This window comes from Musa acuminata, chromosome BXJ3-4, assembly GCF_036884655.1.
Source record: "Musa acuminata AAA Group cultivar baxijiao chromosome BXJ3-4, Cavendish_Baxijiao_AAA, whole genome shotgun sequence".
Classification (NCBI taxonomy): Eukaryota; Viridiplantae; Streptophyta; class Magnoliopsida; order Zingiberales; family Musaceae; genus Musa; species Musa acuminata.
The window spans coordinates 36,110,010-36,252,507 of record NC_088352.1 but is presented as its reverse complement, the minus strand read 5'-3'; the positions used below and the strand labels follow the sequence as shown (position 1 = coordinate 36,252,507).

General features: G+C 38.9%; 10 protein-coding genes, 2 long non-coding RNA genes and 1 pseudogene across 23 annotated transcripts in view; 8 read left to right on the top strand and 5 right to left on the bottom strand.

Annotated features, from left to right (window-relative positions):
- The window catches only part of LOC135636112 (uncharacterized), a 3,269-nt gene extending 1,440 nt beyond the window's left edge, over nucleotides 1-1,829 (top strand). For both annotated transcript variants that reach the window (XR_010495816.1, XR_010495817.1), the window contains exon 3: nucleotides 1-1,829. This exon is cut by the window's left edge and continues 389 nt beyond it. This is a non-coding gene — a long non-coding RNA (uncharacterized LOC135636112).
- Nucleotides 1,830-26,421: 24,592 nt separating this feature from the next.
- Nucleotides 26,422-32,247, top strand: LOC135636145 (probable alpha-amylase 2). 3 transcript variants are annotated; one of them, XM_065147744.1, is made up of 14 exons: nucleotides 26,486-26,531; nucleotides 26,635-26,801; nucleotides 27,113-27,201; nucleotides 27,330-27,369; nucleotides 27,988-28,025; nucleotides 29,066-29,192; nucleotides 29,270-29,496; nucleotides 29,817-29,962; nucleotides 30,059-30,177; nucleotides 30,847-30,935; nucleotides 31,013-31,135; nucleotides 31,287-31,322; nucleotides 31,659-31,757; nucleotides 31,829-32,247. In XM_065147744.1, the coding sequence occupies exons 3-14, from the start codon at nucleotides 27,184-27,186 to the stop codon at nucleotides 32,018-32,020; spliced, it is 1,254 nt and encodes a 417-aa protein (XP_065003816.1). In that variant the 5' UTR covers nucleotides 26,486-26,531; nucleotides 26,635-26,801; nucleotides 27,113-27,183; the 3' UTR covers nucleotides 32,021-32,247. The 3 variants fall into 3 exon arrangements, with proteins under 3 accessions (XP_065003815.1, XP_065003814.1, XP_065003816.1); XM_065147743.1 differs by lacking the exon at nucleotides 26,635-26,801 and having other exon boundaries at nucleotides 26,422-26,531; XM_065147742.1 differs by having other exon boundaries at nucleotides 26,479-26,801.
- Nucleotides 32,248-32,940: 693 nt separating this feature from the next.
- Nucleotides 32,941-40,060, top strand: LOC135636289 (uncharacterized). Of its 4 annotated transcripts, none has more exons than XR_010495862.1 (5): nucleotides 32,941-33,054; nucleotides 36,079-36,144; nucleotides 38,907-39,017; nucleotides 39,091-39,207; nucleotides 39,354-40,060. It is a non-coding gene; the product is annotated as an uncharacterized LOC135636289 (long non-coding RNA). The 4 variants fall into 4 exon arrangements; XR_010495863.1 differs by having other exon boundaries at nucleotides 39,091-39,598; nucleotides 39,784-40,060; XR_010495861.1 differs by having other exon boundaries at nucleotides 39,091-39,716; nucleotides 39,784-40,060.
- A 1,626-nt stretch (nucleotides 40,061-41,686) lies between these two features.
- On the top strand, nucleotides 41,687-51,541 carry LOC135586524 (probable alpha-amylase 2; annotated as a pseudogene). The gene is made up of 14 exons (XR_010495798.1): nucleotides 41,687-42,486; nucleotides 43,068-43,159; nucleotides 43,288-43,327; nucleotides 43,852-43,889; nucleotides 44,975-45,101; nucleotides 45,179-45,405; nucleotides 46,667-46,812; nucleotides 46,908-47,026; nucleotides 47,638-47,726; nucleotides 47,839-47,961; nucleotides 48,114-48,149; nucleotides 48,478-48,576; nucleotides 48,648-49,651; nucleotides 50,314-51,541. The product of XR_010495798.1 is annotated as a probable alpha-amylase 2 (transcript).
- A 2,777-nt stretch (nucleotides 51,542-54,318) lies between these two features.
- Nucleotides 54,319-54,732, bottom strand: LOC103993009 (auxin-responsive protein SAUR36-like). The gene has a single exon (XM_018826344.2). It carries the CDS (start codon nucleotides 54,730-54,732, stop codon nucleotides 54,319-54,321), a length of 414 nt encoding a protein of 137 aa, XP_018681889.2.
- Nucleotides 54,733-72,976: 18,244 nt separating this feature from the next.
- Nucleotides 72,977-74,636, top strand: LOC103992916 (expansin-like A1). The gene is made up of 5 exons (XM_009412873.3): nucleotides 72,977-73,460; nucleotides 73,548-73,657; nucleotides 73,750-73,928; nucleotides 74,015-74,147; nucleotides 74,227-74,636. The coding sequence occupies exons 1-5, from the start codon at nucleotides 73,337-73,339 to the stop codon at nucleotides 74,473-74,475; spliced, it is 795 nt and encodes a 264-aa protein (XP_009411148.2). The 5' UTR covers nucleotides 72,977-73,336; the 3' UTR covers nucleotides 74,476-74,636.
- A 3,381-nt stretch (nucleotides 74,637-78,017) lies between these two features.
- Nucleotides 78,018-81,122, bottom strand: LOC103992698 (uncharacterized). 2 transcript variants are annotated; one of them, XM_065147448.1, is made up of 9 exons: nucleotides 80,994-81,122; nucleotides 80,865-80,930; nucleotides 80,678-80,783; nucleotides 79,410-79,452; nucleotides 79,207-79,279; nucleotides 78,995-79,082; nucleotides 78,551-78,607; nucleotides 78,390-78,468; nucleotides 78,018-78,262 (listed from the first exon to the last, which is right to left on the bottom strand). In XM_065147448.1, exons 1-9 carry the CDS (start codon nucleotides 81,062-81,064, stop codon nucleotides 78,249-78,251), a joined length of 597 nt encoding a protein of 198 aa, XP_065003520.1. In that variant the 5' UTR covers nucleotides 81,065-81,122; the 3' UTR covers nucleotides 78,018-78,248. The 2 variants fall into 2 exon arrangements, with proteins under 2 accessions (XP_065003520.1, XP_065003521.1); XM_065147449.1 differs by having other exon boundaries at nucleotides 79,237-79,279.
- Nucleotides 81,123-84,480: 3,358 nt separating this feature from the next.
- Nucleotides 84,481-91,335, top strand: LOC135635769 (PH, RCC1 and FYVE domains-containing protein 1-like). Its single transcript, XM_065147073.1, has 10 exons — nucleotides 84,481-84,774; nucleotides 84,894-84,962; nucleotides 85,644-85,730; nucleotides 85,863-85,952; nucleotides 86,051-86,137; nucleotides 86,280-86,474; nucleotides 86,655-88,712; nucleotides 89,435-89,581; nucleotides 90,098-90,444; nucleotides 90,689-91,335. Exons 2-10 carry the CDS (start codon nucleotides 84,912-84,914, stop codon nucleotides 90,807-90,809), a joined length of 3,183 nt encoding a protein of 1,060 aa, XP_065003145.1. The 5' UTR covers nucleotides 84,481-84,774; nucleotides 84,894-84,911; the 3' UTR covers nucleotides 90,810-91,335.
- Nucleotides 91,336-92,463: 1,128 nt separating this feature from the next.
- LOC103992533 (uncharacterized) lies at nucleotides 92,464-93,963 on the bottom strand. The gene has a single exon (XM_065147544.1). The coding sequence runs from the start codon at nucleotides 93,920-93,922 to the stop codon at nucleotides 92,561-92,563; it is 1,362 nt and encodes a 453-aa protein (XP_065003616.1). The 5' UTR covers nucleotides 93,923-93,963; the 3' UTR covers nucleotides 92,464-92,560.
- Nucleotides 93,964-94,939: 976 nt separating this feature from the next.
- Nucleotides 94,940-104,217, top strand: LOC135637168 (probable plastid-lipid-associated protein 12, chloroplastic). 2 transcript variants are annotated; one of them, XM_065149671.1, is made up of 12 exons: nucleotides 94,944-95,058; nucleotides 95,135-95,686; nucleotides 95,808-95,861; nucleotides 96,645-96,719; nucleotides 98,106-98,225; nucleotides 100,853-101,044; nucleotides 101,462-101,545; nucleotides 101,643-101,735; nucleotides 102,758-102,811; nucleotides 102,937-103,016; nucleotides 103,715-103,825; nucleotides 103,948-104,217. In XM_065149671.1, the coding sequence occupies exons 2-12, from the start codon at nucleotides 95,348-95,350 to the stop codon at nucleotides 104,027-104,029; spliced, it is 1,284 nt and encodes a 427-aa protein (XP_065005743.1). In that variant the 5' UTR covers nucleotides 94,944-95,058; nucleotides 95,135-95,347; the 3' UTR covers nucleotides 104,030-104,217. The 2 variants fall into 2 exon arrangements, with proteins under 2 accessions (XP_065005744.1, XP_065005743.1); XM_065149672.1 differs by lacking the exon at nucleotides 101,462-101,545 and having other exon boundaries at nucleotides 94,940-95,058.
- A 1,476-nt stretch (nucleotides 104,218-105,693) lies between these two features.
- LOC103992308 (protein PLASTID MOVEMENT IMPAIRED 1-like) lies at nucleotides 105,694-108,664 on the top strand. The gene has a single exon (XM_009411988.3). The coding sequence runs from the start codon at nucleotides 105,932-105,934 to the stop codon at nucleotides 108,527-108,529; it is 2,598 nt and encodes an 865-aa protein (XP_009410263.2). The 5' UTR covers nucleotides 105,694-105,931; the 3' UTR covers nucleotides 108,530-108,664.
- A 319-nt stretch (nucleotides 108,665-108,983) lies between these two features.
- LOC135636696 (uncharacterized) lies at nucleotides 108,984-113,872 on the bottom strand. Its single transcript, XM_065148606.1, has 4 exons — nucleotides 113,163-113,872; nucleotides 112,711-113,076; nucleotides 111,134-111,615; nucleotides 108,984-109,698 (listed from the first exon to the last, which is right to left on the bottom strand). The coding sequence occupies exons 1-4, from the start codon at nucleotides 113,493-113,495 to the stop codon at nucleotides 109,206-109,208; spliced, it is 1,674 nt and encodes a 557-aa protein (XP_065004678.1). The 5' UTR covers nucleotides 113,496-113,872; the 3' UTR covers nucleotides 108,984-109,205.
- A 13,887-nt stretch (nucleotides 113,873-127,759) lies between these two features.
- Nucleotides 127,760-132,432, bottom strand: LOC135636273 (protein indeterminate-domain 4, chloroplastic-like). 3 transcript variants are annotated; one of them, XM_065147916.1, is made up of 4 exons: nucleotides 132,268-132,432; nucleotides 131,643-132,168; nucleotides 130,646-131,042; nucleotides 127,760-129,334 (listed from the first exon to the last, which is right to left on the bottom strand). In XM_065147916.1, exons 2-4 carry the CDS (start codon nucleotides 131,788-131,790, stop codon nucleotides 128,098-128,100), a joined length of 1,782 nt encoding a protein of 593 aa, XP_065003988.1. In that variant the 5' UTR covers nucleotides 131,791-132,168; nucleotides 132,268-132,432; the 3' UTR covers nucleotides 127,760-128,097. The 3 variants fall into 3 exon arrangements, with proteins under 3 accessions (XP_065003988.1, XP_065003987.1, XP_065003989.1); XM_065147915.1 differs by having other exon boundaries at nucleotides 131,643-132,136; XM_065147917.1 differs by having other exon boundaries at nucleotides 131,643-132,108.
- Nucleotides 132,433-142,498: the final 10,066 nt, after the last annotated feature.

The following is a 142,498-nucleotide window of genomic DNA, read 5'->3' as shown; positions in this document are numbered from 1 at the left end:
AAATTTTATTTGAACTACTTATGAGGTTAAATCAAGGAAAAGGGATAAACTTTTTCGAGAGTGGGTTCAGGAATGCTGTACTTTGTCCGATTTCTTATTTTAATGATGTTGGACAAAGTGGCGTGTAATAATGGATCAATTGGTTGGTGAGGTAGAATTGATGCAAATAAAACCCATGGCATGGGTGTGGAACAGAGGAAACATAATGGTAGGGTGGGTGGGGTTGTGGACATCATCAATGATGGTAAATCATAAGACAAATAAGGGAGGAATTCTGCTGCTTGGTGCAGTTCTTCCAACATCTTCTGCTTCCCTTTTCCCTTGTTCCCATGGTAAAAGAAAGTGGGGTATACATTTTAATTTTAATAGCTAGGTAGGTATAGATTAATGTATCTCGTTTATAAGCTTCTTGATGAGAAAAGGTAAAGAAAATTAGGTTGTGGGAGCTGAAAATTGAAAGAGGGAGAAAGGAAGAAACCTTCTAGGGCCGTGAACGATCATCATGTAGAGAGAAAAAGTTGCCTTTTTGCCTACCAAGATAAGCTTTTAATATCGAAGCTCAAAAAGAGGGTAAGAGCATCACAGCGAGTTCTTTAATTCTGACAAAGAAATTGACTTCGTTGAAAGATAGATCAGAGGATGGAATGCGAGTGGTCATCGTTAATACTTGTGCTATGCATTAAATATCAATTGTCCATATACTCAGAAGTCTTTGCTTTAAGTCTTTCTCCATGGCACAGACTACACTAGCTCTTCCAGTAGAACTTTTGCTGGTCCTGGGTTTGTGCCTGTTGCACAGACCACATTTTATTTGTAGTTACAGCTCTCTGACAAAATTAATCTGTCCGCTAATTAGCAGCTGAGACTGGGCCTAAGGGGCAGAGGCCACACCTGCACTTACATTGTCATTCAAGTGGTTGTAACAAGTGTTCTTTAATCTACTCTAATTCCTCCAAGTGGTCATTGAACCTACGTGACACCACAGAAAATGTTGAAGAACAAGACATGGCCTTTGTTCCTGTTTAAGCGAGCGAGAGTTGGCGCTACAACCGAGGGAAGAAGACAGATTTGTAGTAAGGCCGGAAAGGTTTGTGCTTAAACACTTTCCTTTTAGATAGGATGATTTGAGATGAAAGAATTGTGGGACACGATTGAAACCTTACTTCTCCACTTTGTCTCTCATGGACAATCCCTGCCTCACCCTCAAACTCACCCTCAGTAGTCCTCTCTTTTCCTCACCCACTCTCTCTCTTATATGGAACACAGAATATCTCCCTCGTTTGTTCAGAAGGATCATAAGTTTGGAGGCACTTGTATCTCATTTATTCTGCAGTTGTTGTCATGTGGGTTTATCAAAGGGTTGCTTGCAGAGGTTATTGGCATTCTGTCCATCTCCAACTCATCCATCTCTCGTGAACATGGAGAAGCTTATTGATGGAGGTGGGCATCCTGCCAACAGATCTCTGTTGGCTTCTCTTTGTGAAACCCATGTGAAGCTTATAGATTGCAAGTAGCCCGGGGATTCATTCTCTCATAAAATAGAAAAAACAGGGCACGCACTTATATGATGAGAATACGAAAGAATGGTAAAACATGCAGCTCCTTTTTTGTTTGTTCTTTTGATTGGACATATGCAGCACTTGTACGACTTATGTATTATATGGGCTTCGTGGTGTCACCTCCTACGATTCTTTTGTTATCTTGAGTTCTTTTCTTCTTGGCTGTTATCATACGTTATTATTACCTGTTGAAATTACGTAGACCATTTTCCTTTTTCTTTACTTTCTGATACTGATTTCAATAAGAAGTATGGAATCCTTATCCTTCGCTTGTGTTTGTTTGCTTCCTTTCCTTTAATGTTGCTTGCTTTTAACTGGCATTCTTGTGCTAATTTTCATGATATGCCCAGATTGCTAATCTGATGTTAATTGAAGGCCGAATTATGGATGGAAATAAGATATTGCTGAAAAATATTATATGTTAACCTTCTTGATGACAAAAGTGTTCTTTTTTGTTCATCATATTACTTCCCCCGACGACAGATCATGTAGAAGGATTTCTTGGATGTGGCTTTCTAGACCCTACATGTCTTTTTCTTTCCTAGAAAATTTTATTCTTTTTGCTCTCTGTCCACTTTACTCTTTGTTATTTTCTTTCTTATTTTTTGTTCTTTTTACTGAAATAAAAGACGCCCTTTGTTCTTTTATCTTTCTTGAACCATCATTTGCCGAGAATGAAACTAAAACTTATCTCAGGAGCGAGAGAGGCACTTCTTTTCATAAATTTAGGCCCTATATGAACAATATACATAAGATACTTTTTTGGATCTATAACAAAATATTACTAAAACAATTCAATTGTAAAAATTTTTGTGTCTTTAGTTAGTCCGGGTGATGAATGCCTTTAATTTGTGCTCAAATACAACAAAGATAATCCAGTCTCTTTCGTCATACATTGTATGTGTAAGGCTTTGTTTTTGTTCTTATTTAATTTTTTTTGTTTCAAAAGCAATTTGCATTTTAGATTTGATAGCATGTTTAGATTCCACGAGGAAGAAGTTATTTGCCTTTGAAACAGGGAGAATGGATTTAATGAAAGTTGAAGAATATGTATCAGAAATTTATCAGATTAGGAGCAATTGAGGGTGAAGTATTCATCCATTAAAATTGTGAATCTTAGGAATAATAAATGCAAAATTTCTAATTGAGAATTTCAAAGAATCCGATTTCATATGATTTGAACAAGCAGAATCGAATGCATGAGATTAGAATCTGGTTGACTATGGTTGTGCTAATGGAGAAAGATTCGGTAGTCGCAGCTGTAGTGGGTTTTTTCAGCAACTTTATGATATTCTTGATTTGTATGGCCAATCTTATGACAATATATGCAAATTGACTTTTTCAACTTTTCATTGAAATTACTCATAGCCACGGTTGAGGTAGAGGGTGAAGAACTCCTTAGAGGGGTGGGTTCTGGGACTCTACAACAAGGAGATGCACTACAACCACCATGATAATCTCATTAGTGATTGACCATTGTCGTACGTGATCCACTCCTTGAGGAGGTATCGTGTACAAGTGTTTGCCATGCTTGATTGAGGGGATCCATTTGATTGGGCAAAGGAGATTTGAAACAGGGGCTTGATTTGATCTCAATTGGTGATGCGTAGAGAAGGTGGAAGCATACTTGAGAGAGAGAGAATAATCCATATGTTATTAATTAATTTTGACCTATTGCTTTATCTAATGTCAATTATAGAATCCTTTCTAAAAATTCTCACTAGATTGAAACCTTTTTCAAACAAATTTATAAGCGAAGGATAATTGACATTTATTCCTGGGGAGAGCCTTTACGACAATATACTAATTACTCATAAGGTTATTTATTTTATATATTCTTCTAAAGGTAAAAACCCATTAGCTATTATTAAAATTGATTCAAAAAATACTTTTGATAGGTTTTCTTGAAATTCTATCACTCATATTCTTACTTTAATGAATTTTCTCTCAAAATTAACCCATTCCTATTGGGTACACATTTGCCTTTCCTCTTCTCCCTCTTTTGTGGGGTAAAGCAAATGGACCCATTATCTCTTATTTATTCATTTTAGTTGTACAAATCCTTACTCAATTATTCAATCATGCAACTTCTCAAAATAAACTGACTCCTTTTTGTTTTAGCCTTTATTGTCATCCAAGTCATATAAAATTTGTTGATGATCTTTTGCTTTGCTTATATGTCGATAGAAAATCTGCTATTAATTCAATTTTCTCCATCTGTCAAGTCTTAACTGACCAAAAAATTAATTTCACCAAATTTATTTTTCAAAATCTACTCCAAAAAACAACATTTGCTTAATTTTGAGCTTCAAAGAAGGAAACTTTCTATTTAAATATCTTAGAGCAACAATCTCTCCAATAAGATTGCCCACCTCCAGTCATGATGATTTGCTCAATAAACTTAGATCCCAATTAGAAAATCACCAACAAAATTACCTTTCACGAGCTGATAAAGTTGCATTAATTAAGTCCGTTTTAAATTCTATACTCATACATATTCTACGTGTCACTTGAATGCCGATGTTGACCTTACATAAAATCAAAGTTTTGATTAAGAACTTTCTTTAACAAAACAATATATCTAACAAGGTTTACATCTCATCAATCAATCAATCGGGACATTGTCACTAACAAAAAAAAGATTTGGGCAACCTTGATATTCATGATTTAAGTTTGTTTAAATTCTCTCTTCAAGCACCTACAATTTAAAGATATTTGAATATTGGTCATAGTCTTGTGTTCACAATTGTGCATGCCAAATGTCATCCATCATATTCATCCTTGCACAACATTACTACTAACTAAAGCTAGCTGGGGATCTGAATTATTCATCCATGGATATTTGACATGCCTCTTTATTTCAAACCTACTTATAATTGATACAACTAGTCTATCTTTTGATACACTTGTATCTTACTTCATCCAATCTTTTGATACACTTATGTGATCATTTAGGAGCATACTTAGGGGCTAAAAAAATATATGTCCAATACAAAACAAACATATAGCGTGAAGCAATGACCATCAAAGGAGAACTGTGGTTTGCTTCAAACCAAGAATTCACTCAATATTGTGGATCATTATTTAATAGATCAAACTACTTCTTCAACAAACTTACTTCTTACATCTTCTTGCACTGTCATGGAGAACATAATCAAATAGCTAATTGGGCTGTTAAAAGTATCCTCCCGAGTTGTCCTTATATCTATCCAAAGATCTTAATAGGTCTCTCTAGAATTTTGAAGTCAGTAATCTAAGTTTTCTCTTTTGTAATATATATATATATATATATATATATATATATATATATATATATATTAATAACTCATCAGACTAATAAATACAACTCATATGATAATTAGGACCAATTATCAAATAAAAATGAATAGAATCTAGAAACTAATTGATCATGATTCATTCTTAAGACATGAAACCATCTTGGGGATCCAGTCGCAAGCTTAGGGTTTTATGAGCTTATTGTGTTGGCACCCTCCTCCTCCTTGAGCGACGGTGACGGAGAGGACTTGAGGAATGGGGGGCTCCGCAGAAGGCAGGAATCCTTCTAAGGGGTTGCGATGTCTACGATTCTTATGTTTCTGCTCTCTCTGCTCCGTTTGGTATCAAATGATACTAGTATCTTTCTGTCCTCTCTTTGCTTTCTCAAGATTTGTTTAAGATCATGTCTTGTTGGGTTTTGGAGACGGCTTCTTTAGATCGTTGGAAGGGTGGGGTTTTGTGAAGCGGCAGGATCTAGTTCATTCTCGGCTTCTGGTTGGGAGTACTTGGGAAAGTGGGGAATATGGTCTCATGCCTAGCCAAACTTGGCATGAAATCTTGAGCTCAATTAAGTGTTAAGTCGAGTGGTTTATCTTTTGAGGATATATCATCTTTATTTCTTTGTACCAAAGTGACAATTCTTTCGGTAAAATATTGAGATGGTCTACACTTCCCTAAGTTTATGTTTCTCATGAACAACCTCTTACACGAGTGATTTTCATTCTTTGGCAATAGAAGATGTCTTTAACGAGCTTGATATCAAATTTGAAGTTTTGTTTGTAAAAGATGATTGGCCTTTGCCTATTGAAGGAAGGCCTCTAGTGGATGCCGGTGATCTCGTCGGAGGAGGAAACCGATAGTGGATGTAGGTCACGTTGACCGAACCAATATAAAATCTCGGTTTGTATTTCCTTTGTGCACTTTACTTTAACTATAAGCTTCCTTCTTATTACTTTCAAAGTTAAGCATTTTCGAAATCGGTTTTATCATACGAAATGATATTTCTTAAACCGACGTTTTTATCACTGCACTAATTCACCCCCCCCTCTTAGTGTGCTCTTGATCCTAACAATTGGTATCAGAGCCACGGTTTTCTATTTTGGTTTAACACCCATATAGAAATTACTTTTTTTGACTTTCAAGAGGGTCACTCTCTCATTCATCCTCCCTTTTTCAAAGGGACGAACTACATTTATTGAAAAACTCGAATAAGAGTTTTCTTGCTTTCTTTGGATTTGAATTTATGGCACATTGTCGAATCTGGCTTTAAAAGGTCTTCTCTTCCAATGAAAGATTGGAATGATTTGGAGAAGAAGACTTTTTCTATAAATGCTAAAGCTATGAATGCTTTATTTTGCGTCTTAGATAAAACAGAGTTTAATCGGGTTTCTTTGTGCGAAACGACTTTCGATATTTGGCGCACTCTTGAAATCACACACGAAAGCACAAGTAGCGTAAAAGATCCTAAAGTAAATTTTTTGATGCATGATTTTGAGATGTTTTGTATGAAACCATGCGAAACTATTATTGACATGTACACTCGTTTTACGGATGTCATCAATGGTTTAAAAGCACTTGGTAGAAGTTTTTCGGATTTTAAACTTATAAACAAGATTTTGCGTTCTCTTTCTAAATATTGGAATTCAAAAATAACTGCGATACAAGAGGCTAAAAATCTAAACAACCTACAAGTTGAAGAACTAATTGGTTCATTGATGACATATGAAATGATGCACAATACACATGATGAACATGATGAACAAAATCACATTCCAAAGAATATGAAGGATTTGGGACATAGAACATTTGAAGACCACTCGAGCATAAGCTCAAGTGATGGTGAACTTGAACTCACTAAGAAATTTAAAAAGTTAATAAAATAAAAATTTTAAGAACAAAAAGAACATAATTACTTGCTTTAAACGCAAGAAGAAGAATGCAAATTGGGATGAATCGAGCTCCTCAGAAGACGAGGAGAAAATCAAAAAAGGCGAGGTGACAAACTACGCCATAACCGCTTTCAATAATGAGGTAATTGAAACCCCCGAAATTTACTTTGAAATTATTTGATACTTTCTATGATGCATTTTTTTTATTTAGTTTAGAAAAATTATTTTTTAAAAAATTGCATAATGTAATGAAAATACAAAAAAATAGGAATCATGCTAATTTTTTTAAATGATCATGAAAATTGTATGAAAATATAATAAAATGTTAATCTAATGCTTACATACCAAATATGATTAATTTTATGTATGTACTTGAAAAGCAATCATGTATATCTTAATGATTTTCATATTACCTTCCGATTTTAAAAATGATACATGACTTTTGTATGAAAACTAAGCATGAAAAGTTAGATTCACAAAAAAAAAAAAAATGCATGACTACAATGAACTTAATTAAAAATGCTTTAAGTTTAATGAAATAATGTAATGATACATAATGATCATGCTTAATGAATTTAACTTTTGAAATGATGCATGATGATTTTTGAGATTTATGGATTATCGATTTTTGTCTTAATGAAAATTACTTTTTCGGTTTTAAAATTGATGCATATTTTATTTGGCATAAATGAAAAGGAAATGTTTCTATGAAATAAATCACATAAATTTAAACAACTAAAAAGAGAAAAGCAATATTCTTGAAAATTATTTTTCTCTATCTTATTGATTTTTATGAATATCTTGAAATTGATTTTGATGGTTTGAATTTAATGGGTTTTATCGAAATCATGATCTTGATTTCTTGAAATTTATAACTTGAAATCTTTAATGAATCAAGATTTTTTACTCTTTATTCTCTTGCATTTTGAGAAAATTTTCAATATGAATCATAAGAGTTCTTATGTATGAATTGAAATATTTTTCTCCTATGTTTCCTTTTACGATTTACTAAAGAGAATATCCATTTCAAAATTCATGACTTAAAATTTCATTTGAATATCTTTTATTATTTGATCTCCTAAGATCTCTCTTTGAATATTTAAAGAGGAGAATTTTCTAGATAAATCATGATTTTAATGATTTAAGATTTGATATGCATGAATTGAGATCTTGCTCTCCTATTATTCTTTTTGCTATTCACTAAAAAAGAAGACCAATTCTAATAATCCATGATATACTATTTAACATCTTTTAAGGTTTATGATTTGAATTTTATTATTTAAATTCCTTGTATTCATAAAGTAATTTCTCATCATCAAGTTCTTCTTGATATTCTTCAAGTAATGATATGAATGCATGAAACACTTATGATAATGATATATGCAATGATGAAATATTCATGATAAAATAATTGTTTTAATATTCATGACTTGAATTTTCATCTATGCTATTTACCTTTGTCATAACTTGAAAATTGATGTAAAGGGTCTCCTCTTCTTTTTGCCAATGACAAAAGGAGAGAAAGAATTGCTAATATGCACATCTCAAAGATAAAAGATGCTAGCTCTCACAATTCAAGAAGAAAGCAAAAAATTGCACTCTCAAAAGAGAATAAAGAACTTACTTCTTCAACATATCAAATTGTTAGCTTCCATGTTGTAAAACAATGTAACATTTTGTTAGCTTATGTTTTTGCAAAGGAAGCAAAAATAATAGCACTTTTCAAAAGAGAAGAAAGAGCTTACTATCTTGAACATCAATAGATTGCCTATCTTGAGAAGCAAAGAGTTGCTATCTCAAAAGAAGCAAAATTTCTATCTTGCACCTCGCAAATAAAGGCAAATTTGCTAACTTACACAATTCTAAATTATTACTTATGTTGCAGAATTTGCTTTCTTTTTTTTCAAACACTTGCAATAGTTTGAACATTGCAAATCAAACATACTGAACTTACATATCTAGCAAAATTTACAAACTTGTAAAATTTAAAATTTTTGCTAGCTTGCATGATTATAAAACTGGAGATTTATGATGCAATGTATTGAACTTATTCCAAACACATGAATAGTTGAAACTTCTCCTTGTTGTTGATGACAAAGGGGGAGAAGTATATTGATGTCATGAATGATTTGATCATGACATGTTTGCTTGGATTTTTGAATCTAAGAGTCTCTATCAATACGATGTTGAATCTCGTATTTTGATGATGAAACTACTTGATATATGTTTATGATTTAATCTGCGTTTTGAGTGACGCAGGATGCTTCGATCAGGATGAGACAATTAAAGCAGGAAAATCATGTTGTGCCGAAGGAACATGTCAGAAGATTGGACGTCGGGCCGGTGGATCGGTCGACGTATCGACAGAAGGCTTCGGGCCGTGGACTCGGGCATCGGGCCAAGAAGAGCGGGTATTGTGCCAAGGATATCGGAGTTGCGGAGTCAACTGGCCGATTGGGCAATAGGCTGCACGAGAGGACGATGCGCCGAAGAATCGGACGAAGCGTCGAGGGACCAATGACATGTCGGACAACTTGGTTAATTGCTTAGGATTAATTGTCTCGATTGAAGTTTTGTTTTGTTGTGCAGGATTAACTATGATAACGATGAAGACATAAAGCGAAACAAAGTGTCGGAGTCAAGCGCGATGGATTTGTTGCGAGTTCGAGAGTTCGACGGAAGTCCGAAGATTCGTTGGGAGTTCGCGGAGCTCGCCGAGAAAGATCGGAGCTTGCCGAAGAAGCTCGTTGGAACTCGCTAAGAACAAATCGTGAAGTCTAGGAGCTTGCCGGGAGTCCGCAGAATGGTTTCCGAGAGTTCATCGGAAGACCGCCGGAAGTTTGCCGGAAGCTCGCTAGAAGAAGTCTTGACTTGCGGACTTTGTAATAGCTTAGAAAATGTCTTTAAATTCATAGTTAGCACGTTAATTAGGGTTAGGAATAGGTGTTAATCCTATAACCCAAGTAGGGGCCAATTAGGCCCAAGTTCGGACTGGTTTGGACCAAGTTTGGAGCCAAACCAAGTGAGCTGGAATAGTGAAGAGGTGCCACCTCTCCAGCCTGGAGGTGCCACCGCCAGGGTTGAGAGGTGCAACCTCTCCAGCCTGGAGGTGCCACCGCCAGGGCTGCGAGGTTGGGAGGTGCAACCGCCCCAGCCAGGAGGTGCAACCGCCTGGGCTGTGGGGTTGGGAGGTGCAACCGCCCCAGCCAAGAGGTTGCACCGCCAGAGCTCAAGTTCCGAGCTCTGCCAGGCGATGCAACCACCGAGCTCAGTCTTCGAGCTCTGGCAGAGAGGTGCATCAGCCTGAGCTCAGTCTCGAGCTCTGCCAGGTGATGCATTCACCAAGCTCAGTCTTCGAGCTCTGGCAGAGAGGTGGATCAGCCTGAGCTCAGCTTGGAGCTCTACCAGGTGATGCAACCACCGAGCTCAGTTTCGAGCTCTGCCAGGTGATGCAATCACCAAGCTCAGTCTTCGAGCTCTGCCAGGTGATGCAACCATCGAGCTCAGTCTTCGAGCTCTGCCAGGCGGTGCCACCTCTCCAGTCGAGAGGTGCAACCGCCTGATCCCAGAATTCTGGGATTTGATCGATTTGATCGTTTTGAGCTCGAATTTTGAATTGGGTTGGGGCCTATAAATACCCCACCCATTCAGCACTGAATTGAGCAAGAACTAACCCGAAATCTTGATCTTTTCAGTGGTTCTTAGAGCTCAAAACTGCTAGTTTTCCTCCTCCTTCTGTTCTTCAAGTTTGAGTTGAAAAGAGAGGAGAGAAAACATCTGTAAAGGTTGTCTCCTAAGCCTGTCAAAAGGAGAGAAATTGTAAGAGGGAAGTTTGGCTTTCGCCCATTGAAGGAAGGCACCTAGTTGACGTCGGCAACCTCATCGGTGGAGGAAGCCAAAAGTGGAGTAGGTCAAGGCTGACCGAACCACTCTAAATCTCTGGTTTGCGTTTATTTTCGAGCACTTTATCATTACTGCAAACCTCCCTCATCACTGCTGCTCTCTGCGCTTTCACGAACAAGTTCTAAGTGCTGTTCTTCCAAATCTGCATTCAGACGTAAACTCGTATTTTCATACATTACAGTTTACGTTTACGTTTGATTCTGCAGAACTGTTTTCCGCGCTTTTACGAACGAGCTTCCTTGCAGTTTACGCTTACATTTTAATCCTATTAATAACTACAATCTGTCCTCTACGATTTTACGAACGAGTTTCAACATTTAGACGTAAAACTGCGTTTAGACGTAAAACTGCGTTTAGACGTAAATCTGCGTCTAGACGTAAAACTGCGTTTAGACGTAAATCTGCGTTTAGACGTAAAACTGCGTTTAGACGTAAAACTGCGTTTAGACGTAAATCTGCGTTTAGACATAAAACTGCGTTTAGACGTAAAACTGCGTTTAGACGTAAATCTGCGTTTAGACGTAAATCTGCATTTAGACGTAAATCTGAGTTTAGACGCAAAACTGAGTTTAGACGCAAAACTGCGCTTAGACGCAAAACTGCGCTTAGACGCAATCTGCGCTTAAACGCAAAACTGCGCTTAGACGCAATCTGCGCTTAGACGCAAACTGCACCTAGATACAAACTGAGAATTTGCTTTTGCATCATAATAGTTTTTGAACAAACGCAGCTTTTGGTTTTTAATCGCTGTAAGATTTCCGCTGCACTAATTCACCCCCCCCTCTTAGTGCTCTCGATCCTAACAATTGGTATCAGAGCGGGTTATTTCTCATTTCGGATTTACACCCGAGAGAAATGACTTTTCAAGAGGGCTGTTCGGTCTTTCGTCCACCGTTCTTTAACGGATTGGACTACACTTATTGGAAAACTCGAATGAGAGTTTTCTTAATCTCTCTAAATCTGGATTTATGGAATATCATTGAAAACGGTTTTCAACTTCCCTCCAAACCGATGAACGAATGGTCGGTTTTGGAGAAGAAGAATTTTTCTTTAAACGCAAAGGCTATGAATGCCTTATTTTGCGCATTGGACAAAAATGAGTTCAATCGGATTTCTACGTGTGAAACGGCTTTCGATATTTGGCGCACTCTTGAAATCACGCACGAGGGAACTAGTAGAGTCAAAGACTCGAAAGTTAATATTCTACTGCTTGATTTCGAGCTTTTTCATATGAAACCAAGCGAAACCGTTGTTGACATGTACACCCGTTTTACGGATGTCGTCAATGGTTTAAAATCACTTGGTAAAAGCTTTTCGGATTTTGAACTCGTTAACAAAGTTTTGCGCTCACTTTCTAAAACTTGGGATTCAAAAGTAACTGCTATTCAAGAATCGAAAAACTTGAACCATTTTGCACGTGAAGAACTTGAGAACCACCTTCCAAAGAACAGGAAGGATTTGGAACTCTGGACAAATGAATGCCACTTGAGCGATGACTCAAGTGATGAGGACAATGATGAACAAACCAACCTTCCAAAGAACAGGAAGGATTTGGGACATAGAACATTTGAAGACCACTCGAGCATAAGCTCAAGTGATGGTGAACTTAAAATGAAACGAAAATTAAAAAGCAAAAAGAATGGAACTACTTGCTTTAAACGCAAGAAGAAGAACAAAAATTGGGATGAATCGAGCTCCTCCGAAGAAGAGAAAGTCAACAAAAGCAAGGCGGCAAACTACGCCTTAACAGCCTACAATGATGAGGTAATCGAAATCCCCCTAATTTACTTCGAAATTACATGATGCATTTCATGATGCATTTTTCTTTTTCTTTAAATTTTCTTGAAAATTATATTTTTAATAATTTAATAATGAAAATGCAAAAATATGATCATGCTTGTAATCTTGAAAATGATAATGAAAATTGCATGTCTCATGTTAATGCAAGATAGAAATCTAATGATTTTACACCTAGTGAGATTAATCTTATTTATGTGCTTGAGAAGCAAGAATGTATATTTTGATGATTTTCATATTGCTTTTCAATGACGATACATGGCTTTTGTCTGGAAGGCTTGATATTTTTCATTGTCTTTGTTTATTAAATATAATGTATGGTTTTGACATAAAAATAAAGATTTGAGCATGCTATTATAAAGTCAATCATAAATTAAAACTAAAGAAGTTTTAGGCATTTATAAGAATCATTCAAAATTATGTTCAATGAAACCTTGCTTAATGTTGCAATGAAAATATTAAAGTTATACTTGATGATTTCAGATTTGACAAATGCTACACTTTAAATATGAATCATTCTTCAATCAGATTAAATGCTTCAATCATTTTCTATCTCTAAGAGTTCTCGATTGTGGTGAAATACAAGTGATAAATTCATTTATAATATCTTGTAAATCACTTGAATTATGAATGAGTTTTTTTTTTCTTTTTTATGATGTGTTAAAAGAATCACTTAAAAAGAAAATGTTTTTCCCATTTTATCGAGATTAATGATTTCATGATATTATGTGAATCTCGAAACTGATTTTGATGAAATAGTAATAACGTTATTCATGTTATGAATCTTAAAAATGATAATATGCTTCATGTGATAATATGAATACATGAAACACTTATGATATTCTGTGTATTCATAAAATATTTATCTCATCATCCAATAACTCTTCTTGATATTCCCTATGAGATGAAATGAAATAATGCATGAAATACAAATGAGAAGTTAATGATCATGCATAATAGGATGTAATGAATTCTAGATACCATCGTTTGAATATCTATGATCATGCTGCCAAAATGATATATCATGAATGCTTGAATATCATGTTTGATATGCTCATGATGATAATTGATTTTTCAGTATCATGCATAAATCTTTTGAAATGTAATGTTAATGAATTTGTGCATTGAAACTATAATGATGCACAAATAAGAATGATTACTTACCTTTGTCATGATTTAGAAATTGATGTAAAGGGTTTTTCCCTTGTTGACAATGACAAAGGGGGAGATAGCTAGCTTGTACAAGTCAAGAAGATGCAAAAACTTGATTTGCTAGCTTACCTATTTTAAGAAGCAAAGATTGCTAACTTGCTTATTTCAAGAAGAAAAATTGTCTTCTTGAACATCACTATCTTGAATATCTCAAGAAGCAAAACTTGCAATTTGCACATTGTAATAGGAAGCAAGAATCATGAGGTTACACAAGAAATTTATCTTGGATTTGCTTTCGAAATCTTTGCTAGCTTATATATTGTGAAACTTGTATATCGTAAAAATTGCTAGCTTGTTGGTCTAAAGAGAAGCAAAAAGTTGCTATCTCAAAAGAAGCAAATGTGCTATCTTGCCTATCTCAAGAGGCAAAAATGCTAACTTGCGCATCTAGCAAAGTGAGCAAAATTTTCAAGAAGCAAGAGTTGCCTTCTTGAACATCTCTAATTTGCTAGCTTGCATGATGTAGAACTTGCTATCTTGAACATTACCAAAAGTGCTATCTTATATGCTATAAAACTTGCATATCTAAAACTTGATAGCATGAAAGTTCTAAGCATGATGTAACACTTGCTAAATCTTCTAGCTCCAAGATTGCATGATGATAAAACTTGATACTATGTTTTTCATGCAAAGAGAAGAACCAATATCACAAACACTTGATTGTAGTACTTCTCCTTTTTGTTGATGACAAAGGGGGAGAAGTATGTTGATGACATGACATGTGATGCATAAGTTTATGCATAAGTTCATGTTGACGTATTGCAAGTATTCATGATGAATATTGCAATGACTTGAATTCAGTTTGAATTCAAGGTTCTATCAATATGGCATATTGATAGGGGGAGTTTGTTTAAACTCCGGGAGTTAAGTTTAACTCCGTCATCAAGTGGTTGTCATCATCAAAAAGGGGGAGATTGTTGAATCTCGTATTTTGATGATGAAACTACTTGATATATGTTTATGATTTAATCTGCGTTTTGAGTGACGCAGGATGCTTCGATCAGGATGAGACAATTAAAGCAGGAAAATCATGTTGTGCCGAAGGAACATGTCAGAAGATTGGACGTCGGGCCGGTGGATCGGTCGACGTATCGACAGAAGGCTTCGGGCCGTGGACTCGGGCATCGGGCCAAGAAGAGCGGGTATTGTGCCAAGGATATCGGAGTTGCGGAGTCAACTGGCCGATTGGGCAATAGGCTGCACGAGAGGACGATGCGCCGAAGAATCGGACGAAGCGTCGAGGGACCAATGACATGTCGGACAACTTGGTTAATTGCTTAGGATTAATTGTCTCGATTGAAGTTTTGTTTTGTTGTGCAGGATTAACTATGATAACGATGAAGACATAAAGCGAAACAAAGTGTCGGAGTCAAGCGCGATGGATTTGTTGCGAGTTCGAGAGTTCGACGGAAGTCCGAAGATTCGTTGGGAGTTCGCGGAGCTCGCCGAGAAAGATCGGAGCTTGCCGAAGAAGCTCGTTGGAACTCGCTAAGAACAAATCGTGAAGTCTAGGAGCTTGCCGGGAGTCCGCAGAATGGTTTCCGAGAGTTCATCGGAAGACCGCCGGAAGTTTGCCGGAAGCTCGCTAGAAGAAGTCTTGACTTGCGGACTTTGTAATAGCTTAGAAAATGTCTTTAAATTCATAGTTAGCACGTTAATTAGGGTTAGGAATAGGTGTTAATCCTATAACCCAAGTAGGGGCCAATTAGGCCCAAGTTCGGACTGGTTTGGACCAAGTTTGGAGCCAAACCAAGTGAGCTGGAATAGTGAAGAGGTGCCACCTCTCCAGCTTGGAGGTGCCACCGCCAGGGTTGAGAGGTGCAACCTCTCCAGCCTGGAGGTGCCACCGCCAGGGCTACGAGGTTGGGAGGTGCAACCGCCCCAGCCAGGAGGTGCAACCGCCTGGGCTGTGGGGTTGGGAGGTGCAACCGCCCCAGCCAAGAGGTTGCACCGCCAGAGCTCAAGTTCCGAGCTCTGCCAGGCGATGCAACCACCGAGCTCAGTCTTCGAGCTCTGGCAGAGAGGTGCATCAGCCTGAGCTCAGTCTCGAGCTCTGCCAGGTGATGCATTCACCAAGCTCAGTCTTCGAGCTCTGGCAGAGAGGTGGATCAGCCTGAGCTCAGCTTGGAGCTCTACCAGGTGATGCAACCACCGAGCTCAGTTTCGAGCTCTGCCAGGTGATGCAATCACCAAGCTCAGTCTTCGAGCTCTGCCAGGTGATGCAACCATCGAGCTCAGTCTTCGAGCTCTGGCAGAGAGAAGCAATCGGCAGAGCTCAGTCTTCGAGCTCTGCCAGGCGGTGCCACCTCTCCAGTCGAGAGGTGCAACCGCCTGATCCCAGAATTCTGGGATTTGATTGATTTGATCGTTTTGAGCTCGAATTTTGAATTGGGTTGGGGCCTATAAATACCCCACCCATTCAGCACTGAATTGAGCAAGAACTAACCCGAAATCTTGATCTTTTCAGTGGTTCTTAGAGCTCAAAACTGCTAGTTTTCCTCCTCCTTCTGTTCTTCAAGTTTGAGTTGAAAAGAGAGGAGAGAAAACATCTGTAAAGGTTGTCTCCTAAGCCTGTCAAAAGGAGAGAAATTGTAAGAGGGAAGTTTGGCCTTCGCCCATTGAAGGAAGGCACCTAGTTGACGTCGGCAACCTCATCGGTGGAGGAAGCCAAAAGTGGAGTAGGTCAAGGCTGACCGAACCACTCTAAATCTCTGGTTTGCGTTTATTTTCGAGCACTTTATCATTACTGCAAACCTCCCTCATCACTGCTGCTCTCTGCGCTTTCACGAACAAGTTCTAAGTGCTGTTCTTCCAAATCTGCATTCAGACGTAAACTCGTATTTTCATACATTACAGTTTACGTTTACGTTTGATTCTGCAGAACTGTTTTCCGCGCTTTTACGAACGAGCTTCCTTGCAGTTTACGCTTACATTTTAATCCTATTAATAACTGCAATCTGTCCTCTACGATTTTACGAACGAGTTTCAACATTTAGACGTAAAACTGCGTTTAGACGTAAAACTGCGTTTAGACGTAAATCTGCGTCTAGACGTAAAACTGCGTTTAGACGTAAATCTGCGTTTAGACGTAAAACTGCGTTTAGACGTAAAACTGCGTTTAGACGTAAATCTGCGTTTAGACGTAAAACTGCGTTTAGACGTAAAACTACGTTTAGACGTAAATCTGCGTTTAGACGTAAATCTGCATTTAGACGTAAATCTGAGTTTAGACGCAAAACTGAGTTTAGACGCAAAACTGCGCTTAGACGCAAAACTGCGCTTAGACGCAATCTGCGCTTAAACGCAAAACTGCGCTTAGACGCAATCTGCGCTTAGACGCAAACTGCACCTAGATACAAACTGAGAATTTGCTTTTGCATCATAATAGTTTTTGAACAAACGCAGCTTTTGGTTTTTAATCGCTGTAAGATTTCCGCTGCACTAATTCACCCCCCCCTCTTAGTGCTCTCGATCCTAACAATTGGTATCAGAGCGGGTTATTTCTCATTTCGGATTTACACCCGAGAGAAATGACTTTTCAAGAGGGCTGTTCGGTCTTTCGTCCACCGTTCTTTAACGGATTGGACTACACTTATTGGAAAACTCGAATGAGAGTTTTCTTAATCTCTCTAAATCTGGATTTATGGAATATCATTGAAAACGGTTTTCAACTTCCCTCCAAACCGATGAACGAATGGTCGGTTTTGGAGAAGAAGAATTTTTCTTTAAACGCAAAGGCTATGAATGCCTTATTTTGCGCATTGGACAAAAATGAGTTCAATCGGATTTCTACGTGTGAAACGGCTTTCGATATTTGGCGCACTCTTGAAATCACGCACGAGGGAACTAGTAGAGTCAAAGACTCGAAAGTTAATATTCTACTGCTTGATTTCGAGCTTTTTCATATGAAACCAAGCGAAACCGTTGTTGACATGTACACCCGTTTTACGGATGTCGTCAATGGTTTAAAATCACTTGGTAAAAGCTTTTCGGATTTTGAACTCGTTAACAAAGTTTTGCGCTCACTTTCTAAAACTTGGGATTCAAAAGTAACTGCTATTCAAGAATCGAAAAACTTGAACCATTTTGCACGTGAAGAACTTGAGAACCACCTTCCAAAGAACAGGAAGGATTTGGAACTCTGGACAAATGAATGCCACTTGAGCGATGACTCAAGTGATGAGGACAATGATGAACAAACCAACCTTCCAAAGAACAGGAAGGATTTGGGACATAGAACATTTGAAGACCACTCGAGCATAAGCTCAAGTGATGGTGAACTTAAAATGAAACGAAAATTAAAAAGCAAAAAGAATGGAACTACTTGCTTTAAACGCAAGAAGAAGAACAAAAATTGGGATGAATCGAGCTCCTCCGAAGAAGAGAAAGTCAACAAAAGCAAGGCGGCAAACTACGCCTTAACAGCCTACAATGATGAGGTAATCGAAATCCCCCTAATTTACTTCGAAATTACATGATGCATTTCATGATGCATTTTTCTTTTTCTTTAAATTTTCTTGAAAATTATATTTTTAATAATTTAATAATGAAAATGCAAAAATATGATCATGCTTGTAATCTTGAAAATGATAATGAAAATTGCATGTCTCATGTTAATGCAAGATAGAAATCTAATGATTTTACACCTAGTGAGATTAATCTTATTTATGTGCTTGAGAAGCAAGAATGTATATTTTGATGATTTTCATATTGCTTTTCAATGACGATACATGGCTTTTGTCTGGAAGGCTTGATATTTTTCATTGTCTTTGTTTATTAAATATAATGTATGGTTTTGACATAAAAATAAAGATTTGAGCATGCTATTATAAAGTCAATCATAAATTAAAACTAAAGAAGTTTTAGGCATTTATAAGAATCATTCAAAATTATGTTCAATGAAACCTTGCTTAATGTTGCAATGAAAATATTAAAGTTATACTTGATGATTTCAGATTTGACAAATGCTACACTTTAAATATGAATCATTCTTCAATCAGATTAAATGCTTCAATCATTTTCTATCTCTAAGAGTTCTCGATTGTGGTGAAATACAAGTGATAAATTCATTTATAATATCTTGTAAATCACTTGAATTATGAATGAGTTTTTTTTTTCTTTTTTATGATGTGTTAAAAGAATCACTTAAAAAGAAAATGTTTTTCCCATTTTATCGAGATTAATGATTTCATGATATTATGTGAATCTCGAAACTGATTTTGATGAAATAGTAATAACGTTATTCATGTTATGAATCTTAAAAATGATAATATGCTTCATGTGATAATATGAATACATGAAACACTTATGATATTCTGTGTATTCATAAAATATTTATCTCATCATCCAATAACTCTTCTTGATATTCCCTATGAGATGAAATGAAATAATGCATGAAATACAAATGAGAAGTTAATGATCATGCATAATAGGATGTAATGAATTCTAGATACCATCGTTTGAATATCTATGATCATGCTGCCAAAATGATATATCATGAATGCTTGAATATCATGTTTGATATGCTCATGATGATAATTGATTTTTCAGTATCATGCATAAATCTTTTGAAATGTAATGTTAATGAATTTGTGCATTGAAACTATAATGATGCACAAATAAGAATGATTACTTACCTTTGTCATGATTTAGAAATTGATGTAAAGGGTTTTTCCCTTGTTGACAATGACAAAGGGGGAGATAGCTAGCTTGTACAAGTCAAGAAGATGCAAAAACTTGATTTGCTAGCTTACCTATTTTAAGAAGCAAAGATTGCTAACTTGCTTATTTCAAGAAGAAAAATTGTCTTCTTGAACATCACTATCTTGAATATCTCAAGAAGCAAAACTTGCAATTTGCACATTGTAATAGGAAGCAAGAATCATGAGGTTACACAAGAAATTTATCTTGGATTTGCTTTCGAAATCTTTGCTAGCTTATATATTGTGAAACTTGTATATCGTAAAAATTGCTAGCTTGTTGGTCTAAAGAGAAGCAAAAAGTTGCTATCTCAAAAGAAGCAAATGTGCTATCTTGCCTATCTCAAGAGGCAAAAATGCTAACTTGCGCATCTAGCAAAGTGAGCAAAATTTTCAAGAAGCAAGAGTTGCCTTCTTGAACATCTCTAATTTGCTAGCTTGCATGATGTAGAACTTGCTATCTTGAACATTACCAAAAGTGCTATCTTATATGCTATAAAACTTGCATATCTAAAACTTGATAGCATGAAAGTTCTAAGCATGATGTAACACTTGCTAAATCTTCTAGCTCCAAGATTGCATGATGATAAAATTTGATACTATGTTTTTCATGCAAAGAGAAGAACCAATATCACAAACACTTGATTGTAGTACTTCTCCTTTTTGTTGATGACAAAGGGGGAGAAGTATGTTGATGACATGACATGTGATGCATAAGTTTATGCATAAGTTCATGTTGACGTATTGCAAGTATTCATGATGAATATTGCAATGACTTGAATTCAGTTTGAATTCAAGGTTCTATCAATATGGCATATTGATAGGGGGAGTTTGTTTAAACTCCGGGAGTTAAGTTTAACTCCGTCATCAAGTGGTTGTCATCATCAAAAAGGGGGAGATTGTTGAATCTCGTATTTTGATGATGAAACTACTTGATATATGTTTATGATTTAATCTGCGTTTTGAGTGACGCAGGATGCTTCGATCAGGATGAGACAATTAAAGCAGGAAAATCATGTTGTGCCGAAGGAACATGTCAGAAGATTGGACGTCGGGCCGGTGGATCGGTCGACGTATCGACAGAAGGCTTCGGGCCGTGGACTCGGGCATCGGGCCAAGAAGAGCGGGTATTGTGCCAAGGATATCGGAGTTGCGGAGTCAACTGGCCGATTGGGCAATAGGCTGCACGAGAGGACGATGCGCCGAAGAATCGGACGAAGCGTCGAGGGACCAATGACATGTCGGACAACTTGGTTAATTGCTTAGGATTAATTGTCTCGATTGAAGTTTTGTTTTGTTGTGCAGGATTAACTATGATAACGATGAAGACATAAAGCGAAACAAAGTGTCGGAGTCAAGCGCGATGGATTTGTTGCGAGTTCGAGAGTTCGACGGAAGTCCGAAGATTCGTTGGGAGTTCGCGGAGCTCGCCGAGAAAGATCGGAGCTTGCCGAAGAAGCTCGTTGGAACTCGCTAAGAACAAATCGTGAAGTCTAGGAGCTTGCCGGGAGTCCGCAGAATGGTTTCCGAGAGTTCATCGGAAGACCGCCGGAAGTTTGCCGGAAGCTCGCTAGAAGAAGTCTTGACTTGCGGACTTTGTAATAGCTTAGAAAATGTCTTTAAATTCATAGTTAGCACGTTAATTAGGGTTAGGAATAGGTGTTAATCCTATAACCCAAGTAGGGGCCAATTAGGCCCAAGTTCGGACTGGTTTGGACCAAGTTTGGAGCCAAACCAAGTGAGCTGGAATAGTGAAGAGGTGCCACCTCTCCAGCCTGGAGGTGCCACCGCCAGGGTTGAGAGGTGCAACCTCTCCAGCCTGGAGGTGCCACCGCCAGGGCTGCGAGGTTGGGAGGTGCAACCGCCCCAGCCAGGAGGTGCAACCGCCTGGGCTGTGGGGTTGGGAGGTGCAACCGCCCCAGCCAAGAGGTTGCACCGCCAGAGCTCAAGTTCCGAGCTCTGCCAGGCGATGCAACCACCGAGCTCAGTCTTCGAGCTCTGGCAGAGAGGTGCATCAGCCTGAGCTCAGTCTCGAGCTCTGCCAGGTGATGCATTCACCAAGCTCAGTCTTCGAGCTCTGGCAGAGAGGTGGATCAGCCTGAGCTCAGCTTGGAGCTCTACCAGGTGATGCAACCACCGAGCTCAGTTTCGAGCTCTGCCAGGTGATGCAATCACCAAGCTCAGTCTTCGAGCTCTGCCAGGTGATGCAACCATCGAGCTCAGTCTTCGAGCTCTGGCAGAGAGAAGCAATCGGCAGAGCTCAGTCTTCGAGCTCTGCCAGGCGGTGCCACCTCTCCAGTCGAGAGGTGCAACCGCCTGATCCCAGAATTCTGGGATTTGATTGATTTGATCGTTTTGAGCTCGAATTTTGAATTGGGTTGGGGCCTATAAATACCCCACCCATTCAGCACTGAATTGAGCAAGAACTAACCCGAAATCTTGATCTTTTCAGTGGTTCTTAGAGCTCAAAACTGCTAGTTTTCCTCCTCCTTCTGTTCTTCAAGTTTGAGTTGAAAAGAGAGGAGAGAAAATATCTGTAAAGGTTGTCTCCTAAGCCTGTCAAAAGGAGAGAAATTGTAAGAGGGAAGTTTGGCCTTCGCCCATTGAAGGAAGGCACCTAGTTGACGTCGGCAACCTCATCGGTGGAGGAAGCCAAAAGTGGAGTAGGTCAAGGCTGACCGAACCACTCTAAATCTCTGGTTTGCGTTTATTTTCGAGCACTTTATCATTACTGCAAACCTCCCTCATCACTGCTGCTCTCTGCGCTTTCACGAACAAGTTCTAAGTGCTGTTCTTCCAAATCTGCATTCAGACGTAAACTCGTATTTTCATACATTACAGTTTACGTTTACGTTTGATTCTGCAGAACTGTTTTCCGCGCTTTTACGAACGAGCTTCCTTGCAGTTTACGCTTACATTTTAATCCTATTAATAACTGCAATCTGTCCTCTACGATTTTACGAACGAGTTTCAACATTTAGACGTAAAACTGCGTTTAGACGTAAAACTGCGTTTAGACGTAAATCTGCGTCTAGACGTAAAACTGCGTTTAGACGTAAATCTGCGTTTAGACGTAAAACTGCGTTTAGACGTAAAACTGCGTTTAGACGTAAATCTGCGTTTAGACGTAAAACTGCGTTTAGACGTAAAACTGCGTTTAGACGTAAATCTGCGTTTAGACGTAAATCTGCATTTAGACGTAAATCTGAGTTTAGACGCAAAACTGAGTTTAGACGCAAAACTGCGCTTAGACGCAAAACTGCGCTTAGACGCAATCTGCGCTTAAACGCAAAACTGCGCTTAGACGCAATCTGCGCTTAGACGCAAACTGCACCTAGATACAAACTGAGAATTTGCTTTTGCATCATAATAGTTTTTGAACAAACGCAGCTTTTGGTTTTTAATCGCTGTAAGATTTCCGCTGCACTAATTCACCCCCCCCTCTTAGTGCTCTCGATCCTAACATACGACATATTGATAGGGGGAGTTTGGTTAAACTCCGGGAGTTAAGGTTAACTCCGTCGTCAGTTGGTTGTCATCATAAAAAAGGGGAGATTGTTGAATCTCGGATTTTGATGATGAAACCAATCGATAAGTCTTTATGTTTTAATCTGTGTTTTGAGTGACGCAAGATGCTTCGATCAGGATGAGACAATTAAAGTAGGAAAAATCATGTTGGACCGAGGAACATGTTAGAAGATTGGACGTCGGGCCGGTGGATCGATCGACGTATCGACAAAAGGCTTCGGGCCATGGATTCGGGCCATGGATTCAGGCATCAGTCCAAGAAGAGTGGACATTGCGCCAAGGATATTGGAGTTGCGGAGTCAATTGGCCAATTGGGCAATAGGCTGCAGGAGAGGATGATACATCAAAGAATCGGACGAAGCATCGAGAGACCAATGACATGCTGGACAATTTGATTAATGCTTAGTATTAATTATCTAGATTGAAGTTTGTTTTACATGTGCAGGATTAACTACGATAGCAAGGCATGAAGCAAAATAAAGTCCCGGAGTCAAGGACGCGATCACGTTGGGAGTTCGAGAGTTCGTCAGAAGTTCTGGAGGAACCAATCGAGAAGTCTCGGAGCTTGCTAGAGAAGCTCGTCGGAACTCACCAAGAAGATCGTCGTGAAGTCCATGAGTTTGTCGGGAGTCCGGCGGAAGTTCGTCGGAAGATCGCCGGAAGCTCGTCGGATGAATAGACATAGGGACTTGTTTAGCTTAACAAATGTCTTATGATTTCATAATTAACACGTAATTGGGCTTGGATTGAGCCAACCTGGCCAGCTAGGCCTATGTAAGAACTGTGTTGGGCCCAATAAGAAGCCCAAACAGTGCATCAAGAAATCTCACCATCGTGGGACAATCTTCAAGACTGTATCAAGCGGTGGTACGGCTAGTCTGGGCGATTGTACCGCCCCTAGCATGGTCCCAGGCGGTGGTACCGCCTAGCACTGCACCCCAAGCGGTGTCATCACCAGACCTAGGTGGTGGTACCGTCCAAGACAATGTCAATCAAACTAACATTGAGCGGTGGTACCGCCCGTGCTCGGGGAACCCGGGATGGGAAAGTTTTAGGCTCTAAGTTTGAATCAACTTGAAGCCTATAAATACCCCTCCCATCCCTGGTTAAAACACATAAGCACAGAGAGTCTAAAAGCAAAGAAACGCTGCTGCAATCTCTTTAGAATTCCCTCCTCTACTCTAAGTGTTAGATTTCTGTAAGAGAGGAGTGTGAGTGCTTGTAAGGGTTGTCTCCTAAACCTAGTAAAAGGAGAAGAGGGGTGTAAAAGGTGATTGACCTTCGCCTATTAAAGGAAGGCATCTAGTGAACGCTAGTGACCTCGTCGGAGGAGGAAGCCGATAGTGGATGTAGGTCACGTTGACCGAACCACTCTAAAATCTCGATTTGTATTTCCTTTGTGCACTTTACTTTAATTGTAAGCCTTCTTATTACTTTCAAAGTTAAGCATTTCCGAAATCGATTTTATCATATGAAATGAAATTTCTTAAACCGACGTTTTTACTGCTGCACTAATTCACCCCCTCTCTTAGTGCGCTCTTGATCCTAACAGGGATAATACTGTAGTAATTTTCTTCTCTAAGAATTACAAGTACTTTAGTGATTCCAAACACATCAAGATAAAGTACTTGGTGGTTAGAGAAAAAATCCAAAAACAGTAAGTATTAATTGAGAACCTAAGTACCATTATGATGATTATTTATACATTTACCAAAGTTTTATGGTGTAACATATTTAAAGAACATGTTCTTATAATGGAGCTTGTGAGCAAGCCATATAAGATATGGTGATATATGTTTAGGTGGATGCTATTATTGATATTTCTTTTACATAATTAAAGTTATTTATTTTTATTATCATATTTGCATTTATATTTATACATATTATAGTTAAATGTAATAATAAAATTATTTTAATAAAATAAATTATATGGGTTATCATGAACTATATTATGAAAGACTAACAATGTTGTGGTACATAAAAGAGAGTATGATATTGATGATATATAACCACTATGACTCACATTGTTAGTTGAATTTAATATAATATTATTATGTTTATTAGACTTATTGGCTTGTTTTTAAAATTTATGGTCATGTATAAAATATTTTTTTAAATTTTTTGGAATCCAATTAGGTAAACTTGTTTTCAAACAAATTTTATTTTATTTATTTTGATTTTGAATATCTTTTATATCTTATCAATTAACGGGTTAAGTGAGAGAATGTTAGATTATTTGGTCATCTATAATTGAATAAGATGTATAATATAACTAATTAGATTTTGATGACAGATATTAGATATTGAAAAAAAAGTTCATATTATAATAGGATTCTTTAGGGGATGTGAATGATAATAAGAACTCTCATAATAATTTATCTTAGACCCTCTGCTCTCTTTTATAAATAGACAGTACCTCTAGAGGCTAAACATGCATATGATATAGGACGTAGTTAAGAGATTACAATTTCTCTCTCAATCTTCCTGAATTATCAATCTAGTCCTATAAAAGAAAATGAGAGTCTAATTCTTTTTTTGGATGTAAAAATGATGCCTAGATCACACTGAATTTTTTTTAATGAAATGAAAAGGTACATATGGTAAAAATTGATCTAATGTTATTTGATTTCAATCATGACATAAAATTTTTTTCGCATTACATATAGCATATTATAGATTTTGTGCTTACAAAAAGGGTGATCATGGGAATTATTCTTTCTTTTCCATGAGCTCTAGGGGATTAGGGGAATTATTCTTCCTTTTTTAAAAGCTAAGGGGAATTTTTCTTCTTTTTCCATGAGCACCAGATGATTAGGAGAATTATTTTAAAAAAAACAACGTGGTGATTAGAGGAATTTTTCTTCCTTTACATGAGTGCCCGGTGATTAGGAGAATATTATTCTTCTTTTTTTAAAAGCTACACGGTGATTAGGAGAATTATTCTTTCTTTTTTTTTTAAAGATATACGGTGATTAGAGAAAATTTTCTTCCTTTATTTTGAAAAGCTACGCGGTGATTATGAGAATTTCTTCCTTTTCCATGAGCGCCGCTGCTTCGATTCCTCGACCCCCGGTCGAATTCGACCGGGACCATACGAAATCTCCGGTCAGAAAAGCGGGACCGTTCGACCGGGACCATACGTAGGTCCCTCTTTTCTGACCAAAGAAGAGCTCGCGAAGAGTGGATGCTGTCTCGGCCCAGAGGCGAAGGGCACGAAAAGCAGAGCGCGAGGGGGGCAAAAGAACAAACGCCTACCGGGCGCACAGGAAACCGATAAAGTTCTCCAAGGACGAAGACGGAAAGAGACGTGGGAGGTTTGATGTTTTTCAGGGGAAAACAAAGGGGAGAAACGATCGCTTACGTCGCTCCTCGACGTCACCTCTCTCTCTCTCGCTTACGTCGCTCCTCGACGTCACCCCTCTCTCTCTCTTTTGTCTTTTCATCATATTCGAATTCGGTGGCTTGATGGTTCACAGCCGAGCGAGAAGAAGAACAGAGAGATATCGGAATCGGATCCATTTCACGCATTAAAATCGTCTTCTGCTGTCACGGACAATGATTCCCGAGCTGGAATTCGTCGTCTTTCATGCCTATAAAACGCTCGAGACAAGGCGACGGAGAGATCACAAGACGGCACACAGCGAGCCCTTGATTTGAATTGTTCTTAGGTTTGTTTCGCCTCCAGCGTCTTTGAGATGATGATTGAGTCGTTGCACCAAAAAGAAGTTCCTTGTTTTGTCTTTTTGTTGGCTAAATCTTTTGCATCTTTAGTTAGCTGTAGGTGCATTATATGGTCGTGGAGGCGATTGCTGGGAAACGTTTAGCTAAAACCCGTGAGACTCATTTCTTGGTATTGAGAAACGACATGCACTCTTTTAGCCCACAAGACTGGAAAGAGTGCCTCAAACTTGAGGATTGTTTACATGGGCTTTTTCAAGGTTTAAATGAGCTTATTCTAACCATAATTGTATGTGGTAAAAGTAAGGTTTGCCGTGCTAGGATCGTCATAGCTATTATTTGAAATATCTGGCTGTGATATTTGCTATTTTATATTGCAAATTACTTAATGTTGTAAAGCAGAGTTCTGGAAGATGTTTTAGGAAACTTAAATGCTATAGGAATATGTTGATTTTTGTTGCAATTTATGATATTGTTCTTCTAATTACTATTCTTCTTTTTCCAATCATTTCACTGTTGAAGTTTTATCCTGAGCTCAATGCATTACATTTATAAATGGCTGTCACTGCAGGCATTACCTCTCTGCATCTGCTTAACTGAATCAGAGGTCACGGTTATCTACTAATCATCTAGTTATCAGTTATGAGTTACAATCGCAAGGTATGCACTGACCTTCGTTTTTTTTGCACCTACCTTTGAGTCTTTCCTTAGTTTGTGGTCCCTTTGAAATCAATCATCTGGTCATGTTCCGTTATCATTTGCATTTGTGCCTTATGTGGGATTTGCAGGTGGTTGATGAGACACTTCGGGGAAAAGAATGTTCCAAGAGTATGGAAACTTTCTAATATTCTATCACCTTATGTGACTGCTATATTATTCTCTTTGAATTTTGCTAAATAATATAGGATCTTTTATTGTTAAATCTGTTAAAGTTATAAAGAAGTTAGACATTTTCTGACAGATTGTTTCGTACTCCAAAAAAGCCTATACGTCTATCTCTTGTATTGTAACCTTTTCTGGAATAAATGTAAATGTAACACTAACTACATAAGAAATAAATGATGAATCATCTTAAATAAAAGTACTTCAGATATTCCTGTTGTGTGTTGTTATTTACAATATCTTGGAAATGACATATTTCTAATGTTTTTTTATACAAATTGCATAAGTGATTGCAGGTTCTTAAATTTCTATTTCTACCATATATGTAAATATAAATATATATATATATATACATATACATATGTATACATATATATGTATACATATGTATACATATATATATATATATATATATATATATATATATATGTATGTATGTATGTATGTATGTATGGTAGAAACAGACTGCTGTTGTAGTCTTAAAATGATGTAGCAATAGACTACTATTTTGGTTTATGTTCCTTACTAAATCCAGTAGCTACCAATTTTTTGTCTATTGTCCAGATGGAGCAATACAAAATGGAAGGGAGATCCTCCTTCAGGTGATAGATTGATTTTTTTTATTTTTCTCATGTCCATATTGTCTACATTAATCCCATGAAGTTTGAGAATCCCCAAGGAAATTTATGTATAAGAATTTTAGTTAATTGTTCATGCACCCATTTAAGATTGGGGGAATTGGAATGACTAATTTAAATTACTTGATATAATACCAAATAAAACACAACAAATGCAAAATAAATCGTTTTTGACAGAATTCATTTTCAATTCTTCTAAAGGACATTTAGGTAAGACACAAGCTGTGGTATTTATTTTATTTGATGGGCGTGAAGGAAAAAACTAATGATAGAATAAATATTTTTATTGTACCACCCCGGATCTTCAAGCTGAAGGGAAATAGCATGATGATCATCCTTGATATCCTTGAATAGTAACAATTAATAGCATTCATGAATCTCAGGTGGTCAGTTCCAGAAAATTTTTTAACCACTTTGGTTAGACTCTATTGATCACCAGATAATTTTTATCTGGCATCTTAAATATGTCTCTAAGAAACTTCTTTTATTCATTTTTGCTTATGGCAATCTTCTTTAATCTGACACCTAATCCATCTAAAACTACCATGTGATTTAGTTAGTGCAAGAATTGATAGGTTAGCCTGTCTCCTTGTTGATCAAGTTCAATAGTAACTCAATAAGAAAAACTAAATCATTATGAGGATATCAAAACGTTTAGTAATAACTAAAGTTCCAACTACAAGACATTGAGTATGCTGGTATAACTGTATACACTTTACATGTATCATCACATACATTTCCAAGGAAATTTATAATTGTGACTCGTAGTTAAGCTATACCACATCACATTTGTCACTGTAACTTTATAACATGTTGTTTTGTATTGTATCTTAGTTAACTCTTTTATCAAATTTTATTCTTTCCTCAAAAGTGCTTAAGTCATTTGAGTGTCTATGCAGCATTTAACCATTTTTACAGATGCATGTCTTTGCAATTGTTCTTGTTATTTTGAAACTCATGCTGAACTGTTAATGTTTATGCTTAACAAACATCTGTTTTTGCAGGCTTTCAATTGGGAGTCACACAAACATGATTGGTGGCATAATTTAGAGAGGAAAGTTGGTGATATTGCTAAATCTGGTTTCACATCAGCTTGGCTGCCTCCAGCAACCAATTCATTATCTAAAGAAGGTTAGTAAATCAATGGATATTACTTCATTTGTATTTTCAGCTTATGCTTATGAAATTTCTCCCCCTCATTTTTACAGGGTATTTGCCACAAAACTTGTATTGCCTTGACTCTTCATATGGTTCCCACAATGGATTAATAAGTTTACTTAAAAAAATGCATCAACACAAAGTCAGAGCAATGGCTGATATAGTTATTAACCATCGAGTTGGAACTGCCCGTGGACGTGGGGGAGCATACAACCGCTATGATGGAATTCCCATGCCCTGGGATGAACGTGCTGTCACATCATGCTCTGGTGGCCTGGTAAGGTTACATCTTGATAGTATATGAAGTTTGTATATTAATAGTTCAAATATGTTAGCCAAGTTAATTCAACTGGAGTCGGTGGTTTTAACAAATATGTTAATTCAACAAATATGTTAGCAATGGCTTGGTGCTTTTAATGCTTCTCATAATTATTATTATTTGTGGTGAAGGACTTGAACTGCCAGTATGACAATATATTCTTCTATGGATCTTCTTACTTATAGTACTTGAATGTATCAACTTGTGTAGCATGCAAAAAGGGTCATATTAAAACCATCGTTTCCAATTTCTTCTTCTTTTAACTGCGTTGCCTCTAGGGTTCGCGAAGCTATGGTGAAAACTTTCATGGAGTTCCCAACATTGATCATAACCAAGCTTTTGTACGAAAAGACATAATTGGTTGGTTAAAGTGGCTTCGCAAAGATATTGGTTTCCAGGATTTTCGTTTTGATTTTGCAAAAGGGTGAGTGTCCTCTTTGAAGTTATTGTCATCTAGAACTCTGCTAAGACTTCTCTTTTGCATGTTTCCTAAAGTAATATTCTCTTGTGAACTTCATAGATATGACCCAAAATTTGTAAAAGAATATGTTGAAGAGTCAAAACCTGTATTTTCTATGGGAGAATATTGGGATAGCTGTAATTATGTAGCCCCTGATTCTCGCTTGGACTATAATCAAGGTATTATCCTTCAAAAATACATTTCATTTTAATGTCACATGAGTAAATTCTTACCTTATATGTTAATGTGCTTCCTTCAATTATATGGTGATCTGATGTTTTATGATTTTTTTTTTGTAATATGTATACGAAAACAAGCTAAAAGTAGTTCTTGTGCTGTGTGGTCTGTTCTATATTTGTTTTCAGAATAGTTAGGACTTAGCTTCTGTTAATTGCACCTAACTTGTAGTGCTAGTTTAGGGAAATCAGTATTTTGAGACACCTAGAATTCTGATATCTTGCTCTTAATGTGGAAAATAACTTCAGCTTGGACTCCTATGGTTGGCATCACATAGTTACTATTGGGAGCTGTTGTGCTTCAAAGTAGTTATCAATATGAATGAAAACCATGCCCACTACATGAAAAATGAATATTTTTGTAAATAATGTCTCTCTCTGTAACTTCAGGAAACTGAATAAGCTTTGTTAAACTATTAATTCATCATATCACTTAAAACTAACAGCAACCTTTTCCATGTGTAACTTAAACTAATGTTTACATCTGCAGAAGAGGTACAACCTCCATTTAGATGGTAGGCATGCCAAAAAGTCTGGTTGTTTTCTATAGAACATCAATGCTTATAGAATATTATATAGTTTACATATACATTTACCTTGTTAAATTTACAGACAGTCACAGACAAAGGATTATTAACTGGATTGACAAAACCGGACAGGTCTCTGCTGCATTTGATTTCACGACAAAGGGCATCCTACAGGTGCTTTCTATAAATGTCACAGCAGAGTATTAGGAAAGCTACTAAAATTTGTTCGATTAAATACATTCTTAAAACAGGAAGCAGTTAAGGGACAACTATGGCGATTGCGTGATTCTCAGGGGAAGCCACCCGGTGTGATTGGGTGGTGGCCTTCACGAGCAGTGACATTTATCGAGAACCATGTCACTGGGTCAACTCAGGTATATCAATTTTCATCATTGGATGAATTATTGCCTAATGTATCATTAAATTTATTTTAGATTAAAGCATGCTTGAATTAGATGACTCTTCCACTTCCATTCTATCGACCAGTTTTAAGCATCTATTAAACAGTGGGATATAATTTTTCAGGGTCACTGGCCTTTCCCATTTGATCATATTATGGAGGTATGAATTTGATTTTACACCATATCCATTTATGACTGAGTAGCGATTTTTTTATGAAACTAACTTCTCTCTTCTAAATATTGTTGTCCTATGATGAAATATTTGGTTCTTAGTTTTATTTGTATATGCATAGTAGAATACATGAAAATTATGGTCGATAATGATTCTTTTAAAAAAACCACTTTGAATGAAAAAATAGAGGTAAGTTTGTAACACTACTTAAAACCATACTAAACAAAGATGTTGTAGTAACTCTGGGGCGCAAGCTTTGTCATTATTTTTGTCTTCTATATTTTTGAACTACAATAAATTTTTAATTCCCAAATTACTTTGTAGGGATATGTTTATATACTCACTCATCCAGGAATACCAACCATATTCTACGATCACTTCTATGATTGGGATAACTCTTACCACGATCAAATCATGAAATTGGTATGCTCATTTACTTATTCTTGTTGAATCATCTTTCTATGCCATCTTTCTTAAATCTTAATAATATATAGATGAACATTCGTTGGCACCAAGATATTCATAGTCGTTCCAAGATCAATATTTTGGAGGCTCGCTCCGATCTCTATGCCGCAAAAATCGACGACAAAATTTGTATGAAGATTGGCAATGGGTCATGGTGTCCGAGTGGTCGGGAATGGACACTTGCTACAAGTGGAAATAGATATGCAGTGTGGCACAAATAATATTGTCATATTATATATATATTTGTATGTATATATGTATATATATATTTGTATATATATATGTATATATGTATGTATATATGTATGTATGTATGTATGTATGTATGTATATATGTATGTGTATATATATGTGTATATATATGTATATATGTATATGCATGTATATATATAGGATGGAGAAATAAATCATTTTTCTTCGGTTGTATCTTTTGTTGACTGAAGTTGTCTTGCTTCCTATTTTTAAATAATCATGAGCAATTTACTAATGATTTACTCATTAAATTTTGACGATATGCTAGACTAATTTATGAAAGGTTGAGGATTTGAAATCTCATTAGTTTAATTGGTAATGATTTTGACAGTATATTATAACATTGCAGGCTCGAACTTTGTATTTGTCATTTACCCTTAAAAAAAAATTGTTGATTGGTAGGTCGATATTGCCCTATAGATTTAAAATTTTCGCAGGTGGTGGCCTCACTATATATATATTTTAAAAAAGCCTTATGGCAAAGTTGAATCAGCCTTTATTTTCTGTTGGTGATGACGCTCTCACAAGACTGATACCAGCCTCGAGTGCAAAATGGGGTGAGTCACTGCTTGAAAGGTTCCAGTGTTGGCACCAATCTCTCGATACCCAACACGGGCCGTGTTTTTTAGTGATGGATCGAGGCTCACCGCTACTGCTAATTATCATAGTACATGTCCCTTCGACGATACCGATTACACTTAATTTAAATGCGTTACCGTACTCGTTATATTTGCAAGTTAGTAAAAATTATGTGTGCTAAATCATCTAAATCATCGTTACTGGAGAGATCGGCGTATCGCCATACACAAGCAGCATCGGACGGTAAGCGTAGCTGCTTTAAGGCGGCTGTAATAGTAGTCGCATCTCTTAAATTAAAAGAGTAGATACGCGCGGTCATAATTAGTTGCTCCAAGAACTCGTTCGTTACCCCCCTAATCCCTACACCGCCTCATCCTCTGTAGATCGCCTTGAACCTCGGTGGCTGGTGGCTAGCGGCACAGTGGTACCTTCTCTCCCTCCTCTTCATCGCCTCTATTCCGATCGGGCTCCCTTTCTTGCCCCTTCCGTTCGCTATCTGCTTCGAAACCCCAATCTTTCCGGACTCTCATTCCTTTATTTTCGGTGATTCCAAGCTAGATTCTTTATTTCTAGTTGTTTCTTATGTTCTTCTGTCCTGCGAGAATGTCATTGCTGTTCTTACTGTGGGGTTTCGTCAACGCTCTTCTTGTTCGGTTGACTTGGGATTTTGCTTGTTCCGCCTGTTGCGCCGCCACAAGTGTCAAGAACTCCGTTTCCTCATTCTTTACACTATAATTTAGGGTGTCTGTTTAGCTTGCCATGGAGATCATGTTTTCTAATCCATAAATGCCTCTGCTTTACATGTATACAAGAATCCTCAACAATATTATGCTTCTGAAGACAACTTGCATCTCCGGGTAATAGGGTTACTTTCTTGGCTCCATGCTTTCATCTTGTGCTATGTGACTTTGATCTTCTCGATGAGGCCTTCTTTTATTTTATTAGCGAGCTTTTTGGTCGGTCAAATTTGAACTGGATTGTGTCAACAAGTTGACCAGAAACGTCGTGTCTCGGGACTGAGAACCGATCAAGGACCGTGTTCTTAACGATTTCGATCAGGGTTTACTGAAAGAGAAGTATGTTTCGACCGTTCCGCAGTAAAAATCCCTCTTCTTCATGCGTGTTTAGTCAGATACGAGTGTTGGTACATTCTGACCACGTGGAAGCATTGCAGTTAAAGGCCACCGCATGTCTCGTCCAAAAGAGATGCAACCTTTTCTTTTGTCGAAGAAAGGGGTGTGAGACTTCAGATCTCGTGGGAGATCAACCAGACGTGCTCACGATGGCCGTGGGATACTCATCATGAGATTTCCTGCCTTTATGTCGCCATTTTCGAGACGCCTGTAGTTTACAAGAGTTTAGGCCGCAGCTATACGAAGATCTGCTGGAGTTACGGTATCACCTGATACTTCTCTTGCGTCTTCTCTTTGTATCTTTCTCTCTCTCTCTCTCTCTGGAGTAAATTCTGATGATGTATAAAATTATCTCCACCGGTGGTAGGGGCTGAGATATTACGTAGACTTGGCTGTAACTCATGCACAGTGCTCTCTTCTAAATTTTCTTTGAACTACTAATGAGGTTAAATCAGGAGAAAGGATAAACTTTTTCGAGAGTGGGTTCAGGAATGCTGCACTTTGTCCGATTTCTTATTTTAATGATGTTGGACAAAGTGGCGTGTAATAATGGATCAATTGGTTGGTGAGGTAGAATTGATGCAGATAAAACCCATGGCATGGGTGTGGAACAGAGGAAACATAATGGTAGGGTGGGGTTGTGGACATCATCAGTGATGGTAAATCATAAGACAAATAAGGGAGGAATTCTGCTGCTGGGTGTAGTTCTTCAAACGGCTTCTGCTTCCTTTTTCCCTTGTTGCCATGGTATAAGAAAGTGGGGTATACATTTTAATTTTAATAACTAGGTAGGTATAGATTAATGTATCTCGTTTATAAGCTTCTTGATGAGAAAAAGGTAAAGAAAATTAGGTTGTGGGAGCTGAAAATTGTAAGAGGGAGAAAGAAAGAAACTTCTAGGGCCGTGAACGATCATCATGTAGAGAGAAAAGGTTGCCTTTTTGCCTACCAAGATAAGCTTTTAATATTCAAGCTAAAAAAGAGTGTAAGATCATCACAGCGAGTTCTTTAATTCTGACAAAGAAATTGACTTCGATGAAAGATAGAACAGAGGATGGAATGCGAGTGGTCATCGCTAATACTTGTGCTATGCATTAAATATCAATTGTCCATATACTCAGAAGTCTTTGCTTTTAGTCTTTCTCCATGACACAGACTGCACTAGCTCTTCGAGTAGTACTTTTGCTGGTCCTGGGTTTGTGCCTGTTGCACAGACCACATTTTATTTGTAGTTACAGCTCTCTGACAAATTTAATCTGTCCGCTAATTAGCAGCTGAGACTGGGCCTAAGTGGCGGAAGCCACACCTGCACCTACATTGTCATTCAAGTGGTTGTAACAAGTGTTCTTTAGTCTACTCTAATTCCTCCAAGTGGTCATTGAACCTATGTGACACCACAGAAAATGTTGAAGAACAAGACATGGCCTTTGTTCCTGTTTAAGCGAGCGAGAGTTGGCGCTACAACCGAGGGAAGAAGACAGATTTGTAGGTGCGGAAGGCCGGAAAGGTTTGTGCTTAAACACTTTACTTTTAGATAGGATGATCTGAGATGAAAGAAGTGTGGGACACGATTGAAACCTTACTTCTCCACTTTGTCTCTCAAGGACAATCCCTGCCTCACCCTCAAACTCACCCTCAGTAGTCCTCTCTTTTCCTCACCCACTCTCTCTCTTATATGGAACACAGAATATCTCCCTCATTTGTTCAGAAGGATCATAAGTTTGGAGGCACTTGTATCTCATTTATTCTGCAGTTGTTGTCATGTGGGTTTATCAAAGGGTTGCTTGCAGAGGTTATTGGCATTCTGTCCATCTCCAAGTCATCCATCTCTCCTGAACATGGAGAAGCTTATAGATGGAGGTGGGCATCCTGCCAACAGATCTCTGTTGGCTTCTCTTTGTGAAACCCATGTGAAGCTTATAGATTGCAAGTAGCCTGGGGATTCTTCTCTCATAAAATAGAGAAAACAGGGCACGCACTTATATGATGAGAATATGAAAGAATGGTAAAAAACATGCAGCTCCCTTTTTGTTAATTCTTTTGATAGGACATATGCAGCACTTGTACAACTTATGTATTATATGGGCTTCGTGGTGTCACCTCCTACGATTCTTTTGTTACCGTGAGTTCTTTTCTTCTTGGCTGCTGTCATATGCCATTATTACCTGTTGAAATTACATTTTCTTTACTTTCTGATACTGATTACAATAACAAGTATGGAATCCTTATCCTTTCTTATGTTTGTTTGCTTCATTTCCATTTCCTTTGCTTGCTTTTAACTGGCATTCTTGTGCTAATTTTCCTGATATATCCAGATCACTGATCTGATGTTAATTGACGGCCGAATGATAGATGGAAAGAAGATATTGCTGAAAAATATCGTATGTCAACCTTTTTGATGACAAAAGCCCTCTTTTATGTTCATCATATTACTTGCTTGGATGTGCCATTTTAGACCCTATATGTCTTTTTCTTTCCTAGAAAATCTTATTCTTTTTGCTCTCTGTCCACTTTGCTCTTTCTTGATTTTCTTTCCTTTTGGGTTATCTTTACTGAAACAAAAGACACCCTTTTTGTTCTTTTATCTTTCTTGAACCATCATTTGTATGAGAATGAAACTAAAACTTATATCAGGAGGGAGAGAAGCACTTCTGTTCATAAATTGCCTGCTAGTAGTTGCCTTTATGATCTTATTTTCTTTGTTCTTTAAAATTGGCTACTTACATTGATAACCAACTCCCTGTCAGGGTAAATGAAGCTGATGAATGTTAGGATCGGAGCGGCACTAAGAGGGGAGGGGGGTGAATTAGTGCAGCGGATTAAAACTTATAAGTTTAAAAACGAATTCGTGAATACGAGGAGATTTTGTTTCGATAGTAACTTGAGTAGATGAAAACCAAAAGCTAACAGTAGGGTAAACAACAATTTCAAGAAAGTAAGAACTCACACATTCAAGGAACACACCGATTTAAAGTGGTTCGATCAAAATGACCTATATCCACTTGTGAAGCCTTCTTCGAAGAGGCTCCCAACTTCCACTAGCAAATCACTTTGAAGGGGAATGACAAATACCCCTCTTACAACCTTTTACAAGTAGTTCACACTCTTACAAATTTTCAACGAGAAAGAAGAAGATGAACACTCAAGCAATTGAAAACAAGACTTGCTAAAGACTTTGCTAAGGCTTTTATCTCAATCTATTGCTTCTCAAGAGTTGTATTCTCTGCTGAGAATTGAGGGGTATTTATAGACCCCAAGAGGATTCAAATTTGGGCTCCAAATTTTGAATTCTCTTGGGTTCCCGATACTGGCAGTGCCACCGCCTATCAGTGTCTGACACTGATAGTGAACTGGCGGTGCCACCGCCCGACCTCTCGGGTGCTGGGCGGTGCTACCGCCCAATCCAACAATACCACCGCCCGATCCTCAGGTTTTGGGCGGTGCCACCGCCCGACCTTTACCGGTCATTGGTTGGGCTTCAAATCCGGCCCAAACCAAGTCATATTCGGGCCCAGTTGGCCCCTAACCAGGATATAGGATTATCCCTTAATCCTAACCCTAATTACATGCAAACTATGTAACTGAAAACATAGTCCTAAGCAAGCTTTCAACCGGCAAACGTCAAGTCTCCTTCCGGCAAGCTTTCCGGCGATCTTCCAGCGGACTTCCGATACACCTTCGGATTTCTTCTGACGGACTCCCAGTAGGCTCCCGATCTTGTGACGAGTTCTACGAGTAGCCGAGCCTTCTTGGTGAACTCCGCGAACCTCCGACGATCTCTTTGGCGGACTTCCGAAAATTCCGACAAGTCCCCAATTTCTTCTCGGTTGGTTCCGGCAACATCTCCGATGAATCTTCAGACTCTCAAACACCCATCGAACTTGACTCCGGTATCCTTGTTTTATGTTTTCAGGCTATCATAGTTAATCCTGCATACTTAACTCAATAATATGGATTAGATCAATTAACCCATCAATTGATTTTATCATTAAAATCCGAGATTCAACAATGAATTCACCAAACCAGATCTTGCTTCAGGTTTGCATACGTTTGTAAGCCCTCAGTCTTAGTGGACAAGAACAAGCACATGCACTCAGAAAAAGGGTTTGTTATTTGCTAGCATCTGGAAATGATAAAATTACAAATGTAGGGATTTTGTCAAACGCATGTTTTGGTTGCCTGCATCAACAATGCATATTGCATTTTCCATGGCAGCTGAAGCCCTTGATTCTGCATTTTCACATTCAACTAAGGTGTCTGAATGTGTTATTGCAGGCTAGTTACAACCGAAGGCTGGAATCTCTGTCATCCTGCTCTCTGATAACCGCCACTCCTTTCGCCACTGCTTCCAATCATTGCCCCTCTGGCCATCAACTTGATTGCTGTTGTTCTTGGTGTCACCATTCTTGATCGCTGTTGTCCCTTTTTCTACATCTCTTGGTGACAACGGTCCTTCCCGCTATACATCCACTGTTTCTTTAACCATTCCTGCACCTCTGACATCCAGAAAAAATGCATTGAAGTTGCAAAAGCAAGAATGATATATAATCTTGGCCTTAAATTTAACCACTTTCTTTTCTAACTTCTTGAAAAACAGACAAACCACTTTCTTTTTCTGACATGCAGCAAATGCTTTGATATAGCTAACGTAACTCAGGAACTTTTAATATGATTACCAGATGATTTTCAATGCTGAATGAAGTGATACAATTTACATAGGGATCCTTTTCACATCTATCTATCATGTTTATCTGGACTCTTTCTTGAACACTAGTTGCGAAAATGGGACTTTTTTCTTTTAATCTCATCCTTGTTTCTCCTTTTGCATGCTGATGCTTTAGTACTTTGTATGCCAAGCGCTTAAACAAAAAGGTGGAGTTCTTGAAGAAATGAAGCTCGAATGTGCAGACACGTTGAAGGAATGCCTCCTTTTCAAATACTAAGAAAAATGGGGCTCGTGTTGCATTACAGTGTTTTGAATGAATATTTTTGTTATCTACAGTTGTGTCTACTTAGTTCTTTGTTTTTCTATGTATTAATTGCTGATGACACTTTCACTGTCACTGTTATCCTACTCTGCATGCATGCACACCAATTAATCGCATTGGACACAATCACTAAAATTTAAAGATTACTTGTACAGGAATGCATATGACAATAAGCCAGGCAGTGACTCTGGCAAACTCACGAAGAGCATGGAATATGAAACATTTGGGTTGGGTACCTGCTCCATCTGTCTCACCTGAACATCATAGTAATCAACATTTTGATATAGTTTCCTTGTTTTGTTGCAATTCTTTGAACGTCATTAATTGATCTAATTTCAGGTTATGTCTCAAGTCATCATGTGTTGAAGCATCATAGACATTTGCCTTCTGCTCGCACACCAACCCCAATTACTCCACCACAAACACAGGGTTCTAAATCTTGGTTTCACTGACCTGGTTTGGCTCATTTTTTTTGGCCAAAACTAAGAATTTAGCTGACTTTGTCGGTGATGATCATTATTGCTTAATGTCGATCACCATGATTAACTTTTGTTCACATGACTTGTTGATCTATTTATTTCTTCCTCTTGAACTTGAAACAGGTTGTGAAATATCCTGTTCTGATCCACTCACTTCAACCCCAATTGGTTCACCCTGTGGATGTGTATACCCTGTGCAAGTTGGAATTGATCTTGGTGTAGCACCCACCATATAAGTGATTCTCTAGAATTGCTGAGCTTGAAGTTGACGTTGTGTCTGCCACATTTCTGAAACAAAGTCAAGCGAGAATAATGGGTGCCAGTGCTAGCATGAAGGACAACAGTTATTGTTGACTTGGTGCCTCCAGGTGAGAAATTCGATAACATGATTGCACTTCTGACTTACGAAACATTTTGTCCAAAGAAGGTGCCGATCAACATGTCGCTTTTTGGTGATTATGATGTGTTGTACGTTCGTCATTCCTGGTAATATCGTATTACCTACCTCTTTTGCTTAAGTTCGTCATATTAACATGCTTATACTTTTGCTTAGAATCCAGGGACAACAAACAGTACTTCCTTCGCCACTGCCTTCATTTGATGAAATCATTGGGTCCAAGTGGGATTGGGAGTCATCACTATCCTCTCACAGCAAATATTTCAAATCACAAGTCACAGAATCTACTCCTTTTCGTATTATCACTCGACCACCTCCTTTTATATATCATAGACTTTTTATATTTTCACTGGACCACTTTTTATATATCAGACTGTCATTCTATCCTCCTGATTATATTATCACTAGACCATACAAGAATCTACTCCATATGAGTTTGTCGATGCTAATTGGCTTAGTCATCACATCTTATTTTAAAATATTCAATATTATATTATGTATTGATTGTCATGTGATCAATATTCAATTCTTAGTCATCAATTGTCATGTGATCGTATTTTAGACTTTAGATTAATATATGTATGATATATGCCTCCCACTAACTTAGAATTGAATATTGATCACATGACAATCAATACATAATATAATTTTATGGCATGCTAACTTGATTTGATGTTGCAAACTGGTGTTAAGATTATTTGTAATTATATAATTAAGTCCATAGACCAGCACTAGTAGCGTTTTTCTATTTAAATATATCTTTAAATATTTTTTCTATCATGAAATGGTTACTTTGATGCTACTATTTCAAAGTTGAGGTTTAAATAGTTAGGATTGATGTTTTCATTTAGTTGTAGATATTATTAAGTGATATTATGCCTTCATGTGATTTTTGTTGATATTGTTCTAATCATATCTAAATATTTTTATATTTAATATTTGTCTATATTTTTATATTATATGCTATTTGAGAAAAATAAATTATGGATAAAGTCTGGTCTGAACTCGCACTCAATTTAGATTCAGATCTAGCTTAGATCAAGCCCGAGTAGTTTAGGTTTAGCCTAATCTACATTAGTACTCGATGCAATCTTAAGACTTGACTAGTTTAGCTAAGGTTCTAGTTAATGTTAGGATTAATAGGCTTGGTACCCCTATAATCACAGTGTGGAGTTAACTTGATTTATTATTTTCTACACATATCTGATGTCTTCTTCGATGAATAGAAATACGCTACATAATAATATAAGGACAAACAAACCATTATTGATAGGGTGATGAATTCAACATGATTTATTAGCAATAATGTGTTTCTTTTTTACTGGATAATGCTCCGTCGGGATTGTGATATATGTTTTTATATATGTACTTAAGAGAATATAAAATACATTTTTTATGTCTAGTCACTTATGAGTATTACAACTTCTCTCTAATAGAAAGATATGATATAAAACACTACATTAGTGTAGAAAATAGTCACACACCTTTTTCTTTTAATGCAAGGAAAGACTCACTATTTTTTTTTTTCCTCGAGTGCAGCAAAGCTTTCTCAATGGGTTAATTAAATTTGTGTTTTTGACCTTTTAAAGTGCGCTCTACAGCTCGGTGGGTAGGTTTGTTAGAGCGAGCACACATTCTTTTACTACCGTTGACATTTCGCAATAATTGATTTGGAAGAACACGTGTTCTCTGCGAGTTAAAATCAATTAATTATCCCTTTCATTTATTGTGGATTTGTTCTTCACGCAAAAGATTCTGGTTTTTTGACTTGTGGTGCTTAGATTAAACTTTATTATACGTCATCTAAAGGATCCATGGCGTATGGAAATATATTCCCGTGCGACATGCCAACATGAATCTTTAATTGATTATATAGCATGATAATAATAATAATAATAATAATAATAATAATAATAATAATAATAATAATAATAATAATAATAATAAATAGTATAATATAATAACCCCTCACACGGCATTGCCGACGTGCTTTTGAAAAGGAGTTCATTGGAATCGATGCGATCAGCGAGGGTGGATTTGAGCTGTAAGCGGGGGGATGATTTGATCAGGTATAGCCGAGATTAAGCTGTTCAAATGCGGCAGCCAGCTATGAATGATACGACACGAAAACTACGCTGTGATTCGATTCCTCGACCCGCGGCCGAAGCAGCGTTCGCGCGGGACGATACGAAATCTCCGGTCTCAGATCTAGCATCGACGTGGGTCCCGCTTTTCTGGCCAAAGAAGGGCTCGCGAAGAGTGCCTGCTGTCTCGGCCGGTCCTCGAAGTGGTGATGCGCCGGCAATTTCTTACGTTATCAATTGTGAAGAAAATGCCGGAGAGTCGGGGCACAAAGCAGACGGTGACACGAGCCGTGATGCGAGCAATCTCGTTGTGCACGCCTCTCCCTCAACGCCGCGGGTGGGCCAATATTCTGACGCACTCGTTTCCCGATTCCCGGCGGTCGGTGCCGAGAAGCGAAGGGAAAGAAAAGCAAACGCGAGAGGCAAAGAACAAACGCCTGCCGGGCGTCCAACCGACAAAGTTCTCCGAGGACGAAGACGATGCAATGTTTTTAGGGGAAAAGAAAGGGGAGAAACGATCGCGCACGTCGCTTCTCGTCATCACCTCGCTCTTTTTTATTTTTTCTTCTCATCATATTCAAATTCAGTGGCCCTTCTTTCTTGATGGTTCACAGCCGAGCGAGAGGATCACGTATTAAAATCGTTTTCTGCTGTCACGGAAAATGATTCCCGAGCTGGAATTCGTCGTCCTTGACGCCTATAAAACGCTCGAGACTAGGCGACAGAGAGATCACAAGACGGCACACAGCGAGCCCTTGGTTTGAATTGTTCTTAGGTTTGTTTTGCCTCAACCGTCTTTGAGATGATGATGGAGTCGTTGCACCAAAAAGAAGTTCCTTGTTTTGTCTTTTCGTTGGATAAATCTTTTGCATCTTTAGTTAGCTGTAAGTGCATTATATGGTCGTGGAGGCGATTGCTTGGAAACGTTTAGCTAAAACCCGTGAGACTCATTGCTTGGTATTGAGAAACGACATGCACTCTTTTAGCCCACAATACTGGAAAGAGTGCCTCAAACTTGAGGATTGTTTACATGGGCTTTTCAAGGTTTAAATGAGCTTATTCTAACCATAATTGTATGTGGTAAAAGTAAGGTTTGCCGTGCTAGGATCGTCATACCTATTATTTGAAATATCTGGCTGTGATATTTGCTATTTTATATTGCAAATTACTTAATGTCGTAAAGCAGAGTTCTGGAAGATGTTTTAGGAAAACTTAAATGCTATAGGAATATGTTGATTTTTGTTGCAATTTTTGATATTGTTCTTCTAATTACTATTCTTCTTTTTCCATTCATTTCACTGTTGAAGTTTTATTCTGAGCTCAATGCATTACATTTATAAATGGCTGTCACTGCAGGCATTATTACCTCTCTGCATCTGCTTAACTGAATCAGAGGTCACGGTTATCTACTAATCATCTAGTTATCAGTTATGAGTTACATTCCCACGGTATGCACTGATCTTTGTCTTTTTTTCACCTACCTTTGAGTCTTTCCTTAGTTTGTGGTCCCTTTGCAATCAATCGCCTGGTCATGTTCCATTATCGTTTGCATTTGTGCCTTACGTGGGATTTGCAGGTGGTTGATGAGACACGTCAGGGAAACGAATGTTCCAACGGTAAGGAAACTTTCTAATATTCTATCACCTTCTGTGACTGCTATATTATTCTCTTTGAATTTTGGTAAATAATATAGGATCTTTTATTGTTAAATCTTTTTAAGTTATAAAAAAGTTAGACATTTTATGACAAATCGTTTCATACTCCAAAAAAGCCTATACGTCTATCTCTTGTATTGTAACCTTTCTGGAATAAATGTTAATGTAACAGTAACTACATAAGAAATAAATGACGAATTATCTTTGATAAAAGTACTTCAGATATTCTTGTTATGTGTTGTTATTTACAATATCTTGGAAATGTTTTACATCTTTCTAATGTAATTTAATACAAATTGCATAAGTGATTGCAGGTTCTTAAATTTCCATTTTCTAGCATTGCAATATATATATATATATATATATATATATATATATATATATATATAAAGTTATGGCCTTAAAATGATGTAGCAATAGACTACTATTTTGGTTTATGTTCGTTACTAAATCCAGTACCTCCCAATTTATTATCTATTGTTCAGGTGGACCATTACAAAATGGAAGAGAGATCCTCTTTCAGGTGAAAGATTTATTTGTTTTGTTTTCCATGTCCATATTGTCTACATTAATACCATGAAGTGTGAGAATCCCTAAGGAAATTTATGTATTAGAATTTTAGTTAATTGTTTATGCACCCACTCAAAATTGGGGGAATTGGAATGACTAATTTAAATTACTGGATATAATATCAAATAAAACACAACAAATGTAAAATAATTCGTTTTTGATAGAATTCATTATCAATTCTTGTAAAGGACATTTAGGTAAGACACAAGCTGAGGTACTTCTTATATTTGATGGGTGGGCATGAGAAAAACTGATGATAGAATGAATATTTTTATTGTACCACCCCGGATCTTTGAGCTGAAGGGAAGGAGCATGATGATCATCCTGGATATCCTTGAATAGTAACAATTAATAGCATATATGAATCTCAGGTGGTCAGTTTCAGAAAATTTTTTGACCACTTCAATTAGACTCCATTGTTCACCAGATAATCTTTACGTGGCATCTTGAAACTTCTTTTATTCATTTTTGCTAACAGAAATCTTCATTAATCTGACACCTAATCCATCTAAAACTACCATGTGATTTAGATAGTGCAAAGAATTGATAGGTTAGCCTGTGTCCTTGCTGATAAAGTTCAATAGTAACTCAATAGGAAGAGAATTGATAGGTTAGCCTGTCTCCTTGTTGATCAAGTTCAATAGTAACTCAATAGGAAAAACTAAATCATAATGAGGATATCAAAACGTTTAGTAATAATTAAAGTTCCAACTACAAGACATTGAGTATGCAGGTATAACTGTATACACTTTACATGTATCACCACATACATTTTCAAGCAAAATTTATAATTGTGACTCATGGTTAAGCTATAGCACAACAGATATGTCACTGTCACTTTATAACAAGTTGTTTTGTATTGTATCGTAGTTAATTCTTTTAGCAAATTTTATTCTTTCCTCAAAAGTGCTCAAGTCAGTTGAGGGTCTATGCAGCATTTAACCATTTTTACTGATGCATGCCATGTAATTGATCTCGTTATTTTAAAACTCATGCTGAACTGTTAATTTTATGCTTAACAAACATTTGTTTTTGCAGGCTTTCAATTGGGAGTCACACAAACATGATTGGTGGCATAATTTAGAGATGAAAGTTGATGATATTGCTAGATCTGGCTTCACGTCAGCTTGGCTACCTCCAGCAACCAATTCATTATCTAAAGAAGGTTAGTAAATCAATGGATATTTCTTCATTTGTATTTTCAGCTTATGCTTATGAAAATTTTCCCCCTCATTTTTACAGGGTATCTGCCACAAAACTTGTATTGCCTTGACTCTGCATATGGTTCTCACGATGGATTAATAAGTTTAATTCAAGAAATGCATCAACACAGAGTTAGAGCAATGGCTGATATAGTTATTAACCATCGAGTTGGAACTACCCGTGGACATGGGGGAGCATACAACCGCTATGATGGAATTCCCATGCCCTGGGATGAACGTGCTGTCACATCATGCTCTGGTGGCCTGGTAAAACCACATTTCAAGAGTATATGAAATTTGTATATTAATACTTCAAATATGTTAGTCATGTTAATTCAACTAGAGTTGGTTATATTTATTCACATCATGAATGCTTTGCATATTCTTGACTGCTTCCTTTTTGTTCTCTTTTTTGCATATACTTACATCGTACCAAATGTTACCGTCAAGGTAGATGCATCTGTTGGTATAATTGATGGTCATACTTCAACAAAGTTTTTCTTACATATATTTCTTTTTGAGTCAAAGTCAAATATGTCTTTTGGGTAGACCAAAGTGAAGAAAAGTACAGGTTAAGAAACTAGGTGTGTAAATAATTTTCACACATAGATAAAAATTAAAATTTACTACTTGATTTATTGTTCAATTATTAAATTCTCCCATGAAGAGTAAGAGAACTTTTTTAATTAGATTTATTTTATGATGAATGTTTGACAAGCATTGAGAATTTGGAAAGCATAGGATATACTCAGTTTTCTGGCTTCAGAGAATAACTGATCCTTATGCAGCAGAATTAGAAAATTATCAAATTTTGTGTTTCCTTTCAAAGGGGCATGATAGAAATCTCTTGGCATGCATGTTCTGGGAGCCATGTGTCAAAGCTCAGCAGACCTTGGTATGATTACATTTATATAGGGCAAAAATATGAGGAAAAAATAAGAACTAGTCAAAATAGTATCAATCGTAAGAAATTTGAGAATTAAGTAGAGCATACTAGTTTATCCCCTCTGTATATAATTATCATAAATAAACAAAAAATATTTTTGAGGAAAAACTGGATTTGTTCCAGCAATTGGTATGATGCTGTGGCAGTTGACACAGCCAGCAGTACAGTTGGCATCCTGCCATGCTAAGAGGTTAGCAAGCCCCCATGCCAGACAAAAGACAAACCTTGATTGCATGTAATATTCTAGTAATCTATTCAAAAGAATTTATAATCATCCTTTTCAAGTCTCAGAAGAATTGGAAAATCTTTATAGAAACCTTCACGGTTATGCTAAAATTGCTTGATTCTGAGTTATGTATCTTTTGATTTTGGCTGTTCAAAGCAATGGTTAGGTGCTTTTAATGCTTCTTATAATAATTATTATTATTTGTGGTGAAGGACTTGTACTGCCAATATGACAATATATTCTTCAATGTATCTTCTTACTGATAGTGCTTGAATGTATCAACTTCTGTAACATGCAAAAATGGTCATATTAAAACCATTGTTTCCAATTTCTTCTTTTAACTGCGTTGCCTCTAGGGTTCGCGAAGCTATGGTGAAAACTTTGATGGAGTTCCTAACATTGATCATAGCCAAGCTTTTGTACGAGAAGACATAATTGGTTGGTTAAAGTGGCTTCGCGAAACTATTGGTTTCCAGGATTTTCGTTTTGATTTTGCAAAAGGGTGAGTTTCCTTTTGAAGTTATTGTCCTCTTGAACTCTGCTGAGACTTTTCTTTTGCATGTTTCCTAAAGTAATATTCTCTTGTGAACTTCATAGATATGACCCAAAATTTGTAAAAGAATATGTTGAAGAGTCGGAGCCTGTATTTTCTGTGGGAGAATATTGGGATAGCTGTAATTATGTAGCCCCTGATTATCGCTTGGACGACAATCAAGGTATCATCCTTAGAAAATACATTTCATTTTAACGTCACATTAGTAAATTCATACCAGATAAAATAAACAATCCTGATATGTTAATGTGCTTCCTTAATTTGATGGTTTATGATTTTTTGGTAATATGTATAAGAAAACAACCTAAAAGTGGTTCTTGTGTTGTGTGGTCTGTTCTATATTTGTTTTCAGAGTAGTTAGGACTTAGCTTCTGTTAATTGCACCTGACTTGTAGTGCTAGTTTAGGGAAATCAGTATTTTGAGATACCTAGAAATCTGATATCTTGCTCTTAATGTGGATAATAACTTTGGCTTGGACTACTATGATTGTCATGACATAGTTAATATTTGGAGTTGATGTACTTCAAAGTAGATGTCAATATGAACGAAAACCATAGCCACTACATGAAAAATGAATATTTTTGTAAATAATGTCTTGCTCTGGAACTTCTGGAAACTGAATAAGCTTTGTTAAACTAGTAATTCATCATATCACTTAAAACTAAAAGTAAACTTTTCCATGTGTAGCTTAAACTAATTGGTACATCTCCAGAAGAGGTAGCCAAAAAGTCTTGTTGATTTCTATAGAACATTTTACCCTGTTAAATGCACAGACAGTCACAGACGGAGGATTATTGACTGGATTGAAAAAACCGGACAGGTCTCTGCAGCATTTGATTTCACGACAAAGGGCATCCTACAGGTGCTTTCAGTAAAGAATTTTCTTTTCTTATGTTATAACAAATCTATCCTTTGGCTTGACAGTAGTTTTAGGAAAGCTGCTAAAATTTGTTAGATTAACATTCTTGAAACAGGAAGCAGTTAAGGGATAACTATGGCGACTGCGCGATCGTCAAGGGAAGCCACCTGGTGTGATTGGGTGGTGGTCTTCACGAGCAGTCACATTTATTGAGAATCATGACACTGGCTCAACTCAGGTATATCAGTTTTCATCGGTCGAATGAATTGCTACCTAATGTGCCATAAAATTTATTTTAGATTAAAGCATGCTTGAATTAGAAGACTCTGTCACTTCCATTATATTTACTAGTTTTAAGTATCTACTAAATGGTGGGATATAATTTTTCAGGGTCATTGGCCTTTTCCATCTGATCATGTTATGGAGGTATACCTTAGATTCTACATTATATCTATTTATAGCAGAGTAGTAATTTTTTTCTTTGAAAACTAACTCTTCTCATCTAAATATTATTGTGCTATGATGTAATATTTGAATCTTAGTTCTTTTTTATATGCATAATAGAATACACGAAAATTATGGTGGATAATGATTCTATTAAAAAAAGTATTTTGAACGAAAAGAAAGAGGTCAGTTTGTAACACTACTTAAAGCCATACTAAGCAAAGATGTTGCAGCAACCGTAAGCTTCATCATTTATTATCTTCTATATTTTTGAACTGTAATAAAATTTTAATACCTAAATGCTTTATAGGGATATGTTTATATACTCACGCATCCAGGAATACCAACAGTATTCTACGACCACTTCTATGATTGGGATAACTCTTATCACAATCAAATCGTGAGATTGGTATGATCACCTACTTATTCCTTTTGAATCATCTTTCCATGTCATCTTTCTAAAATCCTAATAATGTGTAGATGAACATTCGTTGCTGTCAAGATATTAATAGTCGTTCCAAGATCGAGATTTTGGAGGCTCGCTCCGACCTCTATGCTGCAAGAATCGACAACAAAGTCTGCATGAAAATTGGTGATGGGTCATGGTGTCCGAGCGGTCAGGAATGGACACTTGCTGCTAGTGGAAATAGATACGCAGTCTGGCACAAGTAGTTTGATAAAATAAATCATTTTTCTTCACTCGTATCTTCTGTTGACTGAAGTTATCTTGCTTCCTGTTTTCTAAATAATCATGAGTAATTTATTGATGATTTACACATTAAATTTTGGCTTAATAGTGGTATACCTTTAAAAAAAAATTATTGCTGATTGGCGGGTGGTTGTTGTCGTATAGATTTAAAATTTTCGCAGGTGATGGCCTCACTATATATATATTTAAAAAAAAAAAAAAAGGGCTATATGGCAAGGTTGAATCAGCCTTTATTTTCTGTTGGTGATGACGCTCTCACAAGACTGATACCAGCATCAAGTGCAAATGGGGTGAGTCACTCCTTGAAAGGTTCCAGGGATGGCACCAATCTCTCGATACCCAACACGGGACCTGATTTTTAGTGATGAATCAAGGCTCACCCATCTCGGTGTTGGATGCGCTCTATGGTCAATGGCGGAGCATTCCTAGCATTTCCAAACAGATTACACTTAATTTAAATGCGTTGCCGTATTAGTTATATTTGTAAGTTAGTAAAAATTATATGTACTAAATCATCTTAATCAATCATGATGGAGTGAGTTCACCGCAGGGATCGACGCATCGCCCGTCATACATAAGCAGCATCGGACGGTCGGCGTTGCTGCTTTAAGGCAGCTATATTGGTCGTCGCATCTCTTAAATTAACGGAGTAGATACCCGCGGTCATAATTAATTGCTCCAAGAACGCGTTCGTTACCCCCCTAATCCCAACAACACCGCTTCATCCCCTGTAGATCGCCTTGATCCTCGGTGGCTGGTGGCTAGCGGCACAGTGGTACCTTCTCTCGCTCCTCTTCATCGCCTCTACTCCGATCGGGCTCTCTTTCTTGCCCCTTCGCGTTTCTGGACTCTCATTCCTTTATTTTCGGTGATTCCAGGCTAGATTCTTTATTTCTAGTTGTTTCTTATGTTCTTCTGTCCTGCGAGAATGTAATTGCTGTTCTTATTGTGGGGTATCGTCAACGCTCTTCTTGTTCGGTTGACTCGGGATTTTGCTTGTTCCGCCTGTTGCGCCGCCCAAGTGTCAAGAACTCCGTTTCCTCATTCTTTACACTATAATTTAGGGTGTCTGTTTAGCTTGCCATGGAGGTCATGTTTTCTAATCCATAAATACCTCTTCTTTACATGTATACAAGAATCATCAACAATATTATGTTATATTGATGACTTTGATCGCCTCGAAGAGGCCTTCCTTTATTTTATCAGGAAGCTTTGGTCGGTTAAATTTTAACTGGATTGGGTCAACAAGTTGACCAGAAACGTCGTATCTCGGGACTAAGAACCGATCAAAGACCGTGTTCTTAACGATTTTGATCAGGGTTTACTGAAAGAGAAGTCTGTTTCAAAGACCGTTCTGCAGTAAAAATCCCTCTTCTTCATTTGTTGTGTTGTCAGATCTGAGTGTTGGTACATTCTGACCACGTGGAAGTATTGCAGTTAAAGGCCACCGCATGTCTCGTCCAAAAGAGATGCAACCTTCTCTTTTGTCGAAGAAAGGGGCGTGAGACTTCAGATCTCGTGGGAGATCAACCAGACGTGCTTACGATGGCCGTGGATACCCATCATGAGATTTGCTGCCTATTATGTCGCCATTTTCGAGACGCCTGTAGTTTACGAGAGTTTAGGCCGCATTTATACGAACATCTGCTGGGAGTTACGGTATCACCTTATACTTCTCTTGCATTTTCTCTTTACATCTTTCTCTCTCTAGACTAAATTCTGTATCAAATTATATCCACCGGTAGTCTAGACTTTTCCATTTGATACGTACTTGGGGGCTGAGATATTACGTAGACTTGGCTATAACTCATGCACAATGCTCTCTTCTAAATTTTATTTGAACTACTTATGAGGTTAAATCAAGGAAAAGGGATAAACTTTTTCGAGAGTGGGTTCAGGAATGCTGTACTTTGTCCGATTTCTTATTTTAATGATGTTGGACAAAGTGGCGTGTAATAATGGATCAATTGGTTGGTGAGGTAGAATTGATGCAAATAAAACCCATGGCATGGGTGTGGAACAGAGGAAACATAATGGTGGGGTGGGGTGGGGTTGTCGACATCATCAATGGTGGTAAATCATAAGACAAATAAGGGAGGAATTCTGCTGCTTGGTGCAGTTCTTCCAACATCTTCTGCTTCCCTTTTCCCTTGTTCCCATGGTAAAAGAAAGTGGGGTATACATTTTAATTTTAATAACATGTTAATGTTTTGTACCCTTCCTCACCCTCAGGAGTCCTGTCTGTTCCTCACCCTCTCTCTCTCTCTCTCTTATATGAACAGAGAATATCCCCCTCGTTTGTTCAGAAGGATCATAAGTTTGTAGGCACTTGTAGCTCATTTATTCTGCAGTTGTTGTCATGTGGGTTTATCAAAGGGTTGCTTGCAGAGTTTATTGGCATTCTGTCCATCTCCAAGTCATCCATCTCTCGTGAACATGGAGAAGCTTATAGATGGAGGTGGGCATCCTGCCAACAGATCTCTGTTGGCTTCTCTTTGTGAAACCCTTGTGACAGACCGACCTCGATTGCATGTAGCCCGGCTATTCATTCTCTCATTAAATAGAGAAAACAGGCACTTACTTGTATTATGAGAATATGAAAGAACGGTGAAAAACATGCAGTTCCTTTTTTGTTTATTCTTTTGATAGGACATATGCAGGACTCGTACAACTTATGTATTATATGGGCATCGTGGTGTCACCTTCTACGATTCTTTTGTTTCCATCCACGAGTTCTTTTCTTCATGGCTGCTATCATATGCCATTATTGCCCGTTGAAATTACCATTTTCCTTTTTTCTTTGCTTTCTGATACTGATTACAATAACCAAGTATGGAATCCTTATCCTTCGCTTGTGTTTGTTTGCTTCATTTCCTTTAATGTTGCTTGCTTTTAACTGGCATTCTTGTGCTAATTTTCCTGAAATGTCCAGATCGCTGATCTGATGTTAATTGAGGGCCGAATTATGGATGGAAAGAAGATATTGCTGAAAAAATATCATATGTTAACCTTTTCGATGACAAAAGTGCTCTTTTATGTTCATCATATTACTTGCCCCCGGCAATAGATCACGTACAAGGGTCTCTTAGGTTGTGCCTTTCCGGATCCTATGTGCATTTTACTTTTCTAGAAAATTTTATTCTTTTTGCTCTCTGTCCACTTTACTCTTTGTTTTTTTCTTTCTTATTTTTTGTTCTCTTTACTGAAACAAAAGACACCCTTTGTTCTTTTATCTTTCTTGAACTATCATTTGCCGAGAATGAAACTAAAACTTATCTCAGGAGAGAAAGAGACACTTCTTTTCATAAATTTAAGCCCTTATATCTAATCAATTGAGACATTGTCACTAACAAAAAAAGATTTGGGCAGTCTTGATACTCATGATTTATGTTTGTTTAAATTCTCTCTTCAAACACCTAGAATTTTAAGATATTTGATTGATGTTCATAGTCTTGAGTCCAGAATTGCCCATACCAAATATCATCATACTCATCCTTGGACAACAACATTACTACTAACTAAAGCTAGCTGGGATCTGAATTATTTCTTTTGTCCATGCAACAATTGTAAACATGTTTTTATAAACAAATCGGAGATGGTAATACTACTTATTTTTTTTTAAATGATCCATGGATATTTGACATGCCACTTTGTTTGAAACCTACTTTTATTGATACAACTAGACTTTCTTTTGATACACTTGTATCTTACTTCATCCAATCTGGCAATTGGAACGTTCAATTGTTGTTGTATCATTGTCGTACTCCTTAGTTGATACTATTGCTTCAATAGAGATTAGTCATTTACTTTTTTATGATGGTGTATAGGTTTGGCAAAGAAATACTTCCCACTAATAAAGAGTTGGTGTGGTTGAGACAAACTTTGGGTTTGCCTATTTCAATCATCCTATTCAATATCGACCTCATATTGCCCAATATAGAGTTTCCTTTTATAGACCCCTAATATAGGGTAGTCGACATGATGGATACGTATTGTCTAAAATAATAATGTCACATGATAAATCTTATTAAAGAGTATTATGATAAGAGAGTGATCCATTATGCGCATGTGTATAATTGAAATAATGTATCTTTTTAATAATATATATATATATATATATATATATATATATATATATATATATATATTATGTTACGTTGTGATACTTGTTTATTGTCACATTCTAGTGTCTATATGTGAGATATGTACTTAAGAGTCTGGGAACTTTTATGGTATCAGATAGCACGATCAAAGATTTGTAAAAACTTAGGAAATATACTTTTTTTTATCATAAAATAGTTAAATTTAATATTTATGATATTAGGAGATAATGACATGTACACGTGGAAGTAGAAGTTGAGTGGGTTGTGGAATCGAGTGCCGTATTTTCCCCATGAGACAAACTAGTATACCAAAGACATCTCAGGTTGGTGAAGGTATTCAAACTTAGCCTGTGAAAGGGTAAAATGTTCAAATGCCCCACCAATCGTTATATCCTATTGCTCCAGTTATACAAATTCCACCGATTACATCGGGAGTGATATCCCTCATCATCCACCCGTTGCTGCATATGGATAGACTAATATTACTGAAGGACATGGAGACGGAGCTAATATAAAACTCGAATAATTCAAGCGTTGAAGTCCCTTCCCTTTTGACGAAACGCATGATCACCTGATGGCAACGATGGATTCGAGTCGTCGAAAATATTTCTAATGCTATAATGACAGAAGGTCACCTTTGCCTCTTCCCATCCTTGTTGAAGGCAAGGCTGACTACTCAACAACGTCTACTAAAGGCCGATTCTGAGATGGTGATGCGGCAGCAATTGCAACATGGCATTTTATGAGCAGTAGTACTTTCCCGCCTCGGTGCATCGCCAAAAATACATAGATTTCTTAATTGGTCAGCAAGAAGACTGGCTATGACTACTATTATTTCTTTGTGGTGAGGTCTATCGTACCAAAGTATATCGCGACGGTACGTATGCTATAGTATTTTAATATAGTACTGCTACAGTATAAAAAAAAATATAAAATTAATATAAAATTGTTTGGTACGTAATCTTTTCCCGTTCTCTGCGCCTTTCATTCTGAAACCAAACCTAATCCTGTTGCAGTAGGAATGATGGCACGTCTGGTTCACGTGCAAGGGACCACGGGAGCTGCAATGTTTGACATTATAGCCGCAATAACACTTCATTTTCCTGGATCGCTCAGTCTCATGTTATTCCTTGGAATGTTACATCAACCATGTCATTGGCTTATCCCTACAGTACGATTTTTTTGTTGTTTACTAGACAGGGACATGACCAACAACACACCTATTGCCTTCCCACATGTGGATCGATGGAGAACGGTCCTAACACTGAACGATTGCATCTGCGAGATGAAGGAAGAATAACTCTACACAAGTGCTCCAAAAGAATACCAACACAACAAATCAGCCATGGCGAAGCAGTGCACGCTTCTTCCGAGTCATGTCGATCGAGCAAGAAGCGGCACCGGTGGGGAGTAAGGGAGCCGCACAAGGCTTGTTCCACCTCTTGAGGGATGCGTCTCTGAGCGACGCCACGACGTGCTCCATGTACGCCGCGTCGCACGGCAGCGTGATGCGGCTGTCGCCGACCGGCAGCCCGAACTCCTCCTCCGACTTCCGGAGCAGCTCCTTGAAGACGCTGCTGTTGAGATAAGCTATCGGGATCAGGAAACGCCGCCCGTCCCTCGTGTACGCGGCGAAGTGGCCCTTTCGAGCCACCGATGCCCTCCGAGAGCTGCCACCACCGTCATCTCCACCACTGAGCAACGAGATCTTTGCCTCACCTACCATCTTGATGAGCTTCCTCGGGCTAACCATGACGTACCCTGTACTGCCAAAACCTACTAGGCAGCTATGGAGTAGAAGAAACGAGATCATGGAATGCCTGTGTGTTATGTTGTGGTGGGAGGCAATGGACGAACTCGTCTGGTTATAAATAGATAGGCAGCGCTCGATTACTTAGGTAAAGGGAAAGGGGTAAGATGAACGTAGTGGATACAAAACATTAGCTGAAAGAGTAGAAAGTCGAACCATATCTTCTTGATTGGCTATCTATCATAGGTTTCAAAGAGCAAGCACGTACAATGACATCGTAGGGACAGGTTAGACCACCTATCAGAAAATGATCGATGGACTCAGCTCAGCCACAGTTGCAGTAGCCATTATCAGAAAGAACCCCTTCATTGAAACTAGTGTGTCAGCTTCTTCCTCTTCGATACTACTACGAGTGCAGAAGGATACTGAGACAAGACACATATAAAACTGTTACATACCGATACATTTGCGACACTACGTCGACGGTCAATAGCAAAAATATACTGAGAGGAGACGGCCGTGGGCAACACAGCTCTTTCCTTGATGATCTCCAGGCTTTTTGCATGCGACAGGAGTTGTCTCTATTGTTTTCTATAGCATCTCTCTCATGATTTCCGGCAGACCATGTGCCTTTTCTGCTCTCCGCCACTAATGCGTTTACGGATACTTCCAAAAAATCAGACGAAATAATAATAATAATAATAATAATAATCAGAATTAAATGTAACAAAAAATAACATTTTAAATTAAAATAAAAAAAAGTGATTGATTTTTTGATGTACTTTTTTTGAGGGGATTTGTTGGGCTATAGATGACTTTTTTATTTTATTTTAAAAAATATAATTTATTCTTTTGTTACTATAAATATATTTTTTGGATGAATCTAAAATATTGTAGATTAGAAATACTTTTTTGTTTCTTCTATTATCTTCTTCTCTTTCTCGGTAAATTTTATGGTATAAGAGCTTGGTTCTAGAAATACTAGTAAAAGTATGTCAATTAAAAAAGAAAGGGACATCAATAGATCCAAAAGAAAAAGAAAAAAATATGATAGACATTGGAGTAAATATTTCTAATCAATTCTTTCCTATATTCAAAGTTGAAAATTATTAATTTTGAACCATTAAAATAATAACTTTATTTATTTCATAGGAATTATGAAACTTGATAGAAAATGATTTTATTGAGTATAATCGACATGATTCCAATATTACTAAGGATCAAATGAATAAAAACATATAGAAAGATGTAAGAGCTCTCTATATGCTATAATAAGCAATAGATAAATCCTTCTTTTCCCAAATCATATGAGCATCGACATCAACAAAAGCTTAAAATATATTAAAAAATATATTTGGAGATACAAACAAGGTAAAAATTTTAAAGCTTCAAATTCTTCGATATGAATTTAAAACTATTATGATGAAAAATTATGAATCTATTACTATTTTTTTCAAAAATCTTTTATATTGTGAACCAAATGAGGTCTTATTGTGAAAACCTAAATTTGATGTGTAGAAAAAGTTTTACGAAACTTAACTCTAAAATTTGATATGATTTTTACTATTATAGAAGAAGCTAAAGTTACAAATACATTATTTGTTGATAAATTAATGTGTTCGCTTTTAGTTCATGAATAATAAATAAATAAATATTTAGATGAAACTTTAGAATATATTCTTCAAACGAAGATAGATTAGAAGAATGATTGAAAGAAAATCCAAAAATCAAATCTCAAAAGAGAGGTTAGAATGGTAGAGGTCATGGACAATTTGATACTTGAGGCAAGGAACGAGACCGATCAAATGAGATTTAGATGAACTCTAATGAAGGTAACATAGAATTGTTACAAAGAAATTGGATATATTGACAAATATTTCTAGTAGAAAAATAAAAATCTAAATATTCCTCTCTACTTTCAGTGTAAAAAAATATAGCAATCTTGAAAAAAATTATTGGAACAAAAATCAAGTAAAGGATAAAAAAAATATTTTCTTTATGGCATTTGATAAAGAATATTCTAGATTTATTTATTTTTGGATAGCGGATATAGTAATCATATAATATGAGACAAAAGTTTATTTTAAATATTTGATAGTTTAATCAAATCTACAATACACATGGGAATTAATAGTAAGGTTTGAGAGGAAGGGAAAGGAACAATTGTTGAGAACATCAAATCTAGTAAAAAATTTATTGATGATATGATGTTTATTTTTTACTTTAAAATAAAATCTCATTAGTATAAAGTAATTGATGAGAAAAACATATTATGCTATTTTTATGATAAAAATATTTAATTTATGATAAAAAAAAATTTAAAAATGTTAGCAACCGTAAGGATGATAGAAAATAAAATATTATTTTATATGAATTTATTGCTATTGTTATTGATGAATCAATATTATGACATAAAAGATATGATCATCTAAATTATGATAGACTAAAACCGTTAAATTATAAAAATATGATAGTTTATTTGCCTAAAATTAAGAATAAAGATACTGTTTGTGAATCTTATGTTTTTGAAAAATAGCATAGAAATTTCTTTGAGACAGTTCATTCTTGGAGAACCTAAGATAGTTGGAACTTGTGCATGCAAATATTTGTGGACCCATGTAGATTGTCTCATGTGATGGAAGTAATTTTTTTATTATTTATAAATGATTACACAAGAATGATGCAAGTATATTTTTTGAAGAAAAACTAAAGTTTTTTCTATTTTCAAATTTTTCAAAGTATATGTAAAAAATAAAATGGTTATTTTGTTAAAACTTTATGAACTTAAAGGGGATGAATTTACTTCTAAATATTTTTTTATATTTTACAATAATGTAAACATACATAGGAAATTGACTACAAGCTACACCCTCAATAAAATATAGTAACAGAGCGGAAGAACGAGTTATGATTGAGTCTTCCAAGTGTATGCTTAAAAAAAATAGTGCCAGAAGAGATTTGGATAGAAGTTATCAGTATAGCAATGTATTTGTTAAATCACTTCCTATGAAGCATGGTTGGATAGAAAGCCATATGTGAATCACTTAAAGGTATTTGATTGTATTGCTTACTTTTATGTTCCTAGGGCTTTTACATTATTTTCCGATCTAGGGCTTTTATATTATTTTCTAGAAATAGAAATTATTTAAGTTGTAAATAGAATTTTTGTATCAACAAAAATATACTAAAGATTTATTTAAAAAGTTTCATATAATAGCTTGTAAGCTAGTGAATCTCTAATAAATATAAATGATAAACTTATATTAGCTGATGTCATTGAAAAAACATATGAGAAATAGTATAGAAGTTTAATCAATAGATTAATTTATCTCAGACATTCAAGATTAGATATTATGTTTGCAGTTAATTTATTGTCTAAATTCATACACAACCTAAGTATTATTTTGGAGTAGCTAAAAGAGTTCATAAATGTATCAAGCAAACTCTTAATTATGGCATACATTATGAACAGATAAAAGATTCCAAGTTATATTATTATACTAATAGTGATTAGGTCGGTTGTGCGGATGATAGAAAAAATACTTCATGATTTGTGCTCGGCTCATAGATGACTTCATGGATAACAAAAAAACAAGAATATATTATTCTCTCAAGCTCTAAGGTGGAGTATGTTGTGACTACAAGTACATATCAAACAATTTGACTTTCAAGAATTTTATTAGATCTTCAAGAAAAATAAGATGAACTAACTAAAATCTACTGCAACAACAACAAGTATATTATTACAATAACGAAGAATTTTATCTTATATGAGCACATCAAACATATTGATATTTGACATCATTTTATTTATAAACTGATTAATAAAGGAGAAGTTCAAATAGATTATTACAACATCAAAAATCAACTTGCCAACATCTTTACAAAAGTTATAGTAAAAAATAATTATTTTTTTCAAAGATAATTTTAAGTTATAATTATTTTGAATTAAGGAAGTATGATAAAATTAATTCAGATAATTAGGATTAGATACAACAAAAAATAAAAATTTAGATTAAGATAAATGGGTGAATAATTATTTTTTAGTTTGTGGATGAGGATGAGAAGATTTATTAAGCTATGGATAACTTCTTCCTTATTAAAAACAATAATTCATTTTTTTAAATTATAAATAAGTAATCTTTGATGAATCTAAAGCAATTAATTTTTATTTTTTTCCTTATCTTTTCCTCTTTCTCTAAAATTACTACTCCGAAACAAAGCTCATTCGCTTAGGGATTGAGCTCAGAGCGCAGTTAGAACCCAGCAATATCGCTTCGGGGAAGTATACAGGTTTAATCCCAACATTCCTTGGTGTCATATGTGTGGCTATTGCCACTGTTTGGGATTGCTCGGTGAATGTGCATCTCAAGTGTTGATTCTTTCCTTGTTTCTTGCAGTTGTGTGGCTTGTGGTTGAGAGCCCGTGGTGCACATTGTTCTTCACGCTGAAACTTGTCATGTCTTATCGCCAAGTCTGCGAGTATGTGTGTGTGGCTACGATGGATTTCAGCATCTTTTAGGGTGATTCCAGCTTAATCTTTCTCATCTGCTCGTCCGCAGGCGCTTGACTTTGGAAGCGTAGGTTGTTGTATGTTGGGTTAGAGAGAGAGCAAGCCATGTGCATGCCAGTGAGAAGATTAACTGTTCATGTTTGTGGTTGAGCAATCGCTTACGACGGCACAAAGTTTCTTCGAAGGGAAGGTTATGGTGGTCGATCATGAAACCTACAAATGTGTACATCTTTTGTCCTTAGGATGCATTAGCACCATTTATCGATCCAAAACGCAGTGGAATATAAAGTGATCATTTATCGACGGATGGAGTGACGTAACATAAAGTGAAATAAATTTGTGTATATGAACAAATATTAATAGGTTATAACACACGGTGGAATTAAATGGAATCATAATAAAATATAATATCAAGATATACGTGAAAAATTCCTCTAATATGAATGATAAAAACCATGAGGTAAACTAGAGATAATCCACTATAAAAATAATGAATATATAAATCTCAATCTTTTTCTCAAAATCCTAGTAACAATCACAACAGAATAATTGGGATACAAGGATCACGTCATTGTGCATAAAATTCTAAATTCTTTCTAATTCTCCCTAAGTAATCACAGTAAGAATCTACTGTAGATTTGATCTAACCTGATACGAGAACACTGCTAGATGATTGAGAACAGTTTTTCTACGTTGTCCTTGTTTTCTTCACTTTCTTTCTCATTGGATTTCTGTCTTTTTCTCCTCCTTTTTTTACTGCTGCCTGTCCTATTGCTTTTTGTAACCACCACACCTCTCGTAGAATTGTAGCTGGAAATTAATTGTTGTCGGTGTGAGAACAGTTTGAATTGCTTAGGCTTGGATGTTCTTCTCAGATCAGGATGAGCTAAGGGTACCGTAGCTGAATGCTTGTTGCATCTGTTGGATCTGAAGTTGCCATTTCTTGGCAGTCAGTGCGACAGGTCGCGTGAATGATTGCTACGTCTTGGCTTCTCATGTCGAGCATAATATATCCCAAATACTTGTGCACCATTATGTTTCAAGCTCAGGTACCATACAGTATCCAGTAAATGCTAGTCTGTGTCTTTATGGTATAAGACTAAACTTATTATTCACTTGCAAGTTTCCAATATCTCCTAAAAATATTATATATATATATATATTCCTTTAAAAGATGTATGTAGGAAAATATATCCTTCACATACGATGTCACGGATGGCTAGTATGTATGTATCTGGAAAGATTTCTGATTATAACATGGCATCTTAAGTGTTTCATCTGCTGATATCTCTGATACTTGAAGAAACCAGGACGAAAAGATATATAATTGCTTCATATGAGGATGGATCTTGCAATGGCAGATCAATCTGCATTACGACATAGAAGCTGACAGAATGTTTCAGCCTCTGGGATAGTTAACCAGTCAGCAACTGTGAGATGAAATGGATTGTATTGTTTTGTTGCTTTATTGCTGAGTCTCTCCTATTGTTTTTCTGCTCCTCTTTGGTGTTAGTTCAAGTTTGTGAGTTTTCCTTCATGTGTTCCATCTCTTCATTCCAGTGTTCATCTAATCGGAACAGGAAATGTTGTTTCACGTAGATGGGAGTGATCCATCCACCACCAGACCAAGCCCCATTTTGGCAGCAGAAGTACAGTACAATTATAAGAAAGATAACGGTAACGGACGCTTAATTATAAATTTATACTAAGCTAAACTTAGTATTTTGATGTAAAATAAAAGTATATTTTGCATGAACGAATTTATTATAAATTTCCTTTCTTTTGTGTTTTCGGACAATTCGAGTACTAGTGAGATGGTTGGAGAGTCCTTTGGCAAACTTGATCTTGTTTTGGACTTCAGATACTGTACGCTGCATCAGAAGGAGGCTTGAGGATAGAGGACAAGCTGCTTAAGTGCTTGCGTGAGCAAAAGGATTGAAGGAAGAAACGTATAATTCTGCTTGTATCAAATCTCTTTACATGATACACAAAACTCGTTTCGAGAAAACGTTGATCTCTATGACGCTACTATTTGTTGCTGATGACTTCCAGAATGAAGACACGAGGACTCCGAGCACTTATTCGCATCGAGGAAGGCAAGCAGCAATCTCTCCACATCTCCAGACACGCCTCTGTTAAGCAAGGAGAGGATGTCCTCCATGAACGCGGACGGCACTGCAAATATGTCGTCGTCGGAGCTTGGATTTGTTAGAAAATAAATAGATAAACAAGTTGTAGAAGTAGTTGATTGTTATTGACATATCCTCCTTCTATACAGGTTAGAAGGGAGAATTTTCCTTAACAGATTAGAGGATTTCTCTCAACAGAGTAGAGAGATTTCCTCAGTTAGGAAATCTCATCTACTTATCATGCCCCTGCAAGATGGTGCTCCGATCAAGGAGGCCAATCTTGGACTGATGTAATGCAAAAAGTTTACGAGCTAGAGGCTTCGTAAATGAGTCGGCCAATTGATCAGCCGTATGAACATGAGAAACACGAAGTTGACTGCGGATAACTTGATCGCGTACAAAGTGGAAATCGATAGCAATATGTTTCATGCGGGAGTGGAATACCGGATTAGCGCACAGATAGGTAGCTCCAATGTTATCACAATATATTATAGGGGTGGAACCGATGTTGAGTTCCTGGAGTAGATTCGTGATCCAATTGAGTTCTGCAGTGGTAGCAGCAATGGCACGGTATTCAGCTTCAGTTGTAGACCGAGCGACTGTCTTTTGCTTCTTAGAACTCCAACTGATTGGATGAGCACCAAGGAAGATAATATACCCTGATGTGGATGTTCTATCGTCAAGGTTACCTGCCCAGTCAGCATCGGCAAAGGCATGAAGACAAAGTGGAGAGTGTTTACGAAAAAAGAGTCCATGATTTAAGGTCCCTTTAAGATATCGTAGAAGTCTCTTGACCGCAGACCAGTGTAGAGTAGATGGTTGATGCATAAACTGTGATAATTTGTTGACAGCAAATGAGATGTCTGGACGCGTGAGAGCTAAGTATTGTAAAGAGCCAACAACTTGGCGGTATTGAGTGGGATCTGTAGCAGGACTTCCATCCGATAATTTGAGAGAACCACTAGTAGAGATGGGGGTTGTAACTGCATTTGCATCCTGCATGTTTGTCTTTAATAATAAATCTTGAATGTACTTGCGTTGTGATAAAAGGAGACCGGAAGATGTGAAGGTAGCTTCGACGCCCAGAAAGTAGCTCAAGGGTCCGAGATCCTTAAGCGAGAATCGAGCTGCCAGCTGTTTGATGAACGCTTGGATGCTGATGGGATTGTTGCCTGTGACAATAATATCATCCACATATACCAGAATATACATTGTGTTTCCATGATAATGTCGCAGAAACAACGAAGTGTCATATTTGGAGTTAAGAAAGCCGACAGAAATAAAAAATGAGCTAAGTTCAGTGTACCAAGCTCTCGGAGCCTGACGAAGGCCATAAATGGCTTTCCGAAGTTTGCAAACATGCTGTGGATACTGAGGATGAGTAAAACCGGGGGGTTGTTGCATAAAAACATCTTCGGATAGAGATCCCTGTAGAAATGCATTATTAACATCCAATTGTCGTAATTGCCAGCCTTTAGTGGTAGCCAGACTCAAGATGAGCCGGATTATAGTGGGTTTAACAACAGGACTAAACGTCTCAGTGAAATCAACCCCAGGTCGTTGATGAAACCCTTTGGCGACCAAGCGTGCCTTATATCGGGCAATAGAGCCATCTGGGTTCCGCTTAATTCTAAAGACCCACTTACACCCGATGATGTTTTGTGAATGATGGAAAGGAATGAGATCCCACGTTGAATTATGGAGGAGGGCATTATATTCCTCACTCATGGCAGTACGCCAATGTGGAGATTTTTGGGCTTGAGTAAAGGTGGTGGGTTCAACGTTGGGGGATGAGGAATTCATGATAGCTTGAAGGTTAAGTACCTGGCGAGGTTTAAAAATACCATGCTTAGAGCGAGTGGTCATAGGATGATTAGAGACGACAGGATTGTGAGGTGATGTTGGGTGAGGATCTGTGGCATAAGTCGAGTCAAGTGGAGACACGTCAGGGGCACTTGGGCAAGAAGGAGATAAAGAGGATGGTTGTGTCTCGGAACATATTGCCCCATCAATTGGGGAAGAGTGGAGTGAAGTAGGAACGAGCAAGTGTTGAACTGGAGTGATATAGTGCGGATCAGGAGGGGAGGAAGTAGACGAAGTCATGGGAGGCTCGTCCGATTGGACCGAAGGTATACCCCAGTGAGATAGTGAAGTGGTCTGTATGGTAGGATATGGAAGGGTTTGGAAAGGAAAGTTAGACTCAACAAAGACAACATGACGCGATATGAAGATTTTATGAGTGTGGAGATTATAGCAGCGGAAAGCATTATGTTCAAGTGAGTAACCAATAAAGACACAAGGAGTAGAGCGGGATGTTAACTTATGAGAGGCATAGGGACGTAACCAAGGATAACATAAACAACCAAACACTCGGAGTTTATGAAGGTTAGGGGGTTTGTGAAATAGTGTGTCAAAGGGGGACCGGTATTGTAGAACTGGTGTAGGCATTCGATTAATTAGGTAGACAGCAGTTTGAAAGGCCGCTGTCCAAAAAGTTGAAGGCATGGAAGCCTGATGTAGAAGTGTGAGTCCAGTTTCTACTATATGCCGATGTTTGCGTTCGGCAGAACCAACTAGTTGAGGAGTATGTGGGGGAGACTTGAGGTGTTGAATGCCACAGGCTGAGAGATAGGATGCCAGGGCTTGATATTCACCACCACCATCAGAGTAGACTGTCTTAATGGTAGACTGAAAATAGTTTTCGACCAACTTCTGGAAAGTGGAAAAAATGCGAGAAACGTCAGATTTATGGGAAAGAGGATATATCCATGTGTACTTAGAGAAGTGATCTACAAAAATAACATAAAATCGGAACTTATCAAAAGATAAGATTGGAGCAGGACCCCAAACATCAGTATATATAATTTCAAAAGGTTTAGAAGAGGAAATGGAAGATGAGCCAAAAGGCTGCCGATGACTCTTATTACTAAGACAAGCATCACAATGCATCATAGAATTAGTGGACTTAAAAAGAGGAAGAGAGTGACGAGATAATAATTTCTGCTGAATAAAGGACGAGGGATGACCAAGCCGACGATGCCACACATCAATTGGAGCCGCAACGGAAGAATGAACAGTGGGCTGGGTTATTCGAGAGGTTGACGGCCATTCGTAAATGTTGTATTTATTTGGGCCTTGGACCAATGATGCCCCCGTGCTCAAGTCCTTAACAAGAAAAGAATCAGGAAAGAATTCAATGGAAGTATTGTTATGTTTGCAAAATTGAGAAACAGAAATGAGGTTGCGTTTAATATGAGGAGCACATAAAACATCATCGAGCGTAAATGTATTAGAGTCAGAATTAAGCGTTGTGGAACCAGTATGAGTTATAGGAAGTCCTTTACCATCACCGATGATGATATCTTCATCGCCGCCATAGGGATTGTGAAGAGACAAATTCTGAAGATCAGCGGTGATGTGATGAGAGGCACCAGAGTCGAAAATCCAGTTGGACTGGCTAGGTGTCGGAGAAGTTAGGAGATTTGCCTGAGGCCAGTGTGACGGAGCAAGGAGGCGGGGACGAGACCGGCAAACTTTAGCGGAGTGGCCGACTTTGTCACACAGTTGGCAAACGACCTGTCTTTGATGGCTCGGTAGGGCAGGACGCCAAGACGGATGATGGCTGGAGTTGCCACTTTGCGAGAAGTGATGACTAGGAGGATAGGAGGGGTGTTGCATGGAACTTACAGAATCAAGAGGCGCATTAGGCAAACCTTGGGTGATGTTCGGTGAGTACCGAGTGCTCTTCCGTTTAGACTTATGACTGACTTGAGCAGTGACAGTTGATCCAGGTAGTTTGTCCGCACGCTTCAAGTACATCTCGTAGTCAGTCAGCTTATCATAGAGATCTTCAAAAGAGACTGGCGAGTCGCGTGCCCGAATTGCAGCAGCCAATTCCTTGTAGTCGGTGTCGAGACCATTGAGGGTATGAATGACAACCTCTTCGTCACATAGGGAATGACCTATTAAGGCCAAGTCATCAATGATAACCTTGATGTGTTGTAGATAATCAGAGATACTACTTCCCTCTTGTTTTGTCACCATAAGCTTGGATAGAAGACTGAGCTTGCGAGTACGCGAATGATTTGCCAGGGTGGTTTGCAGTGTAGACCATGCATCAGCAGCTATCACACATGAAGATATCAAGGGAGCAACAGATCCAGCAACTGAAGCTTGAATGGCTTGGAGGATGAGACGATCCTGACGTAGCCACAGTTTGTGAGCTGGATTGGGTACTGGACTGGGATCGCCGGGGATGTTGAGCATGGCCGGAGGACATCTGAAAGAGCCATCAATGTAACCTAGCAAGTCGTATCCAAATAAAAGATTAGAAAATTGAGCTCGCCATGACGCATAGTTACCACCCTTTGATAACTTAAAGGGTATCAGCGTGGCAGCATTGATGGAGATAAGCCCTGTAGAAGAACAAGAAGTGGGAGTCCCTACAGGAACTGAAACATCAGAAGAAGTGAACGAAGACATTTTTTTTTTTTTTTTTTTTTTTTTTTTTGAAGAAGTGGGGAATGAGGGAGGGGGCTGCTGCTATAGATTACTGCAGCAGATTATAGAGGCTGTGGATTGCTGCTTGCTGTGGATTGCTGCTGCAAAGTTGTCGGCAGCTGCTGTGGATTGCTGCTTGCTGCAGCAGATTGTAGAGGCTGCAGGTTGCCGAAAGATGGCTGCGAAAACTACAGCGGTACTCAAGACTGTGGTTCGCTGCTGTTGATTGCTGCTTGCTGCAGCGGATTGTAGAGGCTGCAGTTCGCCGGAAGATGGCTGCGAAAACTGCAGCGGTACTCAAGACTGCGGTTCGCCGGGAAATGGCCGTGAAAATCTGCAGTGTTACTCAAGGAAACTGCAGTGAGAGAAATCTACAGCAATTAAATGTAGACAATGGTTCGCTGCTGTGGATTGCTGCTTGCTGCAGCGAATTGGAGACGCTGCAGTTCGCCGGAAGATAGCTGCGAAAACTGCAACGGTACTCAAGACTGCGGTTCGCCGGGAAATGGCCGCGAAAATCTGCAGTGCTACTCAAAGAAACTGCAGTGAGAGAAATCTGCAGCAATTAGATGTATAGAGAAAAGCGGCAGCGAAAGCTGCTGTGGTAGAGGAAGGAAGCGGCCGCGACAGCGAAGGAGGAAGACGCAGCAGCCGTCGTTAAGCAAGGAAGACTGAGCGAGGAAGACACCATCGTTCGCCGTTCGTAGCTATTGAGGAGGAGGACACCGCCGTTAAGGAGGCGCCGTTGTAGAGGGAAGCGGCAGCGAAGGCTGCTGCGGTAGAGGAAGATGCAGCAGTTGCGACTGCTGCTGGCCGGGAAGCGAGGAAGACACCGCTGTTTGCCGTTCACCGCTATTGAGGAGGCAGTGAGAGAATGTTTTCCTCCTTGCGTGACGACGACGGAGAGTGTCTGCTGTAGGCAGCAAATAGGAGAGGGAGCAAGGCCGGCGAAGAAAAGCAAGATCGGCGATGAAGAAAGAGAAGAAGTGGATGAGCAGAGCCAAGACGATGCTCGTTACTGGCTCTGAATCCCTGTCTTGTGCTTCTTCAGTGACTCCGCTTGAGGCAGCATGTTACTATGGCCGTTTGGCCGCATGGCTAACACACGACGATACTGTTGTCGCCAAGGAAGAACTGCTCTGATACCATGTTAGAAAATAAATAGATAAACAAGTTGTAGAAGTACTTGATTGTTATTGACATATCCTCCTTCCTTTTATACAGGTTAGAAGGGAGAATTTTCCTCCGTCCGCGTTCATGGAGTACATCCTCTCCTTGCTTAACAGAGGCGTGTACTCCATTGGCCTTCCTCAAGAGCCGTATAGTTCAGGAGCTCCTAAATATGTCGTCGTCGGAGCTTGGATTACCTGGCGATGGACCGATCACATTGGCGCGCAGTGCCGTCCGCGTTCATGGAGTACACCGTGGAGCTTGGATGGGAGGAGGTAATCCAATGGCCCTTGTCAGCAACTACTGCAGCGCTGCAATCACAGGATCTGCCACGGCTACCGGATCTCATCAAGGAGGCTCCTTTCTTTGCCCTCTCAACAAGTCTCTTGGGGCTCAACATGGGGCAGGCACTTCTTTGGGAAACAGACCTTAGAGATCAGAGAGTGATGAAACTTGGGATCACCAAACGCAGACGACTACTTATATTGCAGGAATGGCACCTCAGGCTAGAGCTGTGTGATAGCAGATAGGATTTCCTCAACTGCACGATGAAATCTCGCTGGATGATCGAAGGAAATCCTCTCCTCCAATATGTATAAATAAGACATTATATTCAACCATTTGAGGTGTGCTATCACTGTGCCTCTCAAGAAGTCATGTTGCAAGGGGAGCAGAGCCATGTGATCTTGCTAGAAGTAGTAAAGATGATAGCAATATGTTTAGGTTTGGTTGAGCAACTCATTGACGTTCCACCTCTCGTTCTGGTCATCCAAAAACATGTAGGCTCCATGCCATTTGTCGTCTTGAATATATCACTGAATGGTTTCTTCCTGTTCTGTTATTTTGATCGGTAATTCCATATTAATCTTTTCAAGAACAATTCATGGCATCCACCTTAAGAATTCTATAGCTTACCGGAGAGTGAAGATGAAACTATTTTGCCTATGATGGTAGGTTGGTCAGTTGGCTTCTGTGAGTGCTACAAAGGTACTTCTTGTGTTCTTGCAGCGTAGGGATGAGTCAAGGACGTTGTGATGATTGTAATAAGACTGTCGAAGAGTGATCGGTTCCGAGCTGCATAAAGCTTTCCCTCAAAACTATACACAATGTCTGGGAACGTCAAAGAGACCTTTCATCTCTCTACGTTAACGCTACTCATTGTTGTTGCTTGTTTCCAAGATGACTTAACACAGAAGCTGAGCACCGGTCTGCAGACATGGAGGCAAGCAAGGCCCTCTCCACTTCTTTAGATTTGCGTCTACTGAGCAAGGAGAGGACGTACTCCATGAAACCTGCATTGCTAGCAAGGAGAGGAGCTCCTGAAATAAACGGCTATTGAGGAATGGCAGGCGAGCCATGCATGAACCTTGCATCATCTAGTACAGTGAACACAACAAAATGGCCCTCGTTGGCCACCACTGGATCAAGGGGATTCCTTTCTTTGCCTTCGAGCCTCTTGGGGGCTCAACATTAGCACCCTTTACGGATCTCAGAGTATTGAATCCTCTACTTATTGGAGAAACAGCACCTCATGCCGGAGCTGTGGCTTTCAATATGCAGAAAGGGATCAAGGCCATGTGCTGGCCAGATCTGGCGACTTCCGTACGAGAGTTGCAGACGATGACGGTACGGACATGCGATGTGCTGAAGTTAACATGGTTTGCGTGTGAAGATGCCATTTCGTTCGGCTATTTATTGGCGCTGTGGCCCAACCAAACGAAGAAGACGCAGCAGCGGCTACGACAACAGGAGGAGGTTTGTGAGATGTTGCTCAAGAAAGAGGATGTCATGTCGACATGTTTCATGCCTTCTCTCAAAGAAGCTTCTTGCATTAAATAAGATGTATAATGATGTATATGCTTATTTCCTTTTGGTTTAAACACTTTTGAGATACAAATAAGCTTGTTGAATGGACTCAAATAAAAGCTTGTTGCTGAAATCCATGTTGTTCTCTCAAATTGTACATTCCTCGAGGCAGCTTTCCTGTTCTGCGTAAGCATGAGGCTCATCAATGATCCAGCTCTGTTTTCTATGAACGAAGAATCTTGGCGCTAAATATTGTGGTTAAAGAGTGTAGATGGATTAGAGCTTTCGAACCACAAGAACACTGAACAATTAGTTTCTCTCTAGCCGGAGATTTGCATCAAACAAGGCAAGTAGGGTCGTCTCTACATCTCTAGACATGCGTCTATTGAGCAAAGTGATGAAGTACTCCATGAAAAGGGCATCTCATGTCAGTGTGACCCAAACTTCTCTGACACCTTGAGGCGCTGTCGAATCATGAGGTTCTCGAGGAATAAACCAAGGGAGCCATGAACCTTGTTTCATCCACAGCGTACATTGCATCCTTGGCAGTCCCAGGAACAGGAACGACTCCCTTCTCTCATCAGGGGAATTCCTTTCTTTGCCTTACTCGACAAGTCTACTTGGGTCGAAGAAACAGCAGCCAGATTGTAAAGGAAGCAAAACCATGTGATTGCTAGATTTAGTTGAGCAATTCATTCACCTTTCTTCCTGGATGATCCAAAGACATGTAGGCAGCGTAGCTCAGCCTTAAAGAGATCCCTGAAATAAGATGGGGCATCCTAGTGTATGGTGTGACTCTGACTTAGAACATTGTCTTCTACGGAATCATCGATGTCATTTCTTTCGTGAAATAGTGTTTGATACAGGAAGCTGCTTGCGAATGGCAATCGTACAGACTGTAGAAGACGTCCTTGGCGACCACGACACGTCCCATATGGAACAGAAAGATTTGGACTTATGCTTGGAATCATAACAACAAGAGCTTAATAAACTTAAGTTTTTTAACATATATATTAAAAAATAAAAATTAATAATTTAAATATATCAAAGATGATAATGGTGGAAAATATAAAGGATCATTTGAAGTATATTATAAAAAAAACATTATAATATAGTGGAGTTACAAAGAAAATTCATAAGTCAAAGTCATTCAATAAACATCTTATAAATTTGTTCACAGTGAACGATCATAATATAGATCTCAATATAATAATAAAGATGAACAAGAAGATCATAATGAACGACCATACTAATGAACATGTTAAGGAAGACCTTCTAAAATCATAAATGCAACATCAATTGAGAAGATGCACAACCTTCTCAAATCTATTATTGTTATGAATATACATTATTTACTAGTAAGGGAGAGCCAAAAATTTATAAAACAAGGATATATGACATAAGCACAAAAGATAAACAGTTGAATGTTATGCAAGAGATGAAATCCTTAATGAGAATCATATATTTGACTTAGTAAAATTAGTTAATAGGAAAAAAATATTAAAGAAAAATATGTGTTCAGAATGAAAAAAAAAAAAAATAGCTCACACCCTAAATACAAGGTAAGTTTGGTCGTGAAAATATTTGATAAAAAAAAATTATATGAATTTTAAGAAAATTTTCTCCCTTGTGATCACTGTAGTTGTTCTACCGATTTAAGTTTAAAGATTAAATAGCTTGACATGAAAATTATTTTATTTATAATGATCGGAAGAACGAAATATACATTGAAAAACTTGAGGGATTCAAAGTTAAAAGTATGAAAACTATTGAAAAACTTAAGGGATTCAAAGTTAAAAGTATGAAAACTCTGATGTGCAAACTGAAAAGGAGTTTGTGTGATCTTAAGTAGGCATCATAACAATAATATAAAACATTTGATTCTATTATGACATATCATGGTATGATAAGACTACTTCTCATCATTGTGTTTATATGAGATTTTTTTAATGATAATTTTATTATTCTCTTGCGATACCATAGATGACATATCAATTGTTAGTTATAATACTAAGAAAATTACATATCTAAAAGGAGAGTTGAGCAAGGCCTTTGCTATAAAAAACTTGGGTCCATCTTAACATATTCTTGGTATGAGAATTATTCATGATAAAAAAAAATAGTAAATTTTGGTTATCTCAAGAGATATATATCTAAAAGGTTCTTACAAATTTAATATGAGCAAATCAAATCATGTTTATTGTCCACTTGAAATAATATTGTACAAGTGAAAAGATAAATAAGATATAAATAAAGTATTTTATGCCTCAGTAGCTCACGGTTCTTCCATATATGTTATGGTATACACAAGAAGAGGTATTGCTTATCCAATTGATGGTTAGTTGATTTTTCTTCAATCCTAGAAAATGGACAATAGTTAAGTAGATTTTTAGGTGTCTTAGATGCACTTATAAATTATGTTTGTGCTTTGGCACTAAAATTTTTTTGTTAGTTAGCTACATAGATTCAGAAATAGCTAATGATATTGATTCTAGAAAGTCTAGGTCTAGTTATTTGATATCATTTATATTTGATATTTCATAGCAGTGTCTTGGCAATCAAAATTATAAAAATTTATTTCTTTATCTTCTACTAAACTTGAGTATATAGCTACAACAAAAACTTATAAAGAACTCTTATGAATGAAAAAATAATTAAAACTCAAGCAAGAGAAGTTTCTTTTATATTGTGAGAATCAAAATATTATTTATCCTAATAAAAATTTATTTTTTTTTATTTTAATCTAAGCATATTGATATTGATGCGAGGTAGCATTAGATTCAAGATATAATGAAAATAAAATTATTATATTTTGAGTAAATCCATGATGATAATTAAATCATTGCCTTTGAAATATTTATTACTTGTAAAGTGATAGCAAGGATGTAGACTCTCCTCATATGGGCAACAGGGGAAGATTTGGTGGGTGGTCATGACTTCAGTGATTGGGACCTATGAGGTTAACTAAAAAACTCTGAAAGTTATATGGAAAAAACTTACAAAAGTGTCACATGAAAGAAAAAAGACTTTCATTTGGGCAGAAAAAAGATTTAATTATTGATTACTGAAATTAATTTCAATTATCATGATTTTTTTGGTATGTTCTCTGATTTAATCCTTAAGATTTCTTATTTTGCTTAGTTTTTGGTTTTCTTAAAACTGATATGAGAACCTAGATTTCATATCATATTTGATATCTTCTGGTTAGTGTAAAAAGTATGTACTTTATAATTTTATTATTTTATAGTGAAAGATTGATTTTATGATTTTTTTTTTCTTTATGTTGAAAGATTTTTTTTCATGTAAATCCTATCTTATGATTTGTTTGATATTTTATCACTAATCTGATTGACATATATTATTAAATTATTAAAATATATCTTATTTAATTTGAAGAAAAAAAATTAATATTTATCATTTTTACAAATTCAATACTCCATATGTCATGATTTTTTTTAATCCATCTCAGTGCTCCATATGATTTCGTGGATATACAATCGACGGCAGCGATTAATCACTCTTTTCAATATGCTAATGTGGACGGACCGAGATGGATTGTTTTGTCTTCTTTATTGGCCCCAAACATACGAGCAGTTGTGAGTCCGGGAAGACTTGCCCTCTCGTGTGTTCCACGCACATGCATCGCATATGACAGATCCGTCACTTTTGCTGCGGAAAGAAAGCCAACTCTTCGTTCTTATCTCTTGACTCACCTCCCGTCATCCATTCGTGGCGCTTATCCACCCCACTTAGCAGTTAACGTGACGTTGTTAGTTATAGAAAAAATATATTTTGACTTGGTCAAAGCCAGCGCATCAATTGGATTAAGCCAACTGGAAACATTACCTGCGTTGGCTCACCAACCAAGCTTATGAAATGTATCTGAGGAACTGATTCAGATACAGACGTGTAAGAAGAAGAAAATTGAAATCTTTTACAGATTTTCTACACTACTGTGGGCAGCGGCTTAAACCCACACGTAGACTGAGACTCGACAAGGATTGTTGCTTCCGGAGTAAGCTGAAAAGGATCGATGAATATAGCCAGCACCGGTGGTGCACATGAAAACCAAGGCGGCGAGCAGATTTTGTTCCTAATCGCAGTCTGCTTTAGACTAAGTAGATCACATCGCCCATGAGAATTTTACCTACGAAAGAGATACCAGAGGAACAGTTCAAACGTGGTTCTGAGAAGACGCCAAGTGACTTATACGTCAAACAGGGGTCTGCTCTGTTCTCGCGTATGGGGTGAAAGACCAATTCACCGGCGATTGGTGTGTCGCACCGCCGTGTGCTTTGGTCCACCCTGTGGCCGTTCGTTTTCTACTGTTCTTGCTGTGGGGCAGCACGCTGGATTTTACTTCAAACTGCTGCATCAGCAACCCGGTGCTTTCCTCCACCTCCCCCCCTCTATATGATCAGCGGAAGGAAATTTTCCCTTTAGTTCCCTCGCATACACCATTTCCTCCACCTCCTCTCCAAGCCAAGACATGGGCGGTGGCTCTGTCTTCCTGTTCTTTCTTGTCTTCCTTCTTTTCTCCTCTGCTACGGCCTGTGGCGGGTGCGTGCATCAAGCCACGGCTGCCCACTTCACCTCCTTCTCCGCTTTATCTGGTATATTGCAGCACTACAAACTGTGTTTATTTACTTCGGTGCTCCAAAAGCAGAAGCAACTAAGTTAGATTGGTTTTATGCTTGTAGTTGGGGCTTGTGGATATGGCTCCATGGCTTTGGGCTTCAGCGGAGGCTACGTTGCTGCTGCAAGCTCTGCTCTTTACAGAGGCGGGGTTGGCTGCGGAGCATGTTTCCAGGTCAGATTTACTTGCGCGATTATACATATAATTCATGTAAATCTTCATCCTTTTTGTTTATCAACAATAATCTTGAGATCTCTTTGAAGCAGGTGAGATGTAAGAACACGAAGATATGCAGCAGTCGAGGGGTCGAAGTGATCATTACGGACCTCAACAAGAGCAACGACACCGACTTGGTTCTCAGCAGGCCGGCTTATGTCGCCATGGCACGACGTGGGATGGCCAAATCGCTGATAAAACTTGGCATCGTGGATGTGGAATACAAAAGGTAAAAGTTGGGCACTGTTTCTTTTGACCATGTCACGCAGCAATCTTGTATCGGAACTACAGAATGTTCTTGATTCTTGCAAGCAGGATTCCATGTGAGTACAGCAACAAGAACTTGTCCATTAGGGTGGAAGAGAAGAGCAAAAGGCCAAACTCTTTGACCATCAAGTTCCTCCACCAGGGGGGTCAGACTGACATCGTGGCGGTGGATGTGGCGCAGGTACGGTCACAGCCTGAGATTTGAGACGGCGGTTCATACGGGACCGGAGTGGTATTAATGCCGCGTTTTGGGTTCACAGGTCGGGTCGTCGAATTGGCAATTCATGAGCAGGGAGTACGGACCAGTGTGGAGCACCGACCGAGCGCCGGTCGGCCCGCTGCAGCTGAGAATGGTGGTGACGGGCGGCTACGATGGGAAGTGGGTTTGGGCTCAGAAAGAGGTCCTGCCGGTTCACTGGAAGATCGGCTCGGTCTACGACTTAGGGGTTCAGATCGGTGACATTGCTCGAGAGGGATGCTTGAACGGGCACACGGAAGGCTGGAAGTGATGCATGCTCGAAGCTGCTCGTTTCATCGACAGACTAACCCAAGTCAACTGTATAATTTTCTCATTGGATTTTCAACTCCCTAATTCGAGGGTCTCTCTTACGATTATTGTAACTTTTTTCTCTTTTTGACGAAATACATAGTACTGAGGTAATTTAATGTATCGGTCATGATCTGAGGCCATTATCGTCACGATGATGGCCTCACGAAGACTATGAGATCCATGCAAGTCGTCCTACGCCAAAGAAAAATAGAAAGAAAACCTCTGATCTTAAAATCATGTTCTGCAGGAGAAAAAGAAATGTAGTGTGAAAGAATGACGATTGTGATTCTGATACATAGTGGACTGATTTCGATAGCTTTGACCGAGAAAAGATAGAAGATTAGTGAAGCCCGTCGGATCCCTTCATGAACACAACTTCCTGTGAGTACAAGAAACTGGTTGTGGAGATTCTAGTGGCCAAACTCAGCCCTCGGAGTGTTTGCGGTTATAACTTCGTGCTACTTTCCCGACAACGATTGACTAATATCTCGTAGCAACTGAAGACAAAAGCTGATGCAATCTAGTTGACCAATTTGTTTATGGTCAAATCTCCATGTGATTCTGTTGTCGGAAAGCTTGACCATAAGTTAAAAGAGTTTAGAACATACGCTCAGCATCTTAGTTTTAGGTGGAGATATGAGATGAGACTACCTACTCTCTATTTTTTTGAAGTTGGCTGCTTGTTCGATGACAGAATCTTAGTTTTAGGTGGAGATATGAGATGAGACTACCTACTCTTTTTTTGAAGTTGGCTACTTGTTCGTTGAGGCCCTCGTCGCCAGAGAGAGAGCAGTGGCCAACATTTGGCTCTGTTCTTCCTTCGGGTCATCAATTATAGCAGCACCTGCAGGAATTTGGTGGGGGATCACCACCTCACTTGTTGTATTCCATCCTGGGGTGCACAGACTAGGATCAATGATCGGCTCGCAAAGCCAACTTTGATCAATCTATCTTGATCCATCAATCTAATTTAACTCACAATATATCAATTTAAATTGTTCGAGCAACTCGATGATATATATCTGAGTCTAGTTTCTCTTGATCGATTTGATTGGTACTAATTATTGATGAATTTTTAATAAATTATATTAGAGTCAAGATTGGTAAACAAGAACTAAGAGTGCAAATGCGGAAATATGAAAGATTAAATAAAAAGAGTGATCGGAAAAACAAGACAAAAGGATAAAGAAATGATAATGGTGGAAAGAATAGAATATGAAGAATTATTGAAGAAGTTTTATTGAAGAAGCTTTAGCTTGAATACATTAATATGTCTCTCTCCTTATTATACAAATTAGGAGGAAGAATTTTCCTCATATAATTAAAAAAAATTTATTTGCTATCACGCCCTCGTAATATGATGCTTGAAGCAAAGGATGTGGTGAATGACAAACTTCGATGGTCGTGGAGCCTCGTTCGTCTCATCCGCTTTGATATCATATTGTAAAGAATAAAAAATAAGAAAAATTATTGAAAATTTTTTATTAAAGAATAATATGTTCCTCTTCTAGTTATATATATTAGGTAGGAGATTTTTCTCAACATAATAAAGAATTTTTCTGAAGTAGAGAAATTATTTTGTATAGTTGAGAAAATCTTATCTGCTATTAGATTAATCTTATCTACGTTAATCATCCTAACACCGTTTCTTGCTTCTCCCAAGATCACGAGGACCGGCGGCACGTACTTCTTTCTCACGGCCAAAGTGTTGCAACGGACTTCTGCTCCCTTCCTTCCTGCTCCAATCATTCTGTGCAAGATTGATAAAGCTAAAGTTGGACATCATCATAGTCACTACCTTTCTCAGCTGGATTCTTCGTCTTCCCCGACATCGACTGCACGCATTCACTAATCACAATTTGCTTATGATAAAGCCTCGTATACGTAAGACTGCAGACCCGAAGGAGAGAGAACAGAAACTAGCATGATTCAGTGAGAGCAGCACCATCGACTGGAGCTTAAGGTTCTGTTGTATTAAGGATTTCAATTTGTGATGTTAGAAAGATTATGAGTTCATGTGTTGGTTTCCTGCGAATCAACGTCTGTGTGATGACCAACATCGTTCGCCCGGAATTCAGAATCAAGCAATGTATCTTCGTAGACGTGCGGAAGAAGAAGAAGAAGAAGAAGAAGAAGAAATAATGAGGCAAACGAGCGTAAGCAACAGTCGTCTTCGGTGCCCCTAATACAGTTTTCTTTCTTGTATTCAGTTAATGCTTACTCATTCTTCGGAATGACGAGAGAGTTTATATATTATACAAGTTGTACAAAAGAGTGAGAGAGCAAACAACCACACTTACAGAAGTAGATCAGTAGAATCGAATTGTGAAGCTCTGCTAATTGTTATGCCTTTTGAACTGGTCATTGCTGTTACTCTCATCGGGGAACATTTCTTTTTGCTGGCAGCTCTAAAAGTCAAAAAGTTACCCTTTTGCATTCTTCTATGTAGAGTTGCAAAGTCATTATCTGGATTTGGACGCTGAGTTTGTCATATCATCCGCTTGTAGCTGAGATTTCATCGAGAACTTACCTTCATTTAAAGTAGGATAACTAGTGTCTAATTGTCAAGTATGAACTCCATGTGCATTATTAGGGCAAAATAAGGTTTGAGTGGTTTGTCAAAATTGGAGATACCGATTTCGATGATAGAGCGACAGATCTATATAAATTGGTCCCCCCCTATAAACCGGAAACAGTGATGCCGTAGCCTGGTGCTTTTAAGAAGCAGAAATGGCAAGGGTTTGATTTGAAATAAAAGCAAAATCTAGTGCATTTGTTATGTTCTCTATAGCAAACAACAATTCGTTTATCACATAGATAAAGTCGACAGAAAGAATTTTTTGATAAAACACAAATGAGCAGGCTTCTTGATGAAAGAGAAACCTGTATTTCTTCAACATCTTACATCTTATGTAATCAGTTTATATTTTAGGAATTGTTACAGTTCCTTGTTGTTTTGTTTTATGCTGGTATGTCTATTCTTATTTGTTTATCCCATGTTTTGCTGGACAGGGGAAAATCAAACTATTGAATGGGCAATGCGTCTGAGGGTTGCTTTCTATATTGCTGAAGCCTTGGAGTACTGCAGCAATGAGGGACGGCCACTATGTCATGACCTAAATGCCTACAGAGTCCTTTTTTATGAGGTGACATATTCATTTATTATAACTGAATTACTGATATTGTAGGTTGACTTCGTTGAATGAGGCATCAATTTTGATTCGTCTAAAAATGTAAAATGTTTCTGAGACAAGCATCTTCTGAAATGTTGTTGTTTTGTTCTTCAGAACCTTTTTTTTTTTTTCGCAAATTTGTACTCCAAGACCAAGATGATGATGCTGAGACAAGCATGTACTGTTCTAGTGAATTTCCTTGCAACTTCACTGCAGCTTTTTGATACTGTGTAGTTTCTTATTTTGCAAAGTTCAGAAACTAAGATGATATATGCTAGATGTTGTTATGAACTTGTCACCGATCTTATATTTGTTAAAGGGCAAACCATGGTGCCTTGGCAACGTTGCTCTTTTATGAAATGGATGACAATAGTAGAGTCAACACGATGTGAAGCTTCTACCACACGAGAGAGTCTCTATAGTGTGAAACAAAGCTTTCAAGAGCTGTTACAGAGTGCATTTTTCATCTAATTTACTATCAATGAGAACCTGCCTACGGATCTCCCTGCTTTGAGCAAAGCATCAATTTGAGTTTGTTCTCTCTGGAAGAAACTCTTCATCAAATTCTTGGAGCTGCACAGGTCATAAATATGGATTTAAGAGTTTATTGATTAAATAATTATTAGTGGTAAAAATACAAGAAGCTGCAGTCGACTAAAAACACAACGTCAATTAGCTGAAGGCATAAAATGACCCTCACCTCCACCGATTGTTGCTTCTGGTAGCCGCTCGATTGAGTACTTGTGTCGTGTGATGTACATGATAGGCACGCCAGGAATCTACAAAAATGCATATTGTTTGTTATAAACCTTTGGTAGGTCACCGAGATACTGAACTGCAAATTCGCTCTAAAGCATATACCTTGCGTATCCTTCGCTTCAAGTCTCTATCGCACGTTGCAACAATATAACACTTGTGCTTTTCCAAAAAGAAAACGAAACTTTCAACAAAAGAAACAAGATTGATACAGACCAATACAATACATAATTCAGATATCAACAACCAGTTGATACTCTACAAAAAACCAAAATATAGTGTAGTCATTCAAGATATTATTGTTTGAGATATTTTATATTATAACAACTTCATAACAATAGGATATCTCCATAGCTGTCTAAAATTTGAATTTAATATATAGCAAGTTCATACGTAAATGGGAAGTTCCAGAAGAATTTAGGTGAAAGATTGAAATTTAACACAGTATACCATATAACTTGCACAAGAAATTACATGAAACGAAGATAATCATACAGCAAATGTAAGAAAGCAAGTTACCATATCAAAGTGCAATATGTATTACAATACCTGAGTAACCCTGTCAACAATGCAGTCATCAGCATAAGTCCCTTTATGTGTGCAAGGTAGCCTTTCAAACCTAGGATCTTTTGCAATACTGTAGGAGAAACAGAAAAAAAAATTGATCTTATATCTACTTGAATTATAGGTAAAAGTACATGGAAAATGAAGTTTTTAAGAGGTTAAATAGTGGTGCATAAAGCACTCATGAGAAAGATTGCCGTAAAGCTACACGATATTTCTGTCCCAACTTTTCAAGCTCAGCCATCACGCAGTCAGTAATGCAAGGAGTGCCTACAACACAAACAAGGAAAAATAATAATAATAAGAAGAGAAATCAAGCTGCTAAAATGAACCAGACAATCCTATGACTGACTAAAGAATAATAAAAGGAAAAACCATTGTCATCCAAAAGCCAACTTACATTTTGCATAAAGGCAATCCATCATGCCCTTCTCCAAATCCAACTAAAACAATTGAAAAAGGAATCAGCCATGAGCAAGAATCAATAGAAAATAACATATTTTCCTACAGCAAAAACACGTTTTACAAACTTGGGATGAAACTGAGACATCTATGATGAACTTCAACTACAAATTTTTGCAAGTATTAGATTGTTGACTGACTTGAGGCCCTATTTTCTTCCATATGTCAATCATAGTTGAAATTGAATTGAACAATAATCTGCATTACTATATAAAAGGCTTTTCTATAGACTTTTCCAATCATTATTTGTTTGGTTTAGAAAGGCCAGTGAGGAAGCAATGAGACTTGTCTTTTCAAAAGAAATTAACAGGTGTCAGTACATTTTGATTAACCATCACCCTTCATAAGAAACAGAAACACTAAGACACTGTTTTCAAACTTCAGAGAAGGTTCTAAAAAATCCCTACACTGCAAAAGGATATGCATTATTAAATACAAAAACACTTTGAGTCCCTATAATCTTTGCTAGATATGACCATATCTAATACAAAAACTACATGTCGAATGCTTATACTTCCAGAAAGATCATTGGCTAATTTTCTTCTGTTAATTACTACAATCAAATTTCCATGAAAATTGGAATACCATACTTGTTGGCAGCATTAAATACCAGCTACTAGCAATAACTGATAAGATGGAACAAATATGAAAGTCATCGAGTATGAAAACCTCCTAGCATTGGTAATCTTAAGGCTTACAAGACGAGATATATTTTGCCTTGTAACTATTGGGCTGATACAACACAGGAATAATTTCATTCATATCTACTTTCCTGGTTTCCACTAAAACCTGCCATGTCTGAACTAAAGGCCGCTCATTAGAATGTAAACCTAGCTGGTCGAAACTAATCTCCAAACAAAAACCAGTTCAAAACTGTAAATTCAATTTTATTATTTGATGGCTATAAAACAAGTAGCAATATCACCCATATGTCCATCAGGGGCTATGATTCGCAGACAGACACTAACTATCACCTACTGCAAAGGAACCGATCTAGGGGATTCCATACAATCTGAAGGTAACAACTGAGCCCTTAGCCTTGGTCGATTACGTTGCAAAACAAAGGATCCACAAATATTGGCCCATGATCAAGACGTTTACCATTAAAAAAAACAATCTTTTGAGGCATAGAAAACCAAATTACTCACTTTTAGTTCAGATAAAACAATCAACATCCAAGGACGCAAACACTATAACGAGGGTCACCTTATTTTGTATGGAGAAGTTGATAAAATTGGTATCCACGATGACCATGTAAGGCGGACCAAGTGCGGTGTTGTATTTAAAGAACAGCGCCGAAGATACGCTCGGGCTATCAAAACATCAATCGAAAAATAAGCTAGACGGCAACTCAAGGACGAAAACGTAGAACATATGATGAAGAAATTCGTACACATTGCGGGGCAGATTCTCCTTCTCGGGATCCTTCTTCTTAGGGTTCAGAATCTCTTCCTTGTACCTGCAGGAAGTTTAGGTCACAGACTGGAGGAGAGGCCGAGAAGAGTGAAAAGGTTTCGCTTACTTCTTGAGGGTTTTCGAGCTGACGAGCTTCTTCATGACCGCAAATTTGCGGGTTTTCTTCGCCCTCCCCATCGCCGCAGCACCCCACCGAGCAGAACAGGGGAGTTTGGGGTAATACGCTTCCCACGGGAACGACGATCGTTAAGAAGGCAGTGAGCCGGTTCATATGAACCGGACCGGGTTGCTTAGAATAGGCCTCGTTATGGTTTCAAACCGGACCGACAGCCCAATTGAGGCCCAAATAGGTGGGAAGAAGAGCTTGCATCTCATTCAGCAACACGAGCTGCAGAGTTTCACGGTGCAGCCCGGCCTGAAACTGTGACTCGTTGACGGAATCTATCATTGTAGCACAAGTCCTACGGATTTCATATGACAATGTACTTGTTATGCCTGTGAAACTTGGTCTTCAACATAGATTGCGATGTAAGAAAAGTTCCGATTTTGATGTTTTTGATTGACATTTCAGTTTAAACAGCACTTTTTTGATGGGAATAGTATAAAGCTTGAGGCTGAATCTGTTCCGAGACACGGTGGCCACTCAGGTAAAATGGTCCCAGTTCGGCGTCCAGAAGCCTTGTGATTGTGACTGTCTCCGAAGCAGCAGCTGCTGCAGCTCGAGCAGCCTTCCCCGGTCTTCTCTTCGCTGTGTCATCCTCTCCGAGGCCTTCAAATCTATGACACGCTCGGTCAGTGGCAGGTAGACATGTATAGGCCATCATCGATGCCGCTGTCGGGGGTTGCATCGACTATCTTGATGGTAATGATGGCGAAAATGATGCGGCATGGGCTTAACTCCGGCCGACGCTGCTCCGCCTCAGGCGCTGCTGCGCACGGGACAGGCGTGGGTCTACACCACGCCCCGGCCAACCGCTGCGCCGGCAGCCGAGCGTGGCCGCTCGTGGGCGTGGCAGTGGGACAGGAGACAAATGCATGGCTTTTGTCATCATGTTGCCTCTCATTTCGCTTTACGTGTACAGAGAAATGAAGTAGGGAGACGAGAACAGTGAGCAAGGCCTTCCTGCAGAGATCAACGTAAGGCAATGACACCGCAAAAACGTTCAAGGAAAGAGATCATCCAGAAATAACGAGCTATGATACAAAGTTACAAACAATCCAGCAATTCCATGAACATACCAACAAGCAATAATAACGCGAAAGAGAACACACGCACGACACTCTCACACCGGCGCTGGGGTGAGCGCGACGGCAAACTCTCCAAAAGCTTTAAAAGAAGGAGATTGTCATGTAATCCTTTTCTCCATCTGGGCATGGAGCTTTCAGTCCTGTACAATCATGAAAGCCTATATGCCTAATTGACTTTTCGAGTCGAATGGACTGGCTTGTCTGCCTGAAGAGACCACTTTATGACAGATACAAGTACTCCAAGGAGGAGCTCCCAACCCTAGAAAGCAGCATAGCCTACCGGGATAGGGAACACTTTGGGAGAAAGGCTAGTTGCCATTTGTATCATTGTTATGTAGTGTTCCGAGAGAACCACCTTTCATCAGTAGAACAAAAGAAAAGAAAACTGAGAAGGGCAGGCGAAGGAACAACCACATCTCTCGCTTGTAATCTTAATTCTTACCAACATCATTCACTAAGATGCCTAACTAGAGATGAATATCTTCTCTATTATCGTTATGAAGTCTTTATTTCTATGTTCTATAATAGATCAAGACCATTAGATTATGAATTAAGTATCTTTATTTTTTATTTATAGCGATCATCCTAACTAAGTCTAACCAAAGAAAAAATGATGCTTAGTATTATAGAATGCATTATGATGAAGAGCACTAAAAAATATTTTACTTTGGTTGTTTTCAGTGGTACAGTACTTTTGTTTCGAGAAAATATTTCGTGATCACCCATCAATTCCAATCATAATCATACAAGGTTGGTAGCCATAGTCCCCTTTAGAGGATTGAGCACCAGAAATAAAAGGAGGGATTAGATCCTCATTAGCTCACATGGTTGACGGCAAGGTCATTTGTCATCTAGCTTCTCACAGCTCTTTAGAGAATCTTAACAACAGTTTGATTGGGTTAAACAAGACGAGATACATACGAAGACGAGCGAGATGGCCTTGGAATCGTGATGTGACCTGTGCGTGTAGTTCTTTAGTAGTGTTTGGTGAGGTGAATTATTGATCCTCATCCATCACACGGATGATTGATGATGGAACGCGTTTTGTATTCTTATGGTTCCTCCATTATCTTAGTATCTAACCATCTTCTCACTCGTAAAATATTGATCATAATGTTTTTATTCGTCGCCATCACATCATATCTCGTTAATTTGTTATCATCCATATAAACTATGCTTCATCCTCGTTCCGATTTGAATCTTTCGGAGCTCGTTGACTCTCATATTACTATTAAATATTGCAACACCCTAAATGTCGATAATGATTAACTCTAAATCGTGGAAAAGATGAAGATGACATCGCGCTCTTCCTCGTTGGTTGCATGGTCTATAGCAGATCGCGTGCCTCGTTTCTTTTCACCACATTGGCAGTCCCAAGAAATGACCTAACCTAAACACACGAAACCAGACATGGATCACCTGGGAGGACTGCTGATATCATGGGGTTGCGTGAAACTTGATGCATAAAGCACGAGCCCGGTCGTCCTTCACAGAATCCCATGGCGAGGCACCAACCGTTCCATCTCACCACCGACCGGCCGCTCTGCATTAACTGTCGGCGGCCAATCAAAATTATGTACGATGAAATTTGGGCAAAATCCCTATACCTCACATGTGTAGTAAACCAATCAATCTTCGTGTTGATCTGTAATCGCACTAATTCATTTCTCTGCGTGCTCTGTGTAGTCTCGTTTTAGTTGTCAGGACATATGTGCTCACGTGACGGGCATCACGTGCGGCATCAAACTCGTTCGTCTCCGCTGACGCAAACGGCAGCGACGCAGCAGAGTCCGCTCGCTGTCTTCCTCGCTGGTACGCTTCAAACCCCGTGTCTTAATGGCGGAGCGAAGCGTCATGGTTGACAGAGAACATTTGGAATCAGGCATCACCGTTTAGTCGACAGATAACTGTACCCAACCCAGACGTTGGATGTTGGAAATCCATTAATGTGAATATATTTTAGATCCATTCGGAAATAATTAGATACTTGTAATTAAAGTTTCTTTGGCGTCACATCCAAAAGCTTATCGTTTTGGATTTCAGGTCCGGATCCGAATAAAACCCGATTCGATTCAGTTCTTTTCCTCCGGGTAGTTCATGATGTCGATTGACGGCATCACATGGCGCGGCGACCGAGTTGGTTGGGTGTGGCGGATGCGGACAGCGGCAGCCATCGATGCACACGTGCTTCCCTTCCCCACCGCCGCTTTTCTTCGTTTGGTCGCTGCTTCTCAGCCTCGGATTAAGACTAATTAATGCTGGCTGTGCCATGCGCTTGAATTTAAAATGCTGCGTACCTTCGCTCCCCATCGGTGGTGCGCTAAAGCCGAGGAGAACAGTATACTGGTGAAACAGCCCATGAGGAGGAGGGGGGAGGCTGGTGTCATGGCAAGCCTGGATGCATGTCCGAGATGATCCTTGTCTTGGAGAAGAACAAAAGAGAGGCAGAGGCAGGGAAGAAAAAGCAGCAAAAAAAAAAAAAAAGTGAGCACAGCTCAGGATCCTCTCCGTCACTTTCTTTGTAGGAAAGAAAGGATTCTGTAGTCGGTAGTTTACTGAGGCCAGGATCAGTTGTTGCTCCTCCTCTGTCACCCGAGCTTCTTCCTTTAAGTACATCACTGTTTCCTTTCCTGGGGAAGGTCACAGTCCTTGAGACTCTCTCTCTCTGTTGCTCTCCTGCTTTTTCTTTGGCTTCTGTTGCGTGATGTCCTCCTCTCTTCTTTCTTCCTCTTTATTCGTTCGATGAGCACCCTTGCAGAGCGTCGAGCGGAGTGAAATGGCTGAAAATTTCGAAAGAAGAACCCCCTCGGTCAGAGAAGTTGAACAGGTTTCTTGCTCTCTCTCTCTCTGTAGTAGCCATCTTCATTCTCTGGCAAGAAGCTGGATGTGGATTATACATTTGAAATGACATGAATGCTTTCTTTTTCGTCGATTATGGAACTCTAGTTTGATGTAATTTTCCCTCCGTCCTTCCCTCACACACACACACACACACAAAAACACACAAGGGAAACGAGGAGAGAGTTCGCGAGATTTAATTTGGTGTGGCTTTGCAGAACTCTTGAAGAGGGCATAAAAAGTTTTACTACACGTAATGAAACATCATCTTCTTTGTGTTTCCCTCCGAGAGTGATCCAAATGACCTACCAATCATCTTTTTCGTTTTTAAGCAGTCCTATTCATATCTTAAATGAATGGAACTTATGTTATCCATGTACTTGTGTATCCTCTTGTGATGGTCTGTCATTTATCTGTTGTTGTGATGTATGTATACACAAATTTCATTGTGTCCAAAATAAATTTCCTTCTTTTTCTGAAGCTTTTCAGACACAACTAATTTCAACAAAATAATTAATTTTTTGGTCACCTAGGAATTCGGTTTGAAGCCTGAACACTGCAATCTCCTAATTCTTAGACCCTTCTGATGCAAATGTCTTTACTGTTTCTTCTTGCGTTTAGATGCGCAAATTAGTGAAATGAGCTTTTTCCCCCTCGTTTTCTTGCAAAGGCCATTACAGCTTTGAAGAAGGGTGCACATCTTCTGAAATGTGGAAGGAGAGGGAAGCCCAAATTCTGCCCTTTCAGGCTATCAACGGTATGTGTTTCAGGGCTGAACATTTGTGTTTCTTTCCCAACTTTCTTCTTATTGATGCTCTGTTACGAGTCGGAAAGCATTGCTTGGAGGAATGTTTCTGCAACTCATCTGTTTGAGTTATTTGGTTTGCAGGATGAGAAAATCTTAATCTGGTACTCGGGGGAGAAGGAAAAACACTTGAACTTGGATGCCGTTTCCAAAGTCATCTCCGGCCAGCAGACTGTATGTATTATTGAATCAACAGTTTGATCAGTGGTAGTCATTGGTCCACTAATCGTAGTAGCAATTCCCGACTTAATTTGAACCAAACAATTATGCAGGTAAATTTCCTGCGTCAGAATCAGGCAGATAAAAAGAATCAGTCCTTTTCACTTGTATATGAAAATGGTCAACGTTCGCTTGACTTGGTACTCACCCTCACTTGGTTCATTCAGTAAAGTTGTCTCTTGGTGAATGATGAAGTTGCCACCTCTTTGTGAACTGATCCTCTTATGCTCTTCTACTTTGAACTGCTTTTCTGACTTGCTTGTGTGATATGTTTTGGCTTAGATATGCAAAGACAAAGAACAAGCTGAATCTTGGTGTCTGGGTTTGACAGCCTTGGTATCAGCTTCTCATCAACCAAGAATTTTGGCTAACATAAGAAGTAGCAGATGGGCACACACTTGCGCCAACAGCCCTGTTGGCTATGTTGCAACGAATCATAACCTGGGGCTTCTCCAGGGTTCAGCTAAATTAGCAAAGGTTGAAAACTAGACTCCTTATGAATTCCATCTGCTTCTGCCTTGAACATGCAATCTCTTGAGCTAACCTTTTCGTTGGATTTCTCTTCAAAGACAACCAGTAAAATCTCTATGAGTTACTTTATTTGGTCTCATTTATATTTTAATTGACAAACCACCATGCATAATTTTTCTCTTGAAGGTGCGCAGTTTATACGGTACTCCTGCTCGATCTCTGCTAGATAAGCATTTATCAGATAGAATGATGAACACGTCTGATGAATTTTACTCTCCAAGACAAAGAACCTTATCGGATATACAATCTTATTTGGACAAAATACTACCTCGCCTGCCCCATGTGGTCTCTTATGGTGAGAAGGAAAAGAAAGACTCTAATTTGAGTAAAGGACAGAGAATGTTTCCAATTTCTAAGCTCAGCTCATCCGAACATGAATCTCCTAAGATATATGTCAATGACGGTTTAAAGGATGCCTTCATGTGGGGAAAAGGAGTAGGAGGTGTTGATTTTTCACTTCCCAAGCTATTGGATTCAACTAGAGCGCTCGATGTGAGGAACGTGTCCTGTGGGGAGAAGCATGCTGCTTTAGTTACTAAACAGGGTGAAGTCTTCTGTTGGGGCTTGGAAAATGGTGGAAGATTGGGTCATAAGGTCAATATGGATGCACCTTATCCTAAACTTGTCGAGTCTCTTACTTGTATCTCTGTACAAAGAGTTGCTTGTGGGGCACAGTGCACCTTTGCTATTGCAAATTCTGGTGAAGTTTATGTCTGGGGTGACAGCAACCATGGCCTTGATCTTTCCGGTGATGGCCACCAAACCCAGTGGTTTCCCCATAGAATATCTGGTCCTTTAGACGGTGTATTTATATCGAGGATCGCATGCGGTGAATGGCACATAGCAATAGTGTCTTCTTCTGGGCAGTTATTCACCTGTGGGGATGGAACATTTGGTGTTCTTGGTCATGGGGATGTACAAAGTATCTCTCAGCCAAAAGAAGTCGAGTCCTTGAAAGGGCTTAGAGTAAAATCAGTCGCGTGTGGACCATGGCATACTGCTGCTGTTGTTGAAATCGTAGTTGGTCATGTCAAAAGCAATTCTCCAGGTGGTAAACTATTCACTTGGGGCGACAACGATAAAGGGAGGCTTGGTCATGTAGATAAGGACAGGAAGCTTGCACCAACTTGCGTTGCTTCACTCGTGGATTGTGATTTTGTTCAAGTGTCCTGCGGAACTACGTTAACTGCTGCACTTACAGTTACTGGTATAGTTTTTACTATGGGAAGTTCAGCAAATGGGCAGTTAGGAAATCCTCATGCGGAGGATGTTTCGATAGCTAGAGTTGAAGGGTTGCTTAAAAGTGAGTTTGTCAAGGAGATATCTGCAGGTTCTTTTCATGTGGCAGTGTTGACGACAAAGGGAAAAGTGTATACTTGGGGGAGGGGTGGAAATGGACAACTTGGATTAGGTGATAATAAAGACAGAAGCGCCCCAACTCTGGTGGAGTTCTTGGAAGATAGACATGTCGAAAGTGTAGCCTGCGGTTCCAACTTCACAATTGTCACTTGTTTGCATAAATTTATCTCAAGCAAGGACCAGTTAATCTGCACAGGTTGCAGAATGGTTTTTGGCTTTGCTAGGAAGAAGCATAATTGCTACAATTGTGGTTTTATGTTTTGCCATCCCTGTAGCAGCAACAAGGTCATGAATGCAGCTCTGGCACCAAATAAATGCAAGAAGTATCGTGTTTGCAATACGTGCTGCACTCAGCTGCAAACAATTTCAGAACCTAGAATAAACATGGAAATCTCAACTCCTAGACCATTACTGCTAACAACTGAGGGATATTCTGATCTAAGGTTAAAGAGGGAACCTTCATTCATCACTGAAGAAAAAACATTTTATCGTAAATTATCAGCTGTTGAGGAAACTAAACTAGCAGAAGCAGATGCAGAATCTGTGCGTGAAGAAAAGCAGAATCAACATTCAGGTTCACCAGTCATAGCAAATCAAAGGTGGGGACACGTGCCATGCCCCCCACAGTTCATTGAACATGGTAGAGAGAACTCCTTGAAAGTGGTTCCTATTTCAGGACAAGAGTTTTCTGATCCTTTTCATGTTCATGCACGGAATTCTCCACCGGAGAGGAAATTTAAACTATCCAAAGCTAGCAGCTTGAGAAAAGATCTAGACAATGTGGATAAGATAGTGAGAGAAGAACTACTGCGACTTCAAACTGAGGTACATTTTCCTATTTTAGAAGTTATAACTGCAGATCTTCTGTGAAAGAGAACCATACAATCTATCTTAATGTCACATCACGTTTGGGTTTGATATAATTGAAATTAAGCTTTCTTCTTAGCTGGATAATATTGTCTTTTCATTTATTCATTGGGAATTTTAGTCAGCGGTTCTTTTGTTTCAGTCCTTGCATGTTTCTGACATTCTCTTTTCCTTTTCTGTCGAATGACTGGCTACATGTGGAACAATAAAAACAATATTTAAAAGAATTACTAAGGATGATATTTTTATAAGCATAATCGAACTCCCTGAAATGTCTAATTGTGCATTCATGCTTGATGAGAGCTGTAATATCTAAAATCCAGTTTCTAGTGCTATAATAACGGGTAGCATTAGTTTTCGAATATTTCACACCTTTTGCCATTAAACAGAAATAGGTTATAAAGGACATCAATTCTGGCAACAAAGAAAATTTATTACGTGAACATATATTTGTGTTCATATTGATGATGTTATTACTTCAGGAAATGGAAATTTAGTTTTTACTTCATTTTCAGCCTCTCTTCAGCCCCCTACCAAAATATTTTGAGATTGCTTTTGTACATTTTGCATTTGGTTATTTATATATTAGCTGCATTTTTAATTTATTTGTAAGGACAGCGTATCACCTTTCCCTTGAGGAAAGAATGATCGTGCTTACCTTGTAATTTTCGCTGTATTAGGCTAAATCCCTGACTCAAAAATGCCAAAGTAAAAGTCGGAAACTCCAACAGTGTAAACGTAAAATTGAGGAAACCTGGTTGCTGGCAAAGGATGAAGCTGAAAAGTGCAAAGCTGCAAATGCTGTAATAAAGATTCTAACCACTCAGGTATGGGTACAACCACAATTTGTTACTAGGTCTTTTTGCTTACTTCAAACATGTTTCTTCAGTCTGTCATCTTCGGTAGAAGGTTAGAGTGGTTAATACAGAAATGTGCATTTATGCTTCCTGAAGGTAGACCGATATAACCTAGTGTCTCATGCAAACACAGTACTCATCCTGTATTAACTTTCAGATTCATCTCATACCTGTTTTAGAATTCTACAGAAACACTCTTATCTGCATATACAGTCAGTCCATTACAAGGGCTACAGCCTGTTTTAAATTCACAAAAAATGGACAGCAAATCATCTTGTATAGTTATGCTTGAATGAGACTGAGCTACTGTAAACTGTCTTGAGAAATTGATTTAGTAGATCTTTGTATTTATGTGATTGGGCAGCTTGCAAGTAGTGAATCATGATTAGTCGAAAAGAAAGTGATCCACTGTGACTTTTACAATGCCCATTTAGTTCTATTTCTTTTTATCCGAAGAATATCTGAAATGAGTTTACTTTGGATCAGATAAATGCTTTGACAGAGAAGCTTTCAACAAGGAGGCAAGTAAGTAATATTGGATCCACTGTTGATGCCAACAGCACATGTTGCCCTGCCCAAACGAAGTTTTTGAGGCCTGAAGGTGAAAAGTTGGTCTTTGCATACCATCACCAGTGTACAGATGTACATACAAGCATTAAGGACCAGACTTCCACAAGCTCATACTGTGATGCAACCGTAGCTGCAACAGATGCAAAAAACTGTCGAACCAAGGAATCAAAGAATGAACGGGTGGAGCAAGTTGAAGTTGGTGTATATGTTACCTTCATTACTTTGCCAAGTGGCCAGAAGGGCCTCAATCGCGTAAGGTTTAGGTAAGTCCTTTTCCCGAAGTCTTCTTATCATGTATGCTTATAGTTACATACACAACACACATAATTTATGTAATATATGTCTAAATCTGTACTTCCACACAGATGTTGTATCTAAGGTTTCTGCATACCTTTTACAGTATACATGTTATTCTTCACATATTACACGTTATATAAGTTGCAGAATTTTGGTGAGCTATAGTTTGTTTGGAGCAAATAATGAGCCATCTTGTTGTCTTGTTTACAGCCGGAAACATTTTAGTGAGAAGGAAGCTGAGATATGGTGGGAGGAGAATCAGAGGAGAGTATATTCAAAATACAACATCAAGAGTTTTGTGACACCATCTACTGGTAAAATAGACCATTAAATTATATGAAGTCAAGATGTGGCTGGAGGGGAACCAAAGAAAAGCAAATTTGAAGTACAAGATTGTGTAGATAGTTACAGCATCAACAAACAAAATGGATCCAGTTCTGCAGCATCTGCATGTCATGCCATAAACATTCTTGATAGTTATGCAGATGGCTTCAAGAACAGAGTGGCAGCTGAAAGAAAGTAAAAGCTTTGAAGGATGAAATGTCAGGATTTCCTATATTGGGAGGTTGAAAATTCTTCGGAACATAAAAAAAGAAGATTTGACATGCTTTCCTGTAGGAAACAGCCTTGCTTATCAGAAGATTTGGAGCAGTCAGATAATGTCTTTTTTGTTTATGCATCTATGGATGTCAAAATTAGAGACGACGAACAGTCTCCTAAATTGTAAAAATAGCTTCAAATTAGGTTATATGTCAAAGTCCTTCCTCTTGAACATTGGAGATAATTTTTTGTGTGGCCACAGGCACATGGAGATTGTAATTGAAATGCAGATTACTTGAAAATATTGTTGTGATGTATCAGTGGATTAGTCTATTATGAACTGTTTCATGAAGACAAAAGATTGAGCCAGTTTCAGTTGGTTCTCTACACATCTTTCATCAACTCGGCTTGCTTTGAATCAGGGTTGAACTAACTATACTAAAGAGTATATTTAAAGGCATGAAAAGGATCCAAAGCTATGACAAGAAAGACAACTTGGGAATCAGATTCATGTTCTTATGCGGTAAGAATTCTTTTTTGCTCTGTAGATTGCTGTCAGGATCCGACTAAAAGGTATTGCCAGATTAGATCAGACCAATAACAGGTGAAGGTTTATTAAGAACATGAGCCAAAAACGATCAAGTAATTGCCGCAAATCACTATTCTTTTCTCTCTGTGATTACTTGTACGATAAAAGTGGAATCTTGAGACTTTTGATAATGGAGATTTAGACTTAAGACACGACTGAAGGATTCTACTGTATCCGTGCGGCACCTCCTCAGGATTCCACAGGAAGATGAACGCTAACCAGTATGCCTAATGCCAGTTGCAGGCGGTCAAGTCTTTCTGGGTACTCTTCGGTGTGGTTTCCAAGCATTGAGAATTGACATGCTACGACTCTCTTAATTATCGTGTATCCAACGATGACTGACACAAGAACCGTCCCAAAGTCTATCTCTTGCATGCAGGTTCTTATGGCACTGAGCTCTTGATCGAACCTGATGATTACAATCATATCTAAGCAGGTTCGATTGGAGCATATTAATCTTTAGGAAAATACTAGTATTGACTCTCACTATATGCTATGTTTATTTTATACATGTGTGTATATATATCGTAGACCTGACTTTGCTGGCGTAGACTCCACCAAGTCTACGCCATATGTGTGTAAGCGTGTTGACTGAAAGATGTCTTATCTTCAGGAAAGAAAAGTCATGGATCTGACTTTGCAAGTCTTCCATCTCTTGTCTAAATTTTGCCATTGTTGACCTCAAACAGGGAATCATGATATGCACTATGTTCAGATAACACCTCATTTTCACTGTATTTTCATTTTTGATTCAGAATCCTTAATTTTCTTTCAAACCATCCAACAGAGTCTTATTAGAAAGATGAAACAAGTGCAACAAAGATAGCTCCAGAATGAATTGCCAGAGAAGAGAACAGAACAGAACATACAGTCTCACATTTATGGCAAAATCTAGAAAAAGGTCCTTTCAAGAACATCAAGAACACACAAACACACACACAAATTCGACCATACTATAGCTCAAACGTCACCTCCATGTTCACTTCGTAAGACTCATCGGATCCCCCAAAGGAATCCTCCGGCACCGAACTTGATTCATCGTAACCTCCATCTTGAGTCATCATCCAATCTGATCCATCGTCGCAGCCATCTTGATTCCAGTGATAAGCGGAGCTGCTACCACCGACGTCGCCGTCTTCTTCACCAGTTGTGTCGGGTATGTCGCCTTCGTCGTTATGATGTTCAACGCTTTCAGTGCCTTCACCGTTGTGATGTTCTTCGCTTTTGGTGTCTTCGCCGATCTGCTGTTCTCTGCTTCCAGTACCTTCACCGTTTTGCTGTTCCACGCTATTGTTAGATCCCTGAGTCGCCTGGTTCATCTGTGGCGGCTGCGTCCACAGTGGCCGCGGTGGCTGCAGTAGTCCTGGTGGCAGCAGTGGCCGCAGTGGCTGCAGTAGTCCTGGTGGCAGCAGTGGCCGCAGTGGCTGCAGTAGTCCCGGAGGCAACAGTGACAGCGGTGGAGCCAGTTGCTGTGGCGCAAATGGCCGCTGAAAACCCTGTTGCTGCGATGTCGGTAGCCGCGGGCCCTGTTGCTGCGACGTACGTGGCCTTCGCGCTGCCTGTTGCTGTGGCGTAGATGGTCTCGGCGAGGCCTGCTGCAGTGGCGCAGATGGCCTCGGCGAAGCCTGCTGCTGCCGTGGCGTAGGTGTTCGCGCAGGAGCCTGTTGCTGTGGTTTTGGTGTTCGCGCTGGAGCCTGTTGCCGTGTCGTCGGAGTTCGCGCCAGAGGCTGCAGAGTCCCACCCGTCGCACACCCGATATGGGCATCGAATTCGCAGGCCGCGCAGCGGTAGAGCCAATGGTTCAAGCCCGCGTCCCCACAGATATCACACGAGAACCCCTTGTCCTCGTAAGGAGGAGAGAAGACGAGGTTGAGATGGTGAGGGTGCGCGCGATGGTTGATGGTGAGCGGCTTGGCGGCGCACTGACAGTGCAACCGGAAGCCACAGGGATCGCAGTAAAACGTGAAGCCGCTGCCGCTGCGGCCGCACGCGTCGCAGTTGGAAGGGCCGTCTTTGGAAGGGGGCGTGGCGAAGAGGTTGACGGAGTGCGGATGCGCGGGATGGCGGATGCGCCGCGGCATCTTGGCGCAGGAGACGTCCAAGACGTAGTTGCATGCCTTGCAAGAGTAGACACATCCGGCGGCCGGAGAGGCGCAACCAGCGCAGATCGTCGGGGTCAGCGCCTGCTCCAGAGACGTGAGCTCGAGAGGATGGGGATGGCAGAAATGGCTGATCCTTGGATCGTCGCCCGAAGGGTGGGGATGAGTCGAATGGTTGGTCCTTGGAGCATTGCCGGCGTTGCCCAGCCTCCCCATCGTCTCCTCTGCCTTCTGTGGATACCTTGTTCTTTGGTATCCATCATATGAGGGAATGGGATGCAGATGAAGTCAACCATGGAAATGGTTTGACAAAGATGTACAACTTAATCTGATACGTGGGCGCACGCTGATTTCCGTAATTTCCGGAACTGCGGCTGCGGCTTGGGTTGGCAGACTTTGACTTTTTCTTCGTTGAAGGTGGTGCACGTCGATGGTGGCTTTCCCTTTCCTTATACGTTCTTTGCTGCGTATGCAAGGATAAATAACTAGTAAAATAACCATGGTTTAGCGTATCGAGTAGAAAATGATCGGTATATTATATATCCCAGAGGCTCTTCAGCTTAATCTGAATGAGGAAGAGAATCCGAACCATCAATTGAAGGTCACAAGACGAGAAAAATGCGATGTGCAAGCGGAGGCTAAATTGTTCATGCATCAGCCTATCCACAACCACCAAACTTTGACTTGGCAGAGTCGTTTACTGCCGGACGCAGCTCTGTACCCCATCTAAAATCTTGTCTAGAGATTCTGTTTCGATCCATATAAGACAGTTCGACTCCGCAAAGCTTAGTTGACTTTGACTCCACGGAGTCGTCGTGTACAGCTTACATGAATTGGTTTTCTGAAATTCCAACTTGTTTCTGACGTAAAACCCTTAGTTGACTTATTGTATTTTTTAATTATAAAAAAAATATTATATTCAACGATGTACACTAATAGACAATAGTTTGATATCATCCACCACAGTTCTCATGGATTAAGGAACAGAGAGGTGTCTACAAATCACATAATATGATCTGATCCTGATCTGCTCATGACTTGCAGCTTGTAGTCCAACCAATATAGCAACCCCCTCCGCTTGTATCGACGACGACGCCGTCTTGTTGCCCGTAGAGCTCACAGACGACCAGTATAGGCATCAAATGAGCCATCTTAATCTAGTATAGATACTTCCCGGCAAACATTATATACATCTACATCGACTCAATTAAGAGTTCCCTCAGAAGAAATCTGAAATTGATCATTGGTAGTAGCTACCATCTTTCTCCAAATAGAGATAAGACAGCTTTCCTCCGCCGCCCCAATCACTCCCCTTCCGCTGATACGTATAGCTTCATCTCGAGAGTCTTCATGTACTTCTTCACTAGCTACCAATTACTTTCAATTTTTGATAGAATTCCGCTAAATCTCTCAATCATTTGGTTTCAGTTCATAAATGGTCTTCTTTTCCTTCCGTGAGAAGGAGATTGGTTCCCAGGATTCAGTGCCAGTGTGAGACCACAAGAAAAAAGAACGATAAGAGGAGGAAAGCAAAATGAACGGTGAGGATCATACTTGTTATCAAGAACTCATGGGCCCCACGCCTCATCTCAGCTCATCAAGAACTTGCGGGCCCCGTGCGTCATCCGATAACCGCCTCAAATGCACCTCTTACCGGTCGTGCGGAATCCCACCCCCGCTTTGCTCCCCCGGCGGAAATCCACCGAGATGGCCGTCGGAGGAGCTGCCGCCGCGCGGCTCGCCCTCCTTGCGCCGCCCTTCTCCGGCCGCTCCACGCTGCTGCAACCGTCGACGTGTCGTGTCCTCATGCCAAGAGTCCAGAAGCCGAGGCGGCGGCGGCGGACATCCCTCCGTCCCATCTCGTCCTCTTTGGTGGAAGAAGGGCAGCAGCTCTGCTTCAGCGATCCCGAGGCCGCACTCGTCGAAGCCCTACTCGGGATCCAGGGGAGAGGCCGCGCCGCATCTTCTGGGCAACTGCAGGCACCGTTCTTTCCTTTGATTCGACACATTCTCTGCCTTTTCTTGGAACATCCTTCTTCAGAATCGTCTGCAGTCTTTTCGGAATTCGTGTTAGGCGATTCTTGAATTGAACTCGTTACAGGACGTCGAGCTCGCGGTGCAAACCCTTGAGAATCTGGGAGGCGTGCCGGATCCTGTGAGTCCCCTTTTAGGTTTCTTGAGAATCTTTTACCTCTCTGATGTTCTTTTTGGTTTCGTGATACTCCTATGTCATGCAACCGCTGGTTTCATTGTGGCAACAAGATCCCCTGTTAGTTATCTCGAGAATCTTTTATTTCTTGATTTCTTGCTACTTCTATGTCATGCGATCGTTGATTTCCTTGCGGCGACAAGTTCCCCTGTTAGGTTCTTGAAAAATTTTCTGTTCGTGTTGGTTTCTTGTTACTTCCATGTCATGCAATCGCTGATTTCCATGTGGCAACAAGATCCCCTGTTGGGTTTCTTGAAACTCCTTTACCGCTCTATGTTCCTTTTGGTTTCGTGCTACTTCTATGCCATGCAATCGCTGATTTCCTTGCCGCAACAAGACGTATCGTTCTCATGCGTGCATCTTTGTTAGGCCTCAAGAAATCAGCAATATTAGATTAAGTGCTATAAACCCTTGTGCTATCCTCAAGATTGTGTGGATTTAGCCACAGGAACAACATGTGAATGCGTGTCAGAATCTATGCATCAAGGAGACTAAAAGAAGAAGAACATGCAGAGAAAAATTAATTGATTACATGTGATAAATAAGCATTCATGATGTTAAAAATATAAATCCCCCAGCCCAGTGATCCAGAAAGATTCATTTCTCTCAATATATTAAATTTATTATGAAAGAATTTAACAAGTGTTTGAGACATGTCTAAGATATACATTGTCAGTTTGGACTAAAGCTTAATATGTTGCTGAATTTATACAGTTCACTCTTTTGCAGACAAGCTCCAGTTTGATTGAAGGTCGCTGGCAATTAATTTTCACTACGAGACCTGGGACAGCATCCCCAATTCAAGTGAGATGACATTACCATACACTATTAATCCTCTTTAAGATAATTTTTGGCCTGTCCTATTTATGTAGTTGCTTTTGCTAAAGCATGAAATTGAAGCCAAAGAATGGGAAGCTTGTTGTTGGCCTGTCCTATTTATCTGTCTGAGAGATCTCCTATATATATATATATATATCCAATTTTAGTCAGCTGCTATGAAGCACATTTTAGGGAATTGAAAACCTGACCTTTCAGTTTGTTTTGAGTCACAATAGTACCACTTATAAAACTCATAAAACTTAAACTGACAGAAACTAACTGATGACTGGGACTTGCAAGAAATGTGGACTCATGGTGATTAAATGGAACGTTGCTTTGGTATGTAGAGAATTTTTTTGCCCATGGTAGTTCTTTTTAATGTATTAATATGCACTGATTACTTTGGAAACAAAATGGTTGTCAAGTGTGTATAAGTTCTGGAGCTGCCAGGATAATGTCATAACAGAAGACAAAAATAATTATGCATTTATATGTGGTTTTGGATGCTGTAGGGGTAGTTAATTGCTTGACTAGTAAATGGAAGCTGGCTTGATCAGAAGTGAGAGGTTACATAATTCTGACGTATCAATCTTGATGTAATAAGCTGTCAAATCAATAGCATCTTGTCAACTATTTAGATCATGTTAGCAACTTTCTGCAATTTTAAGATGATTATACCATTAATTTGTGGCAGTACCTGCCAATCTTGCAAACTGGACTCCTATTGACAAGTTTGAATCCTTAAAAAAGTGCTTGTTTGCGAAGAGTTATAACTTTTCAAGTAGAAATCAGTTCCTCAATCTTGCAGTTATCTAGCATTCATGACACATGATAAAGATTCATTGCTCCTTCTAACATTAGAAACGTCATCTATTCTTTCCTCTGGATGGGAAGACATTCTAGTCTCAATTAGTTACTGATTTAATTAAGACTACATTTAGAAGGAGGATTGATAAAAAAGTGCTTATCAGGGAAAAACAAATTCACATTAGCATTTCACTGTTTGTTTTCTAATTGGAAATATATGAACAAAGACCAAAAATCAATCAGTATAGCAATTTCTCTTACTGTTTGAGATTATATTATTGTAAAAATAACTATTTCTCTTACCAGCCTAGTAATCCTTTATTTTAAGCACCAAACGGATTTCGATATTTAAGCTTAGAAAGACATTGTTCTTGTATTTAGTAGAAAGACATTGTTCTTGTATTTAGTAGAAAGACATTGTTCTTGTATTTAGAAGGCCATCTACCTCAGTAATTTAAACTTTTTTTATTCCTGCAAATTGGTTGAGAAACTATGTTGCGTTCAGGGTCTTCTGTTACTTACTGAAATTATAATATCTCTTCTAAGGTTCAAAATTTTTTACAGAGAACCTTTGTTGGGGTAGATTTTTTCAAGATCTTTCAGGAGGTTTACCTTAGAACAGATGATCCAAGGGTATCTAACATTGTAAAATTCTCGGATGCTGTTGGTGAGCTAAAAGTAGAGGTATGATCATTTTATTTCTTCTATAACAGAAGCACATTCATCCACATACCTTTTTCAGTTTGAAATTTAATTCTGGAAATCTGATTTCCACAAATTATCTAAGTACCTGCTTCTGTCTGCACCATCTAAATTAGTAACTTTTTTATGTTATTTGTATATCTAAATGAAATGCTCTCTCACCAGTGCAATTTCATTGATGATATTTTCCATGCTCGCACAAGTCACTTGGCAACCTGTCATGAAAGAAATTTCACAGTATATTTGCTCCATTTACATGGAAAGTATATTGTTACTGAATGCAATTTTGATATTTTTCAATTGGGACAAATTGATGTCGTTAAGAAATGCTTGTAGTCCAAGAGATAATGTCTCCAGAAATTACACAAACCCTGATAAAATTTTAGAGGTAAGCTGGTGCAACACTGGATGTTTGAATTATTTAAAGATTAAGTAATGGATTTTTACTGGAAAGACAATTTATAAGAGAATATGCAGTTCGATGAGCAAAGCTATATAATTTAATCTGTGCAAATTACCCTTGTACATATTGCAAAAAACATCATATTCTATGCTCTCTAAAGTAGTTTCAGATAGTGCAGTATACCAACCTTACCAGTCTGATATTCTACTGATAATTGATATATTTCTGTACATATTGCTGCATATCAAATAATTTTTAAAGTATTCTTCTTACCAGTATACCAAGGTGTGCCATAACATATTTGTTGGTACATACCTGCGCAATAAAATTCTTTCGCTACCAATACCGATATATAAAAATTTAGAGTTAATGCTTGCAGAAACTTTAATAATAAGAGGTGAATTAATGAGGAATATTGCTATGTTGAAGTTTTGACTTGGGTATCTCTTGAATCATAATTGCACTTGGTGTGAGATCCCAGAAAAGATATTCATTGGTGAATTATTTATTTAAATTTTATATTATTCTGGGGGGAAAAATCTCAACTCTACCATGAACATTTTATAGATGGATGATATTCATTAACAAGATAATCTTTCGAGTCAAGCGAACATTTAATTTACATATGAAGGTAAGTTATGTGCATCCTATAACATTGTCAATTTTTGTCCTCGTTTAACTCTACCATAAAGGTACCACTGTATCCAGTTTCTATTGCTAGTCATGATATTGTCATCACATCCATATTAACTTTTAAAATAATTGGTTTAAGGCATCGAGCCTTATGAAACTTGTTTCCAATAATCTTATTCTCTTTATGTTGTAACAACCTTGATTAAGGTCACATACTAGGTGACTCTTATATTAGAAAACTTGCAAGATTCTAAAAATATGAGGTTGATATTGTACTATTATCTATACAACTCAGAATATTCATAGTTCTTAGCAATCTACATAAACATTTCTCTGTTATCTACTCCACTGTGATTCTACACAGGAGACCATTGCTTGCCATTGTTCCCTCCGGCTGCTTTTAAGCCATGATATTGTCATCACATCCATATTGGCATTTAAAATAATTGGTTCAAGGGATCTAGCCTTATGAAATTTGTTTCCAATAATCTTATTCGCTTTATGTTGTGACAAGCTTGATTCAGGTTACATACTAGGCAACTCTTTACTTGAATTAGAAAACTTTGCAAGATTCTAAAAATATGAGGTTGATATTGTACTATTATCTATACAACTCAGAATATTTGTAGTTCTTAGCAATCTACATAAACATGTCTCTGTTATCTACTCCACTGTGATTCTACCACAGGAGACCATTGTTTGCCATTATTCTGTCTATCTGCTTTTTCGTCATGTTTGGGAACTTTCTTTTGTAACCTACTAAGTCAACATAATGATCCCACAAACTTACTTGCATTGGATTATTATTTTGGGAGAACATCAAATGGTTTCACGTTTCAACTATTGTTGCAACAATCTTGAGCCTGAACCGAGAAGTGATAGCCAGAGGAGTGCCCATTGACATAGGAATATCTCTTTATGTATTTATTACTTGTTGCTATCCCTGGCATTGCTTATCCGCCTATACTAAGCATGGGTCATACCTGCTTCTAATCAGCAACAAAAAAGCACTGGATATGTGATATTCTGGTTTTTTATTTTTGTGCTCATAGTCAACCATATTCCTATAAATTTATATGACGATTTTTTTCCATATGCAACCGTTTCTTATTCATAAAGGGCATCTTTTATAACACTAGATTATAACTACTATGTCTAAATCACTTCATGAAACCATCCAGATTGATGATCCACATGTAAATAAACCTTTACAATATGCAATAATACACAGGCAGTAGCTATCCACTGTAAACAGTCTAGCATGGATTTATCACTAATGTTGTGCTCAGTTTCTCTTTTCCTTTTTTTTTTCTTGTTACATAACTATACTAACAAAAATGAGAAATCTCGATCATATACTTTGGCTTCAGCTACGTGGATCCTGTCACATCTTTTAGCTCTGTAAAGCAGAAGCTTTTTATTATTAATCGTGTTCTTTCATCAACATGAATTGAAATACTTCTGCCGCCAATATTGAGTTACATCTTTCTGTTGGCTTTCACAGTGACATTCAACTACTTAGGTTTTCTTTTCCTTTGGCTGACATTCATCATTCTGCTGAATTTACTCCTAGGCAGCAGCAACAATTAAAGATGGAAAAAGAATCCTTTTCCAGTTTGATCGTGCTGCATTCTCGCTTAAATTTTTACCTTTCAAGGTTCCATATCCTGTACCATTTAGGCTTCTCGGTGATGAAGCAAAGGGATGGTTGGATACAACATACTTGTCTCATACTGGGAACATACGTATTTCAAGAGGAAACAAGGTAATTTTTTATATGTAATGTGTATATCTTCACTCTCTCATATGTTCTTTCTTTAGTCTAATACAACACTTTCTTTTCTTGAATAAATCAAATACACTTGTGAAGTACTCAAATTTTAATCCTCTTTTAACAAATGTGGATATCTTCACTCTCTTACATGTATTCCTTCTGATAGAAAAGTTTTAGTCATGCATTTTCTTCCCCGAAGAAACCAAATATCCTGAAATCTTCATTTTAATCCCTTTTAACTAATATATACTTTTCTTTCTCTCACATGTTCTTCCTTCTGTTAAAAAACTTTAAATTGTTCACTTTCTTTTCCTGGATAAACTGAATGCATTGGTGAAGTACTCAAATTTTAATCCTTTTTTAACTAAATATTTGAAAAAAAAAAAAAAAAAAAAAACTGTAGCACAGGGAACGACATTTGTGCTGCAAAAGAAGATTGAACCAAGACAAAGGTTGCTGTCAGCAATATCTGTTGGAACAAGAGTTAAGGAGGTCTGGGATATGAAAATTCATTCTGATGCTCTTGGTAACTTTCACAAAAAACTTTCCATTACTTAAAAATTAATTGCTTATTTCTTCTTATTAACAGATGATAGATGAACTTATCTCTTCAAATCAGGAGGAGGTTAAAGCAAATTCAGAAATACTGGAAGGCGAATGGCAATTACTGTGGGCTTCACAGGTTTTTAGATAAGGACTTATTTCGCGTTTTATTTGGTCAGTAAGAAGAAAGATGCATTTCAAGTTTGAAACATGAAATGCAGTTAGTAATATATGCTTGCTACTTTAAAGTACATGCATAGTTTAATACTAGATTTCATGCAAAGCATATGCTGGAATTGGTCCTTAAGAGTCATGTTGTCATCATTTTTTTATTCTGTTTCTCGTCTAAAACAGACTTGTAACTTAAAATAGTGTGTTTTACTGACTCACATTTTAAGTTACAAACACTAGTGAGGGGGCTTATTGAACTTGTGAGGACAAGAAAAATCCTTAAATTTGATTTATCAGAACAAGAAAGATCCTCCTTTCATTTGTATTATCAGAACAAGAACTTAGATTTTTCTTCTCCCATCATCTATTGTGAATATATTTCTTATTCTTGCTAGGAATGCAAGTAAGCGACCTAGTTGGTGGGCTTTGTTTCAAAAGAACACCCCTTCAAGCAGGTTTATCGAGTTATTCTCTATTTTCATGTCCAGTATGAATGACCATGCAAGGGGCAAGGGGCAGTTTGTGATGGTCTAACTTGAATCAAGTGGCTAACAGATCTGATTGGGATAATAAAACTCAACAGGCACTTATTTCTTCTTCTGTTATACCGGAAGCTTCCTCACTTATCATCTTAGCCTAGGCAGCATATAATTTTTTTTAATTTTTGACTAAAGTGAAAAGAGTATTAACCTGACCAATTTGCCTTTTTAGACTACTCTCCACTACATTAAGTGCACTTGCAAAGCATTTGCTTATTTGTAGTTACAAATAAGCAAATACAAATTTGTTGTTCTACTTCCACGTACCCTAATTCTGCATAATAGACTGAACCACGAGGCGAATAGCATATGCAAAATTGTCTCTTGTAGATGCATTGACTTTTAAAGTATCCTGCTTTTCTTTTGGTTCACGTTCTTCAGTGCATGACTTCCCAAATCCTTTCGGTATACTTATAATTGATTTCTGATATTGTTCCTCCTCATCATACAGTCAGAAAATGAGAGCTGGTCGTCTGTTGTTGCCAGTGGTCTTAAAGGTTTGCAGGTCTGCGCTAACATAATATTCGAAAGTGTATCGTAAATACCAAAAATATCTTTTTTTTTCTTATAAATAGGGAAAAAAATGGTGTAGCTCTCTATTTTTATTAATTTATATGGTGCCTTTTCTAGATTATAAAGAAAGATGGAATGGTGGAGAATCAGATTAACCTGCTTCCTGGTTTAAGGATTTGTGCAAATGGCACTCTTTGGTGAGTTAAATGAAACTGATGTTTCCACATCTTGTATTTCTCTGCAACAAATTGCTGGTAGCAATATGCTGAATTGCATTGCCAAGCATACATCCTCCATGACCAATTATAAGATTAAGTAACAACATGGGACTTTTAATTTAGAAGTCAAGTGAGAACAATGAAAATATATGAATTTTGTGTTTTTTATATTTTACATCCCAGTATGTCTTTTCCTTTTTTTTTATAATTTGAGAAAATGGAAAGACAGATGACCTCCAAAGTTCATATCAAGGGTCACAGGCAATCAAAGCAATCAAAATAAAATTCATGATAAGAACACCAAAGAATTAAAAGGAAAAGGAGGAATTAAAATGGTGTGGAGCAAATGAAAATAATCAGAATTTTATTCATAAAAAATAGTCTCTATGCTTATAGAGACGTAAGACTAGTCATATCCAGATTCCCTAGTGGTAAGAACCTCTTTTCCTAGTTGACTCTCTTCTGTAGTTTCTTTCAACATGATATGTCAATGATGAAGTTTGATTATCTTTTTCTTTATTTAGAGAATGTGTATTTATTCATAGCCATAATTAAAAGCATTTGTCCTGCATTTTGTGTGTGTGTGTGTGTGTGTGTTTTTAACCACTAAGCAATGGCCTGTACTTGAGAATTCCAAGGTATACTATGGTTATGCTCATGGATGCTACCTTTCACAGCGAAACATCTGAAAGCAACTTGTTCATGGTGCAAATGAATGATGGTGTTGTTAGCTTTGGCGCATTGAAACTTCCCTTAAAAATGGAAGTCATCTTTCACCTGGAGCTGCTGTAAGTGGAATACAAATTCCATGTACTTAGGGTCATATGTCTGTCGTTCATTTATTAATTATATGCTGTACATTTTCACGTACTTACACCTGCATATTATAAACATTAGATACATTTTCCAGGTATATTGACAACAAGATCAGAATCACTCGCAGCAACAAGGATATGACACTCGTCCACTTGCGCGTCACTAGACCATGTTGATGAGACACAAAGATTCATTTAAACTGTATTTATTGCTGTAGCTGATGAGCCAACTAGCATGTAACTTTTCCATTTTGAAGCTGGGCAAAGCTGCTTGATTCAACTTGCATATCATTTCAAGTGAAGTTTGTACAAGGAAAGAAGACAATTAATTCCAAGAGATGCAAAGGAGAGTTGGTTTCATCTAAGCATCAGGTGCACACAGTCTTTTGTATCACTCACGCCAAGACGAAAGATTAGTTGCACACCGTTGCCCTGACGAGCATTGCCACATGACTTGGGTCATTCAGGAGAGAAAATAGCAGCATCTCTCAAACCAAGCAAGAAATCAAGTGTTAGAATTGAATCCAGCACGGAGACAGAGATATCCAGCTTACCTGCCCGAAGCCAGTTTCGAAAGTACGAATTTTTTTTATACACTATCCAGTTAGTACATACATACAAGTGTTTCCAAGTAAAAGAAAAGGGAGAAGAGGAAGGGGCCATGGAGGAAAAGAAGGTAGAAGGAGACAGAGATCTCCAGCTATATTCCTACTGAAAACACATAAGTTCCTGTATTATATAACCCAAAGATTCGTTATTTAATCCAATATAAAAACATTGCCAAAAAAAATTTGTAAAATGCATGCATAAAGATATTTATCCGGTATCTTTTTCATTTGTGAACCCTCTTAATATCAATCAAGACGTTGGTACCATTAGAATCGTTATATCCCCAATCAATACTGATACGTTTTTCCTAAAAAATTGTATCATGAGATGCAAAAATGAAGGCACTTCCTCTCGTTTCAACTGAGAGTAGCTCTGATATAGAAAGCGAGAAAAAAAAAAAAATCAGAGCGATGAGAGACCTTAGAGATTATTAAGATAAAATTAGATTTGTTTAATATTATTCTTAAGAAAAAGTGATCATAAAGACAAATGCTAAATTCCTATTTAACATATTTTTTTTCATTTTATAATATACTCTTTTATGGTGCATTTTCATACAAAATTAATTGAATTAAATTTAAAATTCCAATAAACAGCAATAATTTAAAAGGTGAGAGTCCATTTGACTGGGACTAGACAGCAAGCAGACCACCAAGACGTCCCACTGCCGTGTCGTAAACATCAGGAAAGAGCTTTGCGAAGGAAAGCAAACACTTTTGCCTGCAACGTTACTGTTCCAGCAAGAGGTTGAAATGATTCGAAAGACTCTTTTGATCGGGCGTCGCCTTGCATGCACTGCTCTGCTTTCACTTTTGTTAAAGGCTCTTCCGGCCTCTACTCTTAGATTATAACAGCCGAGTATACATATATATGTCTTCACTAGTTGACGCCTGCAAAGGTCCCCGCACTTCACCATCTTGCAGTGAAATCCTATAGATCTCTGACAACGAGTTGCAGCGGACATGGCGGATAACGAGGCCACGCTTAGTTAGCGATCCCCACAACAAAGCATGGGGAGACAAATGATAACACGGCGCCCGTCATTAATTGCTTAGGAAATAAGAAGTTAACAACTCCGGCTCCCGTGTCCATTAACTTGACCGACCCGGCACCAAGGGGCTTCCCTCCCACTCGATCAAGTGGACCACTCCATGCCACGTGGTAGTATTCTCAGCCGTTCCTCGTAGTAAATGAAATGCATGTACTACTTCCTCTACGTGGCTCCCGTAAGCTTCCTCGCTATGCCAACGTCGTCAGGTCACCTGATCAGACGACATCACCGTCAATAGACCGAGCTTTTTATATAGAGAGAGTGGTTAAAGGTAATGGTGGCCGCGTTCCTCTCACCCTCTCCATCCATTCCATTCTTCACCCGGAGCTCCGACTCTCGTTCTTGGCAGCTTCTAGCCCTTCTTCCCATTCCATTCGAAACCCTTGACACTTCTTGGCGAGCCAAGCGCCATTACGACCATGACGAGTTCTGCGCCTCCTCCATCAATGGCAGCACATGCTGGAGAGGCAGACGCCAACATGCAAATCCTCCAAGAGCTTGAACGCCTGAGCAGATCACTCTCCAAATCCCACACTTCTCGCCGGACCACCTCCCTCGTTCTCCCCCGCTCCTCTTATACAGCTCCGGCCGCCGATGATGGGCCCCGCCTCGTCAACGAAGCGGCTCGGTCCGACCGCCGCAACCACTCCTCTCGCCACCCGTCCCGTTTCCCCTGGCACTTGGGCTGGAATCCCCAACACGACCTTGACGGAGATGATGCTGACGGCGGCCGCCACCGCACGCCCGTGAAGAGGGAGCATACGTTGGAACCTGAGCCCGGTGAGAAGCGGGGGATATGGAGCTGGAAGCCGATGCGTGCCTTGGCTCACATCGCCATGCATCGATTGGTATGCCTGTTCTCCGTCGAGGTCATCGCGATTCAACATCTGCCGACCTCGATGGACGGGCTACGTCTCTCGGTTGCCGTTCGCAAGAAGGAGACCAAGGATGGCGCTGTGCAAACGATGCCCTCCCGGGTGCTCGAAGGGTGCGCTGACTTTGAAGAGACACTGTTCGTCCGATGCCACCTCTACTGCAGAGGTGGCGCGGCCGCAGGGAAGCCGCTCGAGTTCGAGGCCCGACCATTCCTGATCTCAACGGTAGCAGTCGACGTTCCTCAGATTGATCTCGGTAGGAGTATCGTTGACTTGAGTTTACTGGTCAAAGAGTCCATCCAGAAGAACTTGGAGGGACAACGCATCCGGCAGTGGGATCTAGCCTTCCCCCTGTCTGGGAAGGCTAAAGGAGGAGAAATGGTTCTCAAGTTGGCGTTCCAGATCATGGAAGACGGAGGTATCGGGATCTATAACCAAGCAGAGAAAATAAGATCAAACAAAGAGAAGGATTCCAATTCTTCTGTCCCAAGGAAACAATCAAAGTCTTCCTTCAGTGTTGCACTTAGAGGAGGCCAGTCTACCATACCTTCAAACACCAGCTCCGTGAGAAAAGTGGAGGAAACTAAAGATTTCGGTCTTGATCATGGGCCTGGTCTCCGTCCTTCAATCCCTCCAGTTGTGCAAAAGGCTAAGCCATACCCCAGGGAGGAAGATCCTAACCTTCCAGACTTTGAAGTTATTGACAAGGGAATAGAGATTCAAGAAGAGAAAGTGGAGTTGGAAGAAGTGATACCAGAGGACGCCACAGAGGTGTCATCAGTTTCAAGCGAGGTCGTAAAAGAGGTGGTGCACGACCGTGCTCAATGGAGTAGGCTAAAAGAGCTTCATGTAATCGCGAAAGAGATCAAGGCTCTTGAACTGATAATGATAGACGGTGGTGCCGATCTAGTAAAGACAACTCAAGAAGACAAGTTCCAGAGATTGGACACCGAGGAGGAAATAGTGACAAGAGAGTTCGTCCGGATGCTCGAGTTTGAAGATGGTAAAGAGCCGAAGTACGATGGCCTAGATCTTGTCACTTCATCAGATCATGGAGCAAAAGAGGTTGTCAAGGACGAGGAGGAAAAGATTCTCGTTCCAGACCTTGGAAAAAGCTTGGGTTCAGTGGTTCAGACAAGGGACGGAGGCTACTTAGTTTCCATGAATCCTTTCAATGTACAAGTGACAAGAAAAGAGACTCCAAAACTGGCCATGCAGATTTCTAGAGAGGTGATCGTGGAGGATGAGAAACAAGCAAGTGAGCTTCAATTGTTCCAGAGGCTGGCCGCAATGGGATCAGATGAAATGGTTTCCAGATTACTCTCGCAAACGGCGATGGACGAACTGCTCGGCAAAACAGCAGAACAGATCGCGTTCGAGGGCGTCGCGTCCGCCATAATAAGTGGCAGGAACAAGGAAGGAGCAAGCTCCAGTGCAGCCAGGTCAATCACGATAGTTAGGAAGATGGCAGCAGCAACGAACAAAGGCAGGAAGGAGAGGACCTTGACAGGAACCTGGAGCGTGAACGATGAACCAGTCGCCGCGGACGAAATCTTGGCCTTGTCGTTGCAGAGGATGGAGGCTATGGCAGTCGAAGCACTCAAAGTCCAGGCAGACATGGCTGACGAAGAAGCAGAAGTTGCTCCCTCGGAGGAAGTCTCCCCTGTTATCGGAAATGACGACGCCGGCAACCCGCTGGACTCGGCCATTTCTCTCGAGGATTGGTTGATAACTTGCAGCACGAGCCGTCATATGACAATGTTGGTGGTGATTCAGCTGAGAGACCCATTAAGGAGGAATGAAGCGGTGGGGGCTCCCATGATAGCTGTGGTGCAAGCAGCAGCATCGGATGACGACCAACCAGACGATGAAAGGAGATTCAAATTGATTAGTCTTCACGTTGGAGGTGTCAAGTTGAGCTCCAACAGGAAGAGGAGTACGTGGGACGGAGAGAAACAGAGACTAACGGCGATGCAGTGGCTTGTGGAGAATGGGCTGGGGAAAGCAGGGAGAAGAGCGAAGCAGATGCAAGCAAAGAGGGGCCATGATCTGATCTGGAGCATTACTTCGAGGATCACGTCGGGTGCATGGCTCAAACCTGTTCGAAACCCAAACGTCATATTCCTTAGCGATAGTATATAGTTCGATGTTGTGATTTCATTTGATATATGCATGCTCTCTTCTAGCTTTATGTAATACGATTCAGGGGTTATATATCATCAGTGTGTATGTTGGTGATTAATATATATACATAACAAACAGCACTCATTTTGTTTACTCCCACATTAACATGTTATATATATATATATATATATATATATATATATATATATATATAGCTACGAGATACAAAGGAAAGGCCGTCTTTGGAAGGTACCACAGACCCATTCACGTGCATCGAGGTCGCAGGTGCTTTATGATTCGCGCCGATGGATGCATCCGCGGACGGCCGGACGAGAGGCGTGCCGAGTTCGATAAGGAATAATGTCCATATGTTCGATCCTTATCCGAGATTTTGAGGCAGTCGAAACATTTGATCCACAATAGGAGACGGACCCACGATATCCAAAACTTGTCCGTCGCCATCAGCCACCACTTGCGTTTCATGAATCAAAACAGTTGATTTTTTTGGGGAGATTTTTTCCTTAATTTCTGTTCTTTTTACATGATCCTACTTCCAATTTACATAATACAAGTAAGTAGTCACTCCAAACTCGCTTAGGACAAGCAGAAAGCGATCCTCCATCCAAACACGCTGGCGTCACCGTCTCCCCTCGCCGCCGCCGTGGCGACGTCGATGGAGGTCGCACCGCACCCGTCACCTGGACGGCGGTGCGGCGACGACGAGCGCCCGGCGGCAGGATGGGCAGCTCGGGTGGGAGGCGAGCCACGCGTCGACGCACCCGACGTGGAACCCGTGGCCGCACTGCGGCAGCTCCCGGAGCTCGTCCCCCTCCACGAACTCGGCCAGGCAGATCGGGCACTCCGCCGGGCCCTCGCTGCCGGCTGCGTAGGCCACCCTCGGCAGCGCCCGCAAGGCCTTCTTCTTGAGGCCCTTGTCTGGCGGCGCCTGCGGGCGTCCGCCGCCTGGGGAGCGCCGGGAGCTGGCGCAGCGGCCAACGAGGGCGAGCCCGGTGACGGAGACCACGGCGCAGACAAGGGCGGCGAGGATCACCACCACGTCTATGTCGACTGAGAGCGGCTCCGGCGGCGGAGACGGCGGCACATATTCGGAGCTCGTCAGGAGGAACCTCGCCGCCGAAGGCATAGACCCGAGAGGAGGAACAAGTGACCGCGTGGTGCGTGCTTCTCTTTATAATATAAAAGAAAATTGAATAGATAAAAGAAAAAAAATAAACTAAATTGACGAAAATATCCTTATAATTTTTTTGCGATTCCTAAATAAAAGGATAAACCGAAGGGGAGGAAACAAAACGAAGATTTAGAAGGTGAGTAGAACAGAGTCAACTCCTACTTAAAAAGTCTTCGATGAATCCATTGGCCATGAGCATAGCTTTTGCTTATATGTTGTCATAAAACTTCGGTTCTGTCACAAAATATTTGGAGAATAATCAATTACTTATAACCTAATCTAAACCCAAGTTTGAAGGGATTAAGATTAAGTATTTGTGAAGGATGATAATCAATCACATCCTTTAATCTCTATATCGCTTAATTTTATTCACTTATAATGCATTTGGAGGTCTCAATGATGTAAATTAATAACATATAAGATTTTCTTAACTATACGAGGAAATATCTCTGTTAAAAAAAATCATTCATCCTAATCTGTATAAATAAGAAAGAAACATATTAATGCATTCAAACTTATTCAATAAAACTCTACAAATACTTTGCTTCATATGTATTTCAATAGCCTTCATGAGGCTCACTTAGTACAGTTCTCGTTCTCGTGTCCTTTCCTATTGACAGAGATGATGATCTTTTAGTGAGACTCGAGAGATCTTTTCATGTTACAGCTAAAACACTTTCTGTACAACAGCCAAGCAATGACACCGATCATATTTAAGCATCTTTTTCTTTCAGCCTAACCTTCTTCTTTCCCTTCTTCTACAGTCTTATGGATTCCATGGTTTACATGATTGGGAGGTATTCATGTATGAAAAGAGTATGAAATGAACACTCTGTTATAGAATCTTATAGGCTATGTTTCTTTTCCTTGTTACTGCCAAATCCTGGTGGTTATAACCTGAAAACAAAAATGTATTCAAAGTGAGAGATCATGTCTCGTAACAAAATAATAAAAATGTCCCAAGAAACATCCCAATGGAAGAATTACACATCTTAACAGCTTGGGGGTTCTATCCTATTCTAAGCATATCGACATCATTAATTCGACATTGGTTGTGGATCATCGGTCTAAAAACTTGATCATCGTTAGCAAAATGGCATATCATTCAACACATCCATACAAAACACACTGTAAGGAGTATCTGCAACTTTGATGGTACACGACGGACAGTGAAGATACAATCGAGCTAATCAAAGACATGCATCGGTGTGGAGTTGCCTAATACCAATCCATACAGGAAAGCCTATCTAAAAGAACTACAAATCATAAAAAATTATGCACTCCAACATTTGTAATCTTACTTCAAGTTCCATGGCCAAACTAGGAGATGGAATGCAGAAAAAGAAGAAACCAGGAAGACAGAAGGCCAAGATGATTCAGAATGACATGAGGCCTAAGATTTCGAACGATTGTAATAAGGATTTATATTGTACCTGCAGCTTCGAGGTACACTCCATGAGAACCGTCTAGATATCCTTGTATCAGGTGGCAGAGACACAAATTTCCTCCAATCATCAAGCATGGCTCTTAGATCATCGATCTTTCTGCGTAAGCCGATGCAACAGTTTGCGTGCATCGTACAGACCTTATTGAGGTCTCTGCTTGGCTCACAGAACCCACCGAAGCGCTCGGTGCTCAGGAATCTGATCCTCACTCCAATCTGCTGAATGTGTTGGTCGAACTTGATGATGTTAAACACATTCTGCTCATGAACTCCGGGGAATCTGGCACGCGAGGAGTACCAGTACTTGTAGAATTCTATGCTTCGGTTGTTGGACTTCACGTAGTTGAATCCGTTGTTGGGCCAGTTCTTGAGATTGTTAGGATCCCCCAAGAAATTGTCACAGGATGTTTGGAAATCTCCATCTGGATAGAAGTAGAGTAATGGATTCCGGAACCACATGATGTCTACATCCTGTAGTATGAGCAAACCATACAAGTGCTCAGATGATGTTGTTCTGATGTCAAATACCAACTTGAAAATGAGGGCGGCAAACATGGCATGTAGAGTATGAAGAATTCCTATTCCACTAAAATCATCAAAAGAAATCACCTAATACTCAAAGTCTAAAAAGATACTAGCATATGAATGAGACATTAGCTGCTAATATGATTTAGCATGACATAGTCATGCCTGGATCATCAAAGATGGCACCATTTGCATTCTTTTTTATATATATTTGGATGGAAAGTAGTCCTTATCTAAATTGTAGGAGACTCTTCAACTCTGGTCGCCTGACCTATTTTGTCCACATTAGAAACTAAGATTCCCTATTGATGGCATCCTTTTCATGCTTTTTCCTGGAGGTCAAAAGGAAAGAACCTACTCCCTACAAGAAACGAAGAAACTCCTGCTAAAGAAGACAACAAACTTCGGATTTCTGCATCACTAGAATCACCAGTCAAGTGCAGAGAGGCAACTAATTATCTTCCAAAGGCAGAGCTATGTATTCTGCATGTCTGGTAAACCTTTGAAGCTAATCCTTAGATGACTACAAAGCCTGGCTATCCTAAATTATGTAAACGAGGACTATGTGCCGAAGGTTACATCTTTGTAAGAACAACATGGTTTCATGGACAAGATGCACGAAATCACAGCCGTCCTTTATCCCGTTTAGGTAATTGGGCATTGACTTCAATGTTTAAGGTCTAAAAAGATCTCAAATCAGTAATAGTTTCAACATCCTTGATGCCAAAATAAGAAATTTTAATGGACAAAACTAATGATAATTGGGATTCCATGTTGTTCTTGATTAGCCTTCCACAGGTACACCATAGCTCAGAGTAGTTAATTGGTCTACTATTCTTCCGCATACCGACTCGGCTACCTGCTTCGTGATTAGAGATGTCGGATCGGGACCCACTTGCAGGTAAAGCTGCAGCCAGCTAGAATACGGTACGTTGGTGGGTAAACATAGTATGGATTTTTCTAACGCATGGAATTGCTGGCTGGCTGAGTGCCAATCACATGAGTCCATGGATTGACTGACGAAGGAGAGAGCAAACTCACCGAGAAGATGAAGTTGTATCCCTTCTCCAGAATCAGGCGTAGGAAGTCCAGCCTCGCCCACATCATGTCCAGGTACTCGGGAGTGTTGAACACCTTCTCGCCGGAGTAGTCCACCCCCTCGGTCTTGAGGTGGAAGCAGTGCGGGTGGATGGCGAGGCACCGCCCGTACGCCTTGTCGTCCACGGCGACGATCACCAGGTGGCTCAGGAGCTCGCTGGTCCCGTTGCCGATGCGGAAGCTCTCCAGGAAGAGATCCAGCACGGATCCGGGAGAAGCCCAGAAAGCATTCAAGGAGGTCAGTATTACAGTATTGTCTTCGGTGGCCGCTGCCTTGAGCACCCTCTCCAGCCTGACATCCTGGCTTTCCTGCAGCAACAGCGACAGCGCCATTCTATCAGATCGGGACACGGATCGATGTGCTATCCTAGTGAAACTACAGTAGACGAACGCACTGGCATTTTCTGCACAGATGGAGCAGAGGAAATCGGTTCCGGGTCGGAAGCGACGGCAGCGTCGACCGGCCTCTGCTCGGGCGGAAGAGAGGACCGCGAAATCGGGTCGGAGGCTTCGGCAGCGCCGACCGGCTGCCACACGGCGACTGGAGGGCTGAGTTCCACCCGGACCGTCGTCATCGGGGGGAAGGAGACGGCTGGCGTGGCGGCGCGGTAGAGCAGGGAGACGGAGAGTGCGACGACGGCGAGGAAGAGGAGCGGGGAGAGCCACCGGCGGATGGCGGGGTCCGCCGCCTTGGCGCCGAAGAGGGAGACGGCGGGGGAAGACTTCATGGCAAGGGAAGAAGACCAGGAGGAGGTGCGGAAATAGAAGGAAAAGATGGCAACCTTTCCCGTCTCGGCGGGGCTGCTGCTACCAGAGGCGTGCTTCCGTCAACGAAAGCATGGCTTGATCTGCTCCGGGGAAGGAGCTGGCGGATGTCGCAAACACTCCATGGAATGGGGGAAAGACACTACATGATTGATGGCCAGTTAATAGACCGCAGCGAAAGGAAGGAAGGAATCATTGCGCTGCAGCAGCTGCCGCTGCCGTCGTTGGCTCCTTACGAGCTAGGTGGTCACCACGTCTCGACTCGTTGGTATAGTTCGATCCAATTGCTGCACGAGTCCACCGCCTCCACCACAAATCGCCGTCCCCTCCTTCGTCTCACGCTGCAACGTGGGCTCTATCGTCTCCGATCATGAGGTGACCCGGCCCCACCGCGGCATTAATGGCCAATAAGTGTCGGTCACGGCCGACGACGGGCAATGACTCGGCGAGCGATCATTGGTGGCATGCCTCTGGGCCCCACAATTCCAAAGCCTTTTGCGCTCTAACCACACCCTTCATTCCGTCTTTAAGCCAATGCTATAGAAACAGCCTATTACAAGAAATGAAGGATGCTAATCTAATATTAATCTAGGAATCGTCGGATAAAACCTTCGATCCATGACGTATCTATCAACGTGTCGGCAAGATTTGTCTCCCGGGAAAAGAAATCTAAGAACTAGATTTGCCACAAACACGAGCGGCGATGTCAGAAGAAATACTGGTGTGCATCGATCCGTCGTCGGTCAACTTCAACGCGAAGCTGACGTCTGTTTTCTTGTTTTTATTTAGCGGCCGTAAGGGGCACCGAATCTAAATATTTTAAAAAACAAACGAAATATTCAGATTCGAATTTATTTTTCAGATTACTCCGATAAGATATTTAAATTGATGCTCGGTAGTTTCTAAATATTAAAATAAAAAATTAATAGGTTAACTCAAAAGAGAAGAGTAAAGATATCTTGAATCTAATAAAATTAAAATTGATCCGTATTTACCGACTCGCTTTTACAAAAGAGAACACCGTATATATATATATATATATATATATATGTATGTATATATATATATATATGTATGTATATATATATATATGTATGTATATATATATATATGTATATATATATATGTATATATATATATATATGTATATATATATATACATATATATATATATACATATATATATATACATATATATATATATATACATATATATATATATATATACATATATATATATATATACATATATATATATATATATATATATATATAATTAATGAAAAGTTATTCTCACATGGATTAGGAGTCCGAAGTAGTGGTGGTGTTCGGTAGGGTACCTCTAAATTAATCGGGGAATCATAATAATTGCACCAATAAAAAATTACGATACTAAATTTTTTAATCCTCCATCCTCATACTTAATATTAAAACACATCGGACGTTTTTTTTAATCCGAACATGTTAGTACTTTCATTCCAAGAAGAAGTTGTACTGACAGACTTGCCAGTGGAACTGTAATTGTGATTGGACAAAGAGAAATACATAGTTGTTTATTACTTTCTATCCCCATCTGAAATTGAATTGTGTACATATTTGAATACTCTCTATCCGATTAATAATGCTAATTTGGATTTTATCGGCTGAGACTTGAGAGCCAAAATCCCTTTCCATTTTATGCAGCATCGTGAGATGCAAGCCGAATCACCCGGGAGTCGCTCCATGGATGACGCGGCGGGTTTCGCTCCTCCTTCCTGCGGGAATGACGTCGACCCATGAAGTCCCATCAGGGGTGACTAACACAGTGCCCACGCGGCCGGCCGCGCCAGCTGCATCAAAGAAGAAGACAGCGAGTGAAGCAACTGGACACCATGCTGGTCCACCAATTCGTTCGTTTCCTTCTCCTGACATTGCTCTTCTTGCTCGGCAACATTGCTGTACGTGTTCCTAAAAGGATAATTCACGGATGCGAAAAGAAGTGGATCAACGAGTTAGCCAGGACGATGGGTTCGGAAGGTGGACGGTGAATGGTCTGAAATGATGGATGGGACCTGTCGGCGATGAACGGTATTAAATCCAAGACTAGTGATGACGGGGAGCAATAATGAAGCGACAGCGACGGTGAAGGAAGGAATGGGACGATTGCAGCAGCAATGGGTAATGGGGGTTGGGGTTGCTGATGGACGGCGACGGCCATTGACAACACATGGTACTGGATAACGATTATTTTTATTTTGGGTATGATGATCGTGTGTCAGTGACATTTTGCCTAATCCAACGCATGAAGGCCATGATTGAGTGTTGGACGGGTGTTCGATGAATGTTTCTGAGAAGGATGGCTCCGTCGAGTGGTTCTCTTCGTGCTGACCACAACCTTTTATCTTTCGGTGTTGAGCTTTTTCCGTTGGACAGGTCATGCAAGGAAGGAATATTTCGTATCTGATACCGGAGCAATTATTTTCCTTCTCTTTTGCCACAGAGCAGAGAAAGAAGGCTAAGATCGAGGAGTAAAGCTCTCCACCAGAGGACTTAAAGCTGCCGCAATTGCCGGCGACGAGTCGCATGAGGAGGGAACATAAAGCTGCTTCTTTTGTTCCCTAATCTCATCATTCAACTCGCGCCACCAAGAAAAATCACTCTCTTAAAATGAACGAATTAGCTTTCTGTAATTTGAGGACGACACTCATTCTTATTATATTGTTGGTTACATTGTTCTCCGGTGACAGACCTTTTAATTGCTCGGATGCAGGAAAACGTTCGTCAATCGATTCCGGCAGTCGGTGGAATCAGATGGTGATGGAAAGAGAGAGGACTTCCATTAGACGAAACTTCTGCTTAGCCTTGTACTTGTCTTTGGTCTTTTCCATGATAAGTACTGACTCCAAATTAATAGTTGGTTTGGTTCCATCAGAATGATTAATGGAAAGGCACCTGGACATGCACGAGACACCGAGGCAGATGAGCTCGAGACCAGTCACCGGCAGTTTCCACCGGGTAGCGAGATGTTTGCCCACAGCTCATTTAATCGTGTGGTGGTATGATTCTTTTACTGGGAGAGGGCGGCCAGCCACCGGAAACAAGAGATGGAAACAGGCGCATGCGGCTGTCGGCAGAAATAGGCCTGTGTCAGCTTTAGACGCCTATTTATCGTGGTCCAAAGTGCCATTACCACTTCCTACCGAGCAGTAGCTGTGGTGTAACCATCTCCCCCATTAATATATATATATATATATATATATATATGAACTCAATCTACGAGACTGAGGAAACTGGGAAGCACTGTAGTGATTTATAGGTCTAATGGTTTATTGGTTTTGGACTGAATCGGAATTGGAATGGAAAATAATAATTTTAATTTAATATCAGTTTAAATCGATTGATTATTAAGAAAAAATATTGGCCAACGATCAAAGTTGATCATTGACTGATCATTTGAGGGACCCAACAGCTCAAGCTGAGACTCAATGGATATCTTAATCATTTTATAATTTAAAAAAATAAAAAATAAACATTCCCTTTCTGAGAGTTAAATATTAATTAGTTGAGGCCATTTTGAAAAAAAAAATTCAAAAAATTTATTAATACCCCTAAACTTCTCGGTCTTCCTTATATCAATTTATTAAGCAATCATAATACTCTCATGAGCTCTCTCTTACTAGGGTATTCTTTACGATAGTATTTTGTTCCTTTCATAAACTCTCTCTAGTTTGAATAGCAAGTGAAACCTTAATGCACTTAACCTCAACATTCATACCCGAGAATAATTTCGAAAGCTTGATCGTGTTGATTCAAAAAGGCAACTCTTTATCATAGAGCAAAAAGAAGTTGATACAATTACCAAAACAATCAAGCCAATCTTGGCTAACACCACATTCGTCCAATCTTGAAGTACTGAACTCATCTGACTCTAAGACGATCGAACCCTGCAAAACTGCATAGGGGCGTTTCTAACAAATATCCTTCCGATATTTAAGTTAGAGATGATCCGATCAACGACTTGAATAGCACTAGAAAATATCTCTAAAAATATATCTAAGGAGCCCTTTTATAGTGGGTTCCTTAGACAATTGCTCCCATGATCGATGGTGATTAGGGAGGATGATTGTTGAAGTGGCATTCATATCAATTTTTCTCATAATATATGCGCACCCCACCACCTCCCCCCTACTTCTAGAGCTAAGGAATGTAATAGAATTAGGTCGTAAAAGAATTAGTCTAATATTATTAGATGTGTCCAATCCAAACAAGTGGCACATTATGGGCTGATAAGGCTGGATACGATATTGTACAATGTGGTGTGCAATTGGTCGACAAGGCTATTCGTGCAATGAAGAGTTGATGCACAAAGGGCTAAGGAGGTCGAGCACGATGGAAAACAACAGAGAATGACTTTGAACGTGGAGACACAATTGACCGATAAGACTAGATATAGTAGAGAATGGTAGAGAATAAGGGAGCATAATAGGCCAACAAGGTTAGGCACAATAGAGAACAATGAAGAATAATAGAGGATGACAGAAAACAAGAAGACACAATAAGCCGATACAATCGAGCATGGTACTAATGATCTAGGATTGTGTTGATAAACACCTTCATTCAATCTTATTGTAAGTGGTTCTATATTCTTGACCAGCCTAGCTATCATTTTATGCATTGCCAAATTAACCCTCGAACATATCGAGTTATTGTCATGCTTATGTGATCAATCATGTAAGTAATAGAAACATAATGATTTTAATGAAGATACTTCCCTGATAGGTGGTTGTGTCCATCTGCTTTCCTTCGGAAATTTTGCGGTCTTGTTGAAGCATGTGATATGACAGATCTCGTAGGTATATTAGCTCCTTCGTTACTGCTCGATGGTTACGAAATGTTAGTGTGTGGCGCTACCCACTCTTTACGAGTTATGCCAAGCTGTCGGTGCGTATTGTCGAGGCATGTTATATTATTGTCGAGGTACAGTAGGTTGCAGTTGCAAGTCAGGCCATGCCGAGTCGCCACTTCGCCTGAGCGAAACATCAGTGACCCTCCAGTAGCTCCACCACCCCAGAATGCAACTTCAACTTGTCAATGGTGAATCTTTGTGGATGGTCAGCTGAGGCTGCAGGTCAGACATGCCCACATGGTTGCTAGATTGCTGCAAACAGTCTTTGCAGCCATAATATGTGCCATGTTGAGCTGTTGCTTCATTTTATTAGAGCATAACCGGTCATCCTGCTGCTGACCAGCCATAATAGTATTGCCATGCGAAGAAGGTCCGATGTAGTCCCCGACGAGGTTCGGGTATGCCAACCCTGTTGGAGCATGCCAACAGTTGCAGCTCGCCAAGCTCCTACTGCACCTCGATGAGGTAATCGAGTTCTCCGTTGACATGCCCCTTTGCGTCGCTGAAACATGGATGTTGCAGCCATGGTCTTCAACATCGTTACTCGGTCACATCGAGCCACCACCATGTCCTTAAAGGCGTGGCATCGAGACTCTATCCTTTGCAATCTGCTGTGTACATTGCAGACGCAGTTTTTGGTGCAGCCATTTGGTCACGCGTAGCTGCGTTCCGCCGAGGCGCGACGGTCTGCAACTATAAGCTTGCAGAGCGCCGCGAAACCTCACCTCGCCTTCGTCGGTGGATAGTTGCAGCTCGCAGTGAGGGTTGTCGATCTGATATTAGTGGTAGCCTCCTCCTCGAGGCGCAAACCGCCCAAGATGCGAATTGGTGTATGTAGCTGCATGGTACCATGGCACACTCGACATACTATGAATTGGTCGGGCATGAACAGTAGCTTCACCTCACCGAAGCATTGAATGCAGTCGGTGCATGTCGAGCCATTGCTTCTTTGGTCGACGCACAACCAGTTTCTCCTGTGGCACACTTACTACTGCCGACATAGGATATCGGTTCTGGATCATGGTGATGTCAGGCAGATGGCTTGGTATTCTCTCTGAGAGATGTTAGTCGCGGCCACTGCAGGTTTGAGTGCTAGAAACATTCAATGATCTTGTAAATAGAGTGGGAATCTGGCCGAGATCGAAGGCACTCTGCTGTCTATTGGGGGCCTCCTCTTTTTCGTGGAGTCCACCCATTGAAATGTGCAATAATGCATGCAATAGATATCACAGACAACGACAACTCTGTATCGACATTGTTCCTCTCCTACTTGCTGATGAGATCTAAAAGTGTAGCTTCTTCTCACCATTCCAAATCCTCAGTCAGTAAACTCTCAGCCCATTGACGGCAGAAACATGTCATCTGCAATCCGAGCACAAATGTCATCGAACTGCTGTTGCAGTGTCGCCAAATCACCGCTGTGCCGAACCCGTGGTGCGATCGATCCCTCCGCCTCAAACAGACACATCGGGCGGCGGGGGATCAGCCTATCGCTGCAGCCCAAGCGCAAGGTGGAGCAGAGGCTCCTGCTTTTGTCGACGCGAGGAAGGAGGGCTCAGAGCGGCTCGATCAGATCTGTAAAGTAACAGCAGGGAGAGTGGTGTTGCTGAAGGGTTGTTAATAAGGGAGGAGGAGCTGTTGATCCTAACTTTATCTATGGAAAGATTTTAGATTCTTATCTTTTTATTTTAAATAAATTCATTATATAAAATTTTAAAGATAATACTTTTTTTTTATTTTAAATTATTATTTAATATCTATAAATAGATTATATCTATAAGATTTATCTAAGTCTAAGCGTTCAAGATTATAAGACAGTAATTCATGATTCTATAATTATTTTAAAAAAAATTAAATATATTTTTTTCTTAAGCTTGATTTTTTTTTCTATTTGATTTGATCTTAAACTAGTAGTACATTGTTATTACTACTTGTTACACTCATATGTGATCTCTTCCTTTCTTCACATGGTATCAAAGTCAAAATGTGATAATTTGTATTTTAAGATCTTCAAGATCTTTTTTATTATAGATTATAATGATCGAATTAATGGGTTTGGTATTAAACTTTTCAATCAATCTAACTACAAGTTCTAGAAGACTTATTTGGAGTCCTATCTCATAACGAAATATCTATGGTATATGGTTGGTGGTAATGCAACAACAATACCAGATGCTTAGATGAAAGAACATTAAATGCAAAACCTGAATTTAAGTTCAACATATTCATTTTTCATTATATCTTTGAACATATTATTAGTTGTAAATCGGTTTTAGAGATTTAGATAACTCTTGATGCATTGCTTAACAAAAATAATATAACTCGACTTTTATTTGGAGAATGATTTAGTAAATACTATCCAAAATTATCATTTAATTTTTTAATACTTTTTAAAGATTAAAAATTTATATCTAGATATATCACTAAATCCAAATAAACCTATTTCAAATGTTCAAATGAAATATTATATTATTTATGATCTTTGAAAAGAATATATTTGTTATATTACATGATAGGTTCAACAATCATCTTTAGTAGAATTAAAAAAAAAAATTGCTTCTCAGGAATCCTTAGCTCATCAAATAGTAGAAGTTTTTACTTTACGAGAGATATAAATGTACTTTTTATAAATAAAAAATAATAATGATAAAAAAATAATAATAATACTTAGCAAGCCAAAGCCAAAGTAATAGGTGGGGGCAAGTTGACCATATCAAAAAAATTTATTGTGTTACGATTATATGAGAAAATATTATAAATAAAAATAATTGTTCCAATGTTACTAAGAAAAATTCGAGCAAATTTTTATGACTGAAACTACTGAAACCATAACATCCATCAACTTGAAACATTACTAGATAATTAATTTAAAATATGGTCACATGATGGTATCAAATTTATCAATCTTCATTAATATAAAGGTGATGATGTAATTAGCATGATAAATAATATTATTCACCAAGTGAAGAAGGAAGGCACCATAATTTCAAACAAAGATAATGATATTATTACATCGAAGATTGTGTAACATGTTTTAGGTTCGGAGAAAAAAATCTTTTCTATTGTAAATATAATCGATGTTGAAAACTATATACTTCTTTTATCCTAATAAAATCAAGTATCTAGATAACATAAAAAAATTAAATACAAATGTAGTACATATTGATAAAAAGATCAAAGATTTATATATTTTCTCAGTATTTAACTCTTATACAAATGATGGTGCATCAATCTGACACGCTAGACTTGTCATATAAATTTTCTCTTCCTAATCTTACTACTTTTAGTAGTAATAAAGTTTAAGGAGGTTATTAATATGGCAAAGCATACAAATAACCTTATGATAGATCACTTTCAAGGTATAAATTTCTCTTGGAGGTTATTATTATGGCAAAGCATACAAATAACCTTATGATATATCACTTTCAAGGTATAAATTTCTCTTGGAGCTTATTCGTAATGATCTAATGGATCATACTCAAAGTGCATCTTATTCATGTTCTATTTATATATTTTCTTTATTAATGATTTTATAAATTTTACTTAGGTCATGAAGAAAAAATCAAAGGTCTTTTTATAATTTTAAAAGTTTAGGTTAATAGTTGAAAGTGTTCTTGGAACAAAAATTAAAAGGTTACTCATCGATAAAAGTTACAACGAGAACCCACGTGTAAATATACCATAATAAAATGAAGTGGTAGAATAAAAGATTTGATATCTTGTGGAGACTTATAATTGGTTTCATACAAAAAAATTTACCTAAAGCGTTATGGGTAGAAAGTATGATATGCACAACCTATGTTATTAATCGAATTCCTTTTACTCTAATCAATATGATAAAAGTCGATTGTAAGATTATTTAAGATTAAGCATAGTTTACGTCTAAACGCAGTTTGCGTCTAAATGCAGTTTGCGTCTAAACGTAGTTTTATGTCTAAACGCAGTTATACGTTTAAACGCAGTTTGCGTCTAAACGCAGTTTTACGTCTAAATGTAGTTTACGCAGTTTTATGTCTAAACGTAGTTTACGTCTAAACGCAGTTTGCGTCTAAACGCAGTTTGCGCAGTTTACGTCTAAACACAGTTTTACGTCTAAACGTAGTTTCAGAAAGATATGAACTTAGAAACTCGTTCGTAAAAGCGCAGAAGACAGTTTGTAGTTATAAATGGAATCAAAACATAAACATAAACTGCAATGTAATGATCGTATGAAAACACCGATTTACGTCTAAATGCAGATTCAGAAAGATCAGAACTTAGAAACTCGTTCATAAAAGCACAGAGGGCAGTAGCTATGTAGGAGGTTTGCAGTAATGATAAAGTGCTCAAAGTAAAAGCAAACCAGAGATTTAGAGTGGTTCGGTCAGTCTTGACCTACTCCACTTTTGGCTTCCTCCACCGACGAGGTCACCGACGTCAACTAGAGGCCTTCCTTCAATAGGCGAAGGCCAACTGCCCTTTTACAGTTTCACTCCTTTTGACGGGCTCAGGAGACAACCCTTACAGAACCTTTCTCTCCTCTCTTTACAACTCAAAACTTGAAGAACAGAGGGAGAACTTTTGGGCTTTTACAACAATTTTGAGCTCGAGAATCACAGAAAAGATCAATATTTCGGTGTAGGTCTATATACTTTCTGTGCTGAATGGGTGGGGTATTTATAGGCCCCAACCCAGTTCAAATTTGGAGCTCAAAACGATCAAATCCCGGAATTCCGGGATGAGGCGGTTGCACCTCTTGATTGGAGAGGTTGCACCGCCTGGCAGAGCTCGGAGACTGAGCCCAGGCGATTGCACCTCTCTGTCAAGGGCGGTTGCACCGCCTGAGTCTGGCTTGGAGACTAAGCCCCAAGCTGTGCCACCTCCTGACAGAGGCGATTGCACCTCTCCTGCCATAGCTCAAAGACCGAGCTCAGGCGGTGCTACCTCTGTCAGGGGAAGTTGCACCGCCCAGTCTCGCTCGGAGACTGAGCCCAGGCGGTGCCACCTCCTGGCTGGGGCGGTTGCACCGCCCAATCTCCCTAGGAGACTTAGCCCAGGTGGTGCTACCTCCTGGCTTGGGCGGTTGCACCTCCTGGTGCAATCAGGGTCCGAATGGGTAGCTCCATTCGGCCCAATTTTGGTTTTTCAGGGGCCCAAATGCCCCAAGATTAAGCTAATGGGATCACCTCCCATTTCCAACTTAATCAACGTGCTAACTACGATTAATTCTAAGACAATTTCTGCAGCTTTGCTTCGGTGCGTCAATCACTTCTTCTGGCGAGTTTTCGGCAAACTTCCGTCGATCATCCGATGAACCCTCAGTGATGCTCCTGCGGACTTCCGGCAAACTCCTGGACTTTGCGACGATCCACTTGGCAAGTTCCGACGAGCTTCGCTTGGCAAGCTCCTGGACTTCTCGGATCTATTCCCGCAGAACCTCCGACGACTATCCGAACTTCCGTCGAACTCTCGAACTCCCAACGTGATCATTGACTTGACTCTGGCGCAACTCCTGCTACTTTTGTTTCTTCCATCGTAGTTAATCTTGCACACTTAAAACAAAACTTCGATCGAGACAATTAATCCTAAGCAATTAACCAAGTTGTCCGACATGTCATTGGTCCCTCGACGCTTCGTCCGATTCTTCAGCGCATCGTCCTCTCCTGCAGCCTATTACCCAATCGGCCAGTTGACTCCGCAACTCCGATATCCTTGGCACAATACCCGCTCTTCTTGGCCCGATGCCTAAGTCCACTACCCAAAGACTTCTGTCGATACGTTGACCGATCCACCGGCCCGACGTCCAATCTTCTGACATGTTCATCTGGCACAACATGATTTTTCTGCTTTAATTGTCTCATCCTAATCGAAGCATCCTACGTCACTCAAAACGCAGATTAAATCATAGACATATATCAAGTGGTTTCATCATCAAAATATGAGATTCAACAAAATTTTCACCTGAGCTCATGCTTGGTAAAAAACTAAATGTTAAACATTTTAGAGTATTTGGTCCTCCGTGCTATGTTCACATATCAGACTCTCAGAGAAACAATCTTGATGCTAAGGCTAATAAATATATATTTATTGGTAATAATGAAAGGAAAAAAATGTTGAAAATACATGGATCCATAAACACATAGGTATGTGATATCTCGAGTTGTTGTGTTTGAGAAAATTTTCTCTTATTAACCTCTACATGTAATTTCTTTTAAAAATATCAATCACAATAATGAAAGTGATATATGTTCAAAACATGTGGTTGAGTTTTCTTTATTATCTAGTGCTCTTATAGATTTTGACTCATTTTCATTATCTGTATCTACTTCTATTATTTTTTCATCACCAACTATAGAGTAAAATGATAAGAGTTATGATGTTCATAAAAAGAAAATTTCAACATTGAGAAGATAAAAAAACAACAATTATCAAACTAGCATGTTATAGAGATAGAGACAATATAAGTATGTCATGCTTTTTTCTTGAATCAATTAGTGATCCTATGCCTGCTTGTTTTGATGAAGTCAAAGGCATTAAGGAGTGAGAAGATGCTATGAATGAAAAAATAAAGACTCTTCATAAAAATGAATATTGAGATATTATGTGAAGTCCTACAAATATAGATTTAATTACATGTAAATGGGTCTATAAGGTGAAACATAAGTTAGATAGAAGTATAGATTGCTATAAGGTAAGACTTGTTGTAAGAACATTTTCTCAAAAATATAAAGAATATTATGAGAAAACTTTTAGTTATGTAACAATGATGACATCTATCAGGATGGTAATTGCTCTAGCAGCTAAGTTTAGAAGGAAGCTTTGGCAATTAATTGTGAAAAATATTTTCCTATATTGTTAAATTAACAAAAACATTTATATCAAACAACTATCGAGATATATTTTTATTTTCAAACCAAATTATGTTTGCAAGCTCAAGAAGACTCTCTATGAGTTAAAAGCAAATTCCTAGAGCATGATACGAAGAAATTTCTCAATACTTATATTTTTGTGGTTATTAATCTTCTTATTCAAATCTTAACTTATTTATTAAAAAGCAAGGAAACCTACATCTTATCGTTCATCTATACGTGGATAATATGATTATCACCTCTATATTTTTGTGGTAATAATGAAATAGATATTTCAAAGCTTCATAATAATCTTTCCCTCTGGTTTGAAATGAAAATCTTAGAGATTCTTCCTAGTATAGAGGTGATGAATACAAAAGAATATATATTTATCCCTCAAACAAATTATGTAAATTTTTTTTTGAAAGATTTAGAATTACCAAAAGTAAAAAGGTTTCTACTCCACTTAATGCAAATATAAAGCTTAGTTGTAAAGATGGTAAGGTTTTTCTGACCCTCGATTTTTTATTTTATTTTATTTATAATCTTATCTATTTAACAATTATAAGATCATATATTATATTTTCAATTGGTTTTGTAAGTTATCTTGTGCAATCTCTAAGGAAGCCACATCTTGATACAATAAAGAGAATTTTAAAATATACGAATTCTACCATTAATTTGAGATTATTCTATAAGAAGGGCATACATATTGAATTATATGGTTATGCATATGACTATATCTTTTTATATGGTTCTGCTTATATCTCATGGTGTAGTAAAAGATAATAATCGATCTCTTTTTCTACAATCAAAGCATAATGCAAAACTTCTTTATTTGTTGCTCAACCGTATACGATTAAGGTGTTTAATCAAGGATGTTTGTCATCAAATTAATAAATTAACTATTTTGTAGTGTGACAATCAAGGTGTCTTGAAGTTGACTACAAATCTAATTTATCATATAAGAACTAAGTATATTGAAATTGAATATCATTTTATCCAAAAAAAAAAAAAAAGGTGTCCTAAATGAGTCTGATCATATCAAGAGCAAAGATAATAAATATTACAAACATCTTTACCAAATCGCTCTCCAAATGATCATTTGAAGATCTTCTAACCAAATCGTGACTTATCTCCAAAAGTATATATATAGTATTACAAACGTCTTTACCAAATCGCTCTCCAAATGATCATTTGAAGATCTTCGTAATCGCGGAACTAACGTTGCTTTACCCTAAAAATGAGCCGGGTTCATCTTGGACCTTTAGGCCGATTCGGTCCGGCCCGTTTGGGCCGGAAATCGTGGCCCGGCTAAATACTAGTCAGAATATTCAGTAAATTTTGGAAGAGGTAAAAAGAATTCCACCAAGTCATAATATTCCAACTCTTTATCGTCAAACTACATGAATCTTTCTGTCTCTGTACAGGTAATCTTAATCATTTCACTCCGTCTAACTTTAACATCTGTTGTTCATCATGATATAACAATTGCTTTGGTGATACACACACATGAACATTGAAATTGATCAACCAAAAGAATTTTGTTATAGAGCAACAATAATTTAATCACAGTATTCCCGATATATTCTTTCTCAGTAAGAGTTTTCCTAACGATATAGTGGGAGTACGCCAAATATTGATTCGATAATTCGTCTCTCTCCTCCTAATATAAGTAGAACATAAGTCACATGTTGTATCTTTTGTGGTGCCTCTGCGAATGTGAGATGATGTATCAGCAAAGTGTGGAAAAGGACAAATACCATCCAAAAAGATAAATCTAGCTATTGTTTTCCGGAGCAAACAAGTACTATGGTAAGCAGCAGAGGACGCAGCCCTGGATATCTATCAAAGACCTATTGCTGTGATGCCGGCTACATGAAACATTTACGGAATTTGACTGCAGTGCAACATCTACTGTCCATCATGTGAACTTATAGAGGTACTGCATGTTCTTCGTGGTTAGACAACGTCTTAAACCTTCAAAAGAGAGCATCAGTCATGCAGCACTATGCATGATGGAGAAATGGAGGTAGAACAATGACGATCTCGGAAAATTTTCAAGAGAGAGGTGATAGAATTGAGGGAACGAAGGAGAAAGAAACATAGCAGGGTAGTGAGTTTGGCTTGGGTAAGTGGTCAAAGTGACAGTGCCAGTGCATGATTCAACAAGTGGGGTCTCGGAATCAAGCAGGTTTCATCAGTACGTCCAAATCCGATGATAGCTCACAATGGAATCTAAGAGTAGAAAACTTAATGACATTCCCGGCACGCTGAAAGAAAGATTTACCAAACCCTTGTCTCCTTTTTCTTGTTCTCTCTCTCTCTCTCTCCTCCTCCCACTGTGCAACGCGGTACGTGCATGCAGAGAGGACACGGGGAACGACAAGGAAACACTAAAACAGATGCCCACTGTGCGAAGAGCAGGCCAGAAACAAGTGTACGTCACTGCTCTCTGAACACCAAGATGCGTATCTACTACAGATGACAAGAAGATTTACTCGCTTCATGCCTCTTTCTCAGCAACAGCCAAAGCCAACTACCAGAGGAACTTAAATAGAAAGGAGGTGTTCACTACAAGAGAAAAATGCAAGAGATATGGCACACCACAAGTTAGAAAGGAAAGAAAGTTTTCCCGCAACGCATGAGAAGTCTAGTGCTATGAAGTAAAGAGACCAGAGACATGCAACGAGGTTTGACATATCCTATCATGCTAATAAAACTTCAACATAGAATAACTCACATCTGTATTTGCACATTGTTCATCATGTTGAGTCACCTACCTACTCATTAACTTGTGCTTCTCTTCTCTTTCCTTTCGTATCTTTCCTTTTGTTTTTGTTGCCTTCCTCTCTACTGCAAGCTCCCACCGGCGAAGTATCGGCTCGAGGATCCCGACCTCATATCGGGATCCAAGGGGCTCATATCAATGCCGTGATGTTGCTCTCTCTGAGAGATCCCGGGCCCCATGCTCCTCACCATGCTACCAACCCCGAGGAAGTCCCTGGTGAGCCCGTCGGAGCCTCCAAGGTTTCCGGTGCTCGAGAGATTATACTTACCCTCGTTCATGTTACGCATGTTTCCATTGAATCTGCCAAACCCTGTGTTCTCTTGTCCATGGCGCCCCCCGGCGGTGGTGCAACTGCCCTCGAATGCTGCCATCCCCGTGGAGCTTCCAAATAGGCCATTCATGCCTCCACTGGCAAGTGAGTTCATTAGGTGCTGAATCTGAGTCTCGTTTTCCATTGGAGATCGAAATCCATCTCCAACACTGCTATGGCTGCCGCTAAAGCTGGCACTGTAGTTCGCTGTCTTACCCGGAGACGCAGAGCTACCGAAGCCTCCAAGTAAAGAAGAACCCCCGCTGGATGTTGCACCGATTTGAGCTGCCTTTTGGAGCAACGCTGTGGCTGACAGCTGCTGGGGGAGCATCACTGGTTCATTCTTAATCAAGGTGCTGTAGCGAGAAGCTATTCCTCCAGCCATGTGTTCGTCCACAAGGTTTCCGGCAAAGAGCGTCGATTGCTCAGTGCTTCTATTGGAATCATAAATTTGATCCCCGGGCATCGGCTGGACGTTCTTATTCATGGCGTTGCTGCATGTGTTGCTGTCGTTGGAGAAGAAGCCCAGGTTGAAGAGACCGGCAGCTGCTGCAGCAGAGGACGAGGAAGAGCCAGTGGTATTGCCTTGCAGGTCAGGAAGTTGCATTAGACCGTGGAAGTTCTTACTCTGAAGCAAGGAGTGGTGCGACGGGGTGTCCCCATTGATGCCTTTGTCGGAGCCGCCGCCGCCGAGGTAGAACGGGGAGGAGTAAGGAGGGGGCTGAGGTGCGCCGAAGGACAAAGGTTTGGATGGAGCGATAAGGTGTTCGAATTGAGACGAACCCGCTCGGCCGAGGTAAAGGAGGTCAGTGGAGGGGCGACTTTGGTCATGCAACGACGTGATCTGTGGACTCACTTGAGCTGATCCCAAAACCATGTTGCTGTTTCCATACAAGTGGCCGCCGAGAGTGTTCAGGGCGGTCGGAAGCCTCGCACCCTCCTGCACTAGGGCGTCACAGAAGGCTCGGTGGGTGATGAAACTGTCACGCCTGCTCAAGTGAGAAGAACAGATTAATGAAGGATGCTGATTACTTTTAGCTCATTTCCTACAAGAATTTACTAAGATTTGCATGTCCTAGTCAACATAAATGTTTACTTAGAGCAAGAAAATGCCTACAGAGTGTTCTTGGCTAATCGAAACAAGATTTTCACATGATTTCATGGCCTCAGTTTTATGTGTCCCAACTAATGAATACTCTTCAAAGATCGTATTCAACTTCAAGAGAAAGAATAGATATGACACAAGGCGGCCAAATTACTGGAGAAGCCAAGTTGCAGAACCAACCCATTGACTCTCCATAGAGAGATCTCAAAAGGGAAGAGAAGAAAGCACCCCTCTTGGACTTGAGTTAATGCAACGAGAGAGAGAGGAATTGTTTTGCAAGGAACTCGACATGACCCCTATGAACTCTTCTTGTGTCAAAACCACGAAAGCCACGCCCACAAATCTGGAACTCCCCACTAAGCCGCCCAACCAGCCTCTTAATCACCCCAGATGTGGTAGACAAACAAATTACAATCAATGAACCCCTGGTTGCAATCCCATCTGCTCTTCAACCCATTTAAAGATTTCACTTAAATGAAGTCAAATGCAACTCCAACTTCCAATTAATGACCCGAGAGAGATGGGAGGAATTGTTGCTATGTTATCATGGAGAGCGACTAACTTTAATTCTTCCAAGTTTGAAGCCTTGCTAATATCACCCCTTGAAAAGATTTGAATTAAAAGACCTGCCCATATCTGGCCAAGTAGACTAGAGAACAAAACCTGCAAGCTGACAGTATGGCATCATGTGAATAGGAGAGAGAATAAAAGGAGAACAGAAGGGTGACATTGATTCCCAGCGAGAGGAAGAAAGTAGACCTTTTCCTGAGTTGAAACTCCATGACCTTTGCGGTACCATAGACCAATTCACGTGGGAGCAGGAGCAGCTTCTTACAGCCGTTTCCCATCACGAACCACACTCTCTCTCCCTCTCTCTCTCTCTCTCTCTCTCTCTCTTTCTCTTGCGAACCCAATTATAACCCTAAGGAACCCTAACATCTGTACAACAAAACAAAGCTCCCAACAGAAAGAAAGGGAAAGAAATGGGTGGAACAACAAAGAGCGCCCGCGGTCGTCACCAAAACCAAGATGACCTATCTGACACGTATCAAAATCAAGAACAGAAATCTATGATGATATAGTTTGAATGATGGCATGGTGATGAATCCATGCGACGCGTGATATCGTGGAAACGGATGTATTATCATTGAGATAAATGGATCTGATCTGATCTGATCCATTACCAGATACTAACCTCGAGAAGAGGGTGCCGCAGTCGCAGCGGTACTCCCGAGTGCCGCATATCTTGGAATGGGCCTTCAGGTCGGACTGGACGGCGTAGCGCTTGGAGCACTTGTCGCACTTCCACTTCTTCTCGCCATGCTTGCGGCAGAAGTGCTTCTTGACGCCGGTGAGGTCGCCGAGGGCGCGAGAGGGCTCGTGGTGGACGCACGTCGGCTCCGGGCACAGGTACACCCGGCGACGCACCTCCTTGGTGGTCTTCTGGCGGAGCTTCCACGGCAGGTTGTGGCCGCGGCGGTGCAGCTGCAGATTCTGCTCCCGCTGGAACCCCTTGTTGCAGACCTCGCAGATGAAGCGGTTGGTCGCCAGCAGCGTCCTCGGAGAGAGCGCGATAACATCCGCATCCGGATCTGCTAGAGCACGTGGATTTGGTCGTGGTTATGATTAATCAATCAGATGCATGTTGATAGAATAATGCATTACACATGCACAAGGTTTGATGAGGATCGAAGATCTACATAAATCTGAAGACACAATTACTGTTCAAAGAGGAGGAAACCAATGTTACGGATACAAGCGGAAGAGGAGGAGACCTTACAGAAAACAGCAGTTCGTGTGATTTTTGAGCTGATTACAGTAAAATCAGAAAACAAAACTAGAAGGAAGCCGAGATGAGAGGAGGAGAATTCATTTCATGCAGAGTACATCGGGTCGAAAATAGATGGAAACACATGTCTGAAGCCGAAGAACCCCCAATTTGGTGAGCATAATTGTGAAGAAGGAGATGTAAAGAAATAAGAAACATATATAGAGAAGAGTTGGAATCCCCAATTCACGGATCAAGCGAAAACCAGAATACTGAATTAGGGTTTCCAAGAATTTCTTTGACCGGATGAAATTTTTAGGATCCACAAGGCATCCGAAGCACAAAATTGGGAGGGGTTGGCTCATCCGCCTTTGTGAATCACATATCATGCATGATTTGTGTAACAAGCATGTTGGGTACTTGCATGGATTTCCGGGAAGACTCCGCCTCTTCTTCACCGGCGCTGCGGCTTGTGGTGGCGGTGCTGAAGAGGACTGTTGTTGCATCACCTGGGTGTGATGCTCGTCCTCTCTGACTCCAAAGAAGGGCGACGACGAAGAAGCTGATGCCATCTCAACTCATAAAACAAGCTAAAATAACAACAATTATATCACCAGCAGCAACACCCCCCCTTTTTACTTGCTGTTGATGGTGCTCTTCCTCTTGTTTCTTCTTGCTCACCTCATGCCTTTGGTTTGGCTTCTGCCAATTTTAGCGGATAGTCCAACTACGACCAAAACAAAAGTTCCCACTACCCAACATGCAACCATGCCCTCTCCCCCCCTCCTCTCGATCTCTGGGAGAAGAAAAGAACCAAAATCGGAAGACAAGGATATCGATCTGAAGCACCCAGCAGACAGACCTCAAGAAAACCCTCCGAATCTCTCTTGCTGGATTATCACAAAAGAACAAGGAGAGCTGGAAATCAGAACAAACAGTTGCGCTCAGTACTGGTAGAGAGGGAAGGAACAAATAAAGTTAGGGTGTCACAACAAAAGAGGTGAAGAAAGAAAAAAGAAAAGGAGAAGAAGTGTCTCCAAATCAAATACCTTCTATTACTCCTCTACATACTGTCAGCTGCGTACAGAAGGGTGGAGGCTAACGGTGGTGGTGGTTGTGCCATATCTTTCACTTCCTTGTCATGCTTTTCCTTCTCCCTTCTTCCACACTGCTGAGGTTTCCTATCCTCTTCCCTCTTTTATTTCCTCGATCCTTTGCACCACAGAAAACGAATGCCTACAAAATGTTTAAATTCCAGAGAGAGAGAGAGAGAGAGAGAGGGGTTGATGAGTGTTGTACAGCGGATAGGGGTCCAACGCAGGCAAAGCTTGTCCTTACGTGGGCACAAGGAATCGGTCCACCGACTGCAGTTCGTAGGCCATTCCTTTCACCCATTTTGGGACCAAGACATACCCTAATCACCAATTTCACACATATATGTATTTACATATATTATTATTACCGAGAAAAATAATGTCAAGCACACATGAACAATAATTATCCTTACAAGCTTAGCTACTGCATTAATTCTTTGGTGCAGATATATCCATGGACTACTCGGATGGATTTGAAGTTACAACCTCAGTGTACATGTGATAAATAGTCAATCATAAGATCTACATAATTCTCTCTCACAGAATATGTCTCAATCATATAGAATCTTCTTTTGCTCAAATCTCTCCTATGACTTGAACCTGGAAAATGACTGAGAGGCCTTACAACATGGTGCTTAGCCTTGCTAGCAATATACAAAACGATGCAAGACTTGTTGATTCTTCGCTTGCTGAGTAGAGAATAAATAAATAAATAAATAAAAATAAAAATAATATATACACATACAAGGACAACATTTCTACTACCACCACATGAAACATGGGTCTCCTTGACAGATGTCACGAAAAAAATAAATATATTATTTCAAGATGGAATTAAGTTTCTGATTGTGGGGTAAAAAAAAAAGGCCATGGATAAAAGATCTGATTAAAAAATCCAGAAGCTCTACAATACATAATGTAACATTAATAAACTAAGAAATAACAGACCAATAATGTCCAAAGACTGAATGGATTGTGAATCATAGCATAATCCAGATTTTGCAGAAAAAAATGCACTGAGTTTTGTGTTTGAGGTTCAAATGGAGGGATGCAAAACATCTAGAAAAATTAATCATCTTGATAAACAGAATATTGTATAAATTTTCTTTTTGTCATTTTAATCTGTCTTAATGCACAACTTATTGGAAAAAAAAATTAGCTAATTTATTGAAATTATTTTTTTTATTTTTTTAACTGCGAGGTCGACTATAGGGAAAATTTTATAGAATATTATTTATTCTTCCAAACATACTCCTGGATTATACCCTGCAAATCTTAGTGACTCCAATTTACTCACATGATGGATTCATTAGGCTGGATTTATATTAGGATGTAATATTTGGACTTTAAGAGGAGCTTCATCATGACTTGATAAATTCATCTGAGAATGCTATATATAATCTGGATTGGTATGACATTAATTTTCATTAGGAAGTTTTCACTTATTGCATGTAAATGAAAGATTAATGGAGTTGTTGAAACCAAAACAAGGATAAACGAAGTTACATTGGATCTCTCTCTCTCTCTCTCTCTCTCTCTTTGATGTAGATAGGAATTCCTACTCAAATTTTGATAGCATTCCTCAGGAATTATTCTTTAGTCCCACTTGTCATTTAGTAGATGTATGATAGGAGATAGTTGGGACCTACTGATGACAGTGTGATCCAAGCCAACACCAGCCCAAAAAATCAGCAATGCCGGAGATTTGGTGAAGTCAAGTAAATGAAGTCAAACTCGGCCGTCAAGAAACCCTAATTTAACGTTGTAGCCGACTAGGATTTGGACTCTATCACCCTATAATTACTTAGAATATGGTCTAGTATATACGTTCCAAGTTAAACCTATTAGGCAGGAGGAATTCCGTGCAAAAGGCATTTTGTCCATTAGTATGGCATGGAGAAACATAAGTCGAGCAAAAAAAGATTAATCCACAAGACATTCATTCCAACAAAGAATTCGTAGCGACTACGTGACGAATCTGTTTCCACAGTTCACATGTATAAAGTGTCATTCTCTTGTAGTTTAGTGGGACAAGGTTTTGACATGGCAACAGTACTTCAATATCCAACTCACTAGCCCTAAGATTCCCTGTTTGGTTGTCTTCTTGGTGGCATAGGTTGGATACAAAACAGGTCGTCTACGAGTAGACACCTTTTCTTTTGAGCCGTTCTACACCTAACAATTTTCAGATGATTGAAACTAATAAACCGGTGTCCTACGTATCTTCCCATTTTTCTTTAGTGGAAGATATCGTTACAATATTAGTTTTTCATGCGTAAAAGATGGATCTCTCGAAAGTCTATCATTATAATTTTTTTTAGAGAAAGAGAAGAGGAAAATGAGTTTTCTATCTTGATATGAAGAATATTATCGATCAATCATTATTCCACGTGTAACCTCCGTATGATGTTTAGGCTTGAAGAAGGAGATAGAAATCGTCCATAATCGGTTTATCTATATGGACAAGGGTCCGAGGCAAATAATTACAAGTTGTCTTCGTTGCTATTGTTAGAGATGATTAAGGGTTGTCTTCCTACAGAATATTCTACAAAATATTTTGTCTCTCTACGATTAAGTATAAAAATTTATTTTTAGCATAGTTGCATGGGGTCATTATTTTTCATCGTTGATCATCACACTTATCTTTCTCGAGTTATTAACTTGAGTATCGGAGGGATTAGATTAGAAAACATCTTATAATCATGATATTTATATATATATATATGATATATGGGGAGGTCAGTATTTTCATCTCGGAGACATCTCGGATAACCTTGCATATACGGATTTGAACCATATCAGACTGAGTAGAACATCGACGATATTTTTTCATAATATATCTAAAGAGATTTTGTTTTATCTTTTTATTATATGATGTAATTTAATATATGATCGGATCATAACACCACATTCGATTCTTTGAAGAGATAGAATTAAGTGCATACATCAGAGTCGATAAGATCTTTAAGCGAATTCTTCTGGCCGATATCTATTGGCTATACTATTATCAACCGAATACAATGCATCACATGATCTCTTTGGAAAGCCTAGGCAGCCACATTGCGTGTAAGGTTTTTGTATGACCGATCCTAGTTTGCAAGATCAGTTCAAGGGAGAACAAAAAACGCACTCGACAAGTCCTTGATGGGGACTTCGATTAAACTAATTATGATGTTAATCACCTTTTCTTTGATCAGTTAATTAACTATCTTCAGCAATTAACTTCGACAAAATGCAGTTCTTAACAGTATTGATCATGTCAATTGCGTTGATCTTGTTGACTGTTGTACAAAATCTTCAAGGCGAGTACATGCATTATTATCAGAAACCTAAGCATGTGTTCCATTTATCCTCAGCCGAAAGATAAGCACGGCCAGGTCAGGCAAGAGTACATTTTCCTGTTCCAACTAGGCTGTTTGCTCAACGCTGCTATCTCTTCTCTCACAGTCACTGTGATCGACAACCTTTACAGCAGTGAAGCCCTGTCACTGTTCAGAACAAAATCACTGCTACCCAGTTCTGTAGGACGTATCGGTAATTGCATTTTGCATGAGGAGTGTACCATGAGAGAGGAAATGATTGGTAAGATTGCACATGCTGTCACCACGGAACGTCTCTTTCTCTGTGTTGGCAGCGGGAACATCATCAGAGCACAGAATGCGAGGCTCTACTCTGAGTGGTCCTACTGCACCTTTTTCCTCTCACCATTGGAGATGTGCCTCCCGAGGAATGGGTAGATTTAGGCGTCTGCTGTAGATTTGTTAGGGGTAAGAAACAGTCCCTCCTTTTCGTCTTCTACCAAATGTTTCTCTTTATCTGGAAACTCATCTCATAAAACGAATTACAATGTTTCGATAATTGTCTCGTTTATTATTATGATTATTTTTTTGGTGAGTTGGTGATGGTGCAGTAGCATTTGTGGTTCTCACATGCACTGACGTGGTACTCGGTGATCTACTAAAATTTGAGATATTATATTTGCTTGACAAGTAATGGTGTTGCATAAGTGTCACGTTAAATCACTGTGTATGCATGATACGATTTCATGTAAGAAATTAACGAGCTCATCGGGATCCGGTTTCGATGACACAACCCAGTCAACTGTGAGAGCGTGCAAACTCGTAGGTAGGTAGCTGACTCTTAGTCAAACTCGGTGACAAAGACTTGAGTTAGAAGTTTGGTGTGGGAGACCAAGACCCGGAAACTCAGCAGTAATTTGTGTGGGGCGACAGAGTGATCTGATGCATTTCTTATGCTGTAAATGGAACAGATCTTTAGCTTTACACCAACCATTGGATGAGGAAACATTTGGTCGATCTATGATGTGTAGACGACGAAGAAGTCAAAGGGGGAAGAACTGTCTTGGAAATATTAGCAGACACGTACAGCTAATCCTTGTGCATGCTTTAGGGAATCAGTGCTGCTCCCATCGTGAGGAATGTGAAGTCAAGGCCACGCGTACTGGCTGAGCGTATTACACAAAGTAGAAGGTCTGAGACGCAGCACCAAAGATCCTGGGAAGAGGGAGACTCTTCCACGCCCACATAGTGCTGCTGTCCTTCGTCGATGCGTTGCATGCAAGCATGAATGCTCTCTCCGGGGTTGCTCCGAGAATGGTTTCGAAGGCTTTGTCAATGCATCTTTCCTTCCTGATGATGATGATGGATTTGTTCTTCATTGATTAGTAAAAGGATCTATTGCTGGCGTGTAAATTGCATATAGAATTGGGTTGGACAAAAGTCAATTCACGAACTCCCAAGTTCTGAGTGGATTTTTCGATTCTGTATCCAACGAAACATTGAGTTGCTGATAGCTACAGTTCCAAGTACATGAAGGATGAGGGAAAGGGATTTCTGCTGCCTTGGGTTGTGGGGATGCAGCAAACCTTGTTTTCGTAGATGTAAAAGGAGCCATTACTACCTAATCCAACTGCTAAAGCTCAACTTAGTTCACTAATAATATAGTCATTATGATTGCAAAACAATGACAGCAATTGAAAACCTGACATTTTGCAGAAACATATAACCAATTGGATTAAAAGATCCATCTGATATTATCAAGCATGTTGTTCATACAATTCATTTCCTCTGATTCAAACCAAAAAATTAGGATTTTATTAAGCTTAAATAAACCTCACCAGTAGCAAATTAAACTAAACTATTGGACTGTCAGTATATAGATAGATATCATGTCTGTCATAGTTTATCCTTTAAAATTGTTTTAGTTGGATAAAACATCAAATATTTTGGTACAAGCTGCAAAGCATACATTTACTGAAACAACAAGTATCACTGCATGTGTGACGAAAGAAATGGCAGGAACTCACAGATGGGAGGATAAATGAATCGTTCAGAACAGTATAGCTAAAAAGCTTCCGGTGCTGCTTAGAAATCAGATGAGGAACGGCAAGGGAAATGTGCTCAGACAAAAGACGAGAGTTCACGGGTCTGCAATCGACTTGCGGTGTGGCCTACAGCAGTACAGTTTGCGCTGAGGAAAGATTCCCACAATTAAGTGTGAGAGTGACTTCAAGTATAGAATAGCATGGGGGCATGCATGCATGTACCTTATTGTTCGATAGGACCCTTTGATATCTGTGCTTCCAGAAACACAAATCATTCATCAATTACAGATTTAATTATGCTAACAGCTTCTTTTCATCAACCTTTCTCTACAGTCTATCTTTACATTTTTCTGCGCATCCAAAAAGTATTTGTTGATGCTTGTGCATGAATCCATGGATCCCAACAGCTGCTCTCGTACCTTTTCTTTGCAATGAACATCAACATTTGGTTATGCTCTTTCCCAATTAATTTTGCCTACATCATCAACACATCTGCCGATTGCTAGACCTGACTGTGAACGGTAGGTGGACTCATCAGCATCAGATCGACTATAATTCATTTTGATTTATTGCCCACTTCATGTAGAATATGTCTAGTGGACTTTAAGATGGACATGTTCTATTCCGATTCAATGTATGCATGAGATTAACCCGGACTAGAGAAGTCCTTTTGGATCGATCTCAATGAGCCAAAATTTCTAACATGGTCTCCTAAGATTGATATATGTAGCATGCTTGAAGTGGTAACTCTATAAGAGAATCATCAGAATTCATTAAGCCAGAAAATCAATTCAATGATAATTGAATTGATTTCTTGCAAGAAAAGTTAGACATGAATTCTATTTGGATACGCACGGTACACTTTTTCGATTAAATGATCAACGAGTATACGAATCCACACATTTATCTTCTTCCTTCATGACAAGTATGTAAGGATAGAGATGGTTTGGAAGCTTTAGGGTTGCCCTCATCAGTGCACGAGAGCTAGCCCTACGATCGTCTGGTTTCCTATATCGTTTTCTGCATGCCTTCATCCGGTTGTTCAATGTCACTTCGAAGAATAGATTCTTCTTCATGTTGTCACTGCCCTTTCTTCTCATCTGTCATACTTAGAGCAAGGCGTCAAAGAACACTGCTGGGGCGTGGAAAGTGTAGATCACATCTGGTCCCTGCAGTAGGGCCATGAAATAAACTGCAGCCAGTAGGGGCAAGTGACCAGATACCAACATGATAGGTCTTATCCATTATTATCATAACGTGCACGAGGATATAGATAAAACGAGAAAAATGCTGCCATTAATTCTTCGTACCGATCAATTATCAATGATCACTGTAGCATACTAACGTATCAGTTGGAGGGAGAGGAAAAGTTAAAACCAAAATTAAAAAAGAGAGATCAATAAATAAATAAATATATCAGGAAAAGTTAATAATTTTTTATTCTAAAAAATTGAGGTGTCAAGTTCCACCCAAAGGAAGTTTGTCCGATTCCAAAGATGTCTGAATCGAGAGCGATCCCGATCAATGCTCATATGATATTTAAGTTTCATTAAAATTTTGATATTTTGAACGAGTTCTTCTATAAAATTTAAAATGGACTATGGAGTGTCATCACTTTCAATATCCTCAATTGTTATAGGGCATGACTATGCGTTACTCGAGTCAATTTAGGATTGTGATATTGTGCAATGCGAGATTTAGGATGCACACTAATTCATCTAACTCAGTTGAGTTGTCGATGTGTCAGCCACGTGTTACCTATGTGATGCTAAGGTGTCAGCTAGGTTGTCGATGCCATATCACCATTCAAATACAATTCCTTTAATACACCCTCTCGTATAAATTTTAAAGAATTTATATTTTTCTCTCCATCATTTTTAAGAAACTATATATACAAAGCACCTTCTCTTTATACGTAGAAAGAAATACATAAGTACCCAAAATATTCATCATATATTTTTTTCTCTCGTAAAAACTAGAGATACATATGATATTTATAGAATAACCAAATCCTAATTTTTAGGATTTTTTTTCCAAAAGAACCAAAAATTAATTTATGAAAATTATATAATTTTTCTAGTGCTAAAATATTATGCTAAGTCAAAATTTTATGTTTTTGAAACGGTGCAAAAAAAATCATATGAATATTTCAATCTTGAAAAATTTTATAACTATCTTAACTTTTTATAAAAAAATATTCATACGACATTTTTATGCTAAAATATTATGTTAAATCAAAATTTTATATCTTTACAATGGTAAAAAAGAGAAAAACATATGAATTTCCACGAAGAAATATTCATATACCGATGTTATAATGTTGTGCTACGTTCATATTCACAATATTTTGCAAGTTCTACAGTATTATATTAATTTAAAATTCTATATTATATATATAATAAATAATAATAAGAAAATTCGTCTTCATTCTTTTTTGACTCGAGTAAATCCAGGTTAGGGTACGTTCAGAATCTAACGAGTTGAGAGGCAAGCATAGTCAAAAAAGTTCGCAATGAAGAAGACTAAACTTCTCCTCAAAATATCTTGTTCTTTCTGCCCTACCCTATAGCTTGTTTGGTGTAGCCTCCAACTCGTGAGACCGACCGAGAAAGTGATGGGTGTCTGGAATCCAATGCCTCTTCCAGTCTTTCATCGCATTCTGGCCATTGATGGAGTTCACATACTGTAACTCGACGCAGAAACGAGAGAGAGAGAGTCCCACATCCAGAGGTTGACCTCTCCACTCCGTTCCACAAAAAGTCAAAGCTAGGCGGCTCGAAATCATAAAGAAACAAAAGGTTGGAAGCTTTGCATTATTTGGCTTTATTATTCAAGTGAAAAGTCCAATCTGTATGAGATGGCCAATGTAGGACTCCTCTGCATCACAGTGCAAGGAAATACCAAAATTATACGTGTATATCTGATATCTCGAAGGTGTCACGCATGGCGATGTCTAATATTAACCGTTGTTCTCGGCTTCTCTGGGAGGGCCTGCCACCATGGAATGGGCTATTGGGCCTGTGAGCCCATGGGCTGAGGTCAGATGCTATTATTCATCCAAAAAACATACGGATTAATTAATTAATTACTGATGATATTATTAAAGAAATAAAAAAAAAAGAAAAATTATGTTTGATATTATTATTTTCGTACAATATTTTTTAAGAGTATTAATTACAAGGATACGTAAATCTTTTAGTAACCTAAGAAAAATGAACATGTTTTCTTTTTTGTGTGGAAAAAACTCTTGCTTTTTATCGGATTGTAATATCTCAATTATTAATTGAAAACCTAATTGTGAATATGAAAATTATGGGGATTAAATTGTAAAAAGGTCGAAGAAGAAGAAGAAGAAGAAAAGGACAGAGAGAAGAGGGAGGCATCGGTTGTGAGAATCGAAGAAGAATAGAGGTGAAAAGAAAGAAAGAAAGAAAGAAAGAAAGAAAGGGAAAAGAAGGAAAAGGCCAAAAAAGGAGAACAGAGAAGGAAAGAAGAAAGAAAGAGGCAATCGGAGAAGAAGAAAAGAGGAAAAGGAAGAAAGGAAGAAAAGAAGAGGGAGAAGAGGAAGGAAAGAGAAGAGGAGGAAAGGCCTCGGCTGTGGGGAAAGGAAAGTAAAAGGACAAAAAAGAATGAATGGGAAGAAAATAAACGGAAAATAAACGAAAAAAAAGGAAATTATTGATTATTTGATTAGATATCAAATGAATTTAGATCAAATTCATGAAAATTATATGAGATATGATTTTGATTTTTTTTATAATCAGATTTATGTTTTGGATTATAGATTGATGATTAATTAGATATTTATATCGTGAAAGAAGTAAGAAGGAGAAAAATGATTATATGAAAAGAATAAGGAATGAAAATATTAAAATATGTTATATTTGTAATCAAGGTAAGTAATTGATTGACTCCGTCTAATCTAAATATTAATATAGATGTTCGAAATTGATAAATATATATGATTTTATAAATTTTATTATTTAAAAAATATCAGAAAATAATTTAAATATTTATATTTAGAAAGCATATAATTTGATCTATTATTTATTATTTTATTATTATTTTTAAGTTATCTTATCAAAATATATATTATAATATTTTATCTAATATTATATTTAAATATAAAAAAAATAATTATTGTTTGTTTTAAATTATATATGATTGCATCATATTTTGAAATGATATGCAAAAGAAAGATATGTTAAAATTCATAGTTTTATAAGAAAGTTATGATATATTATTTTGAATAATATTACAGTTGTATGATTAGTAGGGAGTCCGAGGATTATATACTAAAACATATTTTAAAAACTATATTTTTGGGGTCTTGACGTAGGATGTGTTACCTATAACATGGTTCTGAGTCTTATAGGATATTATATGATCGTAACTATTAACCTATATTTATTATTAAAAATATTAGTTATCTTTATATTTATTTATGATAAGTTAATGGTAGTATTTGTATTTTAATATTTATGTTATGATATGTTACATTAGCTATATTTATAATTTGATTAGTAAAATATATTTTATTTTAAAATATATCTATGCATATTTCAAAAATATGTTTTGAATACATAAAAAATTTATTTATTTAAAAAATATTTATGATAAATTTTGTTAGTATTGAGATATGATTTGCTTATATGATTATCTCTAAATTTTTTAGAGTGGAAGTATGATGAAATCAGTATTTAATTGAATTATAGATTTATTATATTGAGACCATATTGTCCATTGGGATTTCTTTGTATATATATGTTACCTAAGGTGGAATGTTATAAGGAGTCAGTTGAATCTATTGATTATCCTATGAGTGAATTGAATTATATTATT

Excerpts from the sequence above, each read along its gene's own strand:
- LOC135636145 (XM_065147743.1), top strand. Across the intron at positions 29,963-30,058 it reads CGTTTTGATTTTGCAAAAGG|ATATGACCCAAAATTTGTAA; the intron begins GTGAGTGTCCTC and ends TGAACTTCATAG. Across the intron at positions 30,178-30,846 it reads TCGCTTGGACTATAATCAAG|ACAGTCACAGACAAAGGATT; the intron begins GTATTATCCTTC and ends TTAAATTTACAG.
- LOC103993009 (XM_018826344.2), bottom strand. The coding sequence starts at position 54,732 with ATGGTTAGCCCGAGGAAGCTCATCAAGATGGTAGGTGAGGCAAAGATC.
- LOC103992916 (XM_009412873.3), top strand. The coding sequence starts at position 73,337 with ATGGGCGGTGGCTCTGTCTTCCTGTTCTTTCTTGTCTTCCTTCTTTTC. Across the intron at positions 73,658-73,749 it reads GCTGCGGAGCATGTTTCCAG|GTGAGATGTAAGAACACGAA; the intron begins GTCAGATTTACT and ends TCTTTGAAGCAG. Across the intron at positions 74,148-74,226 it reads TGGCGGTGGATGTGGCGCAG|GTCGGGTCGTCGAATTGGCA; the intron begins GTACGGTCACAG and ends TTGGGTTCACAG.
- LOC103992698 (XM_065147448.1), bottom strand. The coding sequence starts at position 81,064 with ATGGGGAGGGCGAAGAAAACCCGCAAATTTGCGGTCATGAAGAAGCTC. Across the intron at positions 80,784-80,864 it reads GAGAATCTGCCCCGCAATGT|CCCGAGCGTATCTTCGGCGC; the intron begins GTACGAATTTCT and ends ATGTTTTGATAG. Across the intron at positions 79,280-79,409 it reads GGATTGCCTTTATGCAAAAT|GCACTCCTTGCATTACTGAC; the intron begins GTAAGTTGGCTT and ends TTTGTGTTGTAG.
- LOC135635769 (XM_065147073.1), top strand. The coding sequence starts at position 84,912 with ATGGCTGAAAATTTCGAAAGAAGAACCCCCTCGGTCAGAGAAGTTGAA. Across the intron at positions 88,713-89,434 it reads TACTGCGACTTCAAACTGAG|GCTAAATCCCTGACTCAAAA; the intron begins GTACATTTTCCT and ends TCGCTGTATTAG. Across the intron at positions 90,445-90,688 it reads CTCAATCGCGTAAGGTTTAG|CCGGAAACATTTTAGTGAGA; the intron begins GTAAGTCCTTTT and ends TCTTGTTTACAG.
- LOC103992533 (XM_065147544.1), bottom strand. The coding sequence starts at position 93,922 with ATGGGGAGGCTGGGCAACGCCGGCAATGCTCCAAGGACCAACCATTCG.
- LOC135637168 (XM_065149671.1), top strand. The coding sequence starts at position 95,348 with ATGCACCTCTTACCGGTCGTGCGGAATCCCACCCCCGCTTTGCTCCCC. Across the intron at positions 101,546-101,642 it reads TTGGAACAAGAGTTAAGGAG|ATGATAGATGAACTTATCTC; the intron begins GTCTGGGATATG and ends TCTTATTAACAG. Across the intron at positions 103,826-103,947 it reads ATCTTTCACCTGGAGCTGCT|GTATATTGACAACAAGATCA; the intron begins GTAAGTGGAATA and ends TACATTTTCCAG.
- LOC103992308 (XM_009411988.3), top strand. The coding sequence starts at position 105,932 with ATGACGAGTTCTGCGCCTCCTCCATCAATGGCAGCACATGCTGGAGAG.
- LOC135636696 (XM_065148606.1), bottom strand. The coding sequence starts at position 113,495 with ATGAAGTCTTCCCCCGCCGTCTCCCTCTTCGGCGCCAAGGCGGCGGAC. Across the intron at positions 111,616-112,710 it reads GATACAACTTCATCTTCTCG|GATGTAGACATCATGTGGTT; the intron begins GTGAGTTTGCTC and ends CTCATACTACAG. Across the intron at positions 109,699-111,133 it reads AGTGTACCTCGAAGCTGCAG|AGAAGCACGCACCACGCGGT; the intron begins GTACAATATAAA and ends TATATTATAAAG.
- LOC135636273 (XM_065147916.1), bottom strand. The coding sequence starts at position 131,790 with ATGGCATCAGCTTCTTCGTCGTCGCCCTTCTTTGGAGTCAGAGAGGAC. Across the intron at positions 131,043-131,642 it reads GAGTCTTCCCGGAAATCCAT|ATCCGGATGCGGATGTTATC; the intron begins GCAAGTACCCAA and ends GTGCTCTAGCAG. Across the intron at positions 129,335-130,645 it reads TGCGGCACCCTCTTCTCGAG|GCGTGACAGTTTCATCACCC; the intron begins GTTAGTATCTGG and ends TCACTTGAGCAG.